The sequence below is a fragment of the Lytechinus variegatus genome, chromosome 5, assembly GCF_018143015.1.
Source record: "Lytechinus variegatus isolate NC3 chromosome 5, Lvar_3.0, whole genome shotgun sequence".
In the NCBI taxonomy this organism is placed as follows: domain Eukaryota; kingdom Metazoa; phylum Echinodermata; class Echinoidea; order Temnopleuroida; family Toxopneustidae; genus Lytechinus; species Lytechinus variegatus.
In genome coordinates, this window is record NC_054744.1 from 4,755,287 (window position 1) to 4,899,465 (window position 144,179).

General features: G+C 36.4%; 4 protein-coding genes and 1 long non-coding RNA gene across 6 annotated transcripts; 2 read left to right on the forward strand and 3 right to left on the reverse strand.

Moving 5' to 3' along the window:
* Positions 1–32,789: 32,789 nt before the first annotated feature.
* LOC121415116 (kin of IRRE-like protein 3) lies at positions 32,790–34,883 on the reverse strand. The gene has a single exon (XM_041608214.1). The coding sequence runs from the start codon at positions 34,543–34,545 to the stop codon at positions 32,911–32,913; it is 1,635 nt and encodes a 544-aa protein (XP_041464148.1). The 5' UTR covers positions 34,546–34,883; the 3' UTR covers positions 32,790–32,910.
* A 25,169-nt stretch (positions 34,884–60,052) lies between these two features.
* Positions 60,053–79,418, reverse strand: LOC121415117 (follistatin-like). 2 transcript variants are annotated; one of them, XM_041608216.1, is made up of 6 exons: positions 78,750–79,418; positions 71,820–72,014; positions 65,727–65,945; positions 64,084–64,308; positions 62,750–62,980; positions 60,053–61,806 (listed from the first exon to the last, which is right to left on the reverse strand). In XM_041608216.1, exons 1-6 carry the CDS (start codon positions 78,820–78,822, stop codon positions 61,484–61,486), a joined length of 1,266 nt encoding a protein of 421 aa, XP_041464150.1. In that variant the 5' UTR covers positions 78,823–79,418; the 3' UTR covers positions 60,053–61,483. The 2 variants fall into 2 exon arrangements, with proteins under 2 accessions (XP_041464150.1, XP_041464149.1); XM_041608215.1 differs by having other exon boundaries at positions 71,805–72,014.
* Positions 79,419–92,177: 12,759 nt separating this feature from the next.
* LOC121415118 (coiled-coil domain-containing protein 112-like) lies at positions 92,178–107,786 on the reverse strand. The gene is made up of 12 exons (XM_041608217.1): positions 107,522–107,786; positions 106,589–106,710; positions 105,382–105,471; positions 104,328–104,403; positions 102,990–103,182; positions 100,361–100,447; positions 98,851–99,000; positions 96,488–96,628; positions 95,547–95,642; positions 94,138–94,383; positions 93,358–93,476; positions 92,178–92,454 (listed from the first exon to the last, which is right to left on the reverse strand). The coding sequence occupies exons 1-12, from the start codon at positions 107,638–107,640 to the stop codon at positions 92,421–92,423; spliced, it is 1,473 nt and encodes a 490-aa protein (XP_041464151.1). The 5' UTR covers positions 107,641–107,786; the 3' UTR covers positions 92,178–92,420.
* Positions 107,787–110,404: 2,618 nt separating this feature from the next.
* Positions 110,405–114,710, forward strand: LOC121415119. Its single transcript, XR_005969951.1, has 4 exons — positions 110,405–110,831; positions 112,114–112,269; positions 113,809–113,878; positions 114,474–114,710. It is a non-coding gene; the product is annotated as an uncharacterized LOC121415119 (long non-coding RNA).
* Positions 114,711–122,033: 7,323 nt separating this feature from the next.
* On the forward strand, positions 122,034–127,404 carry LOC121415120 (sperm-associated antigen 8-like). The gene is made up of 4 exons (XM_041608218.1): positions 122,034–122,392; positions 123,077–123,269; positions 123,895–124,118; positions 125,084–127,404. Exons 1-4 carry the CDS (start codon positions 122,318–122,320, stop codon positions 125,204–125,206), a joined length of 615 nt encoding a protein of 204 aa, XP_041464152.1. The 5' UTR covers positions 122,034–122,317; the 3' UTR covers positions 125,207–127,404.
* Positions 127,405–144,179: the final 16,775 nt, after the last annotated feature.

Here is a 144,179-nt window from a genome sequence, read left to right on the forward strand (position 1 = left end):
AATTTTAGAAAATCTCATTAATCATCTAATTTTTCTTCAAGTTGGCCAAATTAGGAAATTGCTGCTTGCTCTCATGGCTTCGGATCCGTTAATGAACTGTTAAAAAATTGGTCAGTGTTCGTTTCACGTCTTCGTACACTAATGTGAGTTTTCCAAATCTGTTACTCTAATCAGAATTAGTGGTAGAGCGTCCGCCTCATGAACGGGAGGTCGTGGGTTCGATCCTCGGCCGAGTCATACCAAAGACTTATAAAAATGGGACCTTCTGCCTTCTTGCTTGGCGCTCAGCATTTAGATTGGAGAAGGGTAATGATAACATGTTATGTTATGCAGGGCCCGCTGGTAGAGCAGTTTCCTAACTGAAGTGGCTACCCTGGGTAAATAAAACGTTATTATTATTATTATTAATTCAAGCAGTCATAAGAGTGTGATCCAATTACAGATAATGTTCAGTATGTTGCATGTTTCTCGCCCCAGAGGCCATTGAGACTTAGTGTTTTTCAATGATAACGGACCCCCACGATGATTATTAACATTCAGTAATACACATTATTCAAAACATTAGTATAGCCGATGTTAGAAGATATTATTTCATGCCACGGTATACATACAGCACGACTCCATGACTTGTATTATATATTCATTTAGAGGCGAAGAAAATTGATTGAAATGGCAGCATACGCACCCAGATATATTTCACTCTGATCTGACAAAAGTTTTTAGTATAACGTTTACTCTAGAACAAACAAATCAGATATTCTTTTAATGCTACAGTTTAAAAAAAACGCCGATGATCGCTCTGGAGTCGGTCATGGAGTGGGACTGTCCGTGGGTGGAATTCTTTAACATTCCATCTTTCTTATCCTTTTTTTTGTTTGGTCCAATGCCAAATCGTCCAATTGCCAACTCGTCTATTATCATTTGGTCTATCATCTGTTTGTCCAATATCCATATGTTCTAATTGCCATTTCGTCACTCACAATTTCGTCTAATAACCAGTTGGTCCATATACCATTAGGCCTCATTGGACGAAGTGTTACTTGGCAAAATTAATGAAAATAAAAACGAATATCGGACCAACTAGTGATTAGACGAAGTGATGATTGGACCAAATGGTATTAGACTAAATGAAGGTAGACCATGTGGTGAGTGGACGAGTTGGCATTGGACGAATTGGTAATTTACCGTTTTTTTCTTTTAAAGGCATAGGCATAAAATACAAAGGTATTATAAAATAATCTGAATATGAGTTACCTGTCACTTTATATTGAACTTTTTTTTTGAAAGCACCAAATAATGATTTTCTTTTGGGTGCGATTTTTTCTTGGAGTCTTTTCTGCAACGTATCACAGACACAGGTGACAAGTGGGTCCTTGCAGCTGACTAAAATCAATTTAAAACTATGCCTTTAAGACTGTCTTTTTTGTGTCTCTGTTTCTCTCTGGTAATGTTTGTCTTGTCCGCCATTTTCTTGTACACTGCAAAAACCTCGATGTTGACTTAACACCAGACCGGAATCTATATATACTAGTATGTCCACACTAAAGAAGTATTGAAACAACACCGGTTTTGAATCAAACCGATGCTGTTTTATTACTAATTGGTGTTGTATAAATACCTATCTGGTGCTAGACCAAAACCAAACTGGTGTTGCTTGACACTTCTCTGGTGTGGACATATATAGATTACAGGCTGGTGTTAAATCAACAGTTTTTGCAGTGTATCCTCCTCTCGTTCTTCTTTATTTCTTCCTGTATTGTCTCTCCGTACCCTCTCTATCCCTGGGTCTTCTCTGTAAAATACCCTCCTGTTTCTCTATCACCCTTCCCCTTGAAATGATGCCACACTGCAAAAACTCCGGTGTTGATTTAACACCAGCCCGGATTCTATATATGTCCACACCAGAGAAGTGTTAAACAACACCAGTTTGGTTTTGGTCTAACACCAGATATGTGTTTACACAACACCAATTAGTATTAAAACAGCATCGCTTTGATTCTAAACTGGTGTTATTTCAATACTTCATTGGTGTGGACATATTTAGATTCTGAACTGGTGTTAAATCAACACCGAAGTTTTTGCAGTGCATCAATCACACCAGTGAAACCGATTCCAAACCGACCGATAGAATGCCATTGGAAATAACGCGATAGCTTCGGCCGGTAGTGGGGCCTGTTTCACCAATGTGACTGTGGTTTATATCTTGACCACTCTTGACTGTTTGATCAATAAGATTGTTTTTCGATGCAGTAGCTGTTCGAGGTAAAGGACATCGATGAGAGGCACTGCCGATGACTAGGAGTGAGTGAATTTCCACCTTTCTTACCGCAGAACATAAACTCACATTACCCACGCCGATTCGCTTAAGTGGACAGAACCGGCGGTCATCCGCCTCACAGGAAATTGGTCAGGTAGCTTGGGTGACGCTGCTAAAGGGACCTGTCACACACATGGCTCCTGTTTCATAAAGACCTGTCATTGATATCAAATGCACAAATTTGTAACAAGTTTGCATCGTCCAATCACACTGAATGATTTCAGTGGCTTTACACATTCATTGAAAATTTGTCATTAAAAAAGTTTTATGGAACGGGCCTACATATAGATCGTTTAAGCCATCGTATGTCGACGTAGGTATGTTATGGCATAGCCCCTTTTTTAGTCCCATCTATTCATATTGAGAATTGCCTTTTCAAACAAAAACAACTGATACCGAATAACATTGTTTTTTAGTCTCTCTCAAAGATGAATATCGAATCAAGGTGAAAATAGATCAAACTGAATATCTATGATTATATTCTGCAAGCAAAATGGAAACACATGTTAAATTATATATTACTTGTCGATACAGTATGGATTTTCCCTTTTGGACAACTGTTCTACCGACATGAGGTAATGCATGTTTCTGTGTCGGTAACTAGCACCTGCTAGCGTGAAGGGCGCCCTCTCTCCTGCAATCTTTATCTATGGAGTCCCATCAAAATCATAGGACCTAGTAGGTGATGATTTCAGCTATGAATTTGAATGAAAATAAATGTCAATTACATTAATTCTTCTCTTCTAATAACTGAATGCATGTTTTCATTCGGAATGCATGTCACTAAATGTTTCAGAGGTCTCAAGTTCCCAATGGATCACTGTTCTCTCAGTAAGATTAGTTGCTTAAACTTAAAAAAAAAGTTAAACAAATGTCAGTCATACCGACGAAACTGAACCTGATTAACCGTAATTATATATCATATTTCGAATGAGTTGCAATCGGTCGGTTTGGTGCCACAGTACCTTTACATATACCAGTGTGATCACGAAGTGCATTGTGACGAAGTGCTACAGTCACACATGCGCATCTAACCCCAGACCGATAGGAGCTACTACATTATTTCTAATGGCACACATTCGGTCGTTTTTAGCAGTTCCGTTGGTGTAACTATGGCATAAAATACACACAAACATATTCAAATCTGTTAAAAATTATAAGATACCTCAGTCAGACTAAGACGATCCCTCTCTGGGAATACTAGAATACAGTCCCACCCTCGGAATGGACTTCAAACCGATCGATGGTATGTCATTAGAAATAATGTAATAGGTTTGATCGATCTGGAGTCGGTCTCACTGATGTGACTGTATCATTAGCGCCGCAAGCTGGGTGAGGGCGGTGTCCAAATTAGACGGGATATTGTCTTTGATTCTGGATTTCACTTCAGTCGAAGCAAGGTAATAGACAGTGAGGAGAAAATGACGACAATGACTTAATTGACGACATTATTTACTGTAAGTGGGACTAATGAACATTTCCCTGCGGGGGAGAGGATGGGGGATTTGGCCCGGGTCCTGAATCGGTGGCATGGATATCGAATTATTCGGAAAAGATCTAATAGTAAGATCGAGTGTCTAGAAGGTAATGTAATATAACATGGCACCAGTCAATACCTAATTCGATATGTCCAGCGGTTGTCTGCTTTCGTAACAGGTTCGGTCTAGGCTCATGAATTAATTAATAAAGTTTGACCGCAGGTGCTAACGATTTTTCATTCTCGATTTCAAAGATTATTGATATGGTCGTATTATCTTGTATAGTACAGGTATCTCCATGATAGGATGGTGCTAACATACACTTGGATATAACTTTAACAAAGAAAAATAGTATTTCATTTCATGTAAGTTGTTGATTTCCGTTTCACAATGCTGTATATACATTATTTAATAAACATAAAAAGTAGAGAATATTAAAAGAAATATTATCGTCAATAACATAAGGATCTCTCTTCTCAACAAAATCTGACAATCTGGACTGGTGACTGGGTTAATCATTTTTACAACCGAATAGATCATTTTCCTTCTTCCCAACTTTAGCATACATGTATTGTCCACGAAAAATAATAAAAAAAAATACCTCCGCAGTTGAGATTCTATTCAGAGCTGAGGTTAGTTTCATAAAATGATTATCGATTTCATACGTCCTCTGTCTGTCAGGATAATAAAGTGCAAGAGAAAAACATAACACGAAGGTCAATTAGTAGGTGAGCATGAAAATAAATTAACAAACATCCACATATATACACTTCCGCGCGCATCGAAGCCAACGAATACAATGTGTTCACCTCTTTGAAACTATTTACCATTATCATTATCTGCAAATGTTTGTAATTTGGTTGGACATGGACATGTGAGCATCAAAAATAAAATTAAGTTTTCCAATTATCTTTTTCAGTAACGTTCATCATGAATAAATAATTAAAAAAAAATTACATCAAATTGCATTCCAGTGGAGGATAAACAAGCGAAGAATAATTTCATCTTATAATTAGATTTATTTCGAAAACCTTTCTGCTAATTCTGAATGTACAATTCAAGAATAAGAAAGGCCATTTCCTTCATATTTGTTTTTTTAATGCATTTCATTCATGTGCCGGATTAACAATTTTAGCAGAACGAAAGAAATAATCACTTCGAGACTGCTGGAAGGTGTATTAAGTCATTTAGACTTGTCACATCTCTCTATTTTATGTTTCCTTCTTCAGTTGCCTCGTTAATTAAAAGTTCAAGAGCACTGCTGATTGTATAGAGGTCAAATAGCGAGGAAAGGGGATGGTTTATGACGTATAGTAAGGGCAGTCGGCCATCTTCATAAGTTTAATAGTTCAGTCTCACCGGCCAAATAAAATCCCGAATGATAAAATGTATTACGTTATTTTCAATGGCGTGCCATCGGTCGGTTCGGAGTCCGTTTTGCTGGTGTGACTATAGCCTGGAGTTAGAATGGCCAGCGCCACTAAAGACCTTGTGTTACGGTCTGTGTGCAGTGGACGATTCATGATCTTGACAATATGAGAAAGGGGTCGGCGTCGGCAAGATTCTTTTTGGAATATCTATTTAGCTGTCCCTGACAGTATAAACATTTGTGAATTCTTCAACAAGGGTGTTGTTTTTTTTCTCTTTGCTACCTAAAATCACAGGCTATCACTTTTTTTTAGAATAAAAAAAGGAATGCATTCTTTCACGTGTACCAGTCCCCATGAGTCTTATCAAAGCTCATTTCTTGGAATGATAACCGTTGTGAGTTATAGTTAATTGTGCCTTGAAAGTGAAATGAGTGATTAAAGTAAACATTTTATTCCATTAAAATATAAGAATACGTAAAAACCTAATTACTTCAATATAACTCTACTACTGATAAGTCATTTTAGGAGTAAGGGAGAACACTAAAATATTTCAAAGACAATTATCACCTGATGGAGAGAGTTCAATATCGTAATGCGTTGCTCCTCAATCAATTTCTTTTTCAGTTAGCAGGCTCCGGTATTTTTTTTCCATTTTTGTCATAAATCTCACCTGATGTTTATTAATCACATCCCAAAATGATGAATATAGCCTAATTTTAGCATCATTCGACCAAAATAATGCATTCCCTTGTACAGGACTAAAGGATTGAAACGAAGAGGTTTGTTAAGAGAGCCCAGTAGATTAAGGTATTCATTTAGAATCCATTAAAGCCATGAGAAGGAGGTGTGTGACTCAATAATGTTCACCGTTAACACTACTAAAACATGAATCTCGTTGCGTCATTGTTTAATTTTAACGTTTTCTTTCCCCTCCGCTCCCCCACTCTCAATGCCAGTGGGCTATATCCGTCTATGACAGGTACGTGCTACTTTTCCCGCAGCTTTGATGATTTGTGAGTATTATCTCTTTTTATAGGTCCATGGTTTAAAAGAACTTTTCTAAATTACATGGAATTTTGCATTGCAGTAAGGTGAGTTTGATTTTGTTCCTCCAGACATTAAACTATGGAAATCCAGCAAAGTCAACATACGAAATGCATGTTTATTCAAAATAAATTCTAGATATGAATGTATATTCATAAATTAATTGATTTCTTGACAATATGACGTGATCTCCTTTGTTTACAAAGGACATTTTGCAAATTTCCTGTAGAAAAACTTATGACACTAATGGATTTCCATATAGAGTTACGATTAATTGTATCAATCGTAACTTTTAGTAAGACGGGCCCTGAACTATTTTGACTGCTTGAACACAAGCACATTGCTCCACAATGATATGAAAGGCCACGTATCTAAATTTATTTCATTTTGAAAAAAAAATACTCTTATACTTCAATATACTTATAGATACCTTTATACGATCCAACCTTATTTACATGTTCATATTGAGATGAATGGTATTGTAAGGATGCTAGCATGCCGAACACTAGGTTCAAATGTAGTACAAAATACAAAATCTCTGGAGACTTTTTCTTATAGTAATTAGAAATGAGAAATAAAAGCTCCCTCGTGAGCGCTTCATGAAGTTGTTCGTAAGTTACCAGTGACTTACGAACGACTGCTGATCCTTTCTTAAGGTAAATTATGCGCACAAAGTTTTCATTGGTGTGTATTTATCTCACAATGGTGGCTCAGTGGTAGATCGCCCGCCTCATGAACGGGAGGTCGTGTTGGGTTCGATCCATGGCCGAGTCATACCAAAGACTTATAAAATGGGACCTTCTGGCTTCCCGCTAGGAGCTCAGCAGTCAGATTGGAGAAGGGTAATAATAACAGTGTCATGCAGGGCTCGCTAGTAGAGCAGTTTCCTAACTGAAGTGGCTACCCTGGGTAAATAAAACATTATTATTATTATAATAAGAAAGGATCACCAGTCGTCCATAACATCGCTCGTAACTTACGAACAGCCTTTATGAAACGCCCGGCGGTTCTGATGCTCTTGAGTATGTAAGTTGGTTAGTGCTTTTGGAAGCAAACACTTTATTCTCACAGCATGCACAGGGGATGGCGTTAAGGTAATACAGCATACTTACCCAAATCATCCTGCTTATTTTCCTCTTAAAGGACAAGTCCACTCCAACAAAAAGTTGGTTTGAATAAAAAGAGAAAAATCTAACAAGCATATAACACTGAAAATTTCATCAAAATCGGATGTGAAATAATAAAGTTATGACATTTTAAAGTTTTGCTTAATTTAACAAAACAGTTCCTGGTCGGTATGCAAATCAGAAGACTGATGACGTCATACACTCACTATTTCCTTTGTATTCTATTATATGAAATATGTAATATCCTAATTTTACTCATTGTCAAGTGACACAAATATCACTCCTCCCTGAACATGTGAAATTAGCATTGTTTAATACAATATGGTTCAATCAAAATTGTCCTTGCGTCAAATGCGTAAAAAATGTTGTATAATTCAAACAATTAAAAAACAAAAGAAATAGTGAAGGACATAATCTGCTGTCTCATTTGCATGGCACTGAGTTGTGCATATCACTGTTTGTGAAAAATAAGTGAAACCTCAAAATGTCATAACTTTCTTATTTTACATCCGATTTTGATGAAATTTTCAGTGTTATGCTAGTTTGATTTTTCTATATTTATTCTGATCAAAATTTTTCTGGGGTGGACTTGACCTTTAAATACATCACATTCATTAACTCAAATGTTATTAAAAAGAGCTTCCTGGATCTCTCCCAAAACTCAGCGGAAGTGAACATTATATCTGTAGTACATGTAGGTCCATGATCTAACGAATTGTCTGGTTACCAAGTCGTAATCGACGTCACGTTTAGTGCTTTTCAAGGGATATTTTGATGTTCAGGGAGTCACTGTAGCGTGAAGAATTATTTGTCACATTTTAATCACTATTTAATCATTCCGCTACAAAATAGTGATACTTTGGGACATTATCTCATTGATACTGAGGCGATTGACGCAAACCTGACGTAAATCTCACAAAAATATGATTAAGAGGAAAAATGATATTGCGGGAAACCTTATTATAATAGTTGTCAAATGCACACCGACATTTTCCCTCTTTCTTGTGCACAAATATGTTGGTCTGTTAGGGCGAATATTTTTTTTATTTTGTTTTACGATTTCTCTTCTGATAAGACGAATGATATGTGTAAATCAATGGGTTCACGCAGGGTCTTCATGCCAATTTGCGTGCAACAGGGTCTATGGGAACTAGCTTTCAAGAAGATACAGCATCCATTTAAGCCCCTAAAATCTCAAACCCAAACCTTTGAACCCTATCATCCCCCTGTCTCCCATTTCTTTTCTGGATTTCTTTGTCTAAGGTCATTTTTTTTCTTGTGGTATCTCGCTCTCCCTCTCTCTTGATTGTTCATTGCTTTTCAAAATGCATACACACACATATACCCACTTTCTTTCCAATATGTTTTATCGAGGATTTCGTTAAAAAAAATCAAGATAAATATAACACAAGAAAATTGACGAATCTTCTTTTTTTATCAACAAGAAAATACCAAAACATATACTAAAAAACTGAAGCAAATAATGATGGAATGAAATACCTTAAAATGTATTTTATACTTACAAAAACAAAATGAGCACATCCCCTACCCTCTATGAAACTTAATACTTAATTTGTAAAATCGCTCGTAAGGGTCATGCGAAAAAAATATGGTGTTGCTTTATATCATTTATTATAACGTATATCTCACTAAAAAACGGTTGAATGATTTTAGTATTAGAAAACAAAAGTTAGGGCTACCCAGTTAATATATATCTCGGTTTGTCACAATCATGAGGATGAAAGAAAACAAGATCATTAAATACGAGATTGCACCTATTAATCACGGCATAAATAAAGGTGAATTCCGACACCCATGGGCTTGTGCCTCTTTCTTTAATTTTTTAAAAGGCTATATTTAACAGTATCTTGAAATTGGTGAGGACAGATACACTGATAATAAGAGGTTATCAAGTCGTATGAGACTAATAAAGTCTCAATGCCAATCATTGTCCTTCCGTGGTCACTTCAAGTTCTTCCTGATTCCACTCAGTCCCAACGTACACCTAACGGTGTGGTTAGGGTTACCAGAAGTAGTTTTTGACAGATAATGACTTCCCTATGGACTTCTTTAAGGGTCGGAAGTGACAAAGCGAGTTTATTTGATGATAATAGGGGATAAGGTTAAGGGAATCATAATGAATAAACTGTTCTGGTCAATGATTTGGAAGTTGTAAACATCGAGATCCTTCCAGACAATTATTATGTCTGAAGCGATGAGGACAGGTAAATTAGCTGTAACGTTTCACACTGAGGTGGCATATTGAATTAGAAAAAGACAGGGTTTCATTTTCATATCAAACTAAACTATATCGGAAGGTCGAAAAATATAGGATTTGAGGAAGAAAATAAATAGCGCAGAATGCGTCATAAATCTGAAACAATCTTCGAGAGAACAGGTCAGGGGTAGATGAAGAAGGAAAGGGATGAGAAGAAGAGGGAGAACAAAAAATGAAGAAGAAGAAGAAACAGAAAAAGAAAGAAGAAAAACAGGAGAAGAAAACAAGAAGAAGAAGAACAGAAAGAAGAAGAAGAAAACAACAACAAGGAGAAAGTTTTCAAAATGCTAACCCAAAAGTCAGTTTCCAATGAATAACATTAAAAAGAAATATCTGATGAGTTCGCATAAGGCCTTATCACTATTCGCGCACTCCTTGTGTTAATGGAGACACATGCTGGGAAGCTTGGGTTTCTCAAAAGTTATCTGGAGAGCGTTTCATGAATGGACATGTTAAAGATTTTATCCGACAATGTCTGTTTTATACAACAATTACTACCAAGACCACAGTAATGGTCGGACACATTGTGCTTTTCATCCTTAAAAAAATCTAAGAAAGTTGTCAGACGGCGAATGCCAATGGAACACTCTCCAGGAAGCTTAAATGTATTTTTAGATAATTGTTGAACCTGCTAAAAAGCGTCTATAAATACATTTTTACTGACTGAAATATGAAAACAATATGCAATGATAAGGTAATAAAATTACTGAGTCTAATAATTTCAAATAGGGTCTAAAAGATATGTTAGTTCATATTCAATATGCTGCTTCTTATGATCGTACCTTGGAAAATCTTGACAACCAGCATAAATACCACTTCCCCATAATATACGTTGAGACTTTTTAATTCTAAGTGTATTTTCATTGATCATTTAAAAAAACTAACTTGCTCTCAATTCGGTGCGAGGATTGTAGTCTTGACAATAACTTAAATAAGCTCTGAAAAGTATGAGTTAAAACAAATACAGATATTGATACATAATTATAAAGCGTTTGCAATATGTTTGTCATATAAATTCATATTCTCGTTGCAAAATTTTAACCTGTCCAATGTTTTTTAATGATTACATAAAACTGAAAGATGCAGGGTAAATAGAACTTAAAACATTACCACAAACATATCTTCTGATTCTCCTTTTATCATAATGATGATACATTTTATTTTAAACAATTCTGTATGGTATGAAAACGGTATGAAAATATTGCACTTACAATCTCCATATGAATTTCACACCTCGAGTTGGACGGATTTGGAAAAAAACATATTGCTAAATATTCTCCTGGGGTCCGTAAAGCTTAACAATGGTTATATAAATTTGTAACGATTTGTAATCAATTGTAAAATTCAAGCGTATGATTACCTGCTTACATTGGTGTTACGGAGCCCTAACAATTGAATTGTTCACAAAGATACTACGTTCATATCCTTGCCCTAATGGAGCAACTTATACGAAGGCATTCAGAGCCGTTGTGGGTAATTTCGAAATGTGACTTCTTATTTATTTGCACGTAAGGACGGGGTTTGATATTTATAATTAAGGTTAACATGTAATATGATTTGGGTCATAAAGTAGTGATAGGATCACGATTCAAATGTAATGTTAGCCTTCTTTTAACTGAAAAACAAACTATCCAATTGTTCATGTGTTTTGTTTATGATGGATGGAATCATATGTGAATGAGAATTTCAAATTCAGCTTTTTTTTTACTGGTCAAAGATATTATAATTTGAAACAGAGAAAACACATAAAAATTGACATTTTCTCTGAGTTTCCTAATCTAAATCTTATTACTAAGGCTGTAGTCAAATGATAGACCTACTTAAACCCATTCGTACAAAATGTTAACTTGATCTATTGCAAGTATTCATTTTTTTGTTTCATTATATCATAAACTTGTGATTGTTTGATGGTTTAACCATACCCTTAACCTTCTTCTATAATGGACCTCATTTAAATCATGACGCATGAACTTGTAATTTGATACGATGTCAAGTAGCTCTCCGTGGAATAACTACCTGTTTTATAAATTGACTTAAAAGGAGATCTTCAATTGCTATCAAAACAAAGATCATTAAGTCTTTACGGATATATGATCATAAATCTTTAGGTCAGGCAGAGGCCAGGTAATTAGCATTTCTACCTCTACTTCTCTTAAACGGAAAGGCTTACAATCCACTGCTTACCACTTAATCATCCAAACATTTTTCTTCTCCATGAATCTAACTTAAACATGCATGTCATTCTAGTTGGGGTACATATGGTCGGAAAGATATGCCGTTCGGTTGTCAAAAAGCACGGATCATTCAACAACAGTTGATACTCGGGTCTTTACACTCTATCTTACCCGCCATCTTTCTTTTTCTCCCTCTCTATTCTACTCCTCTAGTTTTCCCCGTATGCTACTAGCCATCTGAACTGAAGCCATTGCTCTCACCAGACAAGCGTTGCAACACTTGCACCCATATGGATACGGACTGAGCTTAGTAGACAGGAAGAGAGGAATTAACAGCGAGGAATGGTATGGAGCGACGGAGTGTCAAAATAGGACTATGAAAAACACACCATAAACGTGACAGAATATCTGCCTTGAAACATGCCAATTCGAGATATACCGTATGCATGGTGCATGGTATGGTACTAGACCACGTTAGACATGTTAGAGCAGTTCAGCTTCATACAGAAGTAAAAATGCCTTCATTCTAAAGGAATTATAGTCATCCCTGAGCGATATAACTTGCAAAACAGATTGTGCCATTTCTAATTTAACTACTAAAAATGAGATTAATAATAACAGGACTAAGAAAGTCTTCATTGTTACCTAGTCATTAATGGAATTAATGATTTCAAAAGAAGAATTTCACATGGAATGAATAATTTCACAAGAATTTCACAAGGAAGAACATTAGTATTTTGTACTTACAGCTGAAATGGGTGATCCTCCGTTATTGTAGTATGTATCTCTCTTGTATCTTGTATATTTTTTTTATCTGATGTCGGAAATAAACACAAACAACAACAAACAAACAAACACAGTAAAAGCATTTTCGACATTGGCATTAGTTTATCAATTAGCAAAAAATAGTAAGAATAACCAAAAGCAAGAAAACTATTTCCGTGACTAAAGATAAATACTGTTTTTCTGAAGTATTACGCAGTATTAAGGCATCACTCAGTCTCCTGTATTGGACAACACAATGATGACATTGCATGCTTGGTGAACACCAACATGGATAATCATAACATAATCATGTTAAGCAGGGCCCTCTGAGAGAACAGTATTCGGAACTGAAGTGGCTACCCTGGGTAAAATATGATGTTTATTAGTATTATCTTTATTTATTGTTATCTATTATTATTTTTATTGTACCTCCTGAAAGAATAATACATCGTATCCATTATATTGACATAAATGACTTAAAAAGCAGGATGCACTTTAGAGATTTTGTAACTTTCGCGATAGCGGGGAAATACTAGACACATCCACAAGAACAAAAGTACTTTGTTAAGTCATAAGGGGTTAGGAAACAATGAAACTTCTCAAGAGATTCGCAGTCTTTTGGATTACAGTGGAAGAAGATCATCCCTTTTTACGCCACACTGACGCGTAGAGAGGTCTCACCTTTATCACTAAGCATTTTCAGAACTGATCTTTAGGTATACAAACAATCTTAGCAGGGGATAAACAATGAGGCTCTTACTTAAAATGCAGATACTTGAGACGACTCGAGAGATATAGAAGAATAATATACCGCGCAACTGTGGATACGAGTTTATTCAACAGATTAAGAAATGACAATCGTGTCACTGGTTTTTGAAATGTTATATTTCATTCTTTGTGAACAATCATCGATACTTGATATTCGGCATAAGATATTCCGTTGCCCTTGCCAGATTGCCGGATTAATCACTGATTTCCGCCGATTGTGAGATTGTATCTACTGAATTATGTTTGTCTATGGCTCTATAAGTAAATAGGCGCAACCAATCCTCAATTGATGAATTCCATTTGTTTTTGCGGGCGTAGATAGAAGTCCTGCTTCATACGATGATGTTGAATTGATAGGATTAACTGATTAATATTCTATTCGATCAAGTTTCGCTCAATTAAAGTTAGGATTATTGATATCGTATTGGTAAGAGATAAGAGATCGATATGAGGAGCATTTCGTGAAGAGTTTTAAGCTACTGCAAATCCTTGAATTTGACTGGCTGAGAAGTAATAAATCTGTTAAAATCACTGACAAAATCTTATTTTTATCAAGTTCTCCCTTTTTCTTACCATTTGTTACGATGAATTTAGTTACATGGATATACTGTTATTGAAACAAAACAAAGTTAAAGGACATTTGGAGCGTTGAGGCCTAGTGGATTAGTCTTCTGACTTTGAAATAGAGGGTCGTGGGTTCGAATCCCAGCCATGGCATAATTTCCGTCAGCAAGAAATTTATCCGCATTGTGCTGCACTCAACCCAGGGGGAAGAAATTTCTTGAATGTTGGAGCGCCTAGGTAGCCTAGCTAAAGTCGGAATAATAATATCCACGTCCTTTCAAAGCGCATATTCATAATGAATTATGCGCTATACAAGAACTGACTATTATTATTATTTGTAAATTAATAAGTGTTATTTTATTACAATGTTCTTCATTGAATACAAAGTTGCATTTATTTGGCCTCTACAAATATAGTTCATACGCCCAAATTTGCAACCATATTGTGTATGATGTATCTTCATGCAATTCCAGTAGTGCCGATCAAGTATGCCCAAAGAATGAAAATAAATTATCGCAAGAAAAAGGACAAAAAATAATGAGAAATTATTAAAATATGATGGAGGAGTGGAAGGACATAATTTTTCCAGTCGTACTTGAAAATATGGAAGTTGGATTTTGTCCAATTTTATCTTGAAAAAACTTTAGATTTCGATGGTTTATTTTCGAAAATATGCCAAAGCCGACTCTTAACTTCCGTTTCCAACAGTGTTGATCGGCTAATGAATATGATCATTCGATAAAAATAATCATATTTGGCAGGGTAGTTCTGATGGAAACTTAAATAAGAGGTCGGATAAAGCGAATGTTAACGATCCCAAGAAAACTCGCAACTTAGTCCACACAAGTTTAGTAACAGTGAAAATACAGAGCCTCCAAAACATTCATTTCTCGGACCTCAACCGGTATCTATTTATCAATGTTATAATGACAGAAATTTTTTATCTACAAATAAAGATAACTCGATTCCTCAATTAAAAATGACAAATAAATATCAATGAAATTCAAGAATTTGGTCATTTTTAATGACGTATCTGGGGAAAAATATTCTCCACAATCTTCATTTCAGGGGTCTCAAACAGGTTTCTCTTTATCAATATCATTACGATAGATATCCCTTACCCACAGGCGTTTCTATAAAAGAAAGCTACTACATATCAATACCAAAGTATTCGAAAGAAACCCAGTACTTTGGCCCGTAGCACAAAGGTTAGGAACGATAGTAGAACCTTTTTTCTACAATTGATTCCATTGACTACAATGTACAATCAATTTTAAGAATCAAGCGAACGATTAATCGTAAACCTTTATGTTACAGGACCCTGTCAGTTCTTTAGGACATCTGATATTTGAATAGGTAATACACTTCCAATCATCGTCAGAGAGATAACGAAAGCTAAATCACAAAACTGTTGAACTGATGTTAACAGAATTTAGAAACTGAGTAATGAGGCACTGCAAGAAATTGTATATTGTGTTTAAAATATTTCATATCATATAGCGTTTTGGGTAAAATGCATTAATTCAATGTCGACAATCCACAAATAAACACAAATAAACAATAAACAATCTGTGACGTAATGTCTTTGCAGATAACCTGTTTGTGACTTTGAAGGGCGTGGAGTTGAATCAGATCCAAACTGTTTCATCGGAAAAATAAACTTCCGTCGTTGAAAGTTGGCTCAAGGTACTTCTCTCTTATGAAGATAGCATCGCATGACAAGGAAAATAAGAGGTTCGCAGATTGCCCAGGAAACCAGAGTGGGCATTGGTGGGAATACATTGATAATAATCATATTTGAAGACGAATGTGGTTGGAATTATCCGAATGATTTCAAGTAACTTTAATGGTAAAATAAATTAAGTTATTTCCTTCGACTACAGGAGGTAACCTTGTAGGTTCCAGATTGTTTCGTAGTATGTTACTGGTACGTGTTTGGTATACGTGGCTCTGGGATGGAAGAAACACATTTTAATTTGAATTACCACGATTACCCGTTTTGGGTGATAAACCATAAATGCCGTTTGCAGGTTTCGTGATGAAATTGAAAATTGATGGTACAATGCACACATAATCCTTGCTTACATAGCTAAAGAAAGCAGTTCTAATAATTACCTTAACTTTAATTCTATTTTGTTTTTGCAATATATATATATCTATATATATATATATATATATATATATATATATATATATATATATATATATATATATATCAAGACCTGTTCAATAGCTAGTGAATGTGCAAAGGGATCGTTTTGACCCGAGGTGTTTTATTAGTATTATCATGTATACAATTCCCTACATCATGGAAGACAACATCATTCAGGTATAATCATATGCATCAGTGTTGTATCAAAGATGCCCTTTAGTCACATAAATGTCGTTTGTTTACTGCCGTTACTTTTCAAAAAGCCCACAAACTAATAAACCTTTGATTTTAGCGGGTCTCTCTTATTTCTTCACACAATATAAACCTTTCACTGGTTTCATACTTTCTTCATTATTGATTTATCTCAACCCGGCTTGTGGTAAAATCTTGTGTATAATATTGGCATTGATCACACTGATTTTTATTCCTCCTTGATTTGTGTTTTTATCGAAAATGAAATAAATGCGCTAAAAATTGAGTTAATTTAGTCTCTACTCAATTTCCTTCTAATCAGAATTCATATTCATCCTTGGTGTGATGATTGCTATTTATAACTAATCAATCATCAGCTATATAATATCTATTTATATTGTCACTAATATTCTACAGTTTCTTTGACCAGTCAAACAAACAGAGAAGCAGTGACCAGACAATTCTTAATCAAAACATTGTAGCAATCGTGACTAAATATGGCCACTGATTGGAAACATGCCAAGCGAAGAGAGAGTTTAGACATAGCCAAGGCAGCAATAACAAAAAACAACTTTGAGAAAAATATCAAACTAATATACATGATTGAAGGATAGATAGGTTATTTTCAGTAACAAGGATGATAAAAGTAGATAATAGAATGAATGTCATTTAAATTGGAATGCTGCTCAAATAAAAAAGAGGGGAAGTTTGAACTTTATTAGACATACAATGAGAAAGCAATGAATATTTAATACATTTTTTTCATATTTACAAAAAGTTTTGTTCTGTTTACCTGAGGAGACATCAAATTGGCCACATTGATGATGTCATAATAATGTAATGTACATTTATACTGCTCTTCCATTAATTTTGTTCCTTTACCATGTTTACACAAAATGACACGAAATTATAACATTTCAACCAATTTATTTCAAATTATATATACATGTATATATATATATATATTTTTCTTTTATTAGGGCAAAAATTAAAACAAAATGATACCTATCTTATATTTCGATTACTGTCCTAGCCTCTAGGGATATAAATATGGGAAATCATAAATCCCTGATAAAACATTACCTAGCAAATCGAATTTGTCATAATTTACTTACCGAATTTTAAAATTGAACTTTCATAGTCTTAGTGATCTCATTTTCGAACCTGCCATAACTTTCTTAGTCCTTGCCCGATTGCTTTTAAACTGTTACCATTCTGAGTTATTACTATTATTATTTTTAGGCTCCTCTGTCGCACAACAATTTATGGCCAAGGTTGGATACCCCTTTATCTGATTTTTTTTTAAATTTATTGTTCATACATAAACAAAGATTTGGTAGAAAGACAAACGACTGTACAATCAAAATTTCAAAATGAGAATTAAATAGTAATAATGATATAAAAGAAATAGTGTAGTAAAACAGGAAGAGATAAAGATCAAGAGGTAGTGGTAGTCTTGAGAAATGAAGTGAACTTTTCCTGACATAGTTATGGTTGGTAATTTCAGATGAGACAGATTAGCAAATGTACGTGGGAAAAGGCTCAGCTATAGCAAGATAATTTGGCAATGATTAGGACCCCTATCGTTCTTCTTAAAGTAATTAATTCCTATCTTTATGCCAAGTTAAAACGTCTTTGCCAAACACGATATGGCGATGTCTCACAGGATACCCAACCGATAAAGTAGTTCGCCATGTTGTGTCAAGTAGTCTCTATGTGTTTTGCGATCTCAAATTCATGATCTTTTTGTTGTATTTACTAAGATTGCGCTGTGGGTATGAGTTTTGTTCAGAAATAAACATGTCTGATCATAGAGCACGTTTTTCCTTTCGTCTCTGAAAAAACAATTGCAATGTGCTTTAAGGTGACATTTTGGTATTTTACAAATTGGGATCTTCAAAGGAATGAAATTACTCAACTGTGAGCATACACTTTCGTTGCCTCAACACTTCCTCCTAGCCGTCTACTATAAACTCTCCAAACAGAAAAAAATAAGAGAGCTTTAAATGATTTGATATTTAGTAAAATACTTGATGGACGGGTTAGCTAAGCTTAGTTCGTAGGAAGTGGATTAAATTATTGAGATATTTTTAAGCGCACCGTGGACCCGGGATTAATCATCTATCCCGGGGAAAGAAGGGAGGCATTTCCAATGTCAAAATAGAGTCTGCGCCGTGCTATAATAGTACTATACTAAACCATCTTTTTTTTTACAGTTCTCGTCGGTTTGTGGGTGATATTGAAAAAGAGGCCTCGTCAGACGTTTTCCTGAGGGGTCCCTGAGGAAGCAATGACTGTCATGTGGGTATTTCAAGAATAAATAAAACAGATGGAAACGATGGTGGGGGAGTTACTAGGGGGAATACGAGAAAGGATATAACGTAAGAGAGGAGAATGGGGTTGGGTGAAGGAAAGAGGAACATCAAGTGGAATAATGTTACAGAAGGGCAAAATAAAAACAAAGAAATAGGAATAACTTAATAGGTGATGGTATCAACAGTAACATGAACTAAAGAGGGAAAGAAGATATTATTAGATTAATGAACGGACAGGGCAAATAATCAGAGAAACGGAGAGAAAGAAAAAAAAAGGCAAAGGCACCATTCACGTAAGATGTCTATTCCTACGTCATGTATTTGATGTCAATTTATAAGGAAGCAAAATTATTCGACTTAAACAAAATTCCAAAAGAAATGCTCGAAGTATCAATACCCCCACAGTCATCGCAATAATTCCCTCTCTAAAAACAGCGTATTTATTCAAAGACCAGTGGTTTGTAATTCCTCCACACATTCATAAAATTCATTCACATTCGGCATATGTTTTAATGCAATTATAAAGAGTTTTATTTCAACATTAGATTCCATATCATCTATATCTCCCTTCTCTTGTCTCTCTTTGTCTTCGATTTAGTATATCATTATTAGTGTGATAAATATTTTTGTATAATGTAATGTATTTTCTTTCGTTCTGGGTTGGCTTCTTATAATCTTTCATCCCTCTGATCATAACCTTCATTACTCATGTCACTGGCGGATCCATGGGGGGGGCACAGCCGACCCGTGCCCCCCCCCCTTGAGAGGCACAATTAATATTTGTAATGTAAACATGCCGTTAAAAGGTGTGCCCCTTGAAAGTAGAGACCTTTTTTTTTGCTTTTCAAATTTTTTTCTCGAGAAAATAGTTTTATCAAATCAAATAATTTTATCTAAATTACACGATTCATTTTTTTCCTATGTATTAATATATGTTTAACTCTTGAGGAGAAATAAAATAATATCTTAACTTGAGAATGTCAGAAACAGATTGAACTACCGTAATCATACGTTAAAATCTAATCTATAGCATTCTCATATCCACATAATATACTGAAGATACGTGCTCAGAGGCACTGTTTATATTAAATTACTAATACTGGCAGCTATAAGGCAGCACAATATATATATATATATTTTAAGCAAACCTCTTTGTTTAGTTTTACTGAAACCGCCATATTGAAGAAGACGTTGATATCACAAGAGGAGGATATTAAGACCACAGGTCTTCTGAAACCAAATATCACAAGAGTGAGGGGTAATTATAAGGTAATGCCAACGATTCGGTTCGATCTATGGAGCATTTCACGTAACAAATAATCAGAATCTTTCACTGACTAAATGTTATAAGCTACTGAATACCTAATATCTGATTGGCGGAGAGCAAATTCGTCAGTAAAACTTCCTGGCAATGTCTTTCATGAAACACTTCCCCGATGACTACATCCATCCGACGAGGTCCTCCCCTTGGCATTTCAGTGAAATATGGAGCATGACCGCGGGCCTGGAGTCGACCTTTCTAAGGTTCTCCCAGGATGAAATAGATGATAGTCTCTTATTTCTTATTTCATAAACGAAATTTATAATTTGGAGGTAATTATTAGTTGATGTGAAGCCAAGGGTTGGTCTCCCTTTATCGTGATTCTGCTCCGTGTAGACTTGGTTTATGAAGATAAAGGGTGCCGTGGGCTATGTGGTAGGGGAGGGGGTGTTGTCTAGAAGTAGTTTAAGGAAAGAGTTAATAATAATACTACTAATAATAATAACTAGCATTTAGTATGCTCTCCATAGTTAATTATGTCACAGCGTTTACAAACGAGTTTAAAACAAGAGTACATAATTACAATAAAAATACCTTCAAAAGAAATTAATCGGAAAAGAGTTAATTTAATGAGAAAATATTGTATAAAATGATTATATATTTACAGAGGCTTGGATTCAATCTGAAAAATAAATCGACTTTTTTTAGAATATATACTTTTGATAACAAAGGCGTGTGAACTTTCCTCCCCAAAAAGTGTTGAAAACAATTAAGGCAACGTGAATATCAAGTGTTGCTTCACTCATTAAATCATCAAGTTTAGTTTCTCAGTACCCCCACCCCATGTTCGGGTGGGCTTGATGGTGGAGGGGTAAGGCGATGGTATATTTCAGTATCACAGAAATGTCAAGGTGTCCTTTAATCGAACAATCGTCTGGAAATTTGTCTTGAGTCATGTCTAAATTTAAAAACATGAAATGAGCGAAAGGTTTGGTATATGATGCGAAATTTCTTTGCAATATATTTGCATATGTTTTCATTCATTAACCATGTTAACTGCACATTGATTATCCTACATTGCGTAATACAATTCATCAACAAAAATTATGTAGAGCTTCATTTATTTATTTATTTATTTATTATCTCTCTACCTATAGCCATTTGTAAAATGAATTTGTTTAAACTGAAATAATATTTTGGATTTGATTGACATAGTCGCTGCGAGGATGGTCATTAATTAGTTTTTTTTTAACTATCATACAACGATGCGATTACTTTTCTTATAATGAGTGAGCGGTGGAAGACATATAAGAAATTTATGACCTTTCGTCAGTTGTATTTTCATGGAAAATAGAAAAGTAGAAAACAAGAATAAAAAATATAATTGAAGTGGTAAAAAGCAATCGAAAGTATAAGCATAGGGCCTGCGCTTACGAATAATGGGTCAGTAAGAATATATATTTTATTCCTTTTTTCATTGTTTATATCAACGTTCGGGATTTTTTTTAAAGATCTCTGTAATGTTAATCAATGGCTTTTAGCTTTAAATTTGCTCCTCTATTTACAGGCAGGTGTCAGGATATCATCTTATCAGCACTTTCTCTGACTCACTAGTTGACCAAATGAGGCACCTCAAAAACAATTTGCAATCCTGCTCTTCAAACTCTCTCTCCCCCTCTTTCCCGCTCCTCTTTCTTCTGTTTGTAATTTGTATGTACATTATGTAATTTAGTCATTCATTCATTCATATGACCTTTTTCGCTCATAGATTAAAAATAACATTTACAAACACATTGATACATAAAGAAATATACAAGAAATAGAAATATCTTATGAAACGAGGAAACAGGTTAGAAGGCAAAGAAGCCTTATTGGTGCTGCCACAGAAAAATCAAAATGCAAAATATACAAAAACCCTTACAATATACAACACCAATAAAAACCCAAAACCCCTTTCTCTCTCACTTTCTCTTTCTTTCGTATTCTCTATTTCTCTCTGTTTTAACTCTAATGGTAGCATCTCTTTCTTTGTGATATCTTTCTGATTTATTTTTGTATTCTCAATTTTTATTCTCTTGTTGATTACTAATAAATACAGTTTGGTCACTCGGTCGTCTTTGTGTCATCCTCCTTGGGATGTCGAAACAAATACGTTCCATCGTTCCTGTCATTTCTGCTAGCAAATTAGAACTGTTACAATGTGATAGACAGCTTCATACGTCTTGAAAACTCCGAAAACATTCTAGTTAATTTCGTACTGCTTCCAAACTGCATGCATTTTAATTTTTAAAGTTGACATGACTGTAGTCAAAAGTTACAACAGATATCGAATCACTATTGTAAAAGCATCATCACCGCGAAAGCCTTCTATTCTCTTGTAAAAGTGGACACAATGCTAGTCATAACGACCACATTATAATATTATATTTCATCGTCAGCGCTACAACTACTGTATTAATTATACACATTAGCTGGTTAGGTAAAAAAAAGGCAGTATCACTTTCTAGAAAAAAACACCCTCGATTTTAATGAAAATAATCCGAATCATCGTCAGAAAATATATATATAAGGAATGAAAACAATGGCGCATAATTTAGCCCATTAATAGTGACGGTAAATTGGAATGTCTATGATCCGGTAATCTAAACACATCATTATGATTCTCAGCTTGATCAGTGATTTATTTACTAGAATATAATTGCGTCACTTTATACATAATATGACTGAAAATAATATTTGTCAGTCAAATTTTGTTGTGTAGGTTCACATGGTTCAAGGCCTTTTTTGATATTTTAATTGAGTCATTTTTTCTCTTTCAGGCGAAGGCATGACACGACAACAAAACATATAAGCCGGGACAGAAGGAAGAAAGAAATTTATTTCAGGTGTCTAGTTTGTCATTTCCCTCTTTCAAATCTCAAGATAGTAGACTGAAAATAACACTGACAAGGACTGGTCAGTTCCTTGCTGGCTCTGGTTTTAATTTAAAGAGCTGTCCAGCCCAGGGGTGCTCTTGACGAAACAAAATTAAGCTGTAAAGATAGGAATCTAATGAAAAAATACTAGAAATACAAAGTGGAAATAGACTATGATTTTTTTTTTTTTGTTGGGGGGGAAGTGAATTAACATTTTGAAATCACAATCATCAGAATCAAAATCATTTAATTAATCTTACTAAGAACTATAACTCACTTTTTAAAATCTTCTTCCAGGACAATAAATACTAACAGGAATTCATCCCCTTAAATAGACTCCAAAAAGAGTAACTCTTTCTCATTCGATGTCGGCTTATTATGTTGACTATAAAGACAAATCTAACGGAACCCCCCTCCCCAAAAAGACCATCCAATTTATTAATATTTAAAAGAATTCCCATTTATGATTCTAGTAAAAAAGTGATCGTTTGTGTATGGTCTATCTGTATTATTTCATTATCTATTATAACTAGCGTTAAATAGCCTCGAACATTCTACTCCTAAGTAGAATGTTCGAGGTTATTGTTGTAATTATTATCTCCGTCTATTTGTTACTCTTGAATGCCGTGAACATCTTGATTACTTTAAGATGCAGCTGGGTCTGTTTCAACCAGTATAGGCCTCCTAGTCGAACTCTTTTCCTATCAATAAATATTACATAGTGCGTTGATTGATTTTGATCACGATCTGAAAGTATTAAAACACTCTTTCCCCTCGACATTTGAAAGTTGAAAGGGAGGTCTCGATGATTCATGGCCTATTGTTTATCAAGTTTGCCAACAAAAGAAAGTTGAAAGGAAGAGCCATGGAAGGCTTAATTTCCAAATATACTCTTAGACTTTTTTCTACTGAATTGTACAAAGGACAGGTTCGGTTTTTCTACGAATAGGTTACAGAATTACAGTGAAGGTATATATACCCTTAGAAAAAGTGGTTCGAAGTCGAACTATATGACTGTATTAATTTGTAGAAGAACGGTGTTTCTACGAATAAGTTACAGAACTACTGTGTAGGAATATATACCCTTAGAAAAAGTGGTTCGAAGTTGAACTATATGACTGTATTAAGTTGTAGAAGAACGCTAAGGTCTGTACTGCAACATTTACGCTAAGGGCTGCACTGCAAAAACTCCGGTGTTGATTTAACACCAGCTCGGAATCTATATTATGTCCACACCAGAGAAGTATTGAAACAACACCAGTTTGGAATCAAACCGATGCTGTTTTAATACTAATAGGTGTTATATAAACACCTTTCATGTGTTAGACCAAAGCGAAACTGGTGCTGTTTAACATTAATTTATGCACTTTTTATGGTGCAGTTATCTACATCATGGAGTTATCTACATTCAGAGGAGAAAAGAAGAACCCTTTATAATGAAGGGACATATTTAAAATTATTGACATGAAATAATATTTTCCCTAAAATTGCCGATTTGCACCTCTTTGGGTGGAAACTAGCACTTCTTTTTGCGAATGACGGTTTAATTGTGCACATTTATGGTGCAAGATTACAATCGAGAATGGGATACCAGTGAACTGCAGTTCACTGGTATCCCATTCTTTGTGGGCCCCATTCCCTTCTTTGGCAAGGCGTTAATCCACACTTTGCCACTCTCGACCCAGGTGCTAAATGGGTACCCGGTAGGATGCGAAAGATATTGTATGTTTGATTCTGCCAGCGCCATAAGGAGGCTGCGATGAATGCAAGGAATGCTCCCCAGGGAGTGGAAATTATGCACCATGAATCCAATTACCGGGGTAATAATATGCTGTAACGCGCTTTGGGCCATTCTGGGAAAAGCGCTCTATAAAAATTGGCTATCATTATCATTATTTATTATTACATGTTTATTTTGTATTTTTGTACTCTCCTTTTGGTTAAGAAATTCCATTGTTTGAAGTAATTAGATCAACTTTCAGAACAGCCGTGCATTTTAAATTTGTGAATTCCATTCCAGCACTAAAATCAAAGATTTTTTTCAGACATGAATACCTTTGCAAGCTTTTTATCATTCCCTATATTTGAATTCATGTATAAGAAAATATATATGGAAAGATTAAAAAATCTGTTCAAATTGAACGATATTGTACATTCTATAATTTAAAGAGAATTACGCATCCTTTTGTACAATATATAATTCTTTCATTTAAGTAATATCTGGATTTGGCTGTGATTTTTTTTTTAAATCGTGGTATACATGCTAACTCCATCGACCTTATTAGCACCCCTTGCTTGTGCTGTTAAATGGATTTAATTCCATTCACACGTATAAACTAGTTCCCCCGTCATGCCCGTGTCCCGGGTAATAGACCACAGTGCCTTTGATCAGACAGGTGCGCCAATCTACCCCTGACTCACCCCGACGACAAACTGACGTGTCCCGGTGATATAAACCCCTTTTTCCTGTCCGATCCGTCCGCCATGGTATTCTATTTTTCTTCACCCTTCATATTTCCACACAAGCTCATTTTTTTACCCTCCTTCATATGGGCCTCCTCATGCAAGGCATGCATCATATTGGAAATGAATATTGCTGTTCTTTTTTGTTTAAGTCACCTTGGCGACTGCATGAGTCAAAGCTTGGCTAGTACATTTCAATGTTTTAAGACAGTCAGCCAAGTATTGATGCGTCATGTCCCTGCAAAATTAGAAACCATTGACGCTTTCTTTAGAATTTGTTCTATCAAATCGAAGCTTATATACACTGCAAAAACTCTGGCGTTGATTTAACGCCAGCCCAGAATCTATATATGTCCATACCAGAGAAGTGTTAAACAACACCAGTTCCGTTTGGGTATAACACCAGATAGGTGTTTATACAACATCAATTAGTATCAAAACAGCATCGGTTTGGTTCCAAACTGGTGTTGCTTAAATACTTCTCTGGTGTGGACAGATTCCGGGCTGGTGTTTAATCAACACCGGAGTTTTTGCAGTATAATATCGACATTCTGTTGGAGGTGTTGCCAAAGATGCATGCATGGGCTTGAAATGTAACGAACACGCCAATACAAAATATTACCTCATTAACAGTGTCTTTATTATAAAAACAGTTTTTATTAAAGATATGTGTTTAATATGGGACGCAAATCATATTCCAGTTAAATACTGCAGTCCTATGTGTATTATGTTAACACTTTCTACTCATCAGGATCTCATCCTCAATCCATATCATTGATGTAATATGTTCTGGCATGAAAAGACAGATAAGCGATCTCTTTCAAACATCACTCTTGATTTGTGTCAACAGAGTGTGCCAATTTTAAAACCAGAGAGAGTTTAATAATGCTCATTTAATCTTTGATATGAATAAATTAGTGAATAACTCGATGGATAACTTTCACATTCTACCTTGAATTTGAAATATAATGTCTGTAACACAATATGACGTGTCAATGCACTACACATTTTAATGGAATATATTGAAACTTTCATATTCGAGAGTTATTTTTTTCTAAACAAGTATTTTTTGTTTTCAAGTTGTTTTCTTTTTCTTTGAAGCGCTAACTTGTAATGTTTTGACTTGTATGACGCTAGGAAATAACTAAAGATAGCTTATAGCTTATAACTCATTGACGAAAAAAAAATCATCTTGTATCTTGTGTCACGTATCTTGATTCTTATTCCACACTGCAAAAACTCCAGTGTTGGTTTAACACCAGCCCGGAATGTATATATGTCCACACCAGAGAAGTATTGAAACAACACCAGTTTGGAATCAAACCGATGCTGTTTTAATACTAATTAGTGTTGTATAAACACCTATCTGGTGTTAGACCAAAACGAAACTGGCGTTGTTTGACACTTCTCTGGTGTGGACATATATAGATTCATGGCTGGTGTTAAATCAACACCAGAGTTTTTGCAGTGCAGCTAAAATATCATCGAACATTTCTGACGATTGGGAACATGCTCTTACACACACGATAAAAGTCATCTTGAAGAAAATGTTGTATCTTGATCCATGAATACTATTTATATTTTCGACCAATATCATGAATATGCAGAGGGGGATTTCTTGAGGAAAAATTGCGGGCCACCTGTTTGCTACTGAAGTCTAGATTGTGGAGCAATGATAACCAAAAGCTCTGGGTTCTCTCCTTTTTGAACACGTGAAATATGATATGAAGATTAATCTGTTGAAGTACGCAGGTCATGTTTAGCAGCAATTATCGTACCAACATGCTCGCTTTTAATTACTCCTAGCTAAGAAAAGCAGTTGGTGTTGATGGTAATTCATCATCAATCGTTTTTCGTTTCATATCTGAGTAATTATTATTTGTATGTCGAATCTATTTGCTGACATGTGTTCTCGTCCGTTTCATTCAACCAACTATAAATGATCACCGAAATTTTGTGAGTCATTTTTATTTCAGAATTCAGATGAGAAATTGGATCGCAGATTGGATGATGGATTTGCGTTAACTTAATAGATATTCCCAAACTGATTGTTTTCACATACCAGACTCCCAAACATATTTTGGAAAAAACAAACCCCAATCATAGCAATGGGTAAAGATAAATATTTCTATTTTCGCCAATGTAAACGATGCCATGTTGTTTGTGCGACCTAATCAGCACTCTTTTTTTGTTCTATTTGGTATTCTTCGTCAACTCTTTAAGATGTTATGTCTCTGTACTACTTCCACAATATAAAGGAAGAAGAATTGAAAAAAAAATACATCCGAGATAGTAAAAAGATATTTAATGCATGCCTTTTCCCCAAAATATATGATTTAATTTTCCAATTGGTTTCCAGAACTCTGAAGGAAATATGCATGCGAGACTGTCATGAATTTTCTTTTCAGTGATTTTTACCAACAGATGCCATGTTCTACTACAGAACCTTGGATTTGATTGACTGGAAGGAAACTTGTTAGAGAAAATCTTTGCCCACAAAAACGCTTTTTCAAGTTTACCTCGTAAATAACTATTTTTGGCAATAAATTCCAGCATCAGCTATTATGAAGAAATGATTGGGCCCATGCACAAGCATAATTGACTCACTATTGTCCCCAGACAATAATTGGGCCCATGAAATGCTTTGTAGGATCTGATGCTAGATAAATTATGCGCCTGATAATTTTGATATGATTGAAGATCGTTATGGTTGTATGTGTGAATAATTTACTGTTATCACCATATTCCCCCTTTCCCAAACATGCCCGATTGATACTTTTCCTATGCTTAACTTTTTAATCTAATTATTAATACTTATATGAATTCTCACTCAATTATCACGTTATTACTTCCGTAATTAAGCAAAAGCGCCATACTCTTCTGTGTGTGCACTTGTGTATAGTGTACGTGTACTGCCATGGTGTTGGTGCGTGGGTGCATGAGCGAGGGTGCATGTGTGGGGGTGTGTGGGTGAGCATGAAACTGTGTGTACGCCGCATCCAGCGGCATGAAAATAATTTACACCATGTCTGTTTCGCGCAGATTAAATCGGAGAAAAATAATTTGACCCGAACACGAAATCCAAGTTGAAGTACGGGGCTTCCTCCCGGGGAGTTGATGTAACGTCCGGTGGTGATCTTAGCGGCTGATTATCAAATTTTCCCCCGGCCTCGAGAATGGTAAAACTCCCTATGCCGTCATGAAATGATGATTATCAGTCATGGAACTCACATGGATTTAAAGGCATAATCGCCTTGATAGTTGAATACCAGCATATCGAATGGAAAGGTATAAGGTACTAGTCTAAGCTTCTGTAATGGCCGAGGTAGACCCCCTCGCTTAAATAAATGAAATGAGATGAAATGAAAATAACAAAGATCATAGTTTATCAAAATTGGTTTACTCTAAGGAAATTGAATAAGAATTTCAAAAAAATTCTGTGCGTTGATGGTTTGAGTGAAAATCAATTTGAAATAATCTGTTCTTTTGGGGTTTTGTTTGTTACGTCGTTTGCCTTCTTTATCTCTCTCACACACTCCCACGCACCGTCCCACTCACCTTTCATATACGAATTACCCACCTATCACACAAAATGAACATACTCCTGCATTCATTTCTGTATACATAGAATAAACACACAACCCCACACGCATCCCTGTGCACATACTCCATTTCTATCTTTCTCCGACACACACAACCAACACGCACACACATGCATGCACACTCTCTCTCATCAATATTTTCGACCGACAAGTTGTCAGATTTGACAACTTTCCTTGATTCTGGTTGGCTAAAAAGCACTGGTACCATAGTAACTGTCGGATAAAACGTCCGACAAGTCTTTTCATGAAACGCCCCCCTGGATACCGTCACATAAAGATGGATGATGGGGCTGATTTCACGATCGATCATACACGAAAGTAATGCAATCAATCGTATAAGTCAGTCCCACGATCACTCACTAAGCTTTATCTTAATGGGGTGCCTACACTGCAAAAACACCGGTGTTGATTTAACACCAGCCCGGTATCTACATCGGTCCACACCAGAGAGGTGTTGAAGCAACACCAGTTGAGAATCAAAGCGATATTGCTTTAACACTAATTGGTGTTGCTCAAATGCCAAATTGGTGTTAGTCTAACACTAAACCGATGTTATTTCAACACCTCTCTGGTGTGGACCGATCTAGATACCAGGCTGGTGTTACATTAACACCGGCGTTTTGCAGTGTATCTTTCTCTCTCTTCCTCCTCTCACATTTTTTCCCTCCAAACTTTCATCTCTTCTTTCTCTCCCTTCAGTATCCCGCCACCAATATGTTCTTTCATTTCATTCTCCGTCAATATCTGCCAACTATTTGTCAAACAAATCATGAATAAGAATTATGAATTGGGTGTCAGTATAATGAAGTAGGTCATAAATAATTCGTGTAAAATGGATAATGACTGGATAATTAGTCTGCATTTTGGAGCGAACTAATAAACAAAACGTTGAGTTCAAAGAACCAGCTAACTTCCAGAGTTATAAGGTTTTGGAAATAAAAAAGTATTTCTAAAGTTAAATGAAGAACGTGCGAAAGGCTTCGTGTTATCTATGAAAAATTGAATACTAATATATCTTGAGAATAGCTTTTGTTAAAACGAATTCGTTCCAAGATGATAGTGCATATCAAGAAAATTCAAAACAAAAATTATAGACATTGTTTGAAGGCACTTTTGCCAGAATGAAATCATTCTCAAAAAATGAAATCATTCTCCAAAACCTCTACAATATTGTTTTTCATATCTTTAGATTAAAATTGATATGGTTTGTTTCAGATTTATATCTAATGAATGAATTGTAACCTACTTAATAGCCTAAACACCATTTGTAATTCGGCAAATATCCTACCTTTGAATGTAAAGCAAGAATATATTAATTTACAGTTGATTTCATTCACCGGAGTTGCTGTGTTTGTTTGCTTTGTTTTTTTTTTTACTTTCGTACGATCATGAAATTGTTGCAATCTTATATCACAAACCAAGTCCTGAAATTAGTTGGTAATATTTTAGACAGTCTATTCCATATTTACTGGAAAAAATACAAGTTCTGTAGGAAAGTAGTACAATTTTTGTATACAAATATTGCCTTTTGCAACTTGATTCATTCATACAAGACATATTGCGAGTATCAGATTATCACTGAAATCTGTGAGCAGAAATTTGTTTCCATTCATTTTGTTTTGAACACAATTGTGCGAACGAAGTAAGATTGGCCTATACAATAATAAACATTGACGTCAATCGATGAATTGTCATAGAATGAGCATTTATTGGAAATAAATAATATTTTTTTCAACAGAATTATAACACTTATCGTTGGCAATCTGACAAAAAAAAAACTAGTGATTTCATCATTGGTATAAATGAAAAGAGTTCCCGACGTTTTGTCTTCATTTTACCAACATGTATCCCTACAAGACTCTGTCTGCATTCTCATGTCTAAGGATAGCAAGCAAGGGAGAAAAGGTATTGAGCAGATTATTGTATAAACCATAGTAATACTCTTGTTTGTGTCTGCCATGATATTCTCGTACCCCAGCATTGAATCCAAACTGTGGATAATATCAACATGGAGCTGAATCTGTTACTTTAAAAACTCGCAGCGTTGCCATTTTTTTCAAATCGCCCTTTTCCGTTGTTGAGCCTACTTTGCTAAAGTTGTAAACACGGCTTTCCGAACACGTACTTGCAAATAGGATATAAGCGTCAATTTGATAATTAGGTATGCAGTTTTGGGAGCAAAACCTCATCAATTACTTAGCAGTGTTCCTTTTATTGGTTTACTGTCTCTCAAGGAAGAGACGGGGCCTGTGCAAAGCTACCCCCATTTGACATATATAGTGTCCCATTAAAACAAATTTCAAATTTAATGAAAAACGCAATTTATGACGTAAGTAAAAAAAACTAGTTTGTATTGACTCTGTGGTGCATAATTTGAGATCTTTTCATCGCGTACATTTCATTGAAATGTCAAAAAAAACATAGTTAAAATACGGCCAAACTTGAATGATTCAGAAAAAAAACGGTGTTAAACAAGAAAGCTCATTTACCAAAAATCAACAAATCGTGTTAACGGAAAGTATATATATATATAATGGCAATGCATGATAAAATGCGAGAAAGTAAACATTAGGAAAGCAAAACATTTTGTTCTAAAATCTACCCCATATTTCCTGTGTTGACATGACGTAGACAGAGTCTCGTGGGTAATAAGTACAAAAATAAGAAAACGAATGCATTTTACATAGTATTTCAAGAGGTGATATATTTTTTAATATTTACATATAATCTTTAGAATGTACAATATAGACAGCAGTATTATACAGCTAATATACAAGATTTGTACTTACGAAATGAATTATTTTACAGTTATAGCATTTCTTTTGCTGAAGATTATAAGGCGTATTTGTCTTTGACAATATGATTAATTATCATCCCATGCTGAAGTTATTATTTTTAGAAATGATTATGGTGTTCGGTGCAGACAGCTCTGTTCGAGGATAATAAAACAAACAAAAACAAAACATAAAAATCATGATGGTCGAAAAGGTGTAGGGAAGCTGAAGAGCAATTTAATAAAAATGTAAAGGAAAGAGATGTAGATATATATAGGGAGAAGAGAAAGGATAAAATAGATAGATAGATAGATAGATAGAAAAAATATGTAGATAGATAGATAGATAGATGGATAGATATATAGATAGATAGATAGATAGAAAGAAAAAATATGTAGATAGATAGATGGATAGATAGATAGAAAGATAGATAGATAGATAGTTGGATAGATATATACATAGATAGATAGACAGAAAGATAGATAGATAGATAGATAGCTACAGTCATACTAACGCGAACGAGTCTAGGGCCCCGTCTTACAAAGATTTACGATTGATCCAATCAACCACAACTATGGAAAGCCAGCAAAGTCAACATATTTAAATGGAAGTTTGTTCAACGTATTTTCTAGATAATTATGTCCATTCAGTCCATTCATAAATTCGCAGTTTTCTTGAAAATTCAGTGTGCTTGTATTTGCTTACAAAGGAGATCGCGAGAATTTTCTATACAAAAAAATATGGTTTGGATGGATTTCCATAGTTTTTGATTGTGAATCAATCGTAACTTCTTGTAAGAAGGAGCCTGAGCTAGCTAAATCAAAACAAATATCACACTTAAGAGCAGAAACTGAGTACTTCGAAAAGTAATATGCACCCTTAATGAAAATAACAAATATAATAGTATTGCGAGAAAATAGTGGATATGAGAAAACGAACACGACCTTTGTCCTTTTGTTCACAAAACCAAAACATTGCAATACAAATATATATAAACATAATTTCAAATATATAGATTTTATACAAAAATAGAGTACGTAACAACAAAAATATCAAATTGAATACTTTGATTTTTGAATAGATTTGATAGAGCTTTGTCAGATGAATACAATTCTGTATAAAAAATAAACATTGAAAAGGCACGATATCTGAGTTTTATAAGGTAATCACAATTATATCCATGAGAATATGTTTTCCGTATGATTGCACTAAATAGTTTTTGCAGCTTTATATTCTGTACGACTTTATGGCGGAATGTTTAAGTCAGATCTACAGAATCAAATCGCCACAGTTCTGTCACCCTAAGTTCTGTAGCACTTGGTGATCTTGATGATCAGCATGATCAGCATAATCATTGTTCTGTGGCAGGATCTTCGTTATCATCATAGTCAGCGGACTTACAGTCACAACTACACCCTTTCTTAAAGTCAGGGTCATTGTCTAAATCCTTCAGGTCTGAATAAGCGATCGCCCCGGTCGACTTTCGTTTGTCGATGGTAGAAGCGGCGGCGAAATGCGGGACCACCCTACCGGCGGTCGGAGTAATTTGGGCCACTGGTTTCTCCGGCAGCGACGATGAGCTGTTCGTTTTCGGCGGGTATCTCTTGTTTTTATCCAGTGTAGCGTACAGTGCTGATATGTATCCCGAAGCGTTTTCGTCAAAGTGCCGCGGTTGATGGAAAGATTCGTTTAATCTTGAATCCGGAATCTCTGTGCTGAACAAAGCTGCAGGTACGGAATAATGGCTAATGCCATCCAAAGGCATTTCTGCAGGGACTTCGCCGTAGTCGATGTTGACCCTTGTGTTTGGTCTTCGCGGCTTGCGGAAGCCGAAGACCCAGCAACCCATGATGATAGCGATGAGCAGGAGGAGAACTATGAGTGAACCTGACACGATGACGATGATTAGATTCATGTTTGCAGATAAAATAGGATGGGAGGTTGGTACCTCCGACTTCTCGACCTGGATGATTGTGACCTTTTCAGTGGGTTTTGAGGGTATTGGTGGCGCCGTCTTCCTAGGTGGAATGACCACAACTGTGGTACCTGCTCTCGCTACCAGCCGATTTTTGATGACCGCCTCGCACTCCACTGGTTTACTATCGTGTTCCATTTGCACATTGGCGATCACAAGTACCTTTCCATTGTTGCCGAAGACCACACCTGGTGTCTCGGGGGTAAGGAGATTTCCCTCGATAAACCAGTTGTATTCCTGGACTCGTGTGATGGCGCTGACTTCGCAGTGGAAAGTGGCATTGGTACCGAACTGCACAGAGTTGGTCAAAGGTCTAACATGTACTTCTGGTGGAATGCTCATAGGGGTCACCTCACAACGCCGGGGTTCTCTTAAGGCACTACTGGTCGCTTCGCAGATGAAGGTGACTCCATTATCTCCTGGTGTAAGTATCCTCCTATAGATGTTCGTATGCTTGGCCGCGTGGGACATTGTCCAGTTCTTGCGATACCATGTAAGGTTCGCCGCAGGATCACCTCCCATTGATTCGCAACTAAGAAGGGCCACTTCACCTGGCCAGAAAGCATTTTTAGTGTTCTGTGGGGTCTCGGCAGTTACTGAGCACTTTGGATATCCTTCACTTGGTGGAATTAAAACGGTCAAGGTGGCAACGACTGAAGACGCTCCTCCTGATCGACTGATAAATGAACAGTAATATTGACTTTCATCTGCAGGTTTGACGTTGACAATCTGAAGGTTGAATTCTCCAGATGTTCCATTGCCAACGACAGAGAATCTTGCTCGTACGTCAGGGTCTAAACTATTCACTAGATTGTTATCTATACTCAGCTGCGCTTTGTTTCTGTACCAAACAACAATGGCGCCGGGTTCGTTTCGTATCGTGCATGGTAGTACAACAGTTTCTGATTGAATTCCTTCTATAGATGAGGGTTCGACGATAAATCCTGCCCGAGCATAATGAGTCCAAACAACTGCACATAAGAGTACAGGAATGCAACATATATGGTTCATTCTTGCTGGACTGAATTTAGAATTCACAGAACCAGTTGTTATGGAATAAGACAACGGTTACAGGGGGCAACGTCGTCTGGTGTCGATGACAAGCTTACGAAAATATAACTTCGTGCCGAGAAAAGGATTTCGTCTGTTAACAAGCACATAAGCGTTGAAAGTATTTCCAGTCCGATCTCTAGTAAGGTTTAAAGTTGTTATGACTCTGACGAGACTCTCGATGTACCGAGCAGCTCAGCGTGCATCTGAGTCACTGTGTCATGCGCAGACGATCCACTCGGCAATTGCGAATCGGCCACCACCTCGTGAAAGCTGACTTGATTAGATTTAGGCGTACTCCTCTTACGCGTTACAGGAGTGCCTTCTCCTTATACACAAGCACTTCCATCTCACAGTAGTTAACCAATGAATTGAATAAACCAACCAGCTTGTGCAGATGCAGGTGTCAGGAAATCATGCCCGGCACTCAGTAACAAGCTCAATTTCGTAGGGAAGGAAAAAAATAAAAACCCCTGTTCATAAACAACTTCTCGCAGTAGACCGGCAAACACATAGGGAGATAATGATGGTTTAAAATTAAAGAACGAATAGAATGATTCTTGGGGCGTCCTGTTTGCATTAAAGCGATTGGTTAACATTGGTTCGACTTTTGAAAAATCTGAGCTAGAAGGTCACACTTGTCACCTGTGTCTGTGATATGTTACAAAAATGAAGCCCAGAAAAAATTGTGTTCGAAAATAATTATTTAGTGCTTCAAAAATTGAAATATAAAGTGACCGGAAACACCATCTTAATTTCATCCCATACACTTATGTGTACTATTTAGGTGTCTATAAGACGCCTATTTACAAAATCAGGGTTTGCCTTGTAGTTTTAGCTTTTCATTCTCAATAATTGTTGTTTTCAGGGTTTATTAGTTCTAATACATGCACTTGTACACATGTTTCATCTTGGTTTGAGAATTTCTTAAATCAGCCGCTCACAAAGTTAAACAATACCTTTAAGCAATATTCAGAAGTTCAAGTTCAACTCTGATCACAACAGAAACTTGTCCACCGCAAAAACATTTCCGTTTTTACTTAAACCATCAACTGCATTTACTAGTTCGAAAGAAGGTTGGCTAAACAAACAAAGATAAAAGAAGTAGAAACACCATTAGAAATAGTATGTAGAAAATGGTCCGTGTCTCTGATGGAGCGATTAAGTCAGATATGATTAAGTAATCATAAAATTTTATGGGATACGCCTATGAAAAAAGTTATTTTTCTGAAGGGTGTGATCCTTTGTCATTTGATCAAATATATTTTACATGGTATAGTTCTGTCACAATATTAACAAACACGAAATTACTACACAAATTATTTATTACTGCAAAATTGTATATTTCTTCAAAATTAGAAAGTACGTCAAGGTTAAAGGGTATTTTCACCCTTACAAAGGATTTATTGTAAAATTATAGCAGAAAAAATGTAGGCGAAAGTTTGAAGAAAATCCATCAAAGGATAAGAAAGTTATTAAAATTTATATTTGATTTGTGACGTCATATGCGACAGCTTATGTCGTATGGTAAAGAAATAAATGAAATGTCATTTTCTCAGAAAATTGAAAAATTATTTTCACTGTACACTAACGATTTTCACCAGCTCCAAAAAGAAAATGAAAATAAGTCATCACGAACCATCAAAAATGAAATTTATGCATTTTATATTACGTAACATATTGGGCAGCTGCTCGTTTATGACGCTACAAATAAAGACATTGAAATTATAATAACTTGCTTAATCTCTAATGGATTGTCCTCAAACGTTCACCCGTTTTTTAAATTATTTTTTTCTGCTATTTTTACAACAAAGTTTTCGTCAGGTTGAACTTCCCCTTTAAAGCGTGGAACCTCTATTTAATGAGGGAGAAGTTGGTTAAAATAGATCTGTACTTAGGACGACTAACATATAAGGAGAAAAGAGATCTCAACTACAGAGAAATAGAAAAAAAGAAGGAAAGGAGAAAGACTGATTTTCTGAGCGAATGGGTCATTATTTTGATAAACCGTTAAAGGTTTTCCAAGTCAATTCATAGATATCGTTATTTTGTTTACGTTACTTGAACATGGTGAATAGTAAAACCGAATAAAAGTGTGTGTGAAGAATTGCATTATCATAAAAGCAAAATAGATCATTCACATATTTTACAATCTTGGCAAATACAAACTAGAACAATAAATTTGTAAATATAATATCCTATTAAGGAATCAGGGTAAATGACCTTATGTAGATAATACGGCCCCTGTCTATTCTGAGAAACGGGGATAAATCAATTGTGTTGCACAACATCATGAACATCGAATGAAACATGTTCTTGGCCCGTTCTCAAAGGATGACTCTGCATGGATAATTACGTAGAAACCTTTAGTTAGAACCATAAAAAGGGAAACTATATCCTCAAAATATGGCAAAGAAGGAGGGAAAAGAATTTGAACTTGCATTTGGAATAAGTAAACAAAATATAAGAAATATGAAATGAGTAAAAATAGGAATACGAGAATTTCAAAGGCCTCCTAAAACCGCAGAATAGCTCCATTTTGTCACTGGTGGGTCGTAATGGCATGGTCGACATTTTACTTGCGGAAATGTTAAAGTGTTCTAGGTCCTACTTTTTGGTCTATCAATCCCAGGATTTTCTTATCGAAATTGACATTTGGCTCTTAAGTTTCTTGAGGAAGAACAAGTCTCCGGCATGTCACCTTGAAAAGCAAATATTCGCTTAGGGTACATGGTCAAATTTCCTCCTGGAGATGTCAGATATTGTGTTTTTTTCCTTCAATGCTAGTTTGGTTAACGAGTTTGAAATTTTAGTAGGTAAATATCGCCAAGGGTGTAATTATATTGTATATGTTTTCCTTGGGGATGTCCCGTGATACGTCAGTTACACAGCTGATATTTCAAAGGGAAGTCAGCACATAATTTATCACTTTTGGTTTTTATATTTATATATATTTTTTATTCAAAGCTATACATTTTAACCTATAGAACGGTATTTTGTTGATACTCTGTTCGACGGGCCTACGTTTACTGTAACACTTCCCCCCCATGTATGACAAGGGCTGTGATCGAGCAAAACTGTACTTTTGCTTTATATATATATATATACATATATATATACATATATATATATAAGGAGTATTTTGCCATCAACTCATCAAATAAAGTACGGTTACATTAGGTTTTATTTTATTCACCTCTCCCAATGAATTACGTCGGTTTATTTTTAATTACCTTTGATAAGAGAAAACACAGCGACCGAGCGATATTTTATTGGAGGGAAGGTTGTTTAATTTTCAATAGACAAGATTATTTCCGAAAAGTCAAGAGCGAGCGAAATTTTTGACCCTCTTAAAATTTATTCCCCATCTTTACACCAGTGAAATTATATCAATCGGGCTAGAATATAGATCTGTTTTCAGAAAGTCATTTGAAATATGCGAGTAGTTTACGATCAAAGCGAACCACTGTCTGACAACCAAATATTTCTTTAGTCGCATGAACATATGATGAAGCAGTAAACTAGGGACTTTGTTGGGAGTTACTTAACAGACATGACTGATGCTATGATAGTCAGCAAAAAATGAAATAAGTAAAAATAGTAGGCAATGTCTCAAATATGAGTATGGATTTACGGCCGAACACGAACGAGAATAATATTTTTGTACGAGACCAATCTGAATTATTGTTACTTACATCCAATTGAGATTCATTAAAAAGATAATTTCACCATTTGTAACATATTTGTTAGCTACACTTTAGAATAGTGTCTATAGCCCAGTATGATTTAATGATCGTCACTGGGACTGGAGCCCCTCGAACACACACCCACAGAAAGATATCCACACACTCACGCAAACACACATGAATTCTGAATTTCAAAATCAATGTAATGATTGATGGCATGCAATAATAATCGGGATTGTCGCCATCAATACTCTAGTCCACAAATACAAAACGATCCATGTTACAACCAAACTTTATAGCCTTGAGTTCTTTACGCTATCTTTGGTTATCTTTTAAATGATGTCAATAGTAAAGTGTGAGGCTTGTCTGATACCTCTATTTCACTTTAATAAACAGATAAATGATACTGCAAACGGAGAACAAAATTACTTGATGGTAGTCACCCTGCACTAATTTTTAAGCATCTAGGCATATGCACACCTTCTTGCCGTTTTTATTTGGGGGCAGGGGGGGGGCACAGTTCGGATTGTTTCTTCTTTATACATAGTTTGTTTCACTGTCCCCTTCCGTTTCAACGTTAAACACCCAGCGATCATGCATCTCATACCACGCGATTCAGGAGGTTGCATTTTCTTTCTATCCTGCCGAGGTGTTACGCAAGTGGGACAGTGACTTGAGCAAAATATACCTTCAAATTCAATCATGGATGTGTAAGAGTGCATTAGATGACACATCCTGGTTCTTCTTTCTGCACCTGCTACATGAAAACTCGATGGATGCTGAATCATGTTTGCTATGACCCAGCATCTGATGGTGCTATGACGGGGATCTTGACAGCATTGCCGTGGCAACGAGACAGTTGAGAAACAGTACACCGCACATCACTCCACGCCAAACACTGCGCTTGAGGAATAATAGAAGTGACAGGTTATCGCCTGGTCTTCAGACGAGGGTTTCGTGAAATTGGGTCGTGTGGTCTAGTGGTTAGAGCATTTGGACTCATTATCGTGAGGTTGTGAGTTCGGCAATAATTGTCTCCACTCTATTAAAAGAAAGATCAGAGAGGGATTTCCGTCGTCTGTAACTTCTGCCACTTTATTTTCTGACTATACGGTTGGTTACCTGAGCCGAAATGCGTCCTACATAATTAAAAATAGAGGCCTACCAGCTTTGTGTAATGCAGCAGAAACCTTAAGTCCTGCCGAATTCATACGGAATTTACCTTAACCGAGAAAGAAACAGGACTTGTCGAATGTTTCATCCGACAGTTACCCTAGTAACAGTCGGACGCTTGTGCCTCTCAGCCAATCATAACACAGATAATTGTCTGATATGGCAACCTTTCAAAAGACAAATGTTGATGAATCTCTCCCCAGATTACCAATAGTCCTGCATCTTAATTGATTTTCTTCATAATAAAGATAAGCTGGAATTAAAATAGCATGCATGGTGATATATGTCAATTTCGTTTTTCCCCCATGCCACTTCGGCCTTAAACCTAATGCGAATATCGTACACATTCAATGTCATAAGAATTTGCCAACATTATGTCAAAACAATGTCCGCACATCACATAACAATATAAATCTCTAGGACGAAAGAAATACATTATCCTTTAAATTGAGATCTAGAATGACAGCTAGGAAAAGAGTTATCGATACAAAGATTTGAGATGAAGATCCAAAACAGAGTAAGAGTCAATACAGTCACACCACTTTAACTAACTAATGACTAACCAAACGCTTTGCATTGTTACCAGTGGTGTTACATCGGTCGGTCTTGGGTCGGTTTTCTTGTTGTGACTGTAGCCTAATAAGGAGGACGACAGCGAGTAGAGGTTATGTATCCATCCCGTTGAGAATAAAAGTCATTCTTTATTTCCGATTTCAGTCTGGATATCTGGTCGTTATTAAAATGCAGAAGGTCACGATTAGATTCCTAATGATGCCCCCTCTTTCCGTTCATCTATCTCACGGTTTCCCTTTCTCATTCCAGCTTCCCCCTCTCCCCTTGCCTCACCCACACACTCACGAGTTTCTTTATTTCCTTTAACCCCTGCTTGCCAATACTATAAATTTATTTGTGTCTTTACCGGGTGTCTTCAGTTGTCACCTTTCATATACACATTTGAGCCTAACACTTTCAACCTTTCGCCTTTATCTATTACGCGAATATTCTCCGCTTTGTATTCATGGCTTACCAATTACATTAACACTTAATTGAACAATCGATGAACTTTTCATCTTCCTGGATAAATAAATTTGATTTTTAACAGGCCATTCAAATCATTTTTTATTCGACAACTTAAATTAAAGCAATTCTTTGCCTTTCTCTGCGGAAAAAAATACATTACCTTCTACCTTAATTCCCTACACTCTTAAAAATGGTGGGCATCTTACTGTCCACACTACAATTGGTTAAAAATCAACTAATTTGCGGTAGTTTTAACCCAATAATGTGTGCTTTGAGTGAAAAGTGCACAGTATTGGTTTAAACCTACCCAGAGTTGGATAGATTTTTTTTAAACCAATTGTTGTGTGGACAGTGACTTGCCCGACATTTCAAGAGCGTAGGGGAGTTCTTAATTCATAGAGTGAGATCTTACGCTATGAACACACCCACAACGGGTCATGTTTTTACCGGTGGCAAAACATATTTCATTAAGAATTCGGTCTGGTGCGTACAGTAAACAATTCCGGTTACCCCCTTCAGCCTGTCAGGGTGTAATAAGAAACGGAAGGAAGGCCATTGATTAGCCCCCCTTGGCTAGAGTTGTAGCTCCCGGTTCATGCTCACTCCTCGTCACAGTGGCAAAAAAATTACGGTTAACTGAATGTCGACAGGAATAAGTCAATCTTTAACTTAACTGAGGCCGGTTCTTTGTAATGGAAGTCATTTGAGAAGTGATAAAACACTTACCAATAAAGTCGTCTCGTAACCGACCATCGTATTTTAGAAATGGAAAGTTTTATTCACATTTCACCGTCCATGGAGGATCATCTTTACAAAAAAAAATACGGAAAGATGGCATTTATTTTTTTTTTAGTTTTTAATTTTACAATCATTTGGATCCAATCCAATAGTCATTTGATATAGAGCCTTTCCTTTCTGTCACACTGCACACACACACTCACACACACACACACACAACTCCGTATTTGAACCACTAAAACAATGATTACCTGATCAATTTAGTCGATGTATTTCTTTGTCATTAGCAAAATAGATGGAATTTATATTTTTTTAATCTGGTCAACAGATGAGGCCCTCTAGATTCACTTTCTTCAAATATCAAAAATCAACACTCTTTTGGGGGCATCGTCGTCTAGTGACCATAACTCTCGTCTTGCGTGGATTCGGTTCCAAGCGATGGTGTGTTTCCTTCAGAAAGAAATTTACCCACATTGTGCTGCACTTAGCCCAGGTGAAGTGAATGGGTACCTGGTAGGAATTTGTAGTTTATACCTTGAAACGCAATGCACGTAACAGCTGCTCTGCTAACATGGCTAAGGCCAGGATAATTATATTGTAACTGCAAGACACTTAGAGACCTATGAAAAAGTAAGTGTTCAGCGCTATATAAGCAAATATAACTAGGGCCTATTAATCATTATTATTATAAAGAGGACCTTGCGATTTCGTATATAGCTTCTTCATGATTTTCGGGGTATTCAATTATATTTTAGTGTTCAATTTAACATATTTAGAGAAAATGTAATTTTTCTCATGAGCGATGTATGTTTCATGAATACTATAGCGTTTTTTGGCTCGATAAATTAATATATGTCACTGCTTTAAAGGAATTCGAAATTTTGTTTTAGTTTGATAAAAAAGGATAAAGGATCTATGTAAATTACTTTTAAAACATTTGGTGAACTTGGTCTTCTAATCTTATGTCGCTTTAGATTAAAATAAGCCCGATAATATTATAAGTAATGTCCTATCGACATCTGTCTCTTAGGGGAGGGGTCTATAACCGCTGTTCTTCCCTCGTCTGACCTGGCTGGAAAAAATGAAATATAGCAACATAATTATTGTTGAAGACGGCTCACCAAAAATAATTTACACTTAAGTTCTCACCCAAGCTTTCGATGGGATGATCTTGTCTTACCTAATTGCTCAGAAAGTGGTGAAGAGGTATAGTGTCTTTGAAGATGTTCTATTCGTGACCAAGGTCAGGGTGGCACCGCCCTGTCTATCGGATCTTCCTGTTTGTGCGTCGGTGAAGTTGAGGGATAGGGGTCGGGGTTCATTACCATCCACTCTCGTTGACAAGATATAGACGGTGTTTTGCTCCAGCTACATAGCAATCAGTCTTGCTGCTATAGCGTCGCCATTTTGTTTGTGGAGAGAGTGGTAATTACAGTACAAGGAGCCGGGGGGCACTTACATTGACGAGTGGATACCATACGCGACCAATAAAACACGTAAAAAGGATGTCTTTTCAAGATAGGGCACGTTACGTACGAAACGTGATAAGGGTGTCAAAAACACAAATGTAATGAAAAAGTGTATCTATTTCGTTAGGAAAGCTACGTGTTTAGGGTCAAATTTGCGGGGATGATAAAACAAAATTAAAATGTTTTACAATGGATGTCCTTTTTACCCCAACAGTACGTGTTAAGAGTCCTTTTCGCGACGTGTGGAAGGTAAGGCCGTACTGAACCCAAATAATGATGTATAAAAGTAAAACCGACGATCGACGGACCCGTGGCATAATCGCTCCCGGATATCACTGTACTTGTTTAGGGGTTCATTTCAGGGAATACTTGTCAAGAGTATATCGTTTTGTTTCCAATACTTTTAAAGGGTAGGGTTTAATTCACACGCCAATACTTGTTACGGGGTGCATTTTCAGAATATGGAAAATACGTGTTTAGGGTGCTTAAAGAGACCCTACATGGTTGCGAATTGTATCCACTCGTCAATGGAAGTGGCCCCCGGGACTAGGAGTTTGTATGCTACCTGGAGAACATCAGCCATAAATGGACAGTCACACTCACGACACCGACGCCAAACCGACAGTGTATGTCATTAGAAGTAACGTATATAGCTTTGGTCGGTCTGGCGTCCGTTTCATCTGTGTGACTGTAACATTAGTGTAACTTGACAGCATCATACAACATCTTCCATTAATATATATATATATATATATATATATATATATATATATATATATATATATATATATATATATATATATATATATATATATATATATATATTGTACAGAAATGGATGAAGAGAAAAATGGTAGGCGTAGCTTAAATCAAGGTTCCCCGAGCTATCTACCCTTTTGGAAAAATTGGTCATGCCGAAAAAATGTCTCCGCCGGGAATCGAACCCGGGCCCCCAGCTTTGAATGTCGGTTCCTTAACCACTATACCACAGAGACGGGTTAATGGCAAGGGCGAACCCAATCCGATTGACCGTCAGATAGACAGATTTTCGACACTATACCAATTTTAATACCAAATTTAACTACGTCGATGAAGAAAACCGGTAACTCGAGCTATAAAGCCGGGGTGAAAATAGCAGCGCTTTGTATCTTCAGGCAAAAAGCGCTATAATTGTATATATCCAGCTATAATTGTTATCATAAATTATGGATACTATTTATTTTCGTACAACTCATACAAAGATTCCTGTAATTTGATTGGTTGAAACCCATTCGATATCCATGTTGTGCTGCATGCAAGTTTTATTTTCCATTGCACTGCGACCGTGCATTTTTTATTTTTCCATTGCACTGTTGAGCTATCTCCTTCAATGTACGACTAAGCATGTGTGTGTACCATAGAGTTATATAATGGTGTGTACCTACATTTTGTATATGTGTGTGTGTGTGTTTGCGCGCATCGAAGTAAGCGCATGTTGACTGTGCGCACTCAGATTCATAAATCAAAGTGCGTCACAAAAGAGCAAAAACAATTAATTGCTTTCATACACCGGAAAAATCAATATATCTTTAGAGAAAATGAATTGTAAGACGAAGGCAATATATGTCATGATTTCATCTGCTTTTCTTGATTTTTTTTCTTCTCTATTGTCAAATAACAAAATCTAGAAAATTCGTTGTATAAAGCAAATGATGCATGTCTTCATTCGTCAATTATGCGACCTATCTACATGTACTCTCGTTGAGGCTGTGTTCACCCCCTTGCAGTCGGCCTAACCTGCTAACGGCTTCGTACAATGGATTGAACAGAGCCTCAACTCGCGTGAGGATAGATCGCCTAATGAACTCATGTGCATGCATCATTTGTATACTATATTCATTTATTTGAATCTTCATATATTCATAATCGTATATCATTATGAGTGCTAACCTCACATGTCTATTTTTACAGGTAAGTGGTTTGCATGGGGAGTGAGAGAGAGGGGGAAATCGCCTCCGTTCCGCCATCTGAAACTCGATTATAGGTGTGGCGCCCGCCTCGAGCACATCTCAACGAGTGAAAGGGGAGCTAGCCAAAGTGGAGGGGAAACACCGATTTATGAAAATGAGCTGGAGGAGAAATTAGAACTATTTAGACTAGGAAGATGACTCCTCGCGGGCCAATGTCATTACCGATTAAAGGAGGGAAGACCGAGATTAAGTTTCAAAATAACTCGCGGATTACTTACAGGCCATAAACCTCGGACTGTCCCTTCGTTAAAGGTTTTACTTGGACTGTCTGTAGCCACCCCCTCTTTCTCTCTTCCCCCTCCCTCCCTCTCCCCCACTCTTTCTCTCTCTTTACATATATATGTGTGTGTGTGTGTGCGAGTGTGAGGGTGTGTGTGTGTGTGTGTGAAAATTTGCATTTTTGTATTTATCTGCAGTTTATGTAATTCATTTGAATGAAATCCTCAATAAAATCATGTTGAAAAAAAAGTGTGTGAGGGTGTGGGTGTGTGTGTATATATGTATATATACACACACATATCAACACCATCACACACACAAACATATGTCTATTACAGTGTCATCAATAACGAAAATAACAGCAGTATGATACTGAACCTAAATTTGTTTCAAAAGTGTTGATCAATTCTTGGCCTTTCAGGAATTCGACACTCCATGCCATGTTTAATGGATTCAGGATTTAAAAACAAACTGAAAACAAATCGAAATGGAAAAAAAAAGATTATGAAAACACAAAAGACAGAATAGACCAACGCTTCTTGAAACTGTATCTTGTGTTAATCGCTAACGAATCAAAGTATATTTACACATAAAGGAAACTTTGAAGATGAGATTATAAATATAAGATCTGAAAAAAAAAATTGCGGTCAAATGTATTTTTGGGGAATACATTGAAAGACTGAAGATGAGCTGACTGCATATATGAAATACATGAATTTTCGGGGTCCATTTTCACACGCCCTCGTGCTTATTTTCTTGAGTAAAGCATGTGTATTTGCAAAACTTTTTCATATCATTCGGATGGTCACTTTAAAGAAGTATTTAGGTCTAAGCTATTATGTTACTATATCTGATAAAAGCTAGACACTCTCATACGACTAATTCACTTAGAAATACAAAAGGCGAATTAAAACGAAATAAGTTTTATGAAATTTAAGTTAAGTATCATTTGTCTTTCATGATTGTCTGATTATAAAAAAATCCAAACATTTCAATCAGACGATATTATGTGGACATGGTGGAGTAATAGATATAAACCTTTAACATGAACAGTCATGAGTTTTGTCTTCCGATCGTTAAATGCATGACGTAGGACTTTTAATTTCTAAATACCCTCAAGACATGGTTTATTGTCTAATCGCTCGATGTTCCTGGCATCACTTGCTGCCTGGGTGACATTTTGGTCATAGGTGTCTGAGTCAGTTCATGCTTTGGGGTTGGAACGAGGACAAATGGCTTGTCATATGTTTCTTTGCATGTTGCCAAGGTACTGTACCATGTGTACGCATGGTTTCTATAATCATGATAATGCTACTGTCATACCAATGACATCGAGAACTAATCGATCGGTCGCATGTTATCTCTGTTTCACAAATAGTTCAGTATGGCTTGCAATGTTCTGGTGGGTGTTTAATAAAGCTGTTTGTAAGTTAAGAGTAACTTTAAGAACGGTCAACTGCAATCTAAAAATATTGGGTAAAAGTGCTCCATGAGGGTAATTATGTGTCCAACCAACATTGGAAATTTCTTTTGGGCATTTTTCTTTATCCGGTGTGGTGAAAATTTTGCCCGTTCTAAAGTAATCGCTGCTTATCTTTTTTTAACGTTACTGGAAATATGCTTCCTACATTGGGTAAAATACTGCCAGAAATTTATTTCGCGCTAAATAATCACCAATGAAAATTTAATGATGAATATCATTTACCACGAGAAACGATCACCAGTCGTTCTTAAAGTCACTCTTAACTTACGAACAACTGTATTATACAACCCATGCCTGGTCGGTCTGGAGTCGGTAGCGTTGAAGTTTGACTGCGACATTGGTCAAATATGAAAACCCCCCAAAACAAGTGCACGCCTCGTTACCAAGAATGCGTATATGATTTTCATTCATTTGAATGCAGGATAAAAGAGCATTGCCGATTAAACATGTTAAATGCCTTGCTCACGGGCATAGGCGCCGCGGATTGAACCCTGGACTTTCCAATGCACAGACCACACGGCCACGGCACCTCCGTCATTTGAAATAACGTAATACCTTTGGTCGTTCTGGGATCGGTTGAGTTGGTGTGGCATTGTCACTAACACGAAATAAAAGATTCGTGGGGAGGGAGCGAGCATGACATACACAGAGCAGGACTACGAGTCATCACGCGAGCATGAAATTCATGTCCTTGACGTTTTCCCCTCTTTGGGGGCAGTGGGGGTAGCAATATGGGGGCGGCTGAAGCAGTATACCCACTCATCAGCGAGCGATCAAGCTGCAATTTGGGGACCCATGCACTACCCTTTGGAATACAGAAAACAAATTTGAAATGGGATTTCTGGATGGAATTTACTGAATACATATATATATTCTTAATTCGAGATCATATCATCAACTCATTTTCATTCCAGGTGACAAAATAGTTTATAAACCAAACCATCACAATACTAGCAGTCCGTTTGATTTGATATGAACATGGACCTACAAAGAGTCACCCCAACGCTGATCATTACTTGTTGCTATCCGCAAGGCTGAGTCTCCTATAAAGAAGGAGGTTTTGGGTATGATGTATGATTGTTGGGCCCATCTCAAACGTATCCCACTAAACACGAACAAAAATCACGCCTCAGAAAATGGAAATTGATAAAGATTGATTTCCGAAACATTTTCATGCCTGGCAGTGATAAAGTCTGATAGACAGAGGCGGCACAAATTGGCAAGAGAGTGATAATTTTTTGTCATGTACTTGTTTTTTCCCCTTTCCTAATTTGGTAGTTCTATCATCCTACATCTACTCGGCCTCTTTAACAATTTAATAGTAAGGCTCAGTCCCTGAACTTCGAATAACATTCTTGCCGTAAAATCTACTCGTCTTACAGGATTACAGTGTTATTTTTACCAAATTCCCCACTGCTTTTTCAAGTATATAAATTACACATCCACGCTACGAACTTGTCTAGAATACATAACACATCTATAAGCTAAGCAACCTCGAAACGATAAGTCCTGTTTGTTTCCATGTGTAATCATGTCCATGGGGTAATTAAGACGCTTTTTGCGAAATTCATCATTGTTGGATTAATATTGGGCTTTCTCCTCTGAATAAAAAAAATTCTGATATCTATCTGACCTAGTGACTCAGATATGTACTTTGGTTTTAGTAAGGGGTTCACTTTCTACGATGATGTGTATGGCACACGTTAAATCTGATAACCAAATTATGAAATCATGACGTGCATAAAATGATATTCTATATAATCTATGTCAATTTCATAGTAATGTGGGGGCAGTAGGATGGTGGACGAGCGGTCTCGAATGTTTGGGGGTAGGGAGAGGGGAAGATAATCGGTGCAAAAGAAGAATCTTGCTTTATCTTATAAATTGCAATAAAAAATCCCATTAATGTTATCACAATCCAATTACATGTGATGACATCCCCTGCCCTTTCCCCAGCCCACCCCCTTCCCACCCCTTCGAGTCCCTCATACGACTCCGTTGAGTGTAATCAATCTTGTTATTATTCCCGTATAACATGTATAATGGATTATTGTGGTGTACTATTCTCGATATGGATAGCTACCAAAAAATGTGATTTGATCCCAGTGACATAATCAGGCTGAAAATGAGCCGCTAATTTCATTTATGCTCTTCCGTTAAAGCTGACATTTAACTTACTGAATAAAATATTTATTGGATCGTATCGACCATGGAGCTACAAAGATGAAAGAAGAAAAAGGAACTGTTGCTCATACCCATGAGGTTATATTATATCGGATGATTATGGCAAATAAGTCAATTCTCTTCACTGAATATTCCCCACCCTGATCAAAAAAAAAAACAAATGCTCCATTCCTCTTTGTATTACTTGTATTGTGTTTGAATGTAAATCTTGTAAATGTGTAAATGTTAGTGTAAGTTTGTATCTTTTTATGGAACGGAATAAAGAAATCTTGGAAGCTTGAAACATTAAGGCCAATAAACAGGTAACCATTGTTACGCAAGAATGGCTGCTCCATTCATCAACCTTGAGCATCAAATTGATGAAAATACAGGAAGGGTCTATCATGAAATAATCTTCATCAAAAAGTTAAGGACGTTGCCAATTTACCACCATGTCCAGAATTAAGTAACATAAGATAATAAGAATCTCAGAAAGTATCTTCGGCAAGCCCGAGAGGACGTTTTTAATCTTTATTGTGTCCGATACCTACCAGAGAACGAAACATTTCATTTCCCCCCAAATCTTTCAGGCGTTTACCGGATCACGTGGATCTAAAGAGGATAACCTAGATTAGGCTTAGAATGTGGTCTCTCTACTGGGTTTCGGCGGGGGACACGGATTAACTCAATCTCAGGATCAGGAAATCATTGAGCTTAGAAAGACAAACACAAGATTAAGACAGTGACGACAGATGACAGACTGCGGTAACACCGCAGTAATCGAAACTGAGATTTAAAAAAATTATATTTGTCAGACACATGAATAGATGAAAATTTGCACTGGGCAAAATATGTTCATAGTTTATCCAACATTGTGCAATATTTTTTCCACTCATCTATTACTTGTATAAAAGCTGCCTGACAGATTTCGAATTTTTAACATTTTTTTTTTAGTTTTAAAGTCATTGTAAAAAAAGGTTAAATATTGAAATCCGAGCTGTAATGTCTGATTCCTGATTTTGACATTTGTCTGTGGTGTGCAGAAAACAGAAGACGTAAACATGGTAAAATGAAACGTTGTTCTTCCAATATGAATATGTATGCAGGTGGATATATTTCCGTAGGCTATATAGATAAAGGATTAGAATGACATGGGGCCCTCATAACTTTCTAGAGTTAAGGTATTAAAACGTTTTTTATTCTGGGTCAGAGTAATGAAGTTATATCAACTCGATAAAAGAAGGTAGAAAGAATATAAAACAATCCTTATCTGCTGTAAAAAAAACAATGTTATATTCCATCGTTGTCGGAAAAGTTAGAAAGCTAAGGATGATAATTAAAATAAATACATTTGTTTATTTATTTGTTTTACTTGGAATTTTATTAATTCAGGATGGCATTGTCAGTTTCAAAACTGCCTTTCACAACGTCCCTGTTATAACATACCATTTGTTGTAATTGATATAATTGGATCAGTACTAAACATTTAAATAATCAATAGCACAAATCAGATACTCACTTATTAGATGTGTAACCCAAAAACATTGAAAAAGACAAACAAACAAACAAGAATGTACATCAAAATCTAAACAATGAATCAATTGATTTGAAAAAAAACCCTAAAATAAAATTACTATCGAAGTATCACACATTATTGTTAAACCAGGCTTTAAAATTACTATTTTCCTTCCTACAGTTTGATTACTTTATACGATGTATGGAAAATCATTATTTCCTTCAATTGTGACAAATAAATCCTGATTTAAAAGCATTTAATTATGATTTAGTTATTATTACTATACAACAATACGACTAAGAGTAAAGGCCTAATCATTCCCCCTTTTCCTATAAGTGACAAAATAGCATCCCCGTTTGAAATGCCTTCGGGACTGCAGATTATCAAAATGATATTTTTTATCAACTTAATCAATTCACGATGTCGCAATCATTAGGTTTAGCGCGAATATCAAGCCGAATGGGAAACGTCTGCGGCTTTGTGCGACTGAGAGAGGAATGAAAGATATCCTTTCGAAGCAGAATTAGTCGCTTTGAGAGATTATCATCAGAAAAACGAGAAAGAATTCATTATCTGGCTTCCTTTCTTTTTAAACCCTGCCCTTTGACGAAATATTTACATCAATTGCACAATTCTTGTCCATTTCAAATAATATTTCTAACCAGGTGCCAGGCTAGCGACCATGCATTTTTACATTTTCATCCCATAAATGTCGATATCCTCGACTGTGTGTCGTGATATATCGAGGATTGTCATGAAAAGACATAAGTAAACAAAAGGCGCAATGTTTTTGTTTTTTGATCAAGTAGCATGGGTTTTGTTTCTTCTCAACTTTTGTTTTCTCTCAAATGATATAATGGTTTTGTGATTTTCCACAGTGACGAAATAGTTACATTAATTCCCCAATTTCTGTTCATTTTAAGTAATACTTCTTACTAGGCTTGGGAGCATGCATTTTTTTTTACATTTCTTTTCATTGATGTCGATATCCTCTACTTTATTACGATAAATCGAGGATTGGCATGAAAAAAAAACATATGCAAATAAAAGGCGCAATATTTAATTATAATTAATCGAATAATATGTGGTTTGTTTCTTCTTAATTTTTATTTTTCTTCGAAAATTGCACGATAAAAGATCAATTATAAGTTTAAAAAATGGTTTTGTGCTTTTCGACATTGTCCATTACTTCATATGAATCAATGCCTTCACAACAGTCACTGTTCTACGTTAGATCCTTCCACTTTGAATGTAAAAAGATGGATTGCTTTTTTTCTTCTTTATATGATTGCTTTGTGAAAAGAAAATGAAATGAATTGGAATATAGTCTTGCCAGTTTAGCAGACTACACGCTGATCGATGATAATATAGTTTGAAATGATGTGAGAAATTTGTTCGGTCTGAATTCAATTTCGACGTTATCATGGTTATACCTGTAGCATAAGTCTTGGGTAGGCATGTTGATGAGAATAATATCCTTCAATGATGTAGTTCTTGTTTGCCTGTAATTGTTTTATCGTACAAGAACCCGAGTGGTTTGAAAAGGAAATAAAAAATAGTCAGAAATTGTCATTTAAAATCAATGAAGTAGATTGTAAAAATATTCCGAGTTGTCTATGGTAGATAGAAAAGCGTTATTGGTGGTGTTAATACTGCTGTTAGTGTTTTCAGTGGTAATGGTGGTGATGGTTTCAAAAAGACAATAACTGTGTATTCAAACTAAATCTTGAACAAAAATAAACACATTTTAACGGAAATTCACATCATTATATACCACCATCACTTCCATGAAAACTTACTTCCAATGCAAAACACTGTTCTTGGTGAACTCGGGAGGATGGTGCCTTCTAGCTTCTTTGAAAATGAATGTTGTTTTTTTTTTCTTTTTGGAACGGGCGCATTTTTCTGTACCATATTACGTCATAAAGGATATTGGCTCGAAGGTTAAGCCTTGCAGTTTGGCTCTGTCATCGGCTTAACAAGGTTGGTCACGTGATATGGATAGGGATCCATCATCGGTGTAACTAGGTCATTCAGGTGTCCATCTTCCCTCGAGAGGAACCATTTCCGTGATGTCATCTTATTTGAATAATCGTGTGTGTCTACAGCCAAAGCATGAATGATGATAGTGGTCAATGTAGAGTTTTCAGATAGCGTTGGTGACGTAACAATGGTTTTCTGAAGCCCGATGATCAGGATCATTCTCACATTGCCCCGATTAGACTAGTTATTAAGGTCCTAACTACGACAGCAATAGTCAATATTGTCTATGATTTGTATGACTTGATTCAAGTAAAACAATATATCCAGCTTACATTGTTTCGTTAATCTTCCTCCTATAATCATTGTTGTTGACCCTTTTTTCTTACTTCTTTATTATCTTCTTCAGTTCTCAAAATTCAGTTGTTATATGTTTTATCAATTACCTGCCGGGATGAGCGAGTAGTTTGCAACCATATTTGGACCCAAATTAAATGTATGTCGAATTGACTGTATCAGTTAGTATAATTACATATTTGCTTAAAGTTGTCCAGTAAACAGTACTTCAATTTAGCCTTAATCATTTTATCCCATGATAACAGATCTTATAATCACATTACGCAATACATTCCGTCAGTTGTTTACAAAAGATAAAGTTTTAGCAGTTATTATTCAGATATTTTACCTTCCTGTATACTTTTAAGAAAGTGAAGTTTCCATGTATGAGCCTCCATTAGTGCAAGGAATACGATGGGTAAACGCAACTTTTATTCATGGTAGATTATCTCAGCAGATACTGTCATTATAATTTTGTTGTTGCTGATATTGTAAGTTTCCTTTACGTTCAGCAGCCTTCCCTTTCTGCTCCTCATAATTTTCTTTATCTTCTTTTCCTCCTTTTTCTTGTTCTTCCTCTTTTTCATCTTCTTTTTTTCTCCTCCTCCCTCCTCCTCTTCATCCTCCTCCTGCTCTACCTTTTCTTCTTTTCTTCTCTTTCCTAGATTTCATTTTCTTTTTATCTTTCTTTCGTTCTTCTTCTTCCTCCTCCTTCTTTTCCTTGTTCTTCTTCTTCATCATCTTCTTCTCGTCACCGTAATGCTTGTTTCTTTTTTCTATTCATTCAAACAACCTTTGCCATGATAAACTTGACCTTTAAGGCTTCGAATGTACAAATGAAAACTTAGGAAGGAACGGCAAGATAGTAAGAAAAGAAGGTGATCGCCTACGGGCTTTGTCAAATGAAAGTTTAGATGTCCTGGACAAGATAAGACAAGTCATGTTCGTCCTTCTTCAAACCTTGTTTTCTTCATACCTCCCAGGAGGGACTGTCTGGCTATACTATAACTTCATTAGTGTCTATGGCTCAAGTCCAAGTAAATGCCTGTCTCAACGAAATAAATCATCACAACATCAGACATAGTTTAATGACATATCGTTAATTCAAAAGGATAATTCCTTTCCCCCCTCAACTATAATGTTATTATGGATTTGAACTGTGTGTCTACATTTTTCAGATAAGGTGAAATTCATCAGAGAAAGTTTATGCGATCCTTTTCCAACTGCTGTTGTCTTAAAACGAGAAAAATCACCTTTATCATACACGGTCACCCCTCCCACCCCCCCCCCCTCTCTCTCTCGTTGACAGCTGTTCTACCAATCTCACTAGCACCCGCCCACTCCCCTCTTCCCCATTTCTCTGTTAGGAATACAATTATCAAAATGGAACTTAACAAAGCCTCTATTTGAAAAAAGTAGAAGATACTTGTCAAGATGAATATATTCTATTTGTTTAAATATAAGCCTTCTTTGAAAAGATACTTGTTTTTTCAATAAAGAAATTTTTTAAAACAAATTCTAATAAATACCCCTCTGATAGATTGTTGGTAATGTAGAATCAATATGAGCGGAGAGTTTGTAAAAGTTAGTGGTTTGTGTTTTCTTTCTAGCCTCATTTCCGTTGTGTTTTTATATTTGCCGAGTTACGCAATCTGTAATATTTTTCTATGACCAATAAATAAGAATCCTAAAGAGTCTCTGGATCGACGTTTGGCAGGTTTGGGCTTTATCTTAAGATCGACTGTGGAATTCCTATCTAATGCATGAATTATCTTTAGTTAATTAATTGAAAATGATACAAATTGTAACATTTACATGTAGGATTTTGTTGATTACTTTTTTAAGGGGGTGTACTAATCTCAATCGTGATCTCGAGATCATTGAACTGGTCATATTTGAGGGGCGCTCCTTCGCTATATAGAGTCGAACAGTGGTAGATGACAGTTGGTTATCATCATCGTTGCTACATAGAAAAAATACAGAATGTCTGGGCCGGATGGATCCCTCCAATATTGTAATTAACCATCAAAACCGGGATACTTGTAAACATACGGAACATGGCCAAAGCAAATTAAATATTTGGACGTTTGCAGCTACTAAAAAGTAAACCACTGATTTTAACCATGCTTTCTTGGAAGAATTACACTAACCTTAATGGTCAAATGTTATTCAATTGGATGCGGTGACGTTAATGAAGAGGTCTGTTAAGAAGGGGCTTTGTGTATCTTATACAGATCTTTGATGTTGGCTGTGTTGTGGGTGGAAGACATTTCCAACCACATCCGTCCTGGATCGTTGCCCATCTCTGATGTGTCACTATCTTACTAACAAGCGTCTTCTGAAGACGTGTGACAGACGTGACAGACAAGGGCCTCATCTTACACACAGAAATACGATTGATCCAATAAACCTCAACTGCATGGAAGTCCATCAATGTCATAGTTTTGTTTTCTTCCGGAAATTTGCACGATGTCCTTTGTAAATCAAAAAGAAGCATACAGAATTTTCTGTGAAATTAATAAACAATGAATGTATGAAAGTGCAACCTATCAATATACAACCCACAATCTATGAAATATTTTGAATGAACATGTATTTTATATTTTGATGTTGCTGGCTTTCCATAGTTGTGATTGATGGAGTCAATTGCAACTCTTTGTAAGACGGGGTTCAGGGCCCTGTCTTACAAAGAGTTATGATTGATCCAATCAATCGTAACATTATGGAAATCCGTCAGTGTCATATTTTTTCCACAGGAAATTTGTAAAATGTCCTTAAATAAAGGAGAACACACCAAATTGTCAAGAAATCAATGAATTTATGAATATACATTCATATCTAGAATATTTTTTAGCAAACAAGCATTTTACATGTTGACGTTGCTGGCTGTCCATAGTTACGATTGATCGGGTCAATTGTAACTCTTTGTAAGACAGGGCCCTGAAACTGGCACAATAACTATTTGTCAATGACGCAATGATCCCTAAATTTTGAGGGGATACAACTTGACGCATTGGGCAAAATGTTGTTATTATTCCACCCTCAGAAAAAAAGTTACAGGCGAGCAGAGCGAGCAAGCAAAAATTAATTATTCTTTTAAAAAGAGAAAATGTAGTAAAAAGGATATATTTTGACATGAATTTCTAAAAAACTAATAACATATTTACACTTTTTTTATTAATTTCCTTTCTTGAAATCCCGTTTGTGGTTGTGATGCTTTTTTTTGGGGGGGGGGGTGGTAGGGGTAGTCCGGTGTTTCCTAAGGCCCCCAAGTCTATACACATGCGGTTATTTTTTCCCCAATTGTACTGAATTGTTTCATTTATTTTTTTTTCAAGTTTTTTTTAATTTCCCTCCGATAGGGCATATATTTGCATAAACGTTTTAACAATTATACAATTGACATAATACCAAGCATATCATACACACATAGTATAATTTTGAACAAAGTATAGGCCTACAGGGCGTTTCGAAAGCTAGAGTGGCCATGTCCTACGCCCATCCGTTCCGATTATTATATATAGAAGGCGCCACCCCAATGGATAGCCAAAACACAATACTATTCTTTAATTCTTAAAAATTATTATTGGCAATGAATATAGTATCTAAAAATGTAAATGGAGGCACGGAGAGTGTAATAGTCCTGTCTTTAAAAAATAATGAACAAGACAAATATTCTCTTAAATTTAGGCATCTGCATTGAATTCTCATAAGGACGTTGTTTGAGTCGTCGTTGTTGCTACTGTACTATATTAATTTTTTCTATTCAATATCTAACATGTCTAAGGACAAGTTCACCCCTAAAAAACGATGATGTTAAATAAAAAGAGAAAAATCCAATATGCATAACACTGAAAATTTCATCAAAATCAGATGCAAAATAAGAAAGTGATGATATTTTTAAGTTTCGCTTAATTCATAAAAACACATCCCAGTCGGTATGCAAATGAGGGAACTGATGAAATCACTCAGTCACTTTTTCTTTTGTATTTTATTATGTGAAATATTCTAATTTTCTCCTCATTGTCTTGTGAAACAAAGTTTCTCCCTCAACGTGTGGAATTAAATTTGTTTATTATTTTATGGTTCAGTCAATTTGGTCCTTATTGTCAAATCTATAACAAAAACAATGAAATATTGTATAATTCAAAAAAGAGAAATTTGAGTGAGGGACATCGTTGATTCTTTCATTTGCATGTGACTAAATTGTGCATAACTATTTTGTAAAAATAAGCGAAAGTTTAAAATGTCATAACTTTCTTATTTTACATCCGATTTTAATGAAATTTCCAGTATTATGCTTGTCTGATTTTCCCCTATTGATTAAAATCAACATTTTTCTGAGGTGGACCTTACCTGAAGGACTTCACGAAAAATTCCTAACAACGGACCGGAAAACAAGCGCGCACCCCAATCAAATATTATTTTCTATTCTAAATAATAAGAGGAAATGAAGTTTCAATATGAAAATAAACGGATTTTAATCGTTCCCATCATTGCTGTGTGGCTTCGTTTATTACATTTTTTATTGCTATAATTAATATACTATTTCTAAAATCATATTGATTACATTTGTCATATCAAAACAAAGATTGATATGAAATGTTTATGTTGATCTAAAAGCAATATAACGACATAACACATTTTTGTTTATATTATAAAGACACCTCAATCAAACCAGACTACTAGCTTAGGATCAACCGAAAACACGATTGTGATAATGAGGTCTTCGAAACTAGTGTTTCGTTATTATAGACAGGTCAACTTTGGAGCAGAGAGATTACAATCTCCATATAAAATGACTAGATATCATCACCATCAAACGGCACACCCCGAGTTTATCCAGGGAACTACCGAATGAAATATCCTTCCACTGTCTCCGCTAGACCAAAACACCGGGCCTTAAACCATGTTTTAAATTTTTTAAGATCACGAAAAGACCTTAAAAATCCCCATCAGAAACATGTGATCATGGAGATCGTAAATATAGGGAGTGTGGGGGTAGTTTCCCGGGCGCTAGATTTATTCTCTTCGGACATTTTATTCAAGGTGTCACATAGGAATGTTAACATGGTTAATAAACATGAATCATAGAGCTATAAAGTAATTTGCAACTCGTCAGTGTGGTTCAGTTTAAAGGGGTGTAAAAAAACCCCAACAAAATGCGGGGAGGGTGATTGGGGAATAAGCCAGTTCGTAGTTCCTTTCTGCGCATGATCAAAAGATTCTACGCATGATCAGAGGAAGGTCATTTGTACTAAAGTGACATGGTGGTTTAAAATCTAATGAGATAAGCACCAACTTTGATGTCTTGATTATTCATGTATTCTTTTGAATTGTGGTTTTCATTTACATCCACAAAAAACAACAATGCGTCCACGAACGACTGGTATTTCACAGTTTGCCAAGTACAAATTGTGCAACATGCTATTATATGAATTCAAAGTAGGAATGCAACAAATATCTTCATAAAGTGTTCATTGGTGTGCTATTCTTGTCACCTGGTCTATTCAATTTCTTCATCCTGCTATGTAAGGCAAGCTTACGTAATATCTTGCTTTGAAATCTGCCTATCATAATGAAAGAAATGAAAGGTCATTTGACCAAAATTGTCCATAAGTAACTACGAACTGGTCTATTGAGTCCTACAAAAGTTACCCTAATTGCGTAAAAATGGAATGAAAGCGATTTCAGCAACCGCCCCTGCTTCAGGAGTAAGGTTGCAATTTCATAGCTTGGGTTTAGTTGAGCCCTTGCGATTCCAAAAATCTACTGCAGAGAAAAAAAAGAAACAAGGAGAAGAGAAACGTAATAAAAATGAAAGAAAAGTGAAATGGTAAGGGAAATGAAAGGGTAAAATATTGGCCCTACTTATTTTGCATTATGTTAAAATTTGTTGCAAAATTGAATTCTTGTTTTAAGATGTCTCGCTTGCTTGGGACTGTATATATTATATTTACCCCTCGAGCCATGTTCTTTCTCCTCATTTTGTTATCATTACCCTACTGACATGACTGATTAAACCGAATTTTCTGCAGGATTGTCTCGTTTATTCTAACCCTGTGAATCAATACTGTCTAAACGAAACATGCTACTGCAGTGTGGTGTGAAAGCAGGAAAGATTACCTTCTAACCCATTCATCTTTTAAAATATTCCTCTGGACACGCTGGAAGTCATGAATTATCTTTTCAAGTGGTCGGTCAGCTTGGTTTGCTTGGGTCAATGGATAAAAACAAGAAGGGGGGTAAACGAATAATTTCCTGGCCCAATCACCCGAGCACGGTCAATTTCAAGGCTCATCGGAATCGAAGTGGATGACGAGTGCACTCTGAGAAACAAGTCTGCTTGTTTTGCTAGAAGTTGAGGTTAAGGTCGAGTTATGCTGAAAGTTAGTCGTATTTAATTATGACATTTTCATATTTTATCATCATAACCACGACCAGCACCAGCACCATCATCATAATCATCATCATCACCACCATCACCACCGCCACCGCCACCACCATCATCATAATCATCACCATCCCCATTGAATGTTGAAAATGAGATGTTACCGGGTCGTGTGGTCCAGTGGTTAGAGCATTGGACTCACAATCGCAAGGTTGTGAGTTCGAATTTCAACTCTGCCATTGTCTCCACTTTGATAAAAATGCCCAAGAGTAATATATGTCGTCTATTACGTCAGCCACTATGACTGATTAACCTAGGCGTAAAACGTTTCCAAGGTAATTGGTTATATACCAGCTTGGCGTTTACAAGCAAAATGCTGTGCTGCCGAGTTCCTACGGGAGTTACCACAAACAAAAACAGAATCAGAAGTCCATGAAATTACTTTTGAATAATTGTGTAAATTTTGTTCACCCCTATGACAGTCATCATCATCATCTTCCGTTTGTTAATATCACCACCATTGTCATCAAAATTGATAAATACTCAGACTTTTATTTTAAATCGCACTACCCTACAGGCATTTTATTGCTGAAAAGCGACTTTATTGTCTAAGGGAACGACAGCTTATCTATATTTTCATTCATCAAATAATCAGCTAATAGTTATCGGGAAATAATGAATTTCAGATATGTGATTTTTTTCAAGAAATATCAAACCTAATGGGGGAAAAAACAAGAGCATAAATTAAGAGATGGTAGAGGGAGGAAGGTGGGACTTACCGATCATGTTTAAATTACATGATGAAAGTAAAGTAGCTTTTATTGCTAGTGTTTTACAACACAGTTACATTTATATTATGATCATATCAGGATATTATATAATGATTCTTGTACACACAAACAAATCTCACACACATTGTTCATGTATGTTTAAAGATAATTTATTTACAACATGCGCATTATTTCAATCATCCTATGCTGCTTACAATGGTCAATATCTTGTATATTTTTCACAACATTAAAAAAGTGATAAAAAATGTCAACAAATAAAACAAAACATTTTTAAAAATATAGAGAAGGAATGAGAGAAAATAATGAGGTAATTATTGACAAATGAGGTATTATTAGGCAATTTTTATTACAGAAAGGAATTATCTATTCATGCTGAAAAGGATTTCTTGAAATTTTAGAAAGGTATAGTGCATTGCAGCATATCGTATGAATAACAGAAGCTAAAAATGTAATATGAATTGTAAGAGATCTCATAGAAAAACGAGGTGGAAGACAATACACGTAGTTTTATTTGCTTTAATAAACAAAAATAGTCGGACACAGGCAATGAAATAATGATAGAGGGCGCCAGTGAATTTCTGAAAAATGTATTTCTTCTTCGATGCTTGCTTTAATATTTTGATTCGGAGTAATTATAGTGAGGTATTGTGTATGCTATTATGTTAATGTAATCTATGTTATTTATGTATGCCCTGCTTGTTCTGTTACTCAGATATGTCCTGGGCGCTCCTTCTATGTGTGTATATATTTTATTCCTTTGTTTGAACGATTTGAATGTCAATAAAGTGATTAATTACTACTCAGTCACGATAGAGGGCGCCAGTGAATTTCTGAAAAATGTATTTCTTCTTCGAGCTATGAAACGTTGCCTATTGATAGATATTATATTTTTGTGACATTTCCTTTTGTGACGTAGTCCTTGGACGACGTCATTGGTCGTCTTGTTGGGATTTTTTTTTATCAACGCCAAAACATGAAAAATACCTTGTTAAAATGCCATTTACATTTTTCTCCGAACATATGTTGAGAGAATTCAATCTTAGAATACGAATCTAACTCTGAAATCAGTAAGAGTGAATTTTCACAGCAACTTTCAAGTCCTTGATGTATAACACTTCACTGATGAAATATATATGATCAGTATGGAACACACTATTGCGATTATTGAAAAAACCAACATTTATTTACGAAAAACCTAAATAACCTTTTCGAGGAGCACCCAATGTATGTTAAATACACAGCAAAATCAATATCAAATCCAAATGCATATATCTACAATGAAGATGCAGCAAAACAAAAATTTATATTTCACAATTATGTACAATTCTATCAGCAGATAAAAAAAAACAATGTTGGGTGACATTTTTAAGAAAAGAATTTAGGTGATAAGGATTCTTGAAATTAGTATTAAAGATAAAAAGGTAGAAACGATTAGAACATTGTCCAATAATTATTTCAGAAAACTTGAAATCGATTAAAGAAATAAACCCCCCAAAAAGTATACTGCATGCTTGAACGAACAAAATTTAGAAGTAGAGATGTTTTTTATTATATATCAGAGAGATATTATAAATATATTGACTAGGAAAGACTTATAAAGTAAAATAAAGCTGTGAAACAACTATAAAAAGACGACCCCTTGCTAATATCAAAGCGAATAATGATAATTGTAATAACAACAATAATAATAATAAGATAATAAAGCGAAATATTATTTGACAGATAAAAACATAAATTGCCTAAAAACAAAGACTTAGGCGCGTTATAAATATGACATATTATTTTCATCATTAAACTTAAATTCAACTGAAAAGACAACTGAAGAGAGCGTTGCAAGTCTTCTATATTCATGCGTTGCAGCTTTTACCCATGCTCATTAATTAGCAGGTTTCTGTTCATTATTGTAATTTTGTCATTCCAAGTCTCTATGCGTCGTCGCTACCAGCTGGAGCAGGATCGGCCTGCCTCTTATTCGAGCTGCCTTCACCGTCGCGGCCATCTCCGTCAGTCACAACCAACGGATCCTGAACATCTTCGATCTCAGTTACGATCGTCGTTCCGACTTCGATTATCTCCGTCGTAGCGTCCAAATCGTTGTCGATTCGCAATATCGCATTCGATCGCTGAAGCAACGCCGATCGTTCTGTTTCGTTGACCTGACCGAGTGGGACGGCTATTGGCTCGACGATGTCGAGGAATGTTGTGTGGTCGATTGACCCGGTTTCCTCGATGCTGTTTGTGTTTTCCACTAAAATCATGATGATAAGAAACAAATAGAATTAGTTCGAATGAGAGTCGATATCAACGTATTTTGATGTGGTTTACTTAAAAACTTCGAAGCTTTTGTTCCTGAATTATCTTTCCGCTCCTCCCCCTTTTTTAGATAATTTTTTTAGGCTCTTGAATAATCACATGTTGCTTTTGACCCCATTGCTCCTCATTCTATATTTTAATTGCACTAACATGACTAAAAATATTCATTAGTCAAATCTAATTAAATCAAACAGTTGAATTACCATATTTAGTCAACTGATAGTAATGAATGGTCAGAATTCGGAGATTCATCTGAAAAAAAAAATGCATTCATGAAATAAATAACATTGAGCCGATAGATGGCGGTATTTATAGAAGACTACACAGAGATAGCACAGATAGTTATGCACTAAAGAGGAGTTTGTACATGTTGGAGAAAAAAAAACAAATCATATATAAAGGGAAAGTAATGAAGGAAGGAATGAAAATTCATTACTTTATGGCACAAATTGAAGAAGGGAGCCGGTAAGGGGGCTCTGCCCTGTAAAAGCTCCGCGACCGAAAACAAGGAGAAAAAAGTAAACTGATGAAATTATTATTTAAGCATTATCCCCAAATCAGAGTTTCTTTTTAAAAGGTAAAATCGTTCACTCGCTCGCTTCGCTCATTTTAAAAATAAATTTACCGACATAGGCCATTCTGAGAGTGCCCCCTATAACCGTTTTGCTAATTACGCCATTGTGATAAAAAAGTGCAGAAATAAAGTAAATAAACATACTTGGTCCTCGATTATTTCTAAATGAAATGAACTTTTAAACGACACGATATCATTCACACATACTTCGTTACACTTTTAATCTTCTTTAAAAAAATAAGAATATATATATATATATATAATTGTCTAGAATTTTCAAGGGAAAAATGAACAAATGACCCACCGTTGCACGGGCTGCGTCTGTCCACGAAAACGTAGGTACTGTTTGCACACATGTGGTTGTGAAGATGACACTGTGTGGGATACGTAACGCCGTCACTCCCGCAGACGGGACCGGTGAGCCACCTTTCTGGACAGGTGATGTTACACAAGACACAGCGTGGTTCCTCTTCCATGTAATCCATTACACACTGCTTGCCGCGAACACAGCTCAACGCAGCACACGTCGTGAAATCTGGCGGGTAAAAAGGGTGAAAATTATTAATCCATGAATTTAAATTTTCTTATTGATATAATCAATGAGAATTAGGAGCGAGATGACTACCATAGAAAAAAGTACGACATGTTACTCAAACTTTAAGCGCTCCGTCACATTTTAAACGTCAGCATGGTCACTGTCAGATGTTCCGTTAAAGAATGTATAGTCTAGTCGGTTACACTTCGTAATTCCGAAATACGTAAATTGCCTATACCTTGATGTTCGTTAATCCGAAAACGTAAAAGGGTTCGTTAATCCGAACATTTGTGGCGTTACTCCGAAGGTTCGTTATTCCGACGGTTCGATAATCCGAAAACCAATTAAGGTTCGATGTTCCGAAGGTTCGTTAATCCGAAAACGAAATAAGGTTCGTTAATCATTTCGTTTTCGGACTAACGAACCTTCGGAATTACTAACCTCATTTCGTTTTCGGACTAACGAACCGTCGGAATTACGAACCTTCGGAATAACGAATGTATGCGGTCTAATCATATCATCCTCTATCATCCTGTCTAGAGAATAAAGGTACTGTACGAGACCTTTGTGCTGACAAATATAAAACGAAATTATTGACAAACATTATTCAAAGATAACGAATGCCAAGTAAATATGTAAATTCCAGCTAGCAAATAGTTTCTAGTTACTGAAAAAAAATTGATACAGCGATTGGCCAATCCAATTTCTAGCTGGTGAGTCCTTGCTGGTGATTTGAACCAGTTTAATTACTAAATCTGTAATTGTACACATTTTCAGGAAACAATGCAAATGTTTGTCTTAATGTAGAGAGAGAGGGGGGGGGGGGGTGTGGCTAATGGCGCAGTATTAACGCCAAAGTAGCCGACCTCAAACTGACGCGTCAGTCATGACGGTAGGTCTACGTCATTTGTAATGACGTAATAGCTTTAATTTGTCCGTCTGGTAACAGGGCTCATCAGCCAATCAGGTTACCATGGTATAGTTGCCATAATGATAATGGCAAAGTTACAACAGTTACAAGTCCTTTATGAAACGGGCCCCTGGAGTCCGTCTTACTGATGTAACTGTCGCATAACGTTGGTCACCTGGTTCAAAGAACTTACTTTCGCATCTTCCTCTGTGAGCGATGCCCACGGCTCTCCCCATGAGGCAGGAGCTAAGTCGGAGATGGCACCGCGATTCGTAGGTGATCTGGTCACGACCGCACGCGTAATCGAGATCGCCGATGGGATAGCTACACACCGCCCAGCAGAGAACGCAGTGAGGTCGCCCCGTCTGGTCTTCGACGCAACGGCGTCCTCGCGGACACGTCACTCCGTCGCAGGATCCTGCCAAAGAGATCAGATAAACTGCAAACATGGAGTCAATTACACTGCAAAAACTCTGGTGTTTATTTGACACCAACCGGGAATCTATATTTGTCCACACCAGAGAAGTGTTAAACAACATGTTAAACAACACCAGTTGCTTTGTTCTAACACCAGATAAGTTTTTGTACAAAAACCAATTAGAACATGTAGAATCAGCATCGGGTGATTCCAAACTGGTGTTGTTTCAATACTTTTGTGGTGTGGACATATATAGATTCCGGGCTGGTGTTAAATCAACACCTGAGTTTATGCAGTGTATGGTTGTGATCATAATATTGGTCACAGAGGAAGAAAGAGAATGAGAGGGAAAGAGAGAGAGAAGGGGGGGGTACAAATTGTTGACAAAATATTTCGAATTTTAGAATCAAGCACATACAAATCATTTACTTAAAGGTCAAGTCCATCCCAGAAAATGTTCATTTGAATAAATAATGAAATATCATACTAGCATATTGACGAAAATTTCATCAAAATCGGATGTGAAATAAGAAAGTTATGACATTTTAATGTCTCGCTTTTAATTTTTAATATTTTTCACAAAAAAAATATATGCACCACTCTGTGACATGCATATGAGATAGGCAAATATGTCCTTCATTCACTATTTCTTTTGTCTTTATTGTTTGAATTATACAATATTTTGGGGGTTTTTTTATACATATTTGACAATAAGGACCAACTTGACTGAACCATACAGTATTGAACAATGCTACACCATGTAATTCCACATGTTCAGGAAGGAATTAATCATTGTTTCACTTGATAATGAGGACAATTGTGACTATTTCATATTTCATGTAATAATATAAAAAAGAAATAGTGAGTGGATGACGTCATCTGTCTCCTCATTTGCATACCGACCAGGAAGTAACTGTTTGGTGAAATTAAGCGACACTTAAAAATGCCATAACTTTTTTTTTATTTTACATCCGATTTCGATGATACTTTTAGTGTTATGTTTGTTGGATTTTCCCTTTTTAGTCAAATTATTCAAATTTACTTTATTGTTGAGGGAGGACTTGTCCTTTAAAAAAGTAACCCATGGACATCACAAGGATGCAAATGAAAAAAAAAATGCTACCCTACGGAGATTAAAGGTTTCATGACTACCAACGAATTAGAAACCTTTGTGGAATTAATGTAATTGGCAACAAGTTTTGAACACATGGAGGATTAACCAGTTATTTTGTAAAACCTTTTTCAGCACTTCTTTCGTCGGACCTAATCATATTCACCAACACCATGTGCATATTGTTTCATTTGTTTTTTTTAGTGTACGTAGATCTATACATTCTTCTTTTAGTAGTAGAATCCTTCAGATAATCGACATTGTCTCAGTGAGAGCCTATGCAACATGTTGATCCATGCGCCCTTACTCTGGCATCGTCCGTAGTACGCCACTTCGACCTCGCTGGACCGGTGACACCGTTCGGTGCGGAGATCGCAAATTGATCGGTACTGGAAGTTATCCGTTCCGCAAACCGGTCCGTCGTACTGAATGTCATCGCACCGCGGCTGGCAGATGCAGCGGGTCCGGTTGTTCGAGTCCAATATGCATTTCTGGTCATCACGACACTGCAGCTCTTCGCATGTGTCTAGGATGGGAGGATTATTTGGAAGGAGAGCAATAATTGGAGAGAAGAATTATTGTGAGAGAGTTGGAGTTGAACAATAGTGACTGATGACAATTCAATGATGATAATTACTACTACTAATTCAATATTTCATCATATATTCTGATTTCAGGTGCAGTAATACCATAGCGAAATAAAGTAATATCTGATTGATAAAACCACGAGGGTAAAAATTAAACTTACGATATTTGAGATGAGATGAGATTTCGGGGAGTAACTACTTCCTGAATACATCAACAAACAAATCAAGCGAAAAAATAAAGTGCGACCAAAAAATGAAATATTAAACTCGGAAGATCTTGGAGGATAAGTATGAACGTTTCCTAGAGACAAAACAAAGAGTACGCTATACAAATGTCCACTCTTGTTATTTCTTTTATTTTTTTTACAAATCAAAGAAAATTTAATTCGTGTTAGTTAAACATTCAATAGAAATGTGTCAGATTACATTAGTGTTTAGTATATCATCATGTCATTATGTAAGCTACAATGTTGATATATCAATCTCACTATCATGACTCAGGCAAACATAAAAGTGAAGTAGAATCAATTACAAAATTGATATATTATGTTAATGTTATCGTATAAGATATCTACTCTAGATTAATAATAATCTCATATTAGATATATCAAGGTTCGTGGATATAAAACACGGGTTGATATGAATATGGGACATTTACAATTTAAAGGATAGTATTCTAAAATATCGATATAAGACTTCAGAGCGCCTCGGACAAGGGGCGGAAATCTCTCCCAAAAGGTAGGAGGGACAAGGGGCTGGAAAATATGACAAGCCCAAAAAAAAGGGTTATCACCCCATATTATAATGTAATTTCGTCCAAAATAAATTGGACAAGCAAAAAAAAAAGTTATCACCCCAAAAGTCCCAAAAGTAAGGTCATCTCGTCCTAATATACATGTTTTATTTTTATTTTGAATGATGTATTTCTTACCATCATAAAAGACCAAAAATAGTACGGGGGACATTTGATATTGTGTCCCCCCTACTATTTTGAGTGGGGGGGGGGCGTCCCCCGTGGGATTTCCGCCCATGCTTCGGACAATGTTATTCAGTGCCTGGATAAAGCAGTGTCACATGACCAAATGAATAAAAGAAAACGTAGAATTAAGTTTTCGAGTACACAAATCTTTTTTTTTTGTCGTGCTTTCCATCATGATTATTCGTCGGGGCCAATACAACTCAGATAGTAAAAAAATTGACCCTTTTTTTTTACGTTCGGGTTTCGATCATAGGCGGCGGAAGCGGGGGTGGGGACGTGCCCCCCCCACCCTAAATTTGTTGTTGATGACCTTTTTTTTTTTTTTTTTTTTTGCTTGTCAATTTATTTTCCTACGTCCCCCTTAAAATTTTTGGGTTGAGAACCTTTTTTTTTTTTTTTTGCTTGTCAAAATTTTTTTGGTTGTCCCCTCCTAAAATTTTTGGCTTCCGCCGCCAATGGGTTCGATGGCCCCCTTTTTTTCTTTTTCAGTTATTAATGAGGTCTATTTCAATTTGTTTTATTTTTTTTCATAACCATTTCTTATACCGTTTGTTTCTTGCTAGACAGATTTTTGAGGATGCAACTGTCGATCCATTCTAACACCATTGTCGAATGTTTTGTGTCGACGAGAATCAACTGTTAAACAACCTGAACCCACTAAAATTTACACGGTTCTTTGTGTTATTATTGTTTATCTGTTTCTGATGAGAAAATAGATAAGCATTTAATCAAATAATTCTTTTGAAATCTTTCTTTCAGTGATAACTAAACCTTTGTATATTACAGGCCTGAAAATATTCATCAAGAAAGCTCTTGGTGTTGTTAATATGTGATTTAATGCAGGTAACATTCAAAGATGAATAAAAAAAACTTGTTGGTATTATCCCAATATTTGTAAACCGCACTCTTCATCATACTGTGGTTAAAGTGATATAAATACAAATGTCCTCATGGTAAGATTATAATAAATTGTTTTAGTATCACTAATCTAATCTAAACCGATATCTATTATAATATTTGATGTTTAACAAATGATAAGGATCTATAAAATGGTATTATCAAGATTATGTTAGAAAGTATGGATAGTTTAAGGAGCATGTACACCAAGATAGAGAATGCATTAATAAGTCAATGTGTTACCTCCACTCTCGATGATAGCGCCATCTCGTGTTCTTAAACAGAACATGATTCTTATTTCAACCAGAGAAGAAAATAGAATAGACAATTAGCCGTCTAGACAATCTATTATTTCACCCTCACATAATTTTATTTGCAGTTTTCCTCACCAATTTTGAATATGAGCTTCCTTATATATATCTTGTTTTGTCAATATCCTCTCCTTCTTCTTCATCATCATCATCTTCTTCTTCTCCTCCTTCTCCTCCTCCTCCTTCTTCTCCTTTACCTTCGTTTTTATTTCTGTTTATTTGAAAGACTTGTTAATTCTTGACGGAATTTTACTTTTGGGATTTCGAAATCGGTTTTGAGTCAGAATATTTTTCATGAAATCATATACTTTAACAAAAAAAAAAACTGTCAATATGTAAATGAATACATTTACGATACGAGATGAATTTCAGTAAACGTTGTCCGATAGCAGCCCAGCTGTATCCAAACTATCATCAGAAAGTGTCTGTTTAAACTTATTTTTACTATTTTTTTTGTCAGATGAAAAATCAAAGGGGAATAGGTTAAATTCGGCGTAAGTATTGCCAAAACAACAGCAACAAAAACAGCTGGCTGCACTGGTTGCGTAGAATTTGAAATATCCTCATCTCAGCTGTGTCCCTTAATATTATAATTCGAAAAGTGTTTCCCAGTTTAATTCCTTCAGTTGTTCAGTTCCTATCAACAGGTATTTACTCTTGTTTTGCCTGTCTTCTAGCTCCTCAGCAGGAACTAGGTAGTATCCCATTTACTACAGGGAAACTCTCTACAACGCATCGATTCCTTTGAAAATGCCATTAAAATCACAATGAGGAGCTGAGAGACATTTGTCGAAAGTTGGTGGACTGGGACAGGAGATAATTCGAAGATTTGCACCGGACGAGCATGTGCAAATAATTATATCGTTGTCAAGAGTCAAGTGATTCCGATCTTGTCCCGGTCCAACTAACTTTCGACAAAAGCCTCTCCCAGCTACCCATCGTGATATGATTTGCATTTTCTACACTGCAAAAACTCTGGTGTTTATTTAACACCGGCCGGGAATCTATATATGTCCACACCAGACAAGTGTTAAACAACACCAGTTTCGTTTTGGTCTGACACCAGATAGGTGTTTATACAACACCAATTAGTATTAAAACAGCATCGGTTTGATTCCAAACTAGTGTTGTTTCAATACTTCTCTGGTGTGGACATATTATATAGATTCCGGGCTGGTGTTAAATCAACACCCGAGTTTTGCAGCGTAAGGATTTGGTTTGTTGTAGAGAGTTTCCCCATAGTACATGCGAAAAGTTCGGAATAATACAGCTTTGACGGACGACCGCTTTCCCCGAAGACTAATACCTTGGTCACATATGCTCTACGGCGGCCGTACGGCGGCCGTAGATACATGAATTCGAGAGATTTCTGCGGCGGCCGCAGAAAATCTGCGGTGGCCGCAGGGTCGACGTACGGCGGATTCCTACTTTTTACAGGCCGTAGGGGTGGCCGTAGAATTTTAACTCGGAGTTATAACATTTTTTCTTTTCTACGCTCGCCGTAGAAATTAGACTAGCCGTAGGCATGGCGTAGAACGGTCTACGGCGGCCGTACGGTGGCCGTGCGGCTGCCCTCGTGTTTTTCTTCCCTCCTTTCCCCTTCTCCTATTGTGTTATCTGCTCGGAAGCCACCAGGCGCGTATTCAGAATTTTGCACCTCGGGGGCCCGCCCTATAATTTTGGCCCATATGCATGTGTACTTTTCGGGAAAAAATGGTGACCCCTCCTCGTCAGGCAAACAGGTGCCTTAAATGCATGTTGAATTATCTTATTTCATAATCACATGAAAAGGACAACTGCAGACAACTTTTTTAATTATGACTTAATAAAAAGCAAACTATCCATGAATATGATATACTGTAATACCACTTAAAAAAACAAATGTGACCAGGAAGCACAGATATTGCCCTTTCACTAGCGGCTAACTTGGGTAAAATATGATGTTATTATCATTATTATTATTACTATCATGGGGAGTTAAATGCTGATTTTTTTGTTGTTTCCTAGGGTGTAGTTCTTACTTAAGACTAACGTGTTTATTAACATCTTAACTTTATTCATACAAACAAGTTAACATGGTTAAGGGAGATTTATTTCATAAGTCCAAATAAATAATGCGAACGCGATTTTTGATAGCTTGTGTATAGACCTGAACATAGAATATTCTGAGAAGTTTTGTAAGCATGAGCAGGATGGGTATCTATCTATCTATCTGTCAGGGCGAGCTGATGATTGTCTATATTCCAAAATGACCCAAAGTTTGAACATTCTAAGCATTATTGGTAATCATGATCAGGATGGGCACTTAAAAATTATTCGATTATATTCCGTTCCAAAACTAGACATTCTACGCAATTGAGGTAATCATTAGGTAATCATTAACAGGATGTCATCTAACTAATCATTCGATGCGAGCGCGAAGCGCGAATCACCACAAAGGTCTAATTGCCCCCCCCCCTTCCTAGGTCGAACATTACTGATCGTATAATATTCAGATCAGTATCAAACATTAATTTGGCGACCCCCTTCCTAAGTCGAACATCAATTTGGCGCCCCAGCACTTTTATTACTCCTCCCCCTTTCCCCTTTTCTCTTCTCTCCTTTTCCCTTCTTCTTGTTTCCTTCTCTCTTTCTTTTCTCTTTCTCTTCTTTCCCCCTCCTTTTTATCTCCCTTTTCTTTCCCTTTCTTTCCTCCCTCTTTATGGCGTCCCCTTTTCGCCTACCCGGGGCCCGGGCCCCGAACCCCCCCCCCCTCCCTCCCGCCCAGAATACGCGCATGGGCATGGTGCGACACTTTGAAAACTTTCTGAAATGAAATGTCTAATGTAAAATATCATGATGGTATTTCTCACTGTATAGTCCCCCTGCGGCCGCCGTGAGGGCGCCTTGCGGCCACCTTGCGTCTGCCGTAGTATTTGTCAAAAACCTACGGCCAGCGCAGGGTCGCCCTAGGGCGACCGTACGTCATGATTTCAAGGACATACGTCAGCCGCAGATTTCTTTTCTCCATAATTTGAAAATACGCCGTGCGGCGACCGTAACATATGTGACCGCTAGAGTAAGTGGCCGTGGAAATTCTGAGGCGACCGTAGAATTGCTACTCGCCGTAGAAATTTTAGAATCTACGGCGGCCGTAGCAAATGTGACCATGGTATTACTGATTGAATAATTACGATAAAGGCACACCGACAAAGCAAACTCCTAACCGATCAATGGTATGTCATTGGTAATAACGTAATACATTTGATCGGTCTGTAGTCGGTTTCGTTGGTGAGACTGTGCACTGCAAAAATTCCGGTGTTGATTTAACACCAGCCCGGAATCTATATCTGACCACACCAGAGAAGTGTTAAACAACACCAGTTTGGTTTTGGTCTAACATTGGATATGTGTTTATGCCAATTAGTATTAAAACAGCATCGGTTTGATTCCAAACTGGTGTTATTTCAATACTTCTCTGGTGTCGACAGATATAGATTCCGGGCTGGTGTTAAATCAACACCGGAGTTTTTGCAGTGTGTCATTAGTATAATATACATACCCTGTTTACATTAGGGTGGGGTGGATGGGCGTGGTCACGGTGCAATACATGATGACGAGCGTGCACTTACCACTTACGGACTCACCTCGGCACGGGATACACTCAGACAATGAAATTCTAGATGTAAACAATTTCCTCATGAGGTTACCCAAGTCGAGGTCCTGGCTCGACCACGAGATCGTCGGCCCTTGCTTGTGGCAGCATTCTTCCTGCGAGATGTTGAGCTTGACGAGCTGGGAGCACGGGTTGCCGTTCGTGGGAGAACTCCAGCACACACCACCTGTATAAAAGGGAGAAATGAAATAAAAAGCAAAATCTATTTGTGATTATGAAATGAAATATGTGCAAAGATAATGTGTTGTAATGCACATATTTGCTGATTTTCCGATGACGGCATCAACTAATCTTTATCATGAGATTCGTTATGTCTTTTTTGGTTTTGAGTTTCAGCTTTTGTTATATCTGACTTTTAATAGAGAAATGAGCTGTAGTCTTTTTCATAGTGATTTTAAAGGAGTTCGCTTCTTTACATACATCTTTAAGTATGAAATCAGCACCACTGGTGAGTTCAGAGTGTTCTTAAAGACTGCAAAATTATAATGTGAAGTGCCGTGTATTAACGACTTCCCACAGTATGTACTATCTAGAACAGTTTGTTAAATAATTGGTATTAAGTTAAGTCTTACTAAAAGTAAAATCGTCTAAACCTTGGATGATATTAATGCAAAGCATATGTACACAGAAAAAAACTGTGGTGTTAACCGGTGTACATAGAGGACCACGCCAGTTATTTTACACCGGTGTTAAATTGGTGGTGTTAGTTTTACACCTATAGGTGTTATTACAACACCTTTTGTTGTTACATTTACACTCTTTTGTGTTAGGTTTAACACCTCAGGGTGTGGTCCTTTATTAACACCAATTGGTGTCAGTTTTAGCACCGCAGTTTTTACAGTGTAGTTGTTTGACGCCGCAGGCCAGGTGCTAGAAAAGAGTCATAATCGGTAGTGTTTGTTTCATTATCTTAGAGTTAAAGAAGTGGCGTACAGATAGTGGGGCTTGGTGGCTCTCCTCCCCCCCCAAAAAAAAAAAAATCACGATCAAGAAAAAAGAGAAAAGGAAAGAAACAGAAAGAGAGAAGGGTGAAATATGATATTATTTTCTGAATATTATATTGAAATATATTATAAAAACTTGATTTTTGTAATAAAAATTGTTATAAAAAAATAAATTTTGCTAGATACGCCATATCTGACCCCCTCAAATTTTTGGTTCTTTACGCCACTGAATTCAAGGGTACTTTGATCATGGGATAGCATAGCTACCATGACAAATATGTCTGGATTCCTAGCTCGCTAGCTGCGCCCTCTCACATGATGATGTTAGTATGTTTGATGTCTTGAAAAGCAAATTCAGAAGGCGCATTCGCCAAATGTTCATAAATAATTGTTGTGGTTCTGTGTAGCCCTTAACTCTTCTTGCATGGTGGAATCTGATTACGAATCATCATGTACACCATGATGTCCAATATGCTTTACTAAACTACACTGCAACAACTCCGGTGTTGATTTAACACCAGCCCGGAATCTATGACCACACCAGAGAAGTGTTAAACAACACCGGTTTTGGTATTAGTCTAACACCAGATAGGTGTTTATACAACACCAATTGGTATTAAAACAGCATCGGTTTGATTCCAAACTGGTGTTGTTTCAATACTTATCTGGTGTTGACATATAAAGATTCCGGGCTGGTGTTAAATCAACTAGGGAGTTTTTGAATTGTATAAGTGCTATTTTTCATGAGCGTTATAAGATGGTAATGACAGAAAAAATACAACTAAAACAAATGAATTCTGCAATTGAGGCAATCACTGAATATATTTGTTATTATTTCCAACGTAGCTCGTGTATAGTGTATTTTAAGGATATTTTTCATTTTTCCACCACGATTTCGAATGTTTATTTTGCTCGCTCATTTTTCATAAGTTCTGAGAAAAGTCAGTCAGTGCTGTAAGCACGATTATTTATCTTTGTATGGTACAATTACATGCTCCTCCCCCCCCCCAAAAAAAAACAAGCAAACAAACTGACAAACTTAAGTTCTCAACTTATCTAACGGTCTTATCCCAAAAAAGTTCAACTTTAAAGGACCTTAGTCACCTTACAGCCAAGTTTCCGAACTAATGTGAGTCATTCACAGTTATGTGAGGCTAAAGTTAGTTATACCATTGGCAGAATCACCCACGGGCAAGATCTGAAACTTCCCAAGTTTCTATGTTAAAACAGATAACCTATTGGTCAAATTAAATACCAAATGTGTCAATTATAAAAGTTTTGTTCCAAAGGTTCCCTAAAAAGTAATGCTGTAAATGACCGGTGATACGCATGGCAGTACGCAGATTTTTTTTTCAAGGGGGGGGCAAGATGGGTTAAAAAAATCGAATTTACTCAAAAGCGGTGGGGCAAAGCGACCGAGCTTGTCATAGGGACGCTTTTGCATTTGTTAGAGTAAATTTGAAGGATTCTTTGAACTTTAAAAGAAATATTGGGTAAATATGTTCCATTAGGGTAGTTATGTGTCCAACCAATATTGGGCATTATTATTGTGATGAAAATTTTGCCCATTTTAAAGTAATTGTTGCTTATTTTTTAATCTTACTGCACAATATGCTTCCCGCGTTGGGTAAAATACTGCCAAAAATTGACTGGACATATAATTATCCTGAAGCTGGTTAAAATTTACCCAATATTTTTTTTTACAGTGTGCACCCTTTTAGTAAATTTCTTGAAAATGCTCAGTAAAACAATGTGTTTTAGATCCCTTCCCCTCCTGGCTTATTATTTTTTTTTGAAATTTTTCAGTAAAACATTGCAAGTTTTCAAATCCCCCCCCCCCTCGCTGCGTACGACCATGGCCATACCAAGGACGTAATGCCGCAGTAGCATCGGAAAGGCCGAGCCAGATCGACAAAAACTATTACGTTATTCCAACTTGTATATCACCGGTAGTTTGCAGTCGGTTTTGTATAATGTGACTTGAGCATTATCAATAACTTTTTTGACAGCTCCTACGAATGAGATCCTCAGGCTTACTGAGTAATATTTTGTTTTGTAGAATTTGAAAATGATTTTCATTCGTGAAAGTCAGTTTTCTGTTGCACATTGCTGCAAATCTATTATTCACATTAATGTCATATGGACTTCTTCATACATTATGTTATGTGGCTTGTCATTGGTAACGATCCCTTACGCGGTTTGAATTCTTTTCTTTTTATTTAGAATCTTATATTCTGGTAAATTTCGGAAATACGGGGAAACAGCGAGAGAACAATGAGCGAATGGGGTGACTAAGCGATACGAATCCATGTTTCGGCCCGACAGACTGCTCGGGTCCCGCCCGGAAAACAGCATCAAACATGAACATGGTCGAGAACAACGATATTGACAGAACTACTTAAAGAAGACTCTAGTGCTTAGGACAGGCCACGGAACTGACGTCGGGACAGATGTCGATGATGACGCCAGATAAACGACCATCGAAACCTTGCTTGTGGACAGACTTGATTTTCTGAAAGGAACTGATGGTTACAAAACATTCATGTTCAATAATGCTGCTGCGTTCATAATGGTATCAATTTCAGACCTGTACCCCACTGGCGCACAGATGGGGGACTTAAAGGGCCAAGGATCACTAGCGTACCTAAGGGGGGCAGACTTCCCCCCCCCCCGACGAGTCACAAGCAAAAAAAAAGGAAGCAAAAAGGAAAGAAAGAAGAAAAGAGGAAAAAGGAAATAGAGGAAAAGCAAAATTAAAATTTGTAATGTAAAAATGCCATGAAAACAGACGTATGCCCCATCTTTTGAACTTAAAGACCTTTTTTTTATTTACTTGTAATTTTTTTCTGGTATAAATCTCCTTTATTTGTGGTTGAAGATCTTTTCTTGCCCCCCCCCCTCCCCTTGGAAAATCCTGGATACGCCGCTGCCAAGGACCCCTAAAAATTACTACCAAGATTTTTTTTTTGAAGGACATAACATCAGTCGATTTGTATTCATCTCGTATGTGTCTGTAGCATTTAAAGCTTGTGTATAGTTTTGGTAAATCCACCAAAATGCACCTATCACTATTCCAATTCATTGCTAGCTAATATGAATGGATATGCCCTATAACAGTTATGATGTGGAGGATATGAAATGAAAATGTGTTTTACAGGATAAATTTTGCGATTTTACATGGAAATTTAACTTGATCGGGTCACCCGATCAAATTAAAATATATGTGTGTTTTTGTCTTTCAATTAAATCCTATTCCAAATCATGGAATGGGCTGAAACTTTCAAGATATGTTCTTTGTCTGTAACTTTTGGATATCTAATCACTAAATTTATAAGATAAGTGCTTGAATGCCCATTTTTTTAATTTAAAACAAGCATCGCCGAGAGGGCGCTATATATCCAAGATTTGAATATTTGAAATTTTCTCAGAGAAGTGTAGGTGGAAAAATATCTAACGGTCTCTACGCTTCAGTAAGACTGTCCTATTAGATGATATTCGATTATCAATCACATTATTGACCCTTTACCAAAGCTATACACAGGCTTTAATATTACACTTATTATTACCTTTATCTAATTGGAATAAAATCAAATCTGTGGAGGAGCCGTGGTGTAGTGGTTCTGACTCTCGCCTTGTAAACAGAGGGTCGTGTGTTCGAATCCCACCGCGGTCTGGCGTCCTTTGGCAAGGCGTTAATCCACACTTTGCCACTCTCGACCCAGGTGCTAAATGGGTACCCGGTAGGATGTGAAAGTCATTGTAGCTTGTCCAGTATTGTGTGCGCCTCACAGGCGACTGACTGGAATACTCCCCAGGGAGTGGAGGATGTGCACACATTGTGTGCGGGAATGACTGATTGAATCCGATGACCGGGTAATAATATATCTGTAAAGCGCTTAGAAACGTCGTTCCGATGGATTAAGCGCTATATAAAAGCGGATTATTATTATCTGAAAGAGGGCATTAATCATCAAATATATAACCAAATCATTAATTAATTGATAATTATACTTGCTTATATAGCGCTTAATACTTTGTCAGAAGTCTCTAAGCGCTCTACAGTATGTGCAGCATAATTACCCTGGCTTTAGCAGTGCAGCTGTTACGCGCGCTGCGTTTCAAGGAATAAATTCCTGCCAGGTACCCATTTACCTCACCTGGGTTGAGTGCAGCACATTGTGGATCAATTTCTTGCTGAAGGAAGAAATTACCCAATGTTCAGATAATCGTTCATGGCAGAATTTCCTTGAATCGGGAACCTCCAAACCAAACCACCATAAACACTTCTAAAAGTCTCCATTATAATGGCTTAATCTCTCATGTCATTGATTTTATATCAAGCAAAACGTTTGTTTTATCTGATAAGCAATTCACACTTTTGCATTGCGGTTATTATTGCTTAAAATTGTAATATTGTGAGAATAAAATTTTGAAAAAAATTACAATGGCATACGTATAAAATGCAAGATATTTTATGGAATACCTTCTAAGTAATTATGTTTATAGTGTTATAACTGTATCATGTAGATAAATAAATAGACAAATAAAAAACATCTAATGACTTTATGCCTGACAGAATGAATAAAGGAATTGAATTAATAACCAGCTTACTGTGTAAATAAATAATAAATAAATATAGGAAATTAAACAATAAGCAAATGAGTGAATTCATGGATAAATGAATGAATAAATGAACAATTGAATAAATGCATTTAATATGAATTAATTCATAAATTTAGAGATTCATTTATTCATTCATTATTCAATGATAAATAACCATCATTCCTGATTGTCGTACTCTGACTGGTGGATGAAAAAAACATCAAAATTGTTCTCAAGATATATATCTTCTACCTGACTGATGAGAAGTCGGTGCCTCTGAGTCGCTTGAAAGACAGTGGCAGCATCGAAATCTTCATCATGGTCATCATCAATGTCTTCATTATTTTTTGCACATATTACATTCTAAGGAATGGTTTACATCCTGATCGGAAAATACAGATAATAAACTAATCGTCTATTTTTTGAAACTTCACATGCCGCAGGTAAATGAAATCTGAAATGGATGTTTATACAGTAGTATGCAGGTAGACTAATATCAAGAGAAGTCACACCAAATGTCGTATAATAATTGCAAGTCATGAAGCTACAATGGGTGATTTCAAGTCCGGTGTTGGCCTTGGTGTTGGAATTTGGATTGCTTCCCCTAGCTCCAAAACTTATTCCGAGTTTGCAAAACTGATCCAGATCACGTTATTGACATCTCAACAACTAGCGAGTGACTTTTAGGGACCATCTTCAATTTATGTTTGATGTTATAATCGTGTAAAAATTGACCTAACACCAACACCAAAAGGTCAACACTGAACTTGAAATCACCCTGTTGCCGGTGTAGAAAAAAATAAGAAGCCATTACTGGGTTCAGATAGAATAGAATTGAACTGAGATTTACTTTTTATACCCATATATCACTGTGTTGAAAATGTCTTCATTGTTTGCCAATGGTTATTCACCATGGATAAAAATGAGTAACTTGATCTAAATTAACAGTGTCATTGCACTGTTAGAAAATTTATACTTTAAAAAAATCCCCCAAATTCCTACAGCAGCTAGAGTCTCGAGAGCACCTGTAATCTTACTGCACTGTGTAATCTTGTATACATATACATTTGTGCAAAATTACAGAAAATTGGTATTTGTTGTATGTAAACTTAACAAATTTATTGTAATTAAAACCTTTTCCCCCTTTTTTTTAACAGACCTGTTCTGTAAAATTGTAGAAAATCTTTCCTGTTATAACAATTTACAGAATGATTTGGTTATTTCTTTCTGTAAATTTTTGTTAATTTTTCTTCTGAAAAATATTCTGTTTTTTTTAAGGCAGGTGTGTAACATAGAATTCTCCTGCGTGTAAATTTAAAGTAACAATTAAGTAGATAGAAACAATATTTATTTACCATCTGCAAGCTGTATTCCACAAAATGTCCAAATCGATATGATGGCAAAGACTTGTTGATTATACCGCCTCATTTTGTGAAGTTGTCTTTCGCTTTCACACCTTTTTGCTTCAATTATGTGTCAATCGATAGGTCCAATGCGCGCAAACTCTATCAAGGATGTTGTGATTAGCGGATGTTCTAAGACTGGTGATGAAATTCTTCAAGATGAAACTCTCCGAGATGAAAATATCCAAGATAACAGATATCAAGATCACTAAGACATGCGCAAGATACTTCTAAGATATCAAAGCAACTTCGGCGGATTAGAATGATATTCAAGAGGCCTCACGTGTGGATTTGTAGAAAATGAAGTTATGAATGGCGCTGAAAGTTGGCTCCAAACTATAAACATTTCCAGTCATCAAGCAATGGGTTGGGGTAACGCTGTAAAGAAATTTAAATGCCTGATGATGCACGAGACAAACCAACCAATCATGTGTCTTTCACACTGTGCTTTCAACTTCAACTTCCAGATGGAAGTTGGTTAAAGATTAAGAAACTAGTCAGACACGAGATGACGTCGATGCCTTGCCAATACCCCCACCCCCACACACATTGTTTTCATATTATTGTTTTCTGCTTTTGTCTTCTTAAAATATTCTTATGCACTGATTCGTCTGAATGTCTCGTTCGTTCTTTCTTCTTCCCATACCATCCCCTCTGTCTCTATCTATCTGTCAATCTATCTATCTATTTATCTATCTCTCTATCTTTCTATCTCCCTCTCTGTCTGTCTATCTATCTATCTATCTTTCTATCATTATATCTATTTATCTTTCTTTCTATCTATCTATCTATCTTTCCATCTATCTATCCATATATCTATCTATTTTTCTTTCTCTCTTTCTTTCTTTCTTTCTTTCTTTTTATCTATCTATCTATCCATCCATCCATTTATCCATCCTTTCTTTCTATCTATCTATCTATCTGTCTTTCTATCTATCTATCATTACATCTATCTTTCTTTCTATCTATCTATCTATCTATCTTCCATCTATCTATCCATATATCTAGCTATTTTTCTTTCTATCTTTCTATCTATCTATCTATCTCACCATCTGTTTATGTATCTATTATTTATTTCTATCAGCTTATTCCATCTTAATTGTTATACCTCTCCTTCTGAATGTATATCTGTCTGAAAGTGTTATGGCCATACTGTTGCAAGAATTTCAGGGAAATCTTTCCCTCTGTTTTCTTATTATTAGTTGCAGGTTTCCTATACCAGCCTGGCGGTGAAGACAGCATAATTAATCCTGGTTACGTCATTTGTCTGAATTCATGATCTTAATCATCTCCTGTACATTTCCCTTTGGTCATTAAAAGATTCCCTCAAAGCACACACACAAACACACACACACTTTAACATCAGTCACACACCAAAACTTGATATATCCTCTTAAAAGAACTATATATACACAGAACAAGGCAAATGTAAAACACCAACACCTCCCACAAATATCGTCTACATTCATTTCTCTGTAGATAAACGAAAACACACGCGCACACTTCACACGCGCCCACCCACCCCACAAAATAATATCCTTCGTGTATTTTTTGTATACACAAAACAACACAACCCACCCACGCACACAAACATCACCCCCCACCTGATATCCTACTACATTAATTCATCTACATAGTTTTATCGAACAGAACACGCACACTCACAAACACACTCACACATACACACACATCTCCCACCTCCCACACTTTATAATGAAATAGTAATATAATTCCCTCATAATTAATGCGAAAATGAACCCTGTATCACTCCTTGAATATGTGTGGTCGCCAATCTTGCAACCTATTTTAGTTCTTTGAACATGCTTAGCGATCGTCAAATCTGCACAAATTGATATATTCTGTACTTAATAAATAACATACAGCGGGGATAGTGAATGCGTGACATACTCTCATTTGCAGATAATCCGTGTTGTGTATTTTGCGACATTGGGCAAAGCTTTGAGATTTCCTAAATTTCTTCATCCGCTTTAAAAATATTCATCGAGACATGCTGGTTCGATTTGTCTGTTTTATTATTGAGACCCCCACTTTTTGTAGGGGTGACGTGACCTTTAAAATTTGTAGGTGTAGCATTTATAAGTTGGGCTCTGACCCGACACAAATATATATATATATTACTGGACATGATCCAAAATATTATTGGCCCGTCCTTCTTGGATAAAATAAGACCTTAATCCCTATGCGATGCTCCTTGGAATGCCAAACACTAGAAATATATTTAGAGTATGTGCATAAATCATCAAGCGTCGATTTTATCCTATTCAGTGGGTCATTCACCTGGCTTTGCCCTCTTTAATCACCACAACAAAATGTTACATTAGAAACATGAATGATATTTTTTCATTTGATTGAATAAACAAAATTAAATTATCATGCCTATCATTTTCCAATCATGTGATCAATTATTATTTTAGTTAACTTATTCAATACCTCTCATGCCATTACATTTTAAGATTTTTTAATTAATTTCTATAAACACTTTTTTTGTTTTAATATTTGAAACAATAAGTTCCATTTTACTTTATCTTTTTCTTCCGGTATACATATTAACGCTCTATGTTGAGTTTGCACTTATTTCAATTTTGATGTTTTAACTAGTTTTGTACACTATATCTATCTTTTGTACCCCTGTAAATTGTACGCATTTCAGCGTCTTGGATGCGAAGTACAATAATAACAAACCATTTTCAATTTAACTTTATTCAATTCAAGTTACTGTTTCAGACAATGACTTGTTTTGATTTAATTAATTTCTTAATTCACCCGAAGTAAAAATTTTTGCTTAAATAATATTCATTTACACAACGTCTATTTTTTTCATTTGATTCAGTTATATTATTAAGGTTTGCTTGAACAGACCATTTATCTATTTTGTTTAATTACCTTTATTTGATTCCCTTCTGTGATCTATCATGTCAAACACATGGATCTTTATAAAGTTTATTGTTATTTTATCAGTCACAGTTGGCATAATACCATTGTTATTTTTTCCAAATAATTCAATTAATCATCTGTGTCTTACCTTTGTTCACTTAAACTATTTTTTTTTTTTTTGGGGGGGGGTAAACTGAACATTTTCAGCCTGCGAGCTTTCTATTTGATAAACCACTTCCATTCATTTAAAAAAAGTCGCTCTAACAGTAAAGGATATGTCGAGCCGAACCACGTGACATGCGCATATCAACCTAATATTCAACATGGCGCCCAAAACTTTGTCATCTGTGTGTGGCATTGCTATTTTTCCCTTTTATAGCCTCTTCATTAGAAATGAATTATTTCACACGCTAAATTATCAGCGATTTCGGGCAAATAAATCGTCTGTAACAGCATGGGTGGTTTAACTGTCTGGCGTGGTTCTTGTGAGCATGGAAGAACTTAGGAAATGGACACTATTAAAATCGAGCATGTGTCTGGTGAACTACAAGCAGGTGGAATGAACAATGATAGATAAGGTACGATCCGTTTTGTGACTTAATTCTCTCTGTTTGTCATTACTTTCTCTGCCTGATATCTAAGTATTTTTTTTTTCATATTTCAAATAAAACATATCTGCACATCATTTTTTTTTGTAAAGAAATCGAAATTAACATCGATTTGACTTAATGAAACATATTGTTATTAATATCATCATTCTTATCATTATTGTTATTATTGTTATCATCATTATCATTTATATTGTTATTATTATTATTATTATCATTATCATTAATATTGTTATCATTATTATCATTATTATTATCGTCATTATCATCATCATCATCACCACCACCAACATCATCATCATCACCACCACCACCATCATCATCACCACCACCATCATCATCATCATCACCATCATCACCACCACCATCATCATCATCATCATCATCATCATCATCATCACCACCATCATCATCATCATCACCACCACCACCATCATCATCATCACCACCACCATCATCATCACCACCAACATCATCATCATCATCATCATCGCCATCATCATCATCATCATCATCACCACCACCACCACCACCATCATCATCATCACCACCACCATCACCATCATCATATACAATTCAATCATTCCTCTTTATTTTGATACCTAATATGAGACGAACACTTCAGGCATTACTGAGCAAAACGTGTTTGAGATTTTAATATAAAAAACACGTTGCACAGAAAAAAATGGACAAGAATGGTTCGTGATATGACGACCGAGCTTATTTGACGATTAGCTCATTAGTATTTCTTTTGTATTTTTGTTTAGTTTCTATCACTGATCCCTGAAATGGGAATGGATTCAGAGTCATCCGTTGGGTTTGTGCGAAAATCGTTTCTGATATTCCTCAATATTTATTTTTTTTAGTAATCTTCCATGCGTGAACGATTTGCTATAAGCTGTTGGTCTCAAATTAAAGACGAGATTCCATGCACCATGTGTATCAAATAAAACATATTTATTATAAAACCTATCTCTGAAAACGGGTAACTTATTTTTGTGGGACGCACTGTATTAATCTACGTTCTTCTTTTTCATTTCTTACATTTAATATTACGCAGCCATAATATTATACTCAAATTTCATTTGAATTTATTTTAAGTGAGCTATTTAGGTGAGTGTGCGTGGGTGCATTGCTTTGTTTACGTATGCATGGTATGTGCATGTGTGTATGGGTCTTAAGGTGGGTGTGTGTATGTTGAAGCTTGATGCAAAATGGGATGCAATGACAATACGTGTATTTCGATTGTCATCATCATCATCATCATCATCGTTAATCTTTTAATCCTATTTTTAGGCATGAAATCAATTTTTTCTTTTAAAAATTATTTTTGAAAAATACGTGGTAGGAAAGTCACATTCTCTCTAAGAAAATCGTAGTAGATGTGATAAAACCACACTAATTGGTAGCTCTGATACCTCCAAAAAGTTGTGTGTTTTTTTGTCAACTCATTGTGAACTTTCACGATGACCCAGAAAACTTGTCGACCCCGGTTCGATTACTGGCTTGAGTGACCCAGCGATGACCTGGGTAGTATGAACATGGCGGGGCCAAGGCGAAGAATTCATCGGACCCTTGACATTCCACATCACTCGGACCGGTCTGCAGACACCAATGAAACATGTAGACATATGTATAGCCCATAACCTAATCATATAGCCCATAATAATGATAATAAAAAGAAAACATTACACCTCTTCTAAGTAGCATTAAAGGTATGATGTTACTTTTAAGGTCAAACAAGTACATGGAGTATAAGCATTGTGGTGAAATGGGAAAAAAAAGTTTTCAGTCCCTTGCTTTGGTGACATTTTTTAAATTTTTTTATAAAAAAGTTTTCGGTCCTTGCTTTGGTGACATTTTGTAAATTTTGTTAAAAAAAGTTTTCGGTCCCTTGCTTTGGTGACATTTTGTATTATTTTGTTAAAAAAAAGTTTTCGGTCCCTTGCTTTGGTGACATTTTGTATTATTTTGTTTAAAAAAAAGTTTTCGGTCCCTTGCTTTGGTGACATTTTGTATTATTTTGTTAAAAAGAGTTTTCGGTCCCTTGCTTTGACATTTTGTATTATTTTGTTGAAAAAAAGTTTTCGGTCCCTTGCTTTGGTGACATTTTGTATTATTTTGTTAAAAACAAGTTTTCGGTCCCTTGCTTTGGTGACATTTTGTACTATTTTGGTAAAAAAAAGTTTTCGGTCCCTTGCTTTGGTGACATTTGTATTATTTTGTTAAAAAAAAGTTTTCGGTCCCTTGCTTTGGTGACATTTTGTATCATTTTGTTAAAAAAAAGTTTTCGGTCCCTTGCTTTTGTGACATTTTGTATTATTTTGTTAAAAAAAAGTTTTCGGTCCCTTGCTTTGGTGACATTTTGTATTATTTTGTTTAAAAAAAGGTTTTCGGTCCCTTGCTTTGGTGACATTTTGTATCATTTTGTTAAAAAAATGTTCGGTCCCTTGCTTTGGTGACATTTTGTACTATTTTGTTGAAAAAAAGGTTTTCGGTCCCTTGCCTTGGTGACATTTTGTATTATTTTGTTAATCTGATACTTTGGTCATTGATTGTCTGTTAATCGGGGGTGGATCCAGGATTTCTTAAGGGGGAGGGGCAAAATTTTCAAACACAAAAAAAATCAACCACAAATTAAGGATATTTCGTACTAAAAAAAAATTGACAAGATAAAAAAAAAGGAAAAAACCTCTGCTTTAATGGTATTTTTACATTACAAATTTTAATTTTGCTTCTCCATCTGTACGCCACCGCTTATCTACCCCACTCACATGACTCTTGAAACTTTTAGCACGTATGATTTTTCTTACAAGTTTTCTTCCTATGAGTAGTAACATCTAAAAATGAGAAAATTGTTTTCTTGTTTTGATGGGGCACTTGTTAACATAAATATAAAACGGGTCCTTTTAAGGTTTGAAAGGGGCACAGACCACGTTTGTGAGGGGCACTTTTCTTGAGTAAAAAGGGGCACTGATTCGAGAAAGGGCACTTACAAGAAGGCAAGGGGGCACTTACTCACACACAAAAAACGGGTCCCTCTCAGGTGAAAGGGACACAGAAAACGTTTGAGAAGGGGAGGGGGTTGTAAAACTTGGGACTTGTACGAGAAAGGGCACTTGGTATCGACCAAAACGGTTCCTCCTCCGGTGAAAAGGGCACAGTATTTTTTGAGGGGACATGCTTTAAAAAGTAGGGAGCACTGTGCCCCCCGGGATCGCCACCCCTGTATCGTGAGGTAAATGATCAATAAAATGCAAGTTTAAAAAAACGAAAATTGAAAATGTTTTTATTGTATCTTAATTACATCAACTTACAATATATTTTGTCCTTGACTATTATTTTTGTTGCACGTAATTTCTACTGTATTAGACTTCTACCTTGAACTTTCTTTTTTTTGTTACTCCCCCTTCTAATTTTGTCTGGTTTTCGTCTGTGCAATAATTATCCCTTCCAAAGTTCAACCTCGTGAGAGCTTAACAAAAAAAAAAGAAAGAAGTTTGTATTGGAAAAAAATACAACTCTACTGAATAAGTCCTAATTTAAGGCCAAAAGTTGTTGTTGTTATTTTGAATAGGCAAACTAGTCAGTTTTGGCTATTGTTGCCTTATAAATATGCTTTTCTTTTTTTTTCCAAAATTTGATAATTTCTTTGTTCAAATTATGTCAGTTCGAAAAGTAAAAGAAAGAAAGGAAAGAAAAGTTCTCAGGAAATTGTGCAAGACCACCTCTCCTGCCCTGTATTAGTACGTTATCCTGACAAGCCCGCTGTCATTACTAGTTTTCACAAAGAACATATATATCAGTTTTCTTCAGCAAATACTAGTACTCTCCTCGCCGCCATGATTCTCCCCCCCCCCCTTTCTTATCCCTCGGCAGAGTCGTTCTCCGGATGCAGGGCATCCTCCCATGGAACCATTGTGACTCGACCCGACACATAATCGCCTCCTCCCAGAGGTGGAGTTTCGCCCGAATGATTGGGAGGTTTGAAAGTCCCGGCTCGTGAGATGGTTCCGACCACAGGCATTTCTTCCAGGAAAGCAGGGTGGCAGCTGTTCTAGTGAAGACGTCAGACCAGACAGTGAACTTGGATCACCCTGTGTGGCTGCAGGCGTGGACACCGCGACATCGAGTTGTCGATTTTTATTGCGCTCCCAGGGTCCCTGACTCTTTCCCGCCCCTGACCCCTCCCAAGCTCTCGGCACCGTCAATGAGGCTGCTCGTTGATTTATTTCAAATCAAGCGTGTTCTTGTTGTTATTGGTGCAGCCACGGGGCATACAAATTCTACTATCTCTTTCTTATCAGTTTTTTCTCTCTCTCTTACTGTCAAAACTGTGGTGTTAAAACTCACACCAATTGGTGTTAATAGAGGACCACACCCTGAGGTGTTAAAATTACACCCTAGAGATTGAACATAACACCAAAGAGTGTAAATGTAACAACCAAAGGTGTTGTAATAACACCTATAGGTGTAAAACAAACACCACCAATTTAACACCGGTGTAAAATAACTGGTGTGGTCCTCTATGTACACCGGTTAACACCACAGTTTGTGCTGTGTTCCTTCTCCCTTTTCTCCTCCCATTCTTCTTCTCCTCCTCCTTCATCCTATCTTTTTTCTCCACCGTTTCCTCCTCCATTCATGCATTTCAGTCTCTCTCTCTATGAGGATCGTTCCTAGTCCGCACCCTTATACGCCACAACTTCCATACACAACTGGGCGCTGTGGCGTGTGCCTGTGATCCAAGCTGTGGGGAAGTTACAAATTGATGCAGAGGTTCGAGCCCTAGTCACGTCTTTCGGATGGTGACGTAAAAGGTCGTTCCCGGACGTAAATAAACATATCTGATTGACACACGTCTGACAAAACTCAAATCCACACAATCACACACACGCACGCACCCTTATATTCTCGTCCGGCTACTGAATATTAAAGAATGGACTGTGTTAGTTTGTTCGGCCTAATTAGACTTGTGTTATCACAATCCCTTTATTCAATTATTATCTAACTGGACATATGCAATGTCATGATCCAATCAGTTTTTAATTCGTAATATTTGTTAATTAATTATTTTATGTAATATTCGTAGTCTTTAAACGAAATGCTTTCAGATCAATTTTAATAATGTCTAGCTTATTTACCGCCAGTATATCTCTCAGGGGCGGATCCAGCTTTCGCCAATAGGGGGGGGGGGGCCGAAAAATATTTTCATCAACATTTTTTTTCGATTGGCCGTTATAATCTGATTTTTTTGTTGGTTTTTCAGAGGGCAGTCCTAACTAAAGACTGAAGTTTTAAGTATTTATGTTAGTTTTTATTGTTATAAACAAGTCAAGGTGTCTCATGTGGTCTTAATATATTATGCGAGCGCGAAGCGCGAGCTAATTTTTTTTTATATTTTATGTCCTTAGACCTGAAGATTCTGAGATTTTATAATCATGAAAAAAGATAAGTATGCGACTAAACAATCCGACTAAACAATTATAGTAACGTGAAAAGGGACTCAATTAGGTCTATTTTTTAGTGATTAATGAAGAGGATACAACTATCACCAATAAATAATGAGAGTGCGAAGCGCAAAATTTTTGATATTCCGACCTGAAAACTGGACAGTCGTTTTTACTTAAATAAAGGAAAAGCTGTGTTTCTCAAACAATTAAATGTGAGCGCGAAAGCACGAGCTTAATTTTTTGATATACTGACATGATAAAGGAGCATTTTGACAAATTTTGGTAAGAATTTCCAAAGAGGATAGGTAACTCACAAATCAAACAATGCGAGCGCGCAGCGCGAGCTGAAAATTTTGATATAAACAATTTGTTTGAATCAAACAAAATAATGAAAGCTTGATGTGCGAGCTAAAATATTTTGTGCAAATTGATTTAAGAACTGGATATATACGTGCCATTTAGTCCTCTTGAATGGGATTCATTACACAGGCAATGCGAGCGCGAAGCGCGAGCGAAATTTTTTATGTAAAGTCTATTTTCCAATTCTTCCCCTCAACTTTTTCTTGTTTCCTTTCGGGGTCGGGCCGGCCGTTACGAGGCTGTAAATTACACATCATGGGTATGATACCTCTTTCTTACTCTCCTTTCTGTTTTTCATAGTTTCTATCAAGTTAATAAGTACACATTTTTTTTCAGGTTGTCAAAAAATAGGGGGGGGGGCCGGGGCCGGCTCGGCCCCCTCCTGGATCTGCGCCTGCGACTCTATTATTCCAATCTGATTGTACACCAGGAAACGCTTCTGACTATAGGCCTACGTCATATTTTTTCATCGATTTAAGGATTTGTTCATTATATTTGTTTTTTTAATAGATATAGTTAATTATTTGAAATTAATATACGTGAAATTTTAAACAAACTGACAGTATACAAGACGAATAATTAACACACATGCTACCCATGTTTTCATAAAGTCATAATAGCACATGCATGAATCATAGTTGTTATTCCTTCATTTTTTGTTTTCGTCATTTGGAATACATTTTGCCAATTCGTTTAATGTTTCCTTCAAATTGTTACTACAATGGCATACACACGAGTCATTTCCCAGACACACAATTCACCTTCGGTTAATATTTCGTGTTACTTATTTTGTAATTATATGTGTCATTGATTGAACATTCTTTTTTGTGTTGCCTTGTAAATACATTGCAATTCGGCCTTTCCTTGGTCACATTTGCTCTACGGCGAGTCGAAAACAGCCGCTTTATTAATTTTAATTCAATAAAAACCTATTTGTAGTATGTACAAAATATGTTAAAACGGCTGTTTTCGACTCGCCTTACGTCCACCGTAGAGCAAATGTGACCAAGGTATTAGTCGCGATGATGTCTTGATTTTTTTATTAATAAATCATTTATCTATCTTATTGGAATCGTTTACCTGGCTCCTTTCAGTCCCTCTAAAATGATATATCTCTAATTTATTTTTCTATTATTCCATCTTGTCTTTAAGTCTTGGTAGGAAGAGCTCCGAGTGGTGATAAATTTGTTTTCTTTCCTTTTCTACTTTTTGAGGGGTGTTTCAGAGAATTTTTGAAGAAAAGTTAATCCCCTATGTGAGCACCTGGTCAGTCCTATATTCATTGCTGTACAGCCACAATTGATATCTTTTATAATCATATCTATCAAAATCTCCATTTTATTTGGAGGAGTTTTGGATCTCGTCCAATTCTTCTCTCTCCTTCTCCAAGCACACTCTCACCCTATCTTTCCATTTGTTTGTCTCCCTCTTAATTTCCCTCTCTCCTGCTTATCATCTCTCTCTCTTTCTTCATCTGTACGTCTCTGTCTCTATCGCATTTTATGTATCTATTCCCTTTCATCCAATTCCTGGCTAAGTTTCTGTTTCTGTTTATGGTAACTCCTGTAGGAACTCGGCAGGACAGCATTTTGCTGGTAAACGCCAAGCTGGTATATAACCAATTACCTAGGAAACATTTACCTAGGAAACATAAGTCAATATAAAATGGAAACACATATGACAATTAAATTGAAATAATTATTATTGTAAAGATACTTAATACATGTATCATTCTAAAAGCTTACAAATAAAATGAAAGATCTGGTAGGTAAACATAAGAATATTCAGATCAAATTCAAATTTCATGCAAATTACCCTCACTCACTCACTATTTATTTTGTTTATTGTTTGAATTAAACAATATTTCATTTTTTTGTATAGATTTGACAACAAGGACAAACTTGATTGAACCATATACATGAAGTATTAAACAATGCTAATTCCACATGTTCAGGGAGGAGTTATTCGTTGTATCACTTGACAATGAGGAGAAAATTAGAATATTCCCTATTTCATATAATAAAATACAAAAGAAATAGTGAGTGGATGACGTCATAAGTCTCCTCATTTGCATACCCCCCAGGATGTGCATATAAGTGTTTTGTAAAATAAAGCAAAACTTTCAAATAGCATAACTTTCTTATTTCACATCCGATTTTGATGAAATTTTCAGTGTTATGTTTGTTGGAGTTTTCTCTTTTTATTCAAGTCAACTTTTTGTTGGAGTGGACTTGTCCTTTAAATGGGAAGAACACCATGAAATTGGAGTTTTCATAAAAGTAAAAATATTGTTGAAGGTTTGATCACGGACCTATGAAGAGTTGGACATTTATCGCTTAATGAATTCACTAACAGTTGACTGTTATTGTCATCTGAATAACATTCTCTTCATACTTGTCTACTTTGGTCCTATGATCGTTACCATGAGAAGGGCCTGAAGCAGTTTGTGATTGGAACTTTATATTTCACAGATTGTATGCGCAGTTGACAAATCACTTAAATCATGGAAAATTGATGCGCAGTTCTTGTTTACCTTTGGTAATCTCAGTTCCATGTGTTTTATTTGGGACAATGTCTGCATATTCTAGTAGAGGCAAATTTGTCACTGATCGTTAACCATTTTTAAACTTCATTTTCCCAAGTTTCTCCATAATATTCCAGATATATGTGGCACATAGCGTGTACAGATTGTGTGTCTCTCAATGTTGTTGAGATCCTTACGTGCATCTGGAAGTTTCCGGATCGAATAATATCATATTTCATATCACAGAAATCATCTGCTTCTCAAGTTTGCTGCTCCAAATATGAAGCATGTTGATTGAAAGGCACATGCTGAAACAGAGTATCAGCCAACAAAACTAAGACCGGGGAAAATGATCCGTCTTTAAGCAATCAAATAAGCCTTGGTAGTCATGGTAATTGCTATTGTCACAACAACTGTATGTTCTCATTAATATGCGTATAACCAGGTGACGGTGACTCTCATTGGATCAAAGAAATGCAGACCCAAAATTGCTCCAAAATGTGAATTTGAGTACAATTCCAGTGCAAAGTGTTTTTGGCCAAAATTCATAAATGTATCGTTATTTTTACTTTTACTGATCAAAATCAATTAATTTTGTTTTTTTACAGTAAAAATAAAGCCCCTAACAATTCCAACTGAAAAAAAGTAAAAAACAAATATATAAGAAATTTAGAAAACAATAAAAACATAAGAAAATAAATGTGATGTTGAAATTTCATATACATGTAGTACAGTTGATCAGATTCATTTAGAGTGTCCATGAACCAAAAATTGTCATTTTAGAGGCATTGTTTAGTTAGAGCATTTTTTTTATTTTATGCATAAATTAGCATAATCAATTGGCATAAATAATTAGCAGTTAGATTTTTCACAGAATTTGACCTGATAGTTTTGTAGATTATATGTGTAATGCGTGTGCCAATTTTTGTTGCGATCACGCGATTGACGGCTGACATCATAAGGGGGGGGGCTGAATAACCCACCCCCCCTGTCTTTTTATGCGTTGAAATAGCCCATTCTATTTAGGGATAACTGTATACATTGTATCTCTGATAGGTGGTCTATCATCATACATGCATAATATTGCCAAAGTGCATTTAATAAATAATCACAGTATACACACACAGCTGATCAAGGTTTTGAAAATGCCCCGGGGGGGGGGGGCACTTTCATTGACGAGTGGATACCATGCGCGACCATAGGGTCTCGAAAATCACCCTAAACACATATTTTCCATATTCTGAAAATGCACCCCTTAACAAGTATTGGAAACAAAACGACACTCTTGACAAGTATTCCCTGAAATGAACCCCTAAACAAGTACAGGGTCCGTCGGTCGTCGGGTTTTACTTTTACACATCATTTGGTAGTACGCCCCCACCTTCCGCACGTCGCGTAAATGGGAGATTAAACACGTAGTGTTGTAGCAAAAAGGACATCCTTTATAAAACATTTTGATTTTGTTTTATCATCCCGCAAATTTGACCCTAACCACTAGCTTTCCTAATGAAATAGATACCCTTTTTTCATTATTTTTGTGTTTTTGACACCTTTATCACGCTACATACGCAATGCATATCTTGAAAAAGACATCCTTTCTACGTGTTTTTGGGGTCGCGCATGGTATCCACTCGTCAATGTAAGTGGCCCCCCCGGGGGAAAATGTCCAAGAGTCGTGAAACCTGAAGTAACCTCATGGAAACTCTGAGATGAGCCGATATCAGGTAGAAGGTTTGCACAGGACATAGAAACACTGACGATCCATGCTACTCTTGGGAAACAATCAAGATGGCCCGCCCCTCCAGGATGGCACAGCTCTGAAAAAAAGATGACAAGAACAGGATGAATAAAACGATTTGTTGTTTCAAATGTTTCAAAATCGTGCATCACGATTTTTGTAACTGTGATGCTATCGTCATAACACATATATATTTTGGAAATTGAAAAAGCAAGCTGGAGTAAAACATCAAAACTCATTTCAGAGAATGGGAGATGGATCTGGGAAAACTACAAAAAAGTATCCTCTATTGCTAGTTATTAGTTTGCTGGTATATCGGTATGATGATTGTCATCACCATCATCTTCATCAACATCACCATGATCATCTTCATCATCACCATCATCATTGTATCATCATCATCACCATAACCATCATCACTACTAAAATAATAATCATCATCATCACCATCATCATCATCATCGTATCATCATCATAACAATCATCACTACTGAAATAATCATCATCATCATCATTATCATAATCACCATCATCATCAACATCGTATCATCATCATCAACATAACCATCATCACTACTAAAATAATAATAATAATCATCATCATCATAATCACCATCATCATCAACATCGTATCATCAACATTACCATCATCACTACTAACATAATTATCATCATTATTATCATCATCAACATCATATCATTATTACCACCAAAACCATCATCACTACTAAAATAATATTCATCATCATCAAAATTTATCACCACCATCATCATCACCATCATCGTCATCACCATCATCACCACCATCATCATCATCACCATAACCATCATCATCATCAACATCATCACCAAAGACACCAATCACCATCAAATATCAATGCCATCCACTATCACCACCACCACCACTACCACTACTACCATCAGCAGTAGCCACATTACATGTCAAAGAATGTCTGTATATACTGGGGGTCGTCTGCAATACCTGTGCGGTATATGAAGGACTGGTCCATTTCCTGTAGCAGTGGTATCTTTCTTTCTCTCTTTCCATCCGGCTGTGAGTTGATAGAGTCTGGTAGGATCACGCTTGGCTTGCACTTCAACCTAAACACACACACAAAAAAATCATCCTTTATCATGCATTCTCATAAACCCCAAAGCATATGGGGGCGTTGTTGTGTTGTGTTGTCTAGTCTAGTGGCTACGACTCTCCCCTTTCAATCTGAGGGACGAGGGTTCGATTCTCACCCTTTAGCAAGAAATTCACCCAAATTGTGCTGCACTCAACCTGGTTAGATGAATGGGTACCCCGTAGGAAGATATTCATTGAATGCTTGATCACCTATATAAATGTAGGCAGCACAGCTTAGGCCGTGATGGTCTCCTGGTACCCTCAGGCAAAATGTGCTTTATAAATCCAGCTTTTGTTATTATCATTATTATAATCATTACATCACAATATCCACAAGTTACATGCACATACTATTACCAACTCTACTCAAATTGTGATTCAGAACATATAAACTATATTTCAATATCTTGAAGTTGCCGACAATTTCTTTATATCACTATTTTCTGCATAACACCTAACTAGAGATCCCCGACTGAACAGCTTTGCATCCTTTTTTTCTTTAACTTTTTTCCTTTTATAATACCCGCTTGAAAGTGACTTTCAGGGCGCGTGCTCGTCATGCCCTTCCCCAAGATAGTACGCCACTGTGGGGTGGATTCATTTTAGTTCCATTGTCTGGAGTCCGACACCCACCTGGCCCTTGATTCTCTGTAGTCTCTCTTTCTTTCTCCTCTCTTCCTCCTCCTTGGCCTTCTCCTTGGCCAATCTCTCTTCCATCTGTCGCTTGTCTCTTTCTAGGAAGCGGACCCTCTCCTGGGCAGCGATCCTCCTCTTTTCTTCACTCTCCGCCTCTCGTCTCCTCTCCTCTTCCATCTGACGAAGCAGGTCTTCTTCTTTCCTCTGCTGGATGTGCATCTGAACCTTGGCTTTCTCCTCCATCTATCATCCAAATTCAAGATAAATCAAGATAAATGCCAGGTGTGGTGACAATCGCAAAGATTTCTTGGAACGGAATCAAATAAAATGACCACCCAGACGTTTGGTGTGTCTGAATAAAACATATGTGCCCATTGGTTTTTGAAGAAAACGTGTATTTGCTGGGAAATGGACAAAATAAGAAAGGCATACCGGTCAGGTGTCCGGCCGTTTTCTAAGCAATAAATTTACAAAGTCCCACATGTGCTCACCTGTGTTGTTTATTTTCTGCAATCATTTTCATGATATCACAGAGTTTGATTAATACTGCTCATAATGATAATGATAATGATGATAATAATAAAAACAATAATAATAATATAAATAAATTAATGATAATATTAATAATAATAAAATTAAAAATAATAATAATAAATATTGTGACTTGCAAAGCACCGTAAGCACCAATCTTACTTTGTGAGTGCTCAAAGTGCATAAAGAAATTAGGAAGGGAATAAACATGTTTTAAGAACATTTTTGAGGCACTCAACACAGATAAAATTTTTGATGTCTTCTGGAGGTCTATTTCCCAGTATAGGGCACGCATGAGAGCAAAGGATATTTCATTTATGCAAATGAACCTGATCTAGATCTATGGTGATATGGTAAAAAAATGTTTTTTTTTTATAGATTTCTCATGAAATTATTGTTTGCTGCAACTACACATTCTCAGCTTTGAATATAGTCATATAAATATATCAAATTTATCCAAATCATGAAGATGGACTGTGATTTAACTGAATCATAATTTGTCAAGGACATTTATTGCTCATCAATTAAATTTTATTCAATTTCCGAGACAAGGTTTAAATGTTTGTTTTATATATCTATGTCTGTTAATACCTATGTTACTAAATTTTGTTTTACTATTTACTCTGCCTGAATTTAAATTGTTTAATGCATTTTTTTCTGTACATTGTTAGATATTTACTATGTCAACAGGACCATATTGACAACAGTATATATATTATCTGAGCATGCTTATCCTGTATTAAGATTTTTAAATAAAATAAATGTTTATCCCAACTTAAATTTCAACTTCAGTTTGTTGAATGAAATAGCAATGTATAAATATTTGTCACAGAGAATATGGATATATATTGTATGATCCGATCTTGAAGGCTTACCTTTCGTTGTCTCTCCTGCTCTTGTTTCCTCGCTTTCTTGTATTCTTCTTCCAATTTCCGCTCTTCCTCTTCAGCTTTCTCTAATTCCTTTTGCACCTGGAAGAGAACATTATTCTCACAGAATTTAATGATTTATCACTATAATCATCCTCATCATCATCTTCATCATCATTATAATTATCATCATCATCATCATTATAATCATTATCATCATCATCATCCTCATCATCATCATCATTCTCCTCCTCCTCATCATCAGCAGCAGCAGCATCATCATCATCATGACGACCACCATCACCGCTGCCATCACTAGTACCATCATCATAATCTTCCTCCTCCTCATCACCACCACAGATACCACAACTCCAACCACAATCATCATCAGTTACAAAAGGAAAAAGAACAATGAGAAAATATGTTTCGGAAGTGAACCATCACTAATATTTCATTGACCTATTTGTTAGGCATTGACTTCATATTTTTCTCTTCTTTTTTTATTCCAGTGTCTTAGCTTTTAGTTTTGCTTTTTATCATGATCAATTATCATCACGACTGCCAACACTGCCACCATCCTCACTAATACCAACAAAACCACCACCATCATCTTTATTATCATAATGATTATCATCATCATCACCATCATTCATCATCACTAATACCAACACAACCACCACCATCATCATCTTTATCATCATAAAAATTATCACCATCATCATCACCATCATCATCATCCTCACCATCATCACTAATACCAACACAACCACCACCATCATCATCTTTATCATCATAATGATCATCATCACCACCACCATCATCACCACCACCATCATCATCATCACCATCACCACCATCATCATCACCATCAGATACAAAACAGAAAACAATAGGAAGTATATTCCAAAATTCAACCATTGATAGAGGGCGCTCTTTCAATGACTTACTTTCCAAGCATTGAGTTTTTCATATTTCTCCCTTTTTTCTTCTTCCAGCCTCTTAGCTTTGAGTTCTGCTTTCCTCTGTGCCACCTCGCTCTCTTCCTCATCCTCCTTTCCCACGTTGGACATCAGTTCATCTTTCTGAGCCTGTCAAACAATGAAGAGATATTTTTTTCCAAAATGGGAAAAAATACACAAGATTTACCACAATTTTACAGCATGAATTCTATTTAGATTGAAAACCATTTCATGAAATCTATTTTAGACTGAAAACTAGAGACCTCATAGGAGGCGCGATAGCTCAGTCGGTAGAGCGGGGATTCGTATTCCGGTGACCCGGGTTCAATTCCCACTTGGTGCGCTAGTGCCCTTTGGTAAGGCATTAATCCTCAGTACCAGGTCCTTCGGAGAGGACCTTAAGCCGTCGGTCCTCTGGTTGCTTGCTTACAAGCATTCATGCTTTCTTAGCAGTCAGGTAAAAAAAATCACCACCACCACCTTTCGAACTGAACCCCTCTCTCAACTTTCAGCAAACTAATATTGGAAATATGCAAATTTACAGGAGCCCGTAGAAAACGAAAATATATTCATGATGAATTTCATTTAAAAACGATACATCTCAAGTCCTAAACCTGGGCCCTTTTTCATATTTCATAAAAGTTGTTACAACAACAATAACTAATAATTTGACCCTTAAAAAATTTCATGATTACGTTACAGCCCTGGTTGCAGCAACATTTTTTTTTTACTGCGCCACTCACAAACTTTTAAAGGTCAAGTCCACCTCAGAAAAATGTTGATTTGAATCAATAGAGAGAAATCAGACAAGCACAATGCTGAAAATTTCATCAAAATCGGATGTAAAATAAGAAAGTTATGACATTTCAAAGTTTCGCTTATTTTCAACAAAATGGTTATATGAACGAGCCAGTTACATCCAAATGAGAGAGTCGATGATGTCACTCACTCACTATTTCTTTTGTTTTTTATTGTTCGAATTATACAATATTTCAATTTTTACGAATTTGACGATTAGGACCTCCTTGCCTGAAGCAAAAAATGTTAAAATAATGGAATTCCACGTGTTCAGGGAGGAATGAAACTTCATTTCACATGACAATGACGAGAAAATAACAATATTTCATATTTCATATAATAAAATACAAAAGAAATAGTGAGTGAGTGATGTCATCAACACTCTCATTTGGATGTAACTGGCTCGTTCATATAACTATTTTGTTGAAAATAAGCGAAACTTTAAAATGCCATAACTTTCTTATTTTACATCCGATTTTGATGAAATTTTCAGTGTTATGCTTGTTGAATTTTTCTCTTTTTATTCAAATCAAGTTTTTGTTGGGGTGGACTTGTCCTTTAAGACCAAATTTGTGACGCTTGGGTAAGAATTTCCAAAATTACGCAACATTTTGTATGTTAATATCACCCCCAAAAATTGCTCAAAAACGACATCTTGCGCATACAAATTCAATACAATTTGTATCGACTTTGTGTTTCCACCCAAAAATCATGAATTTATGAATATTTGTACTGTTTCTTTTTTAAATGGATTTATTTTATTATATTAATGATTGAAAAGGGTCCCCTACAAAGTGCATGGATAAAACAATAAAAAACAAAGTTTGAAACACAATGACGTACATAAGAAATTCCTGAAAGAATACAATACAATACAATATGCAGGAAATTGATTATATTTTGATAGTTTTTTGTAGAAATTTCAAAAATAATATTTGAACTAAAAATCAGCATTCAACTATTCAAAGTGATTTAAAGGCAAAAACATACAATATTTCACACACTTATTTGCAAAATTAGAGAACTTTATAACATAGTCTCATTGTCTATATCCTGCTCTATGCATGTGCAAATTTCTGCACCAATTGTGCGATCAAGGCCAATATCTGCCTGGTCTGAAAGAGCCCAGCTAATATAGGGTCAAAGCAAGTGAAATCAATTGATTTGAATAAAATTGTGCATTTGTTATTATATCATGTATGTCTTAATACATATAACATGGGCCAAAGTGATTTTGTGTTTTGTTAAAATTTTGGTTAAATATATCGATAAATCACTGATTTAGACGGACTTTGGTGACAGAAATTTGAAATATCATCTCAAGGAGTTGGTACATATCATATCATTTCATCATAAACTGAGATGACCAGGTGAATTACACATCAAAATTATACCAAAATTAATACTTTCATATAAACCCAATTAAATATATGTATGTTAGTGTACAGTAATACTTAGCATGTAATTACCATTGTGGTACAATTTTTTTTCTAATGACTACCTCACTTGCAATTCTCCAAGTGTAAAGTTGTTTAATACTGTATTATGCTTACTTCTTTCACAAGTCTCCATTTCTGAATAGCGTCCTTCTTGCGCTGAAGGAGAGTACTGTATTCTTGATACCAGTTCTCATGGCATTTAACGTCGATCATATCTCTACCGGGCAGAGACACGGCTGCTTCATCCATGAATGCTGGTCTTCCCTAGAAAAAAAGGCAAAAAGTATCATTAAAAAAAATCTGCACTTATTTTTTTTTCTCAATGTATACTGTGACTCCTTTGAGCCATATCTTCACATCAATATGATTCTCCATGTTTTCTTTTTTTTTCTTACACTGTACAATGCCTTGTATTCTGAATTTGGGTTTAACTCTGGATTTACAGTTGTGGTTAAACTATGGATAGCCAAGAGTGACATAGATCTCTAACAGTATAATTCAATGTTTCAGCTCATTTTTCTCTTAAATCATTCTTAACTGTTTTTCGGAAGGATAAAAAAGATAGCTTTCTTCACTATCCATGAGTTAGGAAAGACCACAGTAAACATAAGAAACATACAATGTAAGGAGATTTTGACATTTTTGGCTTTCCATAAATTTAGCAGAGATAAAAGATGGTCTAAGTTAAACCCGACTTCAAAATACGGGCCATTAAGGTCCGCAAGAAAGGAAAACGGAATTCATAGAACTTTTACTTTCCCTAGAAAAGAGACAAATACATATTTATATATTGTTTTTTTTTATTTAAATCTCTTTTTATGTCATTGAGATAGCATGTTTGCCCTATTTAATTTCATTACACGGTCTCTACCATTATAGGTGAGTATATAGACTAGGGTGGTCACCAAGCGGCACACACGCCAATTTGGGCACACCAGGCCATGTGAAGTGATGCATTCAAGATACTATAAAGATGAAAACAATATCAAAACAGTAGCAGAGTTGGGCTCAATTGCAAAGTACTTGATCAATTATGTAATTAATTACATTTTTAGAGTTGTCATTGTAATTTGTAACAAGAATTTCTTAAATGGAGATTGTACTTGTATTTGAAAAATTGTAATTGACTTAAATTACTTTTAATAACATTCAATTACATTACTTTATTACTAAATTCATCATTCAATACTATTGATTGCTAATTTCTCTTTTCCCTTAGCCATATAGTGCTCTCTTACATTATCCTTTCCAAAGATAGGAAGGAAAGAAGAGACACTATTGCTATAAAGAAGTGCACAAAATGGGTGCACATAGAAAATATAACTTGATCTGATTTATGACTTATAGAGAGTAACTGAATTGCAATTGAAAAAAGTAATTGGTAATTGAAATTGAACATTTCTTCAATTGTGTAATTGCAATTGTTATTAAAGAAATTAATGAAGCCCAGCCCTGATCAGCAGTTTACTTTCAATTTTTTACATAAATTGCAAATTTGTATGAATGTTGTCTACATTAAAGAGCCAATATGAAAGCTTTTTTTCCAAGGTTTTAATCTACTCACATTTAACCTTGCATTTATATTAACTTCAATTTATTTCTTATCTTCCATTCTCTCTCTCACCTTGAATTTAATTCTGATCTTCATGAATGTACTGTGATCGTACTCATCCCAGCCGCCTCTGTGACCTCCCGTTTGCTGCAAAAAACGCTGTTTGAAAAACAAAACAAGATAGTAAGTAACTTTCTATAAATACCCATACATAAAGAAAAAAATTTTAAAAATTCTACATGACTCTTGAATGATATTCCATGATCCACTCAAAATTTTTTTTTTTTTAAATAATGCTTTTGCAAATCATTGACCATTAATTAATTATCATCTCTAAAAAGTGTTTTAGCGATACATTAAAGACATGTATTTTGGTCTGTTCAATACCAGAGCATATCCCTAAAAGGACCGAAATCCGACAAGTATCCCATAGGCTCCTGTATAAAAAAGAGGGATGTCTTGAGAGGGAAAATAAAAGAGAAAATGAAAAAACGAAAAGAAAAGAGAGTGAGAAAGGGGGAAGTAATGGAAAGAGCAATGGAAAGAAATAGTAATGATACTTTTGGCACCATAGATACTCTCTAGTCTGATATCAATTACCACAACCTTGAGTTAAAAACAAAAGGGAAGTGACATAAATAGATTAAGAGGGGAAGATAAAGCAAGGAAAACACAAAGAGAAAGTGAGAGATGAAAATGCATATAATGAGAAAAAAAAAGACAAAGACAAATAGATAAAGACAAAGAGAGTAGGAAAGAGAGAAGGGAAACAATAGAACGAGAGATGGAAAGAAATAGTAATGATACTTTTAGCAACAAAGATACTCTCTAGTCTGATATCAAATACCACAGCCTCGAGTTAAAAACTTCAGTGAAGAGACAGAGATATATTGAATAGAGAGGAAGATAAAGCAAGAAAAATATGGATAGTGAGAGATGGAGAGAGATATAAAGGCTAATATGAGAGCGAAAGAGAAGAGAGGGAGAGAGAGAAAGACAAATAGATGACGACATAGAGAGCAGGAGGGAGAGAGAGAGTGAGAGGGAGAAGCAAGGATGGAAATAAACAATAATGTTACTTCTGGCAACATGGATGCTATCTCACATCCGATATCAATTACCGCAAAATAGAAGGATGTGCACTTGTATGTTCAACGGAGCACGGGGAGGATGTCCTTTGTGACCATAAGATGAAATGGGATGCTGTTTGTGTCTAAGAGATGGATAGTCTTTCCAAAGGTGGTTTAGATTCAGAATCACAGGCTGTCTTGAAGTGTGGAGTGGTCAGTTTCAGAAGCCTTTGAAGCTTTGCTTCCTCATTCAAGGACAAGAACGATATCTGAACTTTTCATGACTTCTAAAGCCAGTTTGAATTTCTTTAAAACAACTGATTTTATCAGCATATATGTTGTTTCATTATTGTTTAACATTTCAAAATTATCTTTTTTTCATTTAATCATAGGCAGCTAAAAAACTTTCTAAAACTACTATTATCTGATCATATGATAAGCATCTTTGTCATTCCAATGGATATAAAGATGCCTGCTTTAATTTTGCATGTGATTTTGCTGGACTGCTTACTTTATACATTTTTGTACTCTTTATTATTTGCATCTTGTGTATATTTGTATGCTTGTGCTTTTAAAGAAGCGAATGAAGAAGCCATTATTATTATAATTTCCTGTGAGTTTACTTATTTTATTTAAAAACGATATTTATTTATAAAAAAAAATCTCCTCAACTCCATTTCTTACTCCTTTGTAGATCAGTCTCCTCCTTTCTTTCTCTCTCTCACTCTCTCCAATCTTACAGTCTCAATTCAAATGAATCACGTTTGTGCCCCACCTCAAATGAAGAATTGAATACAAAATGTAAACCGCAATTGCATAGATCTCAACAATGGCAACACAGAGAAGTTACCCATGTAAGCTCCAGATTTCAGTCGTACACAGTTTGTTATTAAATTAAAGTGGTTTGTGCTTAATGACATAAAGTGCAGTATAATAATGATAATACAAAATATTTCTATAGCACGCTTTTGTCTTTATCAGGATACAGAGTGAATCAAAAACAACAACAGCACAGAGTAAATTACAGATTAAAAAACATCAATGTTGAATGGATAAATGGATTTCTATCAAAATGGATAAATGGATTTCTATCAAAATGCCCTCTTATACTGCTAAGTCATCTAGGGTGTCACATGACATTTGCTCCGGTCTTAATACCTGACAAGGCATAATGTTAGAATTAGGATTGCAATAGATTTTTGGGTTCAGAATAAAGCATAGATGAGGTTTAGGGTTTATTCAGTTTTGTAGACCATAGGGCCCATTTATGGCTTAACGTGCCGATTTTCCATCGGAGCATATGTCGCCGGAGCAAATGTCATGGAACATGTCTTGAGGTTGCCCTGGACTTGAAGATGATTACTGATGTCTGGGATGATATCTGGGGGGTGTTTCACAAAGATTTAAGTATGACTTAGAGTCGCACTTAAATGTCTAGTTGCGCATAGTATAAAAGGCATGACAGCATTGGTCAGATCATGCCAAGAGGACACGCACTACTGTGCATTGATCAATAAGATTGCGCGTTGCATATGATTTACGCGTCAACATTTAAGTGCGGCCTAAGTCATACTTAAATCTTTGTGAAACACGCCCCTGGTGTAGTATGATTATATGAATAAGACACTCACCTCAAAAGCTGCCACCTCAGGAGGCATGGAAGCCACAGCATTACGTGCCGACGACACTGGCTGTGGTTTGGACGATGCCTTGGTGGGCATGGGGATGGTTATTGGGGGCGCTTGGGCCCAGGATTCAAACCTCTTTTCGAGAGCGGATACCTCTTGCCATAACGTCTTCTCTTCTTTCATCAGTTCTTCGTAACTACCAATAAACAAGTTTAACAATAACAAAATGTAAACGGGATCTCGACTCTAACTAAATGTCGTAAAATTGCTCAAGCCCTCATTTCTTTGTCAGCATTCAACAACTCTGCAGCGACTGTGGCATAGGTTCTTTCATTGATACTTGCTAATAGCACTGATTAGGATGAGCTTAAAAAGTTCACCATTCAACTTTTGGGTAATTAAGATTAAAAGACGATCTTCAAAAATTCTAATTTTTAATCACCTTCCAACAATAAAGGAAAGGTCAATGTGGTATTAAATATACTGGCCCTTTAACCCTAAATCTCCTGGGTTTTTTTTATTCTTGTCATTCTGGGGGGGAGGGCATTATGGCCCCCCCTTAAGATCTCAGTCGCGGATTGCGCGATCACCACACAAATTTGCATGAAGGTAGAGAATGATGTAATCTACACAGTTGCATAGGTAATTTCACTGAATTCATATATTTTTATTTTATATGAATTAATTATGCTAATTTATTCATGAAATCATACTTATTGCTCTGATTCACTAAAGAAAGCTAGAATGCTATTTTTTGGTGAAAATATTCTTTATAGCATTCCTAACAATTGTGAATGAAAATAATTCTGGTACCAAGACCGATTTCTTATGTATTTTGTTTTTTTTAATTTCTTATGTATTTCTCTAATTTTTACCTTTTATTTTCTATTGTTTTTTTGATGGAAATCATTCCAGACTTAATTCTGATCATAAACAAGGCAAAATCAATTAAGTTTAATGAGTAAAAATAGAAATAATGATACATTTATGAATTTTGGCTAAATACACAATTTGCATTGGATTTGTACATGAAATCACGTTTATGAGCAATTTTGGGTCTGACATGCACTTAAATTAATGTTGCGTAATGTCGTAACCGCGTACCCGGGCATCACAAATTTGAGACTTGAAAGTAAAAAGTCAGTGAGCGGTGAGGTCAAAAAATTTTGCGCAGCAGATATATCGCGGAAATTGTCGAGGGGGGGGCCAGTATGCCCCCCCCTCCCCGGGAGAATTAGGGTTAAAGACTTTGGTATTACTCGGCCAGGGAACATTGGATCAGTGATACGCTGGCGCTCTACCACTGAGCTGAGCTACCATGCCCGGTCAATAAATACTCACATTGTTCTCTGTTGATCCTTGAAAGAGTTGATGACACTCTCAATATCCTCCATTGTCTCCTTTAGCTTCTCTACAACTGCAATTGATAAAATAATTCATTAACACTCACCAGGCCTGGGGGCCGTTGCAGAAAGAGTTGCGTTAAAACACAAGTCAAAAAATCAATCGCAAGTCCAAAATGCGCGCTGTTGATTGGTTGAAAATGAAGTTATGCATGATTTTTAGAGATGCGTTTGATTGCAACTCTTTCTGCAATGGGCCCCTGGACTTTTAAAAACTGTAATGAAGTTTGTACTAACCATAATCTATCTTGATTTAATATTAATTCTAAATTTATTTGCATACTATGTGTGATTTATATGCCTTTTTTCAAATTTCACTTTCCATTTTATTCCTCTCCTATTCACCTACATGTACGTTCGTAACTTGCCTCCCCCCCCCCCTCCATTTTGTTCTGTTACTGGTTCCCTTCTTTCTCCTCTTTTTTTCGTTGGCTTTTCCTATTGCCCTTTTTTCCTATTGCTATCAATCTTTGATCATGATTATTTGGTGTATTTCATTATGTGATGTAAATTCCACTAAATTCATCTTTGGGCTGCCACATTGTGGTTTTTAATAAATAAATACCTTTTCAAGTTCCAGTTTGAATAGATATTTTCATAAAGTATTCACGGGTGGAAAAGGTGATGGGCAAAGTTTCTTAAATCATTTAAAGGTCAAATCCACCCCAAAACTGTTTGAATGCTTGAATCAATAGAGAAAAATCAAACAAGCATAATGCTGAAAATTTCATCAAAATCTGATGTAAAATAGGAAAGATATGACATGTTAAAATTTCGCTTGTATTTTCACAGAACAGTGTGCATAACTCTGTGACATAAAAATGAGAGAGATGATGATGCCCTTCACTCAATATTTCTTTTGTTTTTTAAAGAAAATTTCATTGTTATCCTTGTTGGATATTTTTGTTGGGGTGGAGTTTTCTTTTAAATATGTGGAGACCAGATATGTGAACGAAATTAATTGTAGAGAAGGGAAACAGAGGTTAACTTACATTCTGGGGTAGGTTTCACATTCTGTAGCTGGTGTTGGAATTTATCCACGGTACTCCTCATCTTTTCCAGCTGCCCTCTGACTTTCACCTCTATTCAATTGAAACAAAAACACCAGGATAGTTCAACAACAATTTTCATTTTTTACCCCCTTCCTGGGGACTGAGTTGTAATATGGGGAGCGGTGTATCAGACTGCTATGTCCCTCATTGCTAAGATTCAGTACCGGTAATTAAAAACCCCTGAAACTTGGCAATGACGGTTTGGTGTTCACATCCTCGCTCTCAGAGATTAGTCTGCTGGGCAAACCCTTCACTCGAGTTAAGGGTCTGAATGTGCAGCCTACTCATGCCTTGTGTACTGAAGGCCCTCGAACAGCAAGTTTTGTATGTGCTAGTCTTTGCGTGGAGGCACACTTGTTGATCAAAGTTCCAATCAGGGTCTGCGCCTGCAGACTACTCAGAGATGGTCCCTGCTCGGTTCTCCGGAATTTGGTCAAGCGCACTTCTTATGAAATATGTACCCCTTCATGTTTTTATGCTCAAAACTTTTAGATTTTGATATTGTTTTTGCAAATGTTGTTATTGCGATTTGTCTTCTTTGTAATTTATCATTGTTGCCCTGCATGTAGTTATTCGTTTGTGACCTTGACTTAATTCCTTTTTATTATGTACACACCTATGAATATTGAATTAAGTGTTGATTAATCAATGTCATTTATATAGTGCCATTAATCTGGATATAATCTATCCTGAAATGCACTATTATCATAAATCCCGGCTTTGAGCTGCCACGACATGCACTCAAGGAATTAATCCTGCAGGGTACCCATTCACCTCACCCGGGTTGAGTCAATATGGGTAAATCTCTTCCTGAAAGAAAAACGTGCCATGGCTAGCATTCGAACCCACAACCCTAAAAATTAGACAATGAGAGTCAGGACCACTATACCACTAGGGAATGTAAGACTGTTTGAGTACCGTATGTCTTTGTCTACCCCTTTTATACATAATACTCCATCATAAACATTTCTATGGAATTTCCAAGATGCAAGTGTTATGATATTTTTTGAGAATTGTGGAAAATTTCCACATCTGTAAATGACCTATTTAAAGGTCCATGGACACTAATTCTTTTATTTTAAATACATTAATGAATATTTTTTTAAAAACATAAGTTTCCTTTCAGTTGATCGTTTTGTTGACTCACTTTCATTTTTCCTGTCGTTGACTGTCTTGGATTCCAATTCTTCCAAAGGAAGGTAGTCTTGTCTAAACTCACTCCGCTTGCTGTAGACATGTGCTTGTTTTTCTCTTTCTAGAGCAGCAATCCTGACCAAACAAAAGGAATAAGGAATGAAATTTAAAGAATTAACAAATGATCATGGCACTAGAGGGAAGTTGGTATTACCTCTCATAAATTTCCTCTATTAACTTTCCAGGTCACACAATTTTTTTTTCTAAATTCCATTTTATTATACAACAGACCTGAAACTTGATAAAAATTTTTATTTCATTGTCCCAGGTATATTTCCTAGCTGACACACCAGAAAAAAATATATATACAAAAGGGAATTGTAATTATTTTTATCGCTGTTTGTTCTTGTTAATTCAAACTCTTTACTAGTTTGCTGATTTGGTTGATTTTAAAATCTTTGTTTCTTGCAATCCAAAAGTTGATATTGGTATCTTTTCAGTAATGAATGCTAAACAGGAAGTAGCCTTGAAGGACCAATGTTTTTTTTTTTGTTACTCCCTCACACTTTATGTACTCAAAATTTAATAATTGTCATGGTTGTTTTACTTATTACAGAATCATTTGATCTGATCTCGTTCTACATACTTATCTTGTTGCTTGTTTAGAGAGAGATGTGAAAATAAATGAATTTAAGATTTGAAATTTATGCAAAAGACCGAATATCACATCCTTTTCAAATGAAATTATTTATTTCTTAAAACAGATATACGGTACCAGTCACAATTTTTTGACTGTTTACCTGTTTCAACCAGAGAACAATTCATTCACTGGACTGAATCTATTTTTTGTACAGTTAGGTAAACAGGACTGTGACTGGTAGTGTAATTACATTCTATAAGTATAAGCTAAGAAGAAATCAAAAGTGATGGAAATTGAATGAATTACTTTTTCTCGAGCTGGTCAAGCTCCCTTAGCAGTTCAATTTTCTTGACTTGATCCGGAGAGCTCTTGTGGATCCAGTTGGCTTTATTGCCTGTTCTTGATGATGTTCTGCCACTGTTCATTCTGGAAGAGCTCCTTGATGAGGATCTTCCACTGTCTATCTTTGCTTTCTGTCAAAGGGTTGGAACAATGCTCATTTAGTTTGGAAGTGGATCGCAACACCAATCTATTTTCATAAACTCATTCATATCAAATACATGAAAGGGCCTACATTACTTCCTTGAGTAATCATTCTTCTATCATAAATGTATTCCTACAATGTACATGTAAATGCATGTAGTGTGTATATATGTAAGACTATCTAAACCTATTGACTTTACCCAGATTACCAAAGAGTGCTGATGATCTACACAGTCGTGCTTCCAGTTTACTGCCTTTATCCTTCTCAGTAGTTGGGTATCTTCATAAATGTAGCACAAGCAGTCTAGCTAAGAATATATTATGTTATCAGCTTCAAATCGCATCGTTTTCGCATACGTGCAAGATTTTGGTTGCTCACATATATTTTAAGATGGTATTGTATTATAACTATGATATCCAATATCTACCTCAGGTGATGGTTCGTGTACACTACACTATACTTCACAAACCATCAGGGAGAGCCAATACATCTAAAATATTAATTTAAAATCAATTTAGATCACCAGTTTTTTTTGCAGGGTGCATTTACTTTAAAAATTTAATGTTTTCCCCAAATCAGCCTGTTTTATCCCCACACTTTTCATCATCATCATCGTGGCTTCAGACACGCTAATTAATTCTTAAAATGATGAAAAATTATCAACTGCACATTTTAAAAGCCTTTCTTAAACTAAACTTAAAGACCCCCTAATAATAGTACTAATATTACCAAAATAATGTAACATTTTTTACTAAAAATAGGTCATCAGTGACAGTGATTTCATTGTGTTCTCAACTTTCCCCACATAATTGACGTTACCATTTTCAACTGACCAAAATATTTAACATGCAGAGAGGGGTGCGATTGAAAAATGGAAGTGATTAAGTGATATCATAAAAAAGAAAAACGATTTCAAAAATATATTTACAAGAACTGTCTAACTAGTACTAGTAACAACAAACATTTAGAGTAAGATTCTTCTAACAAGCAACGTCATATCGCGGTGTACCATAATCTAAATTTAAATGACAATATCAAAATAATTTTTTTCTAAATATGATCACGGAGTCCTAAAGGGCAAGGCTATGATGAGTGAGTCAGTGGCTGCCTGTCATGCCAGTGGCAGTGGTGCGTAGCTTTTTAAAGTTTCTTTTAGTTAATTCACGGAATTGCGGAATTACACCCATAGCCATTGTAGATCTAGCCTATATTCTAGATCTATGTCAGTTGTGTTTGATAAATCATAGTTTAACTTTAAGACTAAGTAAGAGTTAAGACTGAATTCATGAAATGTGTTCAGTAATACTACTAGTACGATCCACCACACATGCAAGCGAGGTTAGCTCACTGTCACTCACACAAGCATGCGAGGTTAGCCATGATGTAGTATACTACGGATCATGAGACATAACGATCCACTACGCCTACCATAGTCCATACACAGAAAAAAACATGTGGGGATGGGTATAACAAAGATTCATATTTTTTCTGCATTTCACACTAATAAAACCAGAATTCATGAGTAGAAAATGCAATTAAATGCAAATATTTATACAATACATGTGAAACATGGAAATCCAAGAAATAAATAATTGTTTAACGTTGTTAGAGATGTTATTATTATTTATTTTTTACTCACGGGTGCTGCCATTTTATCAATCAATTAAAGTTATTCATCATCATCGTAAAAAAATGATTAAAAAACTATAAAGTCAATAGCATAGCCTATAAAATAATTTATATGGTAAATATGTTTTTCATTTTTTTTAAATTAGCAATATGCATATTGTTTGAAAAAATACAATATTATGATTTTAATTTTGGCTGTTCAAATCAGGGCTGTGCGTTTGACAAATCGTCCACTGTAAAATTCAACCAATTAGACGAAGTTGGAGTCGGTATATATCGCAGTTGCATGAATCTTAGGAATCTCCAAAGAAGTGGAGGGATCAGTGAAACAAGAGAGAGTGGCATAAAATAAGCAATTTTTTTAGTGGGATAGACATGGCGTATCTTTGGCAATTGAGTCTTGGAACTCTTGTTGGAATGCTCCTCAGGGAGTGGAGAGGTGCATACATTGTATGCGGGCATGCGGATCCGATGACCGGGGTATTACGTCTGTAAAGCGCTTAGAGACGTCCTTCCGACGTATTAAGCGCTGATATAAATGCGGAATATCATTATTATCTTGACAATTTTGTGGGCCTATATTAAAAGTTGCGATCGAGGTAAAGACACGATCACACTGAAATAAAATTTTTGTGACAAGGGATTTCATTCCACAGATTTTTACTAAACAATAACTTCACCTTCTCTGCTGGCTCTATCCTCTTCTTTCCTTTTTTATTTTTATTTCTTGGTCGTGAATTTTTATTTTATTTTTTTATTTTTTGGCGGGGGGGGGGGCAAGCGCGGCACAAGCTCCCCTGGCCCCCACCGTACGCCACTGCGCTGCGGTGGGGGCCAGGGTGAGTTTCAAAAATCTGTCTGTATTGTTTTTTTTATTCTATTTCTTGTTTTCTTCTATTTATGTTTTTAGTTGTATATCATCAAGAATCATAATATTTCCAGTAAATTGGCATGATACGGGAGATCGGACCCCCCCCCCAAAAAAAAAAAAAATGGCCCGGTGTATATTATGTTCATGTTTGTATATGATTTTATTTCTCTTTAAAAAATTATTCCTCAGCATATACACTGAAAAGATAACTTTGTCACACGGCCAGATTAATTCGTCAATCGGGGTAAAATAATTTGTTTTGCGATATAACTGTGAAATGACAAACTCATGGTAGTAACATAACAAATTGATCGAGCACTATTACAAAGTTTCAACTGGTGTTGACAAAAACAAACTTGCGCATGACTGATTTATTTGCGTGACGACTCTTCACAACCGTATTTGACAAATCCTCTTCGCGGTCAATGTAGAAATGACGAGTTTAAGTCGGCCATAACGAATTATATTACAAATTATTTGCTGAAAAACAAATCAATTTGTTGAGGCAAAATGCATGACAAATTTAGCTCCTGAAGACAGTTCGGGACACCCCGCACATAATCAGCGTCTTCGAATCACTCGCCGGTCGCCGTGATTTTGCTGCGAAGCAAGGCTTGGGTAGATCGTAAAAGGTAAACTTTTATACTAAAAAAATAAATCAAATGATTAATTAATGAATTTGATTGTAGTATATTACTGTGGAGATAACTAGTGTATGAAATTCTATAATAGTGAAGTGTTTTTCACCGAAATATTAGTAAATTGAGTATGCATACCTGCATGCTCACGGCTACCTCGAGCGAAGTTCCTGCAGACTTCATTCCCGTCTCCACCTACCCGAAAAGTACCGGTACGTGGAGTGGAGTACGGTACCGGTACGTGGAGTGGAGTGTACGTTACCGGTAGTGAAGTGGAGTGAAACCTGCATGAACTTCGCTCGAGGTAGCACACGGCGGGACGGGCATCCCATGCACAATGACAATACAATGTAGGCCTAAGCTTATAAAATGCGATTGACTCCAACAATGTCGAATGCGTGTACAATGTATACCGTACTGTGTGTGTCTTGCCTGGTCTTGACCGAGTGTCCTGTACTCACGTACGTGTAGACTATCTAGGCTAGTTTCACCAGTCTAGTAATACGAGGTAGGCCTAGGCCTTTATTTAGGGCCTAACTTACATGTTTTATGTTAAACTTAGACAATCGTTAAGTTTCGAAAAAAGTACCGGTACGCCTATTATGGGACTAGGCCTAAGTAAATGTAATATCATAGGCTAGGCCTTGCCCCGGGGACCCCGACACGTCTTCAGTACGTGTTCGGGCTGCCGCAGTAAAGGCTAGGCCCTACTTGTTATCAGTCAATATTTGTACTCAAATTCAATAAGTAGCAATAAGGAGAGACCTGTCTGGACTGCAGACTGTTAGTGTTTGCTACACTCATGTCTCATGACAGTCAATTGTTGGCCCAGGCCTAACTTACTTGCTGACTGCCATATAATTGCCAGGCCTTTTGACATGGCCTACATGTATCTACAAATTAATCCGACTTTGCACATTCCTATGCCCCACCGACGTCATTACGGGGGCAATTTACACATAAACTAGCATAGTTCGCTTAGATTTCGATTTGCGATGTTCACTGTCGCAAGCCACATGAACCCTACCAAAGATGGTAGGGTTTATGATTACAATTTTATAAAATTAATGCCTGAAGTACTCTAAACAAGATGTGTACAGGAGTGTGTTTGTGGTTATGATAAGCTAGCTGATTTACAGGCTGAAGCTGTATCTTTCTTGTCAGTAAAATTATAAATCCAATCAGCCTGTCACTATAAACACCAATAAGTTAACATGTTCAACAACACCAGCATTAATCTAGTGAACAGGGGTCATGATGTTTTTCATATTTTCAGTTTCTTGCAGAGTTTCGCAGGATTCATGGTGAGGACCTAATCACACTGTTCAACCAAGGACTACGAAGACTGGCAGAACCCCTTTCTGGACTTCACAAAGATAGATGCAAATGAGCCAAGAAAGATGTGACAGTTTACTTCCCGGAAGCTAAGAAGGTATTCTGTTATTCGGATTTTTTTAATTTGTAACATCACACATTAAAAACCCAAAATGTTATACAATGGAAAAATAATTCATAACATTATTCTCTTATTACAATGGATAATTATCTCTTCATTCCAGGGTGCCACACATGACAAAAGGAAACTGTAAATACACTTTAACCCTAAATAGACTGGGCTATTTCGACGCCTAAAAAGACTGGGGGGGGGGCTGATTCAGCACCCCCTTCGATCTCGGCTGTTGATCGCGCGATCGCAACGAAAATTGGCACACATGTTACCCATGGCATTATCTACAAAACTATAACATCAAATTCGGCAAAAAAATTCTTATGTCTCATAAATTATGCTAATTTATGTGTAAAATCTTAAGTTTGCTCTAATTAATAAAATGATGCCCCTGAAAGGCTAATTTTTGTTTCACATACTCTAGATAGGCATCTGATCAAATTGATTTTAAAAAAATTTCAAAATCAAATTTATTTCCCTATGTATTCTATTGTTTTCTAAATTTCTTATGTATTTCTTTGTTTTTTTACTTTTTGTTTTTTATCGTTTTTTCAATGGAAATTGTCGGGGACTTTATTTTGACCATAAACAAGATAAAATGAATTGATTTTGAGCAGTAAAAGGAAAAATAATGATACATTTATGAATGTTGGCTAAAAACACTATTTGCTTTGGATTTGTACACAAATTCACGTTTTTGAGTAATTTTGGGTCTGCATGCACTTACGAAATGTTGCGTAATTTTGAAACCGCGTACCTGGGGGTCACAATTTTGGTCACAAAAGTTGCGCGAGACTTGAAAGTAAAAAGTCGGCGAGCGACGCGGTCCAAAAATTTTGCGCAGCGGATTTATCGCGAAAAATGTCGAGGGGGGGCTGAATCAGCCCCCCCCCCAGTCTTTTTAGGGTTAAGAATTGAAGTTCGAACCCCTTCAGGCAACCAACTTTATGCTGACAAAGGCATGCAACCATTTTACACTCGCACTTGGCCTAGTCACTTGATGTAAAATGGATGTGTAATATCAATGTCCAACAATTCATGAGTTTGTCTCTTATGCCTGCCTAAAAGTGTTTAACTCCTGTCCATTTGTGGTTATTTTTGAAGCCGACATTCTGAGATAATTCTTCATTGAATTTGGTTTTTTTTTTCTATCTTTCAATAATTTCAGCATTAAAAGACAGCTGTTAGTTATGAAGCATGTTGGTATTTAAATTTAGAATCGTTGGCAGGGCCAGAAATTTGGTGCGAATTGATTCGCTGATAGGTTCTTGTAGACAACTTTATGTGTGAATCAAACTTGATTCTTGCAAGCTGGTATCATGAGAATGAAGGCAGGAAACTATTCATTAGTTATTACAGCTCAGAACTTCAGTCCCTTCAATTCATTCTTGATCTAAAGATTGCGGTGGTAACGTGGTGGTATAATCAATGTTGGATTCCAACTTGCAGAATACAAGCTTCTGTTTTGATTGAAAAACATGGTGCATTTATTTAAATTATTGACATTTCTTAATCTGATTCCAGAAATTGCCATACAGATTCTACCAACCTTTTTCAAGGAAGACCTGGTGATATATTCATCTCAAGTGACAAGGTATGGTACCGCATAACCAGTCAGAAGTAATTTTACAACATTGACATAGACTAGATTATAAGTTTCATAAAGCCAAAACCTAAGAATCATATTTTAGCATTCTTTTGCACTCCGCTCTACAACTTTAGACTGCTGAGCCAACTGGTGGGTGGTGTTTATGACAAAGTACACTGGTATTATGTGATCAGGTACTTAAGATTTACATGCATGCTATGTGTGATGTGTGATAACATAACATTCCAGTCAGCCCACTAGCATGCAGTTGCAAATTACAGCACCAAACAAAGCTGAATACATTCTGAGTGGTGGAATTTTGTTAGTTTTGCATTTTATCAGAGTGATTTATTTGCCAAAAATATTGTTGCATCTTATTAATGTTATTTGAATAATAATTGAAAGAAAAATATTTCAATCCAAGTAGGGTGAAAAATATTGTGTTGCTTGCTAAGAAATCTTATCGTTTTTGACTCCGCCTGCCCATCCATTGTCCCATAATGCTGGGCCAAGTTCCTTCAAAAAACAAACATATTTTTTGTTGAGAAGTTAAACCACATGCATTGAATAAGAAACCCTTGTTATTGTTTTTCATTGACAGGTTGATACGAAGCCCATGTACACACGTGTATTCTGCGATCAAGAGGAATCATATGAGCTTGTTCTGGAGGAGCAAATAGTCTGTCAAGTCCAGGATAAAGTGCATGCATTGGCTTGTTAAGTAGCTGGTTTTTATTTTTCATTCAGCCTATGGCTATGAGCCATCAGTCATGAAAATTCGTGAGTTTTGCCAACTTGGAATTCTTCAGGTGAAAGATACATGTCCTGTTGATAAATTTGTTATCAACCTTGCACGGACTCACAGAAGAACAGCCAGTAGGCTGAAGTGGGTATGCCGTGATTAAATAAATAAATGAAACCTTCTGAACATGTTGAAGAAAGTGCCCTCCAAACAAGGGAAGTAACTGAAGTCCGGCTGAAGTCATGGAACAGCTGTTTTTAAGTCACACAGCATGTCCTTTAGGTTAAAATTGTTACAAGTTTAAAGATTGTAAGTACATGTATGTATAGTTGTATTGATAAATTGTGATTTTTTGAAAGAGATTTGAAAAAGAAAGTTTAAAGTCACATTCAGAGCACAGTAGATGGAGATGGCTCACACACTTGATAAAGCATATTCTATGGAAGCTCAAAAGTGCCACCGAGATGTTGGGAAGTCGACATCATGGTAGCAAAAGATCAAATGACGAGATCCTGGATCTCATCATGTCCACATCTTTCAGAAGAGATGATCAGCAGACAAGATCCCGGATCTCATCATGTCGACATCTTTTAGAAGAGATGATCCGATGACAAGATCCCGGATCTCATCATGTCGACATCTTTTAGAAGAGAAGACAAGATTCCAGATCTCGTCATGTCGACATCTTGTAGAAGAGATGATCAGATGACAAGATCCCGGATCTCATCATGTCGACATCTTTTAAGAGATGATCAGATGACAAGATCTTCTATCTCGTCATGTCTACATCCAGTGGAAGAGATGATTAGGTGTCATGATCTCGTAACTCGTCATATCTACATCTTTTAGAAGATATGATCAGATGACATGATCATGAATCGAAGATCTTGTCATCTGATCATCTCTTCTAAAGGATGTCGACATTACAAGATCCAGGATCTTGTCATCTGATCATCTCTTCTAAAGGATGTCGACATGACATGATCCAGGATCTTGTCATCTGATCATCTCTCCTACAAGATGTCGACATGACGAGATCCGGGACCTTGTTATCTGATCATCTCTTCTACAAGATGTTGACATGACGAGATCCAGGATCTTGTCATCTGATCATCTCTTCTACAAGATGTCAACATGATGAGAACCTGGATCTTGTCATCTGATCATCTCTTCTAAAAGATGTCGACATGATGAGATCTCGTCATCTGATCTTTTGCTATCATGATGTCGACTTCCCAAGATAATTATCTCAACATCTCGGTGCCACTTTTAAGCTTCCATAATATTCACACTTCATCTACTCACAGGAAAATCTGAATATCTCAAGAGCTCCATTCCTGAGAAAACATAGTGCAAGGTCTTGTATCTTCTTTAGAATATGTGGGAACTTCTGTACACATAATCAATGTTGACTCTCAAATCTCCTGTACAGAGTATCCTTGTACAATTGCTGAGGTTGGTCTGATGGAGTATGCCAAAGTGTAGCTTGCGAGCTTTTGAATATATTGTGAGGTAGCCTCACCAACTGCATAAGGATTCTCTCATATCAACCTGTATCGGTTCAAGAACTGCCTTGTTTATGTTATTGCAACAGCTGAATGCAAAATTGTTTTTGAAAATATGCTTGTAAAAAAAGAAAAGAAAAAATAGTATTGTGAACAAGTCAAACAAAAGGACAATATTTTAAAACTTGATTGGACATTAGTTTTGGTCTCGATGTAAATGTGTTTTCTACAAGGTGCAGTAGTTGTACATACCTGCCAACTATTCAGATTTTTTAGCTTTCAAACTAAAAATTCTGGATAGTTCAGATTTTTGAAATTCTTCATGATGGTTAATTCAATCATAAAGTTCAAAGATTTTATATATAAATTAATTGGAAAAAATCACCCATCTTTTCAATTTGGTGATTTTATACTATCAATGTTGGCAGTTTTGGACTGGCATTGTGTATAGCTAAAATGTTTTGCTCTCTGAATGTGAAATGGTAAGTGGCAAGTGGGCTTTCAATTTCTTGAGTAAATCATGGAAAAAAAGTGAGAACCCTCTTTCAAGGAAGGAAGAACAAAAACAGTAAATACAGTTCCAAAAAGACTGAAACACTAAAGAGGAATTTTCATTCTTTAATGGCTGTGGATCAGGGAAATTTCTTTTCTTTTTTTTAAAAAAGTTGTCCAACATTTTATTGTTCTTTTGGAATGATTTTCAACTCTTAATGGAAAGTATTTTGATTCGTCAGGTTTGTAATAAATCATCAAATTTGTTGTTTTTGTTTGACAAAAATCAAATGGTTTTGTCAAGCAAAAACAAATATTGAATTTGATGCAATTGTTGCATGGTACTGGTAACTGCATTTGATGTCAGGAAGTTAATGCCAGGGGCATATGCAGGATATTTTTTTGGGGGGGAGGGGGTGGAGAAGTTTTGGAAAGTGGACTTTTTGCTAAATTTTCCTGAAATATACATTTATTTTTAATCATCGACCAAAAAAAGCTAAGAGGGGCGGCAATTTGACAACCCAATTTTCTTTTTCAAACGTAAAAAAGGGCGATTAATTAAAAGCAGATGCACAAAAGTAGACTTTTCGCATTTTGCAAACGCAAACCCGCACCCCGTGCAATGCATATGCCCCAGGTTAATGCAAAGTATTTTGACATTTTTAGTGAGTTTAATGTAGGCCCTAATTGTTCTAACTGAATTTGTTGCAATTGTTATGCAGTAGTGGTAACTGAAAAGAATTTGTTGTCAGGACGAAGATTGCTTGTTGCTCTTAAGAATATATCAAGGAGTTCCAGCTAATCTCTTTCGCAGCCTGCTTAACACTCATACTGTGACAGCAGTAGTCTCAGTATGAGACTGCGAAAGAGATTTGGTAAAACTCTATCTTTCTTTAAATGCAGAGTATTTTGACATTGCTAGAATATTTAATGTAGGCCCTAATTGTTGTAACTGAATTTTTGGCGATTGTTATACAGTAGTTGTAACTAATAAAAATAATTTGTTTTTGGAATGAAGATTGTTTGTTGCTCTTAAGGATATATAGGAGTTTTGGTTTATCTCCTTTGCAGCCTGCTTGAAAATCATACTGTGACGGCAGAAATCTCAATCAGGCTGCTAAGGAGAAAAGCCAAAACTTCTCTATATCCCTAATGCAGAGTATATTGACATTGTAGTGAATTTGATGTAGGCTAGGTTTGTAACCGAATTTGTTGCAATGGTTATAAAGAAGTTTTTGTCAGGATGAAGATTGTTGCTCTTATAGGAGTTATAGCTAATCTCCTTCGCAGTCTGCTTGACACTCATACTGTGATAGCAGAATTATCAGTCAGACTGCAAAAGAGATTAACATCCTTAATGCAGAGTATTTTGACTTTGCAGTGAATTTTAGTAAATATTTTATAAAATGTTACTTGCTGGCAAGTGTTGACTGGATTTGATGTATTTTGAATTTGTTTCCTCAGGAATTTCGAGGTTCTATTAAAACTTACAAAAATATTAACTATATCTGTATTTGTTTGTTTATCACAGGTGTGCTTTCTGATTATTACATGACAAATTAACGTCAAAATGCATTACAAATTGATGAATGAAAAAAACAAATTAAAAAATGAGAATGAGGAATTAAAATGTTGCAATGACAAACTTTGAAAAAGGTTTGTCAAATTAGACCACTTTTCATGACAAATTAAAATTCGTCATTTTATGGTGCATGACAAATCTATAATGACAAATCTTTGGCATGACAAATTTATTAATTTGTTAAATTAAACCACAGTAATGACGAATTTATATTTGTCAATTGACAAAGTTATCTTTTCAGTGTAGGCCTACTAATGATTAATTTTGTGTCTGCCCCCCCCCCGTAGTACGGCCCTATCATATTAGAATGGGGGGGGGGGCTATCAGCGGACCGTGCCCCCCCCCTTGAGAGGCACACTTTTTAGTTTTAACATAAGTGTAAAAATGCCTTTAAAACAGAAGTGTGACCCCCCCCCTTTAAAGTGAAGACTTTTTTTTTGCTTGTCAAAGTTTTCCTGGCCTTGCCTCCCCCCCCCCCCCCGGCCCCCGGCTTGGAAAACCTTGATCCACCCCTGCTTTTGTCAATCCACGGAACTTTTAGGGGTATTGTTGCACTGATGTTAATAATATTATGATTATCTTTGTGTATATGCTTTTTGTTAAAGCCATTGGAAACAAAATTTCTTTGTATGCTGCGTAATTGACAAATAAAATATTAATCTTGAATAATCAAGACATCAAAGTTGCAATGGTGCTCACCCCCTCATGAAGTAAACCACCATACTAGACCGTATCTGCAGTGTGTGTAACACAGCTGATTCAAGGAGTCTGCATAGCAGACTAGGTCTACTGTGGCTGCAGATTAAATGGCTCGCTCAGTCCTCGCGTTTCTTTATTTTTCAAGTTATATATAACTATATATTGTAACTATAGTTACAATAAACTTTTTGTCAGGCCGAGGGAGTGAACTTCCGGCTCCACAGCAGGGGCGGATCCAGCCTTCGCCAATAGGGGGGGGCCCGGAATTTTTTTTTCAGCCATATTTTCCCCGATCGGCCACTCGAATATGATATTTGCCGGGATTTTTGGTTTCTTTAAAGGGGTAGTCCTATTAGTCACTTCTTAGCTTTATTCTTATGAATAAACATAAATATATAATACCATAATCATTATTTATATAATGCGAGCGCGAGCTATTTTTTGGGGGGAATCTTATGTACTTTTTTTCTAAAAGTTTTGAACATTCTGGGCAATCCTGAAAAAAGATGTGTATGCAAGTGAATAATTATTACGAACGTGAAGCGCGAGCAGAAATGAACTGATGGAAAAGGTACTGTTAAGGACTTGCTTGCAGTTAGCCATGAAGACGTTACATATTTCAAAAAATCAAATAATGCGAGCGCGAAGCGCGAGCTGAAATTTTTTGACATTTTTACCTAAGGAATGGAAATTCTAAGCACTTTTTGTAACTTAACAGAATAGGTATATAACTAAACGATTGGTGCGAGCGCGAAGCGTGAGCAAAAAATTTCGGGATTTAGACCTACTGTACGAGACACTCTATTCAAGTTTTGTAAATCATGAAAAGGATGAGGAAGTGGGGATCTTCCTTACATTAATAATGCGAGCGCAGAGCGCGAGCGGAAAATTTTTATATATGTTTTGAGCTGATCGAAAACGTATTTGTTATAAACTGCTTGAACTTAGCCATGAAGACGTTACATATTTCAACATTCAAATATTGCGAGCGCGAAGCGCGAGCTGAAAATTTTTGACACTTCTACCTGAATAATGGAAATTTTAAGCACTTTTTGTAATCGTGGAAAGGATAAGACAAAAACTGAATATTATTGATGCGAGCGCGAAGCGCGAGGGCAAAAATTCTGGACACTCTATTCATGTTTTGTAAATCATGAAAAGGTTAAGCTATTGGAAATTTTCATACATTAATAATGCGAGCACAAAGCGCGAGCAGACAATTTTTTTCATATTGTTATCTGAAACTGGATAATTATTTAAATGGAGAACAAGCTGCGTATCTGAATAAACGTGTGTTTGAGATATCGACCTAGAATTTGGGTATTCTAAATACCTTTTTTACCATGAAAATCAATAAAGCGAGCGCAAAGCGCGAGCTAAAAATATATGATATTCAGATCTGAAAAGGGGTCACTTTAAGCTCTGTATTGCAAGCACTTTGTGGAAAAATTGTGAGGTGAAGAAGGATCACAGTTAAAACAGAGCTGATATTTTCAATTATTGTTACTTTGAGTTTTGACATAGGACCGGGATATTCTATAAGGACATTATGTCATCATAAGAAAATGATGATCGACTATCTTCCTATTTCTCTTCCTAAGCATGAGAGCGCAAAATCTATTAATATCATGGCCTGAAAATAAAAATATTGGACATTTAAAGCACGTTTGTAATTATGCATAAGATGCATGAGTTTAAAATCTATCAATGCGAGCGCAAATCGCGAGCAGAAATTTATGATTAATTGTCATCAAATGGTGATTTTAAGTAGTTTGTTTTAGAATTAATATTGAGATATACATAACTCACTAATCAAAATGCAAGCGTGCAGCGCTAGCTGATACGTTTTGACAATCTGACCTAAATAGGGATATTTTGAGAACTTCATGGAATACAGGAAAATAATAGGTACCTGACAAATCAAATTTTGCGAGCGCGCAGCGCAAGCAGAAATTGTTAATATTCAGACCATAAAACAGAAATTTTTACACTTTTAAAAAATCAATTTGTAAATAAAACAAAATAATGAAAGTTCAATTTCCCAGCTGAAATATGTTTTGTATATTGACTTCAGAATTTGATATTTTAAGGTCCATATTGAGCAAGATATCACCTAAAAGGCAATGCGAGCGCAAAGCGCGAGCGAAAATTTTATATCCCGACATGAAAGATTAAAAAAATAATAATTTCCAAGTCTTCCCCTTATCTTATTTTATTCACTCATCTTCCTCCTCTTATGCTTGCCTTCCTTCTTTTCTCCTCTCTTTTCCCTTTTTCTTTTTTTCCTTCCTTTTCCCCTTTTTTTTCTTTTTTTTGCTCCGCCAATAGGGGGGGCCCGGGCCCCTCGGGCCCCCCCCCCTGGATCCGCCTATGCCACAGTGTAGGCTCGCAGTCGCGTTGCTTGTTCATCGATTGTAGAAATTAGCCTAATAAAGTAAAAAGAAAGTAGAACAAAAAAGGGCAGCAATAGTCGATTGCACATAGTTCATATATAGTTATTATCTAAAGTGAAATAGCAACTGCGAAAGAATAAACTGTATATATAGGCCTATAACTCAAAGAAAAAGGCGCACTACGGTGAAAAAATAAGAAAAGGGCGAGAGCAAAACAAAGAAGGAAGAAAAAAGAAGGAAAGAAACAGGGAAAATAAGAAAAAAAGAAGGAAAGAGAAAAATGCACACACAAAATATAAACGGGAAAAAGAAAGAAAGGGGGAAATGTGGATATGCATTAATTGCCCGATTCATGGAATGGGAGTTTAATGTTCGGGACCGAAAATATTTGGGTCGTTATTTTCTGGGCTATTTGTCTAACGCAATTGTTATTGATAATTGCTGCGTGGAAACGGTAAACAATGAATGTCCGAGACCGAGGGCCGACGTTGGCTTGATTTCCGTAGCATTAACGTTACTTTTCTTTTATGCTACTACTAGGCCTACGTTTAATTCGTGATTGCAATTGCACGTTGAATGATATATTGTCTCGTACAAACTAATGCGTGTAGTCTAGCCAGTATAGTACGACTTTTTTTATTAGTTTTTCATTTGCAAAGCTGAGTGACGTGAATTTTTGTGATCGCCAGCCGACACTCTGGCTCTGCCTCTGGCTCTGGCCATCCTTGCCGGGCTGCTGCGCATGAAAGGCCAAACCACATGCCACACAAAGGCTCAAAAGCCGAAAACCTGCCCTAACTTAGCGTCCTCGCTCAATTGAGTTGAAGTGAGGTTCAGATTGTTTATTTTCCTAGTCGACAAGAGGTACAGAGAAGAAGAAAAAAATCCGGCATCTTCAGAAGTTCAGTTGACAGAGCCAGAGAGACTCAGAGAGGAGTCATTTTCAATTCTCAGTTCTCACTCGGATCAGACCTATTTAGGCAGAGCTCATCCATTTATCACTTCAGGAAGATCAGACTTCATCAGCTCAACATGGCAACATTAAATCCAGCAAGAACGCTTAACAATTCAGGAGGAAGATGCCTCATGGAGAATTGGGTGGAAGAGGTGAATAATTTGTAGTCTAACTTACAGTGTTACACTGTACAGTAGACCTACGTTGTATGATGTGTGTCTGACTGTTTTTAATTTTTGTTTTATGTCTTGCACTGTAGGTTGAGATCTACATTACATGTAGGTCTAACGTTAAATAGGTACAACATGTAGGACAATGAAAAAAACGGAACAGCATTTCTATACTATAGGCTTAAGGCTTAAGTTAATGATATATATTCTTTATTTATAGCATTAGTATAGAAATAAACTGATGTTTGTGGCTGCCTGGCTGGTGCCGAACGGGCCTGGCGAATATCTTCAGGTCAAGTCAATCTTCAAGTTCAATTGTTGTAATAGATATAATTATACATGTGATATAGGATAGGCCTAGATCTTATTAGACGTGGGCATCAATGGAAAGACGGGTTACAGTAAAGAAACCTCACGTACTGTATGTACCCTAGTGATGTAAATCTAACTTAATCATGTGAATACTGTACTTGATACTTATAGTGATAGATCTTTTTTTTCTTAAATTCTTTTTTTTTTGGATAGATTTTGTAGATTATAATGTGTCAAGCAAATCAGAATGTAGATTATCCAATCTTGAATTCTAGATCTACACACAAGTACTGTACGTTGCTATTAGATAGTCGTTTTCTTTATTTTGTTCTTATTGATTTTGATTTTCCACAGAGACAAGTTTACGAAACTGGGCTGGACAGTGCAGGATTGAATTCTGAAGAAAGTTACACCTCCAGCAGCTCTCTCCCGTACAAAGATGGTCACAAAGGAATCCTAACAAGAGAACTGGACACTCCCGTGGAGAAAGAATCAAACAGCATGGGCTCGTATACGAAACCTGCGTGTTGTGGAGTTCGAACAGTTGGTGAGTTATCTTTCTATCAGCTATCCACAATACAGCTGGGGCCCCGTTTCATAAAGAGTTACAACTGTTGTAAGTTTGCCATTATTTCAACTACCATGGCAACAGGGCTCAGCAGCCAATCAAAATTAAGGTTGCCATGGTAGTTGCCATAATGGCAAAGTAACAGTTGCAACTCTTTATGAAATGGGCCCACCTCCCTATTTCATCAAATTACTTACTAGTAATATGGGGGAGGGGCTCATAAAAAATATTAACACTGCACATTTTACCCAACAGAATGCCATGCTTATTACCGGATGTACTGGAAAAATGCAGAAAGCTGCAGCCAAGTTTCCAGGTCTAGCTTTCATCCAATCAAAGTTATTTGAAGTTATTACTTGGCAATTCATTATTTTTATACCACAATCGTTTGGCTATTGAGTTTTGATAAATGTATATTTATCCATCCATATATGCTCACAACTAATTGATCAGATTAAGAATGTATATCTATTCTAACTGTGAAATGTAATAAAGTAAATTCATTTGAATTCAAGTTGGTAATTAGAAAGCTAGAAAAGCAGTGGATAGCAATCATTGAAATAAACTCTATATGTATGAACTTGATTATTTTTTTGACACACAGGCCGTAAGAAGGAGTTGATGGAGAGAGCGTTGTATGCTAAAGTAAGCCAAGAGATACAAGATGAGGTCAATGAGCCCCCTCCTATCGCAGAGTACAAGTCGGTTACTCAGAAGGATTTCTTTGATGATGACTTCAAGTCGGAGTTACCAGCTCCTCTTTACGAGCATAATGTCAACACTGAGCAGCCAATCACGTTCTGGAGCCAGCATAAAGAAAAGATTCCAGTAAGTTTTTCTAACCATTAGTATAATGTATAATTGAATATGAGCATCAGCACATGATACATTGTCAGCAATAGTTAAAGGGGAAGTTCACCCTGACAAAAAGTTTATTGTAAAAATAGCAGAAAAAATAATGAAAAATATTGCCGTAGGTTTGAGAAAAATTCATCAAATAATTAAAAAGTTATAGAATTTCAATGATTTGATTTGTGACGTCATATGCGAGCAGCATTCTTACGTAGTGAATGGTAAAAAATCAAGGAAATGTCATTTTCTCCGAAAATTGAAAATGGTTTTCACTGTACCTTTTGTATATCAATAGACAAATCATTTCACACCTGATCATGAATAGAAAACAAAATTAAGTCATCCGGAACCATACAAAATTTGAAATTCATACATTTTATATTACATAACAAATGGGGCAGCTGCTCGTTTATGACGTCACAAATCCAAAACTTTGAACTCTAATAACTTCCTTAGTCTTTAACGGATTTTCCTCAAACCTTCACCAATATTTCTTACTATTTTTTCTGCTATTTTTTCAACAAAGTTTTCTTCAGGGTGGACTTTCCCTTTAAGAACAAATGTCTGTTGGAAGTTTTTCTTAACAAAAAACCAGCACCCAATTCTGGTCAATAAACAGAAAACAATGCAAGATGGTATGTGGTGGTTGTGTGGGGTCTGCTGCATCGAACACATTTTTTATAATTAGAGTGACAGTAAAGATAATGAGCTGTTGCATCCACCTACATGTAGGTTATACATGTAGATAAGCTCCTACAAGTAAATAAAAACAAAAATCTGCAACATTTGATAACATTTAACATTGCATTTAATCTGGATTTTCCTGGGCTTTTTTTTTTAGTTTCCAGGACTCTTGAGCATTTTGGGGGCTAAATTGGCCCCAGCCCCCATGTGTTTTTTTTTTGTCTAATAAAAAATACTTCTCTTTTCTATCTTTGTAGGGTGTATCACAAGTCAAGACATTAGACACACCATTCAAGAAGAACTCATCCTTCAGCAAGCCCATCGCTGAGAGTTTTGATCAGCCTCAGCCGTATGAACAAGAGAAGCATCCCTTCTTATAAACCAGGAGAATGACGGCATGCTTTTCATCACCAAACATCAACTTATTCTACCCTGTTGACCAATTTAGTGGAGAAAGCGAACATGAAGATGCACCTGTGGACAGTATGTAACTGCATGTACATGTACTTTGGTCTTACATGTTAGTCTCAGAGCAGTAAGATTACGATAAAAAGGAAACTGTCTTTGCTTCTACAAGTATTTTACTGGCGTAGGAACATTCCACTACATTGAGCATTGTCCAGAGAGAACTTGCAGATATACTTACAATATATGTAGTTAATATCTTTACTACTGATTTCTGCTTTTTACAGGGACCACTTATGTACAGTAGGCAACAAGTTAACTTAATACCTCTAGGTCCTATTTGCTCTCATAGCATCCAAAGCTTGTTAGTACGTAGTAAATGGACAGAGTTAAAACTGAGAAGAGTCGTGTTGGTAACCTCTCATTTACCGGTAGATCGGACTTCTTGAACTATATTTTACTTGGAGATTCATTCACTATTCTAATTCATTTCCACATTACAAGAACGTGTATCCCCAAACAAATATTTTTGATATGAAGATATAGAAATAAAAATGTGTTTTATCAGGTGAATTTGAGATATTATGTAAAATTTTGTTTGATGAGATGTCCGATGGAAGGAAAATATCAATTTTTTTCTTCTTTTTTATATTAAACCAATCTTTAAACATGGAATGGTCTGAAAACTTTAAGAATATTATCTTTGTAGCTTTCAAATGCAATATTGATAGTTAAAGTTATAAGATACATGTAAGTGCTGAAAAGGCCATTTTAGAAGAAACATAAAACCATTACCAAGCCTAGAGAGGGCGCTTGATATGAAAACATTCCAAATTTGAATTTTTTATGCTTAAAAATCCTCTTGGCAACATAGTGATTCTAGAGTGATGTCGTGACGTGCATCATCATCTCATGTCATGAGTGATGTTGAAATGATGTTACGGGTTGTGGCACAACTACATATATGGAGAGATTGTTTTGCAATTACTTGCTTCGTTTGCCCCTAACTTTGGAAATAGAATGAGGTTTATTTTCAATTGGTCCAGTGCCAATTTGTCCAATTGCCAACTCGTCTATTATCATTTGATCTACCATTAGTTCTTCCAATATCCACACTGTCTAATTGCCATTTCGTCCACTCACCATTTCGTCTAATAACCAGTTGGTCCAATAGCCATTTGGGCCATATACCATTTGGTTTAATTAGACTAAGTTTTAATTGTGAAAAATGAATGAAAATAATGAGTATGAGACTAACTGGTTATGGAACAAAATAGTCATAGACCAACTGGTGATTAGACGAAGTGATGAGTGGACCAAATGGTAATTAGACCAAATGTTTGTTAGATGAAATGTTGATGGATGGAACGGCATTATAAATGAAGGTAGACCATGCGGTGAGTGGACGAGTTGGCAACAGCCAAACTGGCAATTAACCTAGAATGATTGTCTGCCATTTCTTGTTCTTTGTGTCCCAAAACAAGGTTGCTTAATTGCTTCTGCTAGTTTTGTACATTCCTCTTTGATGCCTCATTTCACATGGACTCTGTGCACAGAAATCAGGCTGAACTTTGTCACAAAATTTGTGAACAAGTCTTTAGTTTCCGAGGAGACCATTTGATATTTAGAAAAAAAATGTTGATCTGTTTTGTATTTCTTTCTTGTTCATTCTCTTCATCAAGCCTGTAGCATGTATTTGCATGACACATTTGTTTTGTAAGTGAGCTTGATACAAAAAATGCATAAAGAATGAATTGGCGAAGAAATCCTTTTTGTTTAGGTATGTTATATTTATGTTAAATATGAATGGGTTAAAATGTTCAAGAGGCCCAGGTATTTAATGATTTTGCCAGGTTGTTAGGTGACCACAGTTGATGAGGTCATAATCACATGACAAATATCCATGTCATTATTTCAGAAAATAACCTTGTTTTGTTGAAACATTAGAAACATTTGTATTAAGCGCTTTATAAATGTTGCATACCATTATTATTTGTTTAGTTACATTGTAGTAAAAATACCCAATTCAACATGCGCCTTTGAGATAGTATAAAGCCCTACCAAATGCATCTGCCATGTTGGGTGTGTTCAATATAGTTTCCATGGTATTTTATTTCGGTAATTTTTGCTTACGGCAATCACCCAAAATTTTGTCCTGAAGTGAAATTGAAAACAAAAAAAATGTAATAAAATCATAATAGAACTGCTAGTTCATAGCAAAACAGGTGATTGTATATTATTTTTCAGTGTTTTTCACATCAATATTTTGTGAAAGATTGTCTCTAACTACATGTACATTATTTCATTTTATCGTTATGAAATGCATGTACATATGTTTTGTGAGGTAGATTTTGTCGAATCTACACATACTGATTTTATTAAGTGTTCCCTGTAATTTGAACTATGTATATATTGGAAAGAAAATAATTTAAAAAAAGTGTAAGAATTAATGAAGAAAAATATATTCCTATTGTGCGATTCAGTTACAGCTTGTATTGTGTGTATTTTGTCGAAATGAAATCTCGGTTCATATTAGGCCCTGTGTGGAATATTTTGCCCTGCTTTATTTTCTCGGGGGGGGGGGGGGGGGGGGGGGGGGGTTGAAGTGTGTGTGCACATATGTGAAGGTGTTTTAGGCATCTGAATCCACTTGGTCTACTAGCAGACCATGTAATTACAATTTGGTCCAACTGATGATCGGTTGGTGTAATACTCTGTGTAACTGTCCATTAGTCTGATGTCAAGGTGCTCTTCCCCCCCCCCCCCTTTTTCTATTAAATGCAATTTGTCGAATCTAAACTGGTTTGTAGTGGTGTTAGACCAAATTGATTTTAGGCGAAATGGGTGTAGTCTAACTTGATATTAGACAAAATAGGTTAAGGAGCACAAGAGCAATAGACGAACTGGCAGAAGATTTTATCGGATGCCCCAAATCAAGATAGATCGAGACAAAATGGTTGTAGACTTATTTGTCCGACAAGTTGTCAGATCTGACAACTTTCCTTGATTCCGATTGGCCGAGAGGCATTGTTACTATGGTAACTGTCGGATAAAACTGGGGAGCGTTTCATTAAAAAACTTGTCGGACATTTTATCCGACAGTTATCATAGTAACACTACATCTCGGTCAATCAAAATAAGGAAAAGATGTTAGATCAACGGGGCCCTGGGCCCCGTTGCAGAAAGAGTTGCAATCAAACGCAACTCTAAAAATCATGCGCAACTTGATTTTCAACCAATCAACAGCGCGTATTTTGGACTTGCGATTGATTTTTTGACTTGCGTTGAAACGCAACTCTTTCTGCAACGGGACCCTGGCAACTTGTCGGACGAAAATGTTGAAACGCTTCCCAGGACCCCGTCCTTACAAAGAGTTGAGATCGATCCGATCAATCACAACTATGGATGGCCAGCAATGTCACCATCGAAAATGCGAATTTGTTCAAAATATTTTCGAGATATGATGTATAAACATTCATTCATTCATCGTTCTCTTGAACATTCAGTGTGACTCTCTTTGTTTACGGAGAAAATAGTGCGAATTTCCCGTGGAAAAAAACTATGGCTTGGATTGATTTCCATACAGCTGAGATGGATTGGATCGTAACTCTTTGTAAGACAGAGCCTTGTTGACAATTTACCATGGGGATGGAGAGGGGGGGGGGGGGGGAGCTTCAAAACAAATACGCAAATGTTTCGAGACAATATTTAAAGGACAAGTCCACCCCAACAAAAAGTTGATTTGAATAAAAAGAGAAAAATCCAACAAATATAACACCTGAAAATTTCATCAAAATCGGATGAAAAATAAGAAATTTATGACATTTCAAAGTTTTGCTAAATTTCACAAAACGGCTATATGCACATCGTGGTTGGTATGCAAATGAGGAGACTGATGACGTCATCCACTCACTATTTCTTTTGTATATTATTGTTTGAATTATACAATATTTCATTGGAATTGACCTTTCAAGAATCACAAGAGACAATCATCGGATACACATTTCTCTCCCTGTCTCTCTCTTAAAAAAAAATCAAAATACGCAATGATTGGCGTATATATTTTGCACTTAGTAATATCATATACTTTTTTATATCCTAATATTTTACTTCTCGTTACAGTCCATCATACCAGTGCCCTGTGAACGACCCCCCCCCCCCTTTTCTTTTACTGACAAGCAAAAAAAACGGTTTCACTACAGTATGAAGATCATTTTGTTCCCGAGAAAATTTGACAAGCCGCAAAAAAAAGATCAAAACAACACGAAAATCACTACAAAATATAGGTCTTTTTGGTTACATATTTCTCAATTTTTTAACCAACTAAAATTCTAGGGAGTGCTGCCTATGGATAATAATAAAGATGCAGTACCCCCAAGGAGAATCTTCCGAGCCAGTGCCGTGCATCATACCTCGTTTACATTTTGTCTATAGTACTACAATAGTCAGAAATGCATAAAGTTACAATATGAATTGGCATTTTTAAGATGTTTTTGTACATGGCTACTGACAAAGTGCCCCGCTCCCCCCCCCCCCCCAGGTTACCCCTAGCTGCCTTTAACCGAGCTGTATAGATACACGACAATCTCCAATATAAACGAAGCATTGATCATTTGAGCGCCGTAAGTTCGCTGTCTTCCTTAAAAAAACATTTTCGGTAAATCTTTTCGAAGAAAAAATGATTTATTCGCCATACTACAACCTTTCTTGCTTTTAATGTCTGACTATAGCCCTAATTTTTCATTTTTCCAATATAGGCCTCTACCAATATGACAACAGAGAGTCATCAAAGGATAGACTATGCACATCTATCATTGCGTTTTTCTTTATTTTCTATGGTATCGTCGCAATTCGTGCTCCCCTCCCAATGATTTAAGTATAAAAAATAACCTTTCCGATATCAATATTGATATGTTTCCATGGAAAACACACTGTCTGAACTTTGTATGACGAATGGTGTGGTAATTATCCAAACCCTTCCTTTGTCTCATTTCTGATTAGGTGAAATGGGAAGGCTTCCATTATACATAAAGTTTATTCCCGCTCCCCTATCTTCAACCCCCTTTTCTCTCTCGCCCCATATCCTACCTTCAAAATCTTATCTCTCTCTGTCCCTCATCCTCTGCAACTCAACGTCTCCGATCTTCTTCTACTGCTCACCTTCGACTATCTCTAGGAACCCGCACTTTAACCCGTTATGGCGATCGTGCTTTTTCTGCTCTTGCCCCTAAACTCTGGAACAATCTCCCCATCTCCATCCGTAATGCATCCACTGTCGAATCTTTCAAAACACTCCTCAAATCTTACCTCATTAAGCAGTCCTCTTAACTCCATATCCTGTTCTCTCTCACTGTATTTGCTACTTATTTTTTCTCTTTCCAATGCGCTTAGAAACTGTAATAAGCGCTATATAAATGTTGATTATTATTATTTATTTTATTCCATAATTTCACTCTTGTAAAGGTGATGCAAATTCTCAAAGGGTACTGCTGGATACCTTCAAATATTTATGTTGCCTTGTTTGAAAGCCAGAGGGAGACAAATTCGAAAGCACGGGAAGTGAGCGCAACCGGGCACATCAATCCGTATCTTATTTTTAACAAATATAATACGAGCGCGAAGCGCACCATTTGTTTTTATATCTCAGACCTGAAAATGTTAATGTGTAACTTATATGCGAGCAGCCCCCCAAACCAACAATAACTCGCCAGGGAAGGTTTTCAGTCTGTAAACAGACAAAATAGTAATTTGGTCTCAAAGGAGCAAAAATTAGAATATTGGCTTATCCGAAAGTGCAATCTTTTTCTTCACTTTGTAAAAAATTGAAATTTTACAGTTGAATAATAAAAAAAATCATTACTTTGATACCTTTTTTTTTCGAAATGCTTGAAATTTTCATTGTTCACTGAGATTGCAAAGTGTGCAAATCTTATGCTCGAGTGAATCCTTATCTTTAACCCCCTTTTTTCTCTCTTTTCCCCCTGAAGTTTCACTGAATTTCTTCTGGATTCAATCAAGACTATAAGGGTTATTGTTGATTAAGTCTGTTTAAAGCTTATACAGGGTGTATCGAAAAAAAAAAAGGAAACCCAAATTTGATCAATAATAATTTCAAAAATATAACTGTGGCAATAGTGGGGTTTATATCAACAGATAGATCAACTCACTACCTTAGCTCTTATATAGCACTTATAGCTCGTCACGCTCATGCATCACTGAACGCCAACGTTCTGAAAAAGTGTTATAAAATATCAAGTGGTTCACTCTCACGCATCTTTCATTTTCAAAATTGAATTTTTTTAGGATGAAGACAAAATGATGAAACATCAACAATTATTCATTATCAAACTTTGTTTATTTTTCTTCACTTCTTGATCATTTCTTTTTAAAAATGTCTGTAACAAATAAGAATTAGTCTCTGAAATCTTCAAGCTAATGCTGATGAAATGAGAAAGAAAAGGTGAGTGTGATGAAACCAGATTTTTTTGCTTTCGCTCCAAGTCCCTCGATGTGTCCCCCTCCTCTCTCCAAACAAAGCTGACACCTGCGCTGGATCCCATTCATGACTTGTCTCACTTGTTCAGGGTTTGTCCTCAATCTGTCCACCTCAACTTGAATTCTCTCCCTTAGTTCTTGAAGGGTACCGGGTGGTGTGACGAAGACTCTGTCCTTCAAATATCCCCAAGGAAAAAGTCGCAGGGTGTCAAGTCAGCCCGCAAGTCAGCCCGCAAGTCAGGTGATCTTGGGGGCCATTCCACTGCTTGGTGCATCGCAATCACTCGCTGATGGAAGAGCTCCCTGAGTCGATCTGTCACTGCTCCAAGTCGATGAACTGGAGCTCCATCTTGAGCCCACCAGAGATAGCGGAACATTCCATTTTTTTGCCTTGGGAAATTGTTCTCCAACTTTGGGACAACTTGCTCGTTGATCATGCGGAGGTAGGTTTGACCATTAACGTTCGCATCGAAGAAGAATGGGCCTAACACTACGCCGTTTCCACAAAGACCAACCCATACCGTAACCTTCTCTCTGCTGCACCTCTTCTCAAAATTGAAGGCAGGAGGATGCCGAGACCCCGGGCCGAGACGGAGCGTAGTGGACGTTGTTCTTCCTATTTGCCCCTTCGCTGAGTGCGAATGCTGCTTCATCACCAATTAACCAGGTTCCTGATGAATCTTTGGTCTCTGTTGCAACGCTGCAGAGTCCTCTGAGAGAAATCGCGTCTTCTGTTCAGATCTGCCGGCATAAGTTCATGACGAATGTAGCCGATAAGCCTTGTGATCGTGTTGAAGGAAGCCTGTGTGAGCCCGACTCCATTTCTGCGAGCACTCGTCTAATGAGGATGGTGTTCCAGTTGCTGACGGACAGCCTCAATGTTTTCCTCTGTCCTTGCTGACTTTCTTCTTCCTGATCTTCCTTTGTTGAGAGTATGGCTCGTTCCTTCTTCATACTTGCGCACATTAGGCCTAATTGTCTTCTTGGTAGGGGGTCCCTATCCGGAAACATTAAATGAAATGCTTCTTGAGTCTGGAGATAACTTGTCTCATATACTTTCTTACCCCGACAGATCTCTGTGCAGTTGTGAGTTGCACCATGTTGGAAATCATGGAGTAGAAGCCTTGTTTAGTTAAATGAATAGACATTTCTAATTCATTCACCAAATTCATTTAATTAAAAGTCATTGGAATGCTTAACTGAAATCATTTGAATTGCTAATCATTTTGGGGCACATTCAAAGAAGCCACTCAATAGGCAATGAAAGTGAACCACCGTGTCTTTTGTATAAATATTTCAAAAGGATGGTATTCAGTGAAGCGTGGAGCCTGTAAGCTATGTTAGGTGTCATTGGAAAAGGAAAGAGTTGTAGTTTTTAGTGATATATGACTATTATAATAAAGAAAACCATATTTTTCAAATTATACTCGATCAAACTTGGGTTTCCTTTTATTCGATACACCCTGTATAGAAAGTGCTTTTTAAGCTAAATAAAAAAATATCAATAGTCATTTTTGGCGACTTATTGTTGGTTTCGGGGATGGCTGGTCATAAAGCGCGATGCACTGGCAGTCATTTAAAGCAAAACGAGACAATTTAAGCGCCATGTAACCAATTTGAATAGGATATTATCGTCATCGAGTGCAAAAGTCGAGTTGAATTTCATTTTCATTATTGTTGTGGTGTGACTTATCCCTAATTCTGTTTCAAAATAGATATTTAAGCATAGGCTAATGTTAGAGTTCATTCAAGCCCATTCTCTTTTGGGAATCGTTAAAACCCAGTACGTTAACCATTCTCTTGGGAATTGTAAAAGCCCAATACCATTCTCTTTGGAAATATTGTTAATGCCCAATACCATTCTATTTGGGAATTGCTAAACCATTCTCTTTGGGAATTGTAAAAGCCCAATACCATTCTCTTTGGAAATTGTTAAAGCCCAATACCATTCTCTTTGGAAATTGTTAATGCCCAATACCATTCTCTTTGGAAATTGTTCATGCCCAATACTATTTTCTTTGAGAATTGTTAATGCCCATCACCATTCTCCTAGCTTCGGATTGATATAGCCCAATACTATTTCCTTAGCAAATTGTTAAAGGCCCAATACCATTCTCTTTCGGAATTGTTGAAGCCAAATTCAATTCTCTTTGGGAATTGTTAAACCATTCGCTTTGGGATTGTTAAACCACCCTATTTGGGAATTGCTAAACCTTTTTCTTTGGGAATTATTAAAGCCCAATACCATTCTCTTTGGGAATTATTGAAGCCTATTAACCATTCTCCTTTGGAATGGTTAAAGCCCAATACCATTCTCTTTGGGAATTGTTGAAGCCTATTAACCATTCTCCTTTGGAATTGTTAAAGCCCAATACCATTCTCTTTGGGAATTGTTGAAGCCTATTAACCATTCTCCTTTGGAATTGTTAAAGCCCAATACCATTCTCTTTGGGAATTGTTGAAGCCTATTAATCACTCTCCTTTGGAATGGTTAAAGCCCAATACCATTCTCTTTAGGAATTGTTGAAGCCTATTAACCATTCTCCTTTGGAATGGTTAAAGCCCAATACCATTCTCTTTGGGAATTGTTGAAGCCTATTAACCATTCTCCTTTGGAATGGTTAAAGCCCAATACCATTCTCTTTAGGAATTGTTGAACCTATTAACCATTCTCCTTTGGAATGGTTAAAGCCCAATACCATTCTCTTTAGGAATTGTTAAACCTATTAACCATTCTCCTTTGGAATGGTTAAAGCCCAATACCATTCTCTTTGGGAATTGTATTGGAGAGGGACGTGGAGAGGGAATGTGAAGGGAAAATACAGTATGTAGCTGTGGTGATTGAAAAGAAGGGCCTCACTTGTGTCTCGATCCTCATGCAGCTTTTAGCTCAACTTGGCATCGGAAATTGTTCTTGTGAGTCTGTCTTTGTACTTTATAGCGCTATTTTTGTCCTTTTTTGTACTGATTATGAGTGTACTTATACATAGCTGTATATGCCTATATATGCTTTACACGACATTGAATGCAAAATAGTGTGAATTTAGGGTTTTACATAATATCTAATTAAGTAAATTTCGTGTATAAGAATGCAGTATTACTGATGTATACCGTTGTTTATGCATAGGCCCACCTTTTTTTCATGGGAATATCTTATCCATCATCTCCCTGCTAGGCTTCAAATTCAGATTAATCGGGTATTCGTTTAGAATATTGATCCAAAGATGGCCAACAAACTCGTGTGTTACTTATTCTTGTATCAATGATAATATACATGTATATACGCGTCAATTTCGAAAATATCGTGCATGCCTTAATGTCGACCCAGTGCGGAAATGCCAATATATCTTGACAAAATACTAAAAAAAAAATCAAATTTACGGCTCGTGGCAAAATCCATCACACTGATGTTCAAGTTTTAATTTTCATTTCCATTATTAAAATTATAAACAGATACAAATCAAACATACATCCTAAATATAAACAAATACAAATGAAATATGCATGATAACAATGATTACAAATCAACTATTACGAATTCCAAAAAATTTGAAAAATAGTTTTAACAAAATCTGATATGGATATAAGGGGATCGAGCCACTAAAAAGCATTGATTGTAGAACGTGGATCCCCTATATAAGATAATACCAATCAATGAAAAATTTGGGACTCATTCGCAAGTGTAGGCGTAAGAAAATGCAATAAGTTAAAATATGATAATGGGAATAATAACACGATGATGAGTAATAGCGAGAAATAATAACAAGATGACAGAGATACAGGACGATACTAAAAACACGAAAAAAACAAAGACATGACGAAGAAAAGAGATCAGGGGCGGATCCAAGATTTTCCAAGGGAGGGGGGCAAATTTTTCGGAGGAAAATTTTGACCAGCCAAACAAAAAATTAACCACAAATAAAGGATATTTCGTACCCGAAAAAAAAATGACAAGCCAAAAAAAGAAAGGTTTTCAACCACAAATTAAGGGGTTTTCGTACCCAAAATAATAAAAAGGTCTTCAATTTCTAAGGAGGGGATGCACCTCTGTTTTAATGGCATTTTACATTACAATTTTTTTTGCTTCTCAAAGGGGAAGGGGAACGTGCCCCCTGTGCCCTCCCCCCCCCGGATCCGCGCCTGATGATGTTCACAGAAAAAGGTTTGCTAATCAATAATTTGAAGGTGCAGCAAATAAAGGTAGGCCTATTTCGGCTTTAGAAAATATGCCTTATATGTTTTTTTTAATTATTCATTTATGCATAATTCATTTGTAACTTTATTTATACTGGGTATATGTCGGTTTCAGAACTGCTTTCCACAACGGCCCTGTCCGCATAACATACGTTTGTTTTATAAGAATTATATTGTTGAATCAGTAATATTTACATATCCAATAGCACAATTACATATTTTATGCACAAATATGAATATCTATGTAGAATCTAAAAAAATGAAAAACAAAGGCAAACATATCTCTTCAAATCTGAACAATGGATTCATTGGTTTTCAAAATAAAGGAAACCACCCCAAAACAAACCAAAAACCCAATTATAAAAAAAAAGAAAAAAATATTATGAAGTATTCTATAATCCAAAATTAGAAATGAAACTAATATTAAAACGCTGTCACACATTTTTGTAGAACCAGGCATTAAAATGATTATTTATCATATATTTTGGTTACATTAAACGAGAATGAAACCCTTGGAACAAAATAGCTTGTGTGAAAACAGAAAAATCAAAGAAACAGATCAACGAAAGTTTGAGAAAAATCGGACAAATAATGATAATGATCATGTGAACAACTCCATTAATTCAGTAAAAATTTCACTTAAATTGCCTCTTTTATCACATCTATCAGTAGATCATGTGTTCTTTTTATAGGAGGGCATGTAATACAGATTTTTCAAGAATATATCATGGATAAAATGTTTGTATCACCATAAGAAAAAGCAAAAAGAGACATTTTGGGGGTATTTTATCAAAGGGAAAGTTGTTCACACGTGACATCACACATCCTTGTCGCATTGCCAATGGGAGGATCTCCATAGCATTAGGGGTTGCAATATTCAAATGCTCATAACTTTTTCATTATTTGTCCGATTTTTCTGAAACTTTCTTTGATCGTATTCTTTGATTCATCTGTTTCAATACAAGCCTATTTGTTCCAAAGGTATCATTCCCCTTTAACATGGCTACATTAACTTAATTTAAGGCTTCTGAATTATTCTAACCCTACATATAGGGGGTTAATTTCGTAAAGAAAATTGCATTGACTTTGGATATTTCCTTCACAGGGGCGTCGATCCATTTTTCAGATGGGGGGGGGGCAAAATCATTAACGTTCCAAAGGCGCTCGATCGTACAAAACACCCTTCCACACACACCCACTTACACTTTTTTTTTTTAAACAAGTTTACACCTAGTTACCTGTAATGCATATAGCATTTCCATTTATTTGAAAGCAGGATAAAAGAGCATTGTAGATTAAATTCCTTGCTCACGGCATAGGTGCCGCGGCCGGGAATCGAACCCGGACTTTCCATGTTAAGCCAGGCGCACACACACGCACACACATATATTCGAGCGCGAAGCGCGAGCTGATTTATACTGACAGGAAAAGCGTGCCTGTTTAGGACTGTTTGTCGTAACTCATTAGGAGGATACATATCTCACTACACAGATAGTACGAGTGCCGAGAGTGAGCTGAGATTTCTTTATATTCTCACCTGAAAACTGATATTCTATGCATATTTGGTACCAATGATTAAGATTTGTATCTAAAAGAAAAAAATAGATGCGAGCGCAAAGCGCGAGCTGAAAATTTTGATATTTCGATCTGAAATAATGACAGTTTAATGGACGATTTTGATAAAGACCAAGATATATATCCAAGAAAAGATAATTGTAAATCGAAGCAGGAGTTCTTTTGAGGCTAAACAGCAAACGGGACATTTACATTCAGCTATTTAATCATGGAAAGTATGGGTTTTGCTACAGAAATGATGCCAGCGCGAAGCGCGAGCTGAAAATTTTTGTATTCCAATCTGAAAAGCGGACATTTTGAGCACGATTTTAAATAAAGAACGAGTTGTGTATCTCAATCTCGCTTGCTGAACATTACAATCTTGTTTTTGTTTTAATGCATATCCGGAATTATTGGGGGGCAAAATAATATGTTTGCCCCCCCCAATATTTTCATTGGTGGGGCGATCGCCCCCCCCCCAGGATCGACGCCTCTGTTCCTTCATACGACCGCTATACATGCGTTTTGTCCTCCTTTTACGATGCCTCGGGGCTATTAAACAAGTGAAAAAATACGGCCTGCATACTCTAGAAAGAACGGTAAGCGGAGACCTGTGATACCGTAATTTAACGCATTAAATTCAATTTATGAAAATTAAAGCAATTGAAACTGCGATGGTATTTCACTATTCTGCTGTTGTTGTCTATTATATCGTTCGAATACTTATCTAGCTCAATCATAATTCCTATGGGCCGATTTTTCAGTCTGGTCGGGGTTGTTTTTCTTTTGAATAAGATATAATGACATATAGACTGACTCCCTGACAGATATTTCTCAGAATTTATTCGGGGAGAATCAAAATGTAGGGCTCCGGGCTTCGCCTCCGTCACAAGAGAATTATGTAAAAACATTATTGTATCGCATAATCTTTGGGGATTTTTCAATGGGGTTTTTTTTCCCGGAAAGGATCGAGCTATATAGAAAAGGATCATCGCTAGATTTTTTTTCTGACTGACTTTTGTATAAGAAGTATGATCTGTATCCCCATTCTTTATCTATGCTAGTCGGGAGAGCGCCCACTTCTCGTGAATTAGACCAATCCTATTATCACGGCCGTCAAGACGTTATAAGTCTTCGTACCCACCCCCTCCCGACCCCACACCCACACACGCATTCAATGATTAATTCCTTTCTCGTAAATTAGGTCTTTGAAAGAAACCACCCTCGAGTCGACGGGATGACTAATCGATGTGATCTTTGATTCCTCAAACAAATCCACTGGCCAATAAGGAGAATAATTACTGTTTTACGACACGATGAAAGAAGGGGGAGATGAAAAAGATTGATGCGGGCTACGTATAAAGTCCATTAAATCATCTGCTTCGCTAATATACCATAACATGTTCCGTGTCTTTAATTTGAATTTGATACAAGGGGATCAATAGAGTATACAAATGAAATAATCTTTGAATTAACAAACTTATTATTTGAAATGCCAATAGCGTCAGTTCCACCATGGTCCATGGCTCAACAATATTAGGGAATGTTCGCACCACCCCGCAGAACGCTTTTCAAATTATACGAAATGTTTTGTTTCTGTTTATCGTAACTCCCGTAGGAACTCGGCAGCGTTTTGCTGGTAAAAGCCAAGCTGGTATATAACCAATTACCTGGGAAACATTTTACGTCTAGGTTAATCAGTCATAATTGGCTGACGTTATAGACGACAGATATTCATTTTACTCTCGGGTCTTTCTATCAAAGTGGAGACAATGGCAGGTAGGGATTCGAACTCTCAACCTTGCGATTATGAGTCCATTGCTCTTACCACTGGACCACACGACCCGTCAAGTGCCCTTCATGACAATGAGTGTAAGATCGAAACAGCATGGCCCTGGGATCAGAAGTGCTGGGGAGGGGGGGTGCTGAAGCACCCCGAATATTTTCCTTGGAGTTGCTGCGTGTGATATTACCCATAGGCAGTACCCCCTGGAAATTTGGTAGGTAGGATAGATGACAGAAATGTAATCAATATGTACGACATTTTGTCGGAAACCCCTTTTTTCTTGTAAGATTTCTTAGGAGCGAAATGACATTCATTCTGTAGCGATACCCTTTTTTATTTTCAATAAATTTCTCGTCACCCTCACCACCTTCATTTTGTAGTGAGAGCCTTTTTTCTCCCTGTCAAAGATCAGCACCTCCAGTAAAAAAAAAAAACGTTCCCAGGACTATGGAAGCTTAAAAGTGCCACCGAGATGTTGAGATAATTATCTCGGGAAGTCGACATCTTGATAGCAAAAGTTAAGATGACGAGATCCCGGATCTCATCATGTCAACATCTTTCAGAAGAGATGATGAGATGACAAGATCCCGGATCTCATCATGTTGACATCTTGTAGAAGAGATGATGAGATGACAAGATCCCGGATCTCATCATGTTGACATCTTGTAGAAGAGATGATGAGATGACAAGATCCCGGATCTCATCATGTTGACATCTTGTAGAAGAGATGATGAGATGACAAGATCCCGGATCTCATCATGTTGACATCTTGTAGAAGAGATGATGAGATGACAAGATCCCGGATCTCATCATGTTGACATCTTTAAGAAGAGATGATTAGATGACATGATCATGGATCGAAGATCTTATCATCTGACCATTTCTTCTAAGAGATGTCGACATGACGAGATCCGGGATCTTGTCATCTGATCATCTATTCTACAAGATGACGACATGACGAGATCCGGGATCTTGTCATCTCATCATCTCTTCTAAAAGATGTTGACATGATGAGATCTGGGATCTTGTCATCTCATCATCTCTTCTACAAGATGTCAACATGATGAGATCCGGGATCTTGTCATCTCATCATCTCTTCTAAAAGATGTCGACATGATGAGATCTGGGATCTCGTCATCTTATCTTTTGCTATCAAGATGTCGACTTCCCGAGATAATTATCTCAACATCTCGGTGGCACTTTTAAGCTTCCATACAGGACCCTGCGAAATAGTATCAAGGCTATAGGTGAATTAACGCCATGATGTTTTGGTGTTAATGACATTCGGAATATTCGTCTAAATTCTAAGCCATGCTGTTTGAGTAATCAAGCTCAAATTCTTTAAATAGGCAAAAACAAATTTATATACAGAGAGAGAAGAAATAAAGTTCACTAAGGCCGTCGTCGGAATCTGGAGGTATCCCCGGTATTTTCTGAAAGCAGGACTGACACTGACTCGGACCATGGACCTATCCATGCTCGGACTGAGTCCACCTTCAGATGTGGTTTGCTGCAGGCAGCTATAGCGAACAATAGTGGTAGCTAAAGAAACGTGCACGTGGTGTAATTGAACAATGTTAGCTTGACATGAAAAGTCGGGCGACTCGTGTCATGTGAATAGCCATCGTGACGCCGGCCTATTTTGTTGACGCATTATAATTGCACGCCTCTGACCCTGTGTATTACGGGGTCATTGATCTCATATGGTGACTTCAAATTGCAGGCGTATAAGGGCGGCTCCAAAGCCGGCATCTGCATGAGGCCGCCGCTTCGAACCCGACTCGTGTGTGGCCTTGCAGGCTTTACAGATCATGGCCAAAGTTGAACGGTTCTTTCGTTATACACAGCAAAAATTGTAGTGTTAACCGGTGTACATAGAGGACCACACCATTACAACGGTGTTAAATTGACAGTGTTAGTTTAATACCTATACGTGTTATTACAACACCTTTGGTTATATTTAAACTGTTTGGTGTTATGTTCAAACTTTAGGGTGTAATTTTAACACCTCAGGCTCAGGGTGTGGTCCTCTATTAACACCAACTGGTGTTACCACAGTTTTTACAGTGTAGGGACCATGAGTATCGACACTGATAAAATACTTGGTGTGTTCTGTATATGTACGTAAAGACTGCATGGTTATGTAATTTCAATTCCACTGCAGGCCCATAAGCGATGTCTTGTATATATTCGTGATTTTATCTAAACTGCTTCAATTTCGAACTCCTCTCACACAGCTCCGAGGAAATACAAAGACAAATAAGTCCTTGAACATGTTAAATGTAAAAAAAAATTATCAGAATATGCAGGCGCGGATCCACGGGGGGGAGGGTGGCACAGGGGTCGCATCCCCCTTTGAGATGCAAAATTAAAAAAAAATAATGTAAAAATGCCATGAAAACAGAGATTTGCCCCCTTTTTTGAAAGTGAAGACCCCCTTTTTTTGCTTGTCATTTTTTCGGGTAAGAAATACCCTTAATTTGTGGTTGAAACCCTTTTTTGTGTGTTTTTGATTGTCAATTTATTTTTCCTTCGCAAAATTCCCCCCACCCCCTCGGAAAATCCTGGATCCGCCCCTGAGAATTATGATTCAACCTTGCCATTGCCAAATAGGTTCTACACATTAATTGAAAAGCGTTACATTTTGAACTTTATAATGACGTGTGGGCACGAATGATAATGAAAAGAGCTTGATTTTCTGCAGGCTATCCTGGTTCCCGTAACACAAATCTTAGCGATTAATCGAACGTTTGATTTACATGTTTAATTGTACATCGTAGTCAATACAATCAATCGTAGAAATAATGCTATATGATGATTGCTTTGCTTTGTGTGAAGCGAATGCCCAGTGGTTGATTATTGCTTGTACGAACAACGAAACATGCAGCACGTCAGCCATTAAGTGGATTGAAATTTGAAGAAAAAAAATCTTCGATTCATCCGGAAATTTTTTTTATGTATAGGAAACTTTGAAAAAGCATTCATGTTCTTTTGAAAAAAAAACAACAGTTTTTATTGTATTTACTTTAGTTTCTGAAGGAAATTAGAATGACACAAATTGGATCTACCTTTCAATAATGGTAAGCTTCTCGGTTGGTAAAGAATCTTCTATACACCATATTTTTTTTCTGCCGGGGACATCCCGATAGACCGCGGGTCCGATAGACCGCGGGTCCGATAGACCGCGGGTCCGATAGACCGCGGGTCCGATAGTCCGCAGTACGTGTAAAATTATGATCAGATATATCAAATGTCATCGAGAGGTCCAAAGGTCAAATGATACGAGACCATGGGATTCTATCAGGTGCGGATCCATGGGGGCCGAGGGGGAACTGCCCCACCCCCACCCCCAGCTCAAAAAAGAGGGGGGAGAAGGGAAAAGGAGAGAATAAAAAGAGAGAGGAAGATGGGAAAAGAAGATAATAGAAAAGAGAGTAAGAGGGGGAAAGAAAAGACAAAGAAAAAGGGAGAACAGGGGGAAAGAAGAGAAAAAAGAGAGGAGGGAAAAGGAAGAGAAGAAAAGAAAGGAGAAAGGAAAAGGAGGAAAAAAGAAAAAAAAGAGGAAGGAAGAGAAGATCGTTTAAGTAGAGAGTAAGATGGGAAGAAAGATAAGAAAAAAGAGAGAGAGTGGAAGGGGGAGAGAAAAAAAAAAATTAAAAGAGAAAAAAGGGGAAGGAAAGAAAAAGAAAAAGGGAGAAGTAAAAGGGAAAGAGAAAAAAGAGGAAAAGGGAAAAGAAAGGAAAATGGGAAAAGAAGAAGAAAAAATAGGAAGAGAATAATATTGAAAATAAAAGGAAGATGGGAAAAAAGAAAAGAAAAAGGGGCTAAAATTATCCAGTTTCAGATCAGAATATCAAAGATTTTCTTCTCGCGCTTTGCGCTCGCATTATTATTGTAGAAAGATACCAAAAATTACCCATCCTTTTTCATGATTGACAAACATGAATCGAATGTCCCATTGGGGGGTTTGAAATCTCATCTTTTTAGGTTGGAATATCAAAAATGTTCGGTTTAATCGTTGAAATATGTATCGTCTTTATGGCTAACTGCAAATATCCTTAACAGGTCCCTTTTCGACCAGGCCATAACGAATATTTAACATTTCTGCTCGCGCTTCGTGCTCGTGGGAATTATCTAGTTACATACGCGTCCTGTTCAGGTTCACAAACATTGCCCAGTATGTTAAATTTTCAGGACAATATACAAGAAATTTCATTTTTAGCTTGCATAGGGCTTATGAGATTAAAACACATTTATGTTGCTTATAAAGTAAGTGTAGGAAATGACTGTCAGGACATGGGCGTTTGCCCCCCCCCCCCCACAAAAAAGAGAGAATCAAGACTAAGAAAAAATAGAGAGAAAAGGAATGGGATTAGGATGAAATATACTATTATTTTCCAAACATTATGTCAAAATCTATCACAACCTTGTATTTTTGTAATAAAAGTGTCAACATATTTGCTTGCTCGCTTCGCTCACTGCCAACTTCTTATTAATCTTATGCGATACGCCGAACCGAGCCCCCTGGAAATTGTTGGCTCATTACGGCACTTGGACAAATCAACTTTGAGCGGCCGATATCGGGGAAAATATGGGTGAAAAATGGCCCCTTCCCCTAATGGCGGAAGCTGGATCCGCCCCTGATTTTGGCGTTCAGGATAAAATACAGGAAAATTCTATAAAAAAAAATCAGATCGCGCTTCGCGTTCTCATTATTTATTTAGGCCTTGTGAGATACCTCAATGTGTTTTTCAAGAATAAAATCTAAGATTTTCTTTAACGTCTACCCCCCCCCATTTCATTTATTTTTTTTATCTTGGTGCCCTCGCCCCCCCCCCCCCTGCACCCATGCTGAATGAATACGCCAATGATGAGGATAATTAGTCGAGATTGCATATTCCCAAGAGGTTATCATTAAT

Excerpts from the sequence above, each read along its gene's own strand:
- LOC121415116 (XM_041608214.1), bottom strand. The coding sequence starts at position 34,545 with ATGAACCATATATGTTGCATTCCTGTACTCTTATGTGCAGTTGTTTGG.
- LOC121415117 (XM_041608215.1), bottom strand. The coding sequence starts at position 78,822 with ATGAGGCGGTATAATCAACAAGTCTTTGCCATCATATCGATTTGGACA. Across the intron at positions 65,946-71,804 it reads CCGAGGTGAGTCCGTAAGTG|ACACATGCGAAGAGCTGCAG; the intron begins GTAAGTGCACGC and ends CTCCCATCCTAG. Across the intron at positions 61,807-62,749 it reads CAGACGCAGCCCGTGCAACG|TGGAAAACACAAACAGCATC; the intron begins GTGGGTCATTTG and ends TCATGATTTTAG.
- LOC121415118 (XM_041608217.1), bottom strand. The coding sequence starts at position 107,640 with ATGAACAGTGGCAGAACATCATCAAGAACAGGCAATAAAGCCAACTGG. Across the intron at positions 96,629-98,850 it reads AATGGAGACTTGTGAAAGAA|GCTCAGAAAGATGAACTGAT; the intron begins GTAAGCATAATA and ends ATTGTTTGACAG. Across the intron at positions 94,384-95,546 it reads AGCAGGAGAGACAACGAAAG|ATGGAGGAGAAAGCCAAGGT; the intron begins GTAAGCCTTCAA and ends TTTGGATGATAG.
- LOC121415120 (XM_041608218.1), top strand. The coding sequence starts at position 122,318 with ATGGCAACATTAAATCCAGCAAGAACGCTTAACAATTCAGGAGGAAGA. Across the intron at positions 122,393-123,076 it reads TGGAGAATTGGGTGGAAGAG|AGACAAGTTTACGAAACTGG; the intron begins GTGAATAATTTG and ends GATTTTCCACAG. Across the intron at positions 124,119-125,083 it reads AGCATAAAGAAAAGATTCCA|GGTGTATCACAAGTCAAGAC; the intron begins GTAAGTTTTTCT and ends CTATCTTTGTAG.